Source organism: Hyperoodon ampullatus (genome assembly GCF_949752795.1).
Source record: "Hyperoodon ampullatus genome assembly, chromosome: 15".
NCBI classification, from domain to species: domain Eukaryota; kingdom Metazoa; phylum Chordata; class Mammalia; order Artiodactyla; family Ziphiidae; genus Hyperoodon; species Hyperoodon ampullatus.
The window spans coordinates 10,637,124-10,781,302 of record NC_136928.1 but is presented as its reverse complement, the minus strand read 5'-3'; the positions used below and the strand labels follow the sequence as shown (position 1 = coordinate 10,781,302).

The 144,179-nt window shown below is 39.2% G+C and overlaps 3 protein-coding genes across 4 annotated transcripts; 2 read left to right on the top strand and 1 right to left on the bottom strand.

Moving 5' to 3' along the window:
• Nucleotides 1–37,367: 37,367 nt before the first annotated feature.
• RNF103 (ring finger protein 103) lies at nt 37,368–56,468 on the top strand (the record flags this gene model as incomplete). The annotated part of the gene is made up of 4 exons (XM_079720746.1): nt 37,368–37,593; nt 40,010–40,149; nt 49,038–49,153; nt 54,451–56,468. The coding sequence occupies 4 exons, from the start codon at nt 37,368–37,370 to the stop codon at nt 56,024–56,026; spliced, it is 2,058 nt and encodes a 685-aa protein (XP_079576872.1). The 3' UTR covers nt 56,027–56,468.
• A 25,096-nt stretch (nt 56,469–81,564) lies between these two features.
• Nucleotides 81,565–143,604, top strand: CHMP3 (charged multivesicular body protein 3). 2 transcript variants are annotated; one of them, XM_079720751.1, is made up of 6 exons: nt 81,565–81,671; nt 109,560–109,620; nt 132,588–132,767; nt 139,328–139,449; nt 142,617–142,731; nt 143,081–143,604. In XM_079720751.1, exons 1-6 carry the CDS (start codon nt 81,627–81,629, stop codon nt 143,221–143,223), a joined length of 666 nt encoding a protein of 221 aa, XP_079576877.1. In that variant the 5' UTR covers nt 81,565–81,626; the 3' UTR covers nt 143,224–143,604. The 2 variants fall into 2 exon arrangements, with proteins under 2 accessions (XP_079576877.1, XP_079576878.1); XM_079720752.1 differs by lacking the exons at nt 81,565–81,671; nt 109,560–109,620 and adding an exon at nt 111,883–112,984.
• LOC307064746 (UPF0729 protein C18orf32 homolog) lies at nt 134,624–134,932 on the bottom strand (the record flags this gene model as incomplete). Its single annotated transcript, XM_079721447.1, is given in 2 exon segments — nt 134,624–134,806; nt 134,810–134,932. Coding segments are annotated over 2 exon segments (306 nt in total).
• Nucleotides 143,605–144,179: the final 575 nt, after the last annotated feature.

Below are 144,179 nucleotides of genomic sequence, written 5' to 3'. Positions count from 1 at the left end.
CCTGTGCTATGCGGCTGCTTCCCACAAGCTATTTTATGTTTGGTAGTGTATATATGTCCATGCCTCTCTCTCGCTTTGTCACAGCTTACCCTTCACCCTCCCCATGGCCGCTCTCTCTCTCTCTCTCTCTCTGTAAATATTAATCAAGACATATAGTTAAGATTTGCATACTTTGCTGTATATATGTTACATCTTAATTTAAAAATTGCTGGGAGTTCCCTGGCAGTCCACTGATTAGGACTCGGCGCTTTCACTGCCATGGCCCAGGTTCAATCTCTGGTTGGGGAATTAAGATTCCACAAGCCACGCAGCGCAGCCAAAAAATTAAAAATAAACAAAAATTGCTAAATTTTTAGAAAGTTTGATAACTGGGTATGGAGAGACAGATATATTGCTGGCTGCACTGTAAATTGATAACAATCTTTTGGAAAGCAGTCAGGCAGTATGTAATGAGAATTAATACTTGACATCATTTCACCCACCAATTCCACTTTGGGTAAAAAAAAAATTTCCTAAGAAAATAACAGGGAAAAAATTTAGAGAGCACTTGTAAAAACATGTTTATAACAGTATTATCCACAAAAATGGAAAGTACAAACCAAATGTCCAATTACTAGGGAAAGTTTAATTAAACTGTGGTAAAGGAATACAATAGAATTGCATATAACCATTTTGAAACTTGGTCTTGAAACTTGGTCAAATACATAAAAAATTATATCAAAATAATAATTCCAAAATTAGAATGCAAATATAATATACCAAATTATATCAGTTATCTATTATGCCCTACAAACTACCTAAAATTTAGTGGCTTTTTTTTTTCTTTTGGCCACACCATGCAGCTCGTGAGATCTTAGTTCCCCAGCCAGGGATTGAACCCACTCCCTCAACCAGTGAAAGTGCAGTCCTAACCACTGGACTGCCAGGGAATTCCCTAAAATATAGTGGCGTAAAACAGCCATTTTATTTGCTCACACTTCTGTGGGTTAGCAATTTGGTCTGAATTTAGCTGCATGGTGTTTTAGCTGGCCTGACCTGGGGTCAGTCTTGTGATTGCAGTCATCTGGCAGCTCGACTGGGGCTGGATGGTCTTAGACGGCTTCATTCACCTGGCTGGAGTTTGGTGCTGGCCGAAGGGTAGGCCTTCCTCTCTACATACTCTCTCATAGCAAGGAGACTAGGTCAAGCTTCTTCACAGGATGGTGGCAGCGTTGCAAGGGGGCAAGAGCAGAAACTGCAATCTCTTGATCAAAGCCAGTCACAAGCCAGCAGAGATTCAAGAGGGGAGGCAATAGACTCTGTACCTTGATGAGAAAAACATCTAGGTCACATTGCAAAGGGTGTTATGAGAAGGGATGGTGGAGTATGTGGTCGTTAAACAATGTACACACCAGTGATTCACAGCCAATCCCACAAGGAACATATTAATCATGTGTAGTACACTAATAAAGATCGAAGAAAGATCCAAAAAGCTGTAGCAAGTTGTTTTATACATATGATATTTTTTCTGTAAAATTGTTTGCAAATTGTTTTTAAAACTAAGAAAAGAAATTTACATACCAAAGTATATTCATCTGACCACATTAAAAGAGAACACAGACGACTGTTTTGTGCACAAGCAGTGCTCATAAAAGGTATCAGGTAAGTAACTCCAGCGTTTCAGATTCTATATTTAATGACAGAGCAGATATGGCAGGGACCGAATCAGCTTTCCAGGAAGCTTCAAACAAAGATTTTCTGAAAGATTTCCCACAGTTTGTGATAGAAGAAGATGCTACATACCTGCTTATGAACAAAGGTTTTTATTTCACCTAGAACTTCTTAGTAGCACTGGCCTACACTACCAAAACAGGTTCCCCACTCATTATTTCAGATTTCTTCCACTCACTGAACGTGTCCTCACATTCTTATTTCTAAAACCTTTGTACTTTACATCCATACTCATTTGCTACCCATTATTGTATTTATTTTACCATTTTGTTCTGATTTCTTCTTGCTTAGATGCCTAAGATTTCTCCTAGATATAAGGACATATAGCCCCTAAAACTTAGTGTGACTAAACTGAACTCGTGTCCCCCCAAACCTGCTTCTCTTTCTGCCCCCCTGGGTTAGTGGCATCTTCATCATTTTAGGCACATCCAGGCTCAAAACTCTGGAGTCACCTCCATTCCCTCCCTCTCCCTCTTTGGCTAGCATCCTGTTGGCTTCCTCAGCCAGCTGAGTTGACCTTTGAAAAGCTTCTTCTGACTGCTTCCATTCTAATCCTCAAGGAGCCCCAATTCAGGGCCTTATCAACTCTTGCCTAATTACAGCTGCCTCTATGTCTTCATGATTTTTTTTCCATGCCTCATGCTGACATCTGCATTATCCTTATAAAATAGACCAGTCCAGTTACCCTGATCAGGAAATTCAAGTACCACTTGTCTTCTAGGTTATGGACAGAAGGGGATATTTACCTCCTTCCCTGCCCTTAGCAGCTGAGGTTTTGTGACATAAAAGATTGGACACCAAGCTTGAATTCTTGGAGAGTCAGGAGGAGAGTCTGAGGGTTGAAGATGAGGTACATCTAAGGTTGTGGGGTAATGCTTTGTGGATCAAAATGTCGTCTACAGACCAACAGAACCAGTAGCAGGTGCGAGTTTGCAAAAATGCAGAATTTCAAGAGCTACCCCAGACCTACCCCAGAGTCAGAATCTGCATCTTAGCACTATCCATGTGATTTACATGCACACTAAAGTTTGGGAAGCATTCTAAGGGGCACCGTTTGTGCACTACTTTAATCCTGTTGGCCTCAGATCTTATTCCAGTGGAGACTCCTAGAGCTTAGTTTCGCAAAGTAGCGTAGCCCACATGAGATTGCCTGCCCTCAGGGCAGGGCCAGCTTCATGCGTCTGAGATGGGTCTGTGCACTCACACACAGAAGGGCCCCACACTGGGTCTAATGCTCTGCTGTCGCCATCTTGAAATTGTCAACGATTTTTGAACAAGGGGCTCTGTATTTTCATTTTGCACCGAGTCCTGCAAATTATGTAGCTGGTCCTGCTCCAGGATAGGGAGAAACAGCAAAGTCTGGGTCACAGGCTGAGTGATTTCTCTTTAGGACATCCATAAGCTCCCAGACTCTTCTATGATCCCAATGGAATTGGGAGGGTGGGGAGAACCCCTCCCCAACACCGTCATCTGCAACGAAACTGGGTTTTTGCAACTCTGACAAATGGGGGAATGAAGCAAATTTGATTTGATGTTGGAACACAAAAGAGTATAATAGTACTTGCATTTCAGGTTACAGAGCAAACTCTTACCCCTTCCATGAAGACTTTATTATGTCAGGCGTATATTTAAAATTCTGTGGTGGCTTTCCATTACCCAGAAACTAAAGTACAAACCTTGTAGTAAAACATTCGAGCTTTTCTTTGATCTAATGCCACCCTAGTCTACGGCCCACTACATTCTCTCTTGAACCTTAAAGATGGGGGATAGGGGTGGAGGGAGTCAAGTCTTCCCTCCACCCCCATCCCCCATCCACCCAGACCACATACTTGACTCCAAATAGCCAACCCTGATATTAGGTTCTTATGAGTACACAGAAACTTTAAGCATTTATACAAATAAATAATATGCACTTTGTTTCCTTTTCTTATACAAAACATAGCATACTGTATTCACTGTTCTCTCCATTATTTTACTTATGCTACTGTCCTTAGCTTGGGGTATTTTTCTATATCATCTTCATTACTATGTCAAGCAATCTTTAACACTCATTGCAAACCCCTTGCCTGAGCATTCCCAAATCCCACTAGTTGCAATTTAAGATGATGTTCCTGGGAAATTAAATAGGAACTGTATAACTGAACTGTAATTAGCTGTTCAATATCTCAGAAAGTGTCTTAATTTTGACTTAAAAATGGCATTTCATATGGGTAATCAGATTTAAGTTTAAATAGACTTTTCCCTCCCTTCTTTAGATTGCTATAGGTTTCTTTTCTTACTGAGAAGCATAGAATTTAGTGACCTATATTCTTTTATTCCAACACTTTGCACAATAATATTAACCTTGTATGAATCTAAGTCTTTCTAGGTTCTAATTGTCTTTTTTTTTTTTTTTTTGGCTGCGTTGGGTATTCGTTGCTGGGCACGGATTTTCTCTGGTTGAGGCGAGCGGGGCTACTCTTTGTTATGATGCGCGGGCTTCTCATTGTGGTGGTTTCTCTTGTTGCGGAGCACGGGCTCTAGGTGCGCAGGCTTCAGTAGTTGTGGCACGTGGGCTCAGTAGTAGTGGCGCACGGGCTTCATTGCTCCGCGGCATGTGGGATCTTCCCGGACCAGGGTTCGAACCCGTGTCCCCTGCACTGGCAGGCGGATTCTTAACCACTGTGCCACCAGGGAAGGCCCTCATAATTGTCTTTTATGCCTACGTCACACATGGCTCTTACTCAAGAGTACTGACTCATACTGCCTCCACCATCCTTATGACCAGCACAACCTTCACACGTTGTCATCAACTCTACAACCCACTGCTTAGGTAAGCAAAGCATGAAGTCACTCAGGCATTGCAGCTGGTATTGCTTCCAACTATGTGGGGTTTTGGGTTTTTTTTTTTTCTTTCTACTCTGCTTGCTAGTTCTAAATGAGGTCATAACAACAGCAGTTGGCACATCACACAGATCATGTTCTCTAATTAATCAAAAACCTCATCACTAATTCATGTTAGGAAAACTTATGCTGAAGACCTCCTCTTGCAGATGGACTCTCCATACCCAGCACGTATGCCCTCCAACAGCTCTGGGCCCACAGCCAAAAAATTCAGTGACCAAAAGGGAAGAAAAGAAGACCAGTCCTGTTAGAAAATGTTTGGATAAGGATTCTGATTGTCCTGGCTGGGGTCATATGCCCATCCCTGGACCAGTCACTGTGTCAAGAGAGATGGAATAATATTATTGTCCACTGCTATAACAAGGACCACATTATTAACAGAAGAAGCTGGGGAGGCAAAGGTATCCTGAATAGATAAGAACACTAATTTCTACTCCACGTTGAATTGAAACAGATTCCCTGACCTTCACCTTCACCAAGTGGGTTCCTTTTTGTTTTGTTTTGTTTGTTTGTTTGTTGGCCATGCAGCATGTGGAATCTTAGTTCCCTGACCAGGGATCAAACCCATGCCCCCTGCATTGGAAGTGCGGAGTCTTAACCACTGGACTGCCAGGGAAGTCCCACCAAGTGGGCTTTATTTTACCTCTTGTGTTATATACAGGCATACCTTGCTTTATTGTGCTTCACTTTATCCTGCTTCACAGATACTGTGTTTTTTACAAGTTGAAGGTTTGTGGCAACTTTACATTAAACAAGTCTATTGGCACCATTTTTCCAAAAACATTTACTCACTTCATGTCTCTGTGTCACATTTTGGTAATTCTCACAATATTCCAAACTTTTTCATTATTATTATATTTGTTATAGTGACCTATGATCTTTTATGTTACTATTGTAGTTGTTTTGGAGTGCCATGAACCATGCCCATATAGGATGGTGAACTTAATAAATGTGTGTGTTCTGGCTTCTCCACTGAATGGCCATTCCCCTGTCCCTCTCCCTCTCCTCGGGCCTCCCTATTCCATGAGACAGAACAATATGAAATTAGGCCAGTTAATAACCCTACAATGGCCTGCTGGTGTTCAAGTGAAAGGAAGAGTCACAGGTCTCTCACTTTAAATCAAAAGCTGGAAATGATTAAGCTTAGTGAGGAAGGGATGTCAAAGCCAAGATAGGTGGAAAGCTAGGCCTCTTGCACCAAACAGCCAAGTTGTGGAAGCAAAGACAAAGTTCTTGAAGGAAATTAAAAGCACTACTCCAGCGCACACATGAATGATGAGAAAGCAAAACAGCCTTATTGCTAATATGGAGAAAGTTTTGGTGGCCTGGATAGAAGGTCAAACCAGCCACAATGTTCCCTTAAACCAAAGCCTAGTCCAGAGCGAGGCCCTAACTCTCTTCAGTTCTGTGAAGTCTGAGAGAGGTGAGGAAGTTGCAGAAGAAAAGTTTGAAGCTAGCAGAGGCTGGTTCGTAAGGCAGAAGGAAAGAAGCCATGTTCATAACGTAAAAGTACAAGGTGAAGCAGCAAGTGCTGATGTAGAAGCTGCAGCAAGTTATGCAGAAGCTCTAGCTCAGATCATTCATGAAGGTGGCTACACTAAACAACAGATTTTCAGTGTAGATGAAACAGCCTTCTACTGGAAAAAGATGCCATCTAGAACTTTCATACCTAAGGAGGAGAAGTCAATGCCTGGCTTCAGAGCTTCAAAGGACAGGCTGACTTTCCGTTAGGGGCTAATGCAGCTGGTGACTTTAAGTTGAAGCTAGTGTTCATACACCATTTTGAAAATCCTAGGGCCTTTAAGAATTATACTAAATATACTCTGCTTGTGCTCTATAAATGGAACCACAAAGCCTGGATGACAGCACATCTGTTTACAACATGGTTTACTGAATATTTTAAGCCCACTGTTGCAATCTATTGCTCAGAAAAGAGTCCTTTCAAAATATTACTGCCCGTTGACAATGCACCTGGTCACCCAAGAGCTCAGAAGGAGAAGTATGACAAGATTAAAGCTGTTTTCATGCCTGCTAACAATCTCCATTCTGCAGCCTATAGATCAAAGAGTAATTTTGACTTTTAAGTCTTATTATGTAAGAAATAGATTTTATAAGGCTATAGCTGCAGTAGACAGTGATCCTTCTGATGGATCTAAGCAAAGTAAGTTGAAAACCTTCTGGAAAGGATTAACCATTCTAAATGCCATCAAGAACATTTGTGATTCATTGGAAGAAGTCAAAAGATCAACATTAACAGGAATTTGGAAGAAGTTGACTTTGAGGAGTTCAAGACTTCAGTGGAGGAAATAACTGCAGATGTGGTGGAAATTGCGAGAGAACTAGAATTAGAAGTAGAGCCTGAAGATGTGACTGAATTGCTGCAATTGCATGAGAAAACTTTAATGAATGAGGAATGGCTTCTTATTGGATGAGCAAAGAAAGTGGTTTCTTGAGATGGAAACTACTCCTGGTGGAGATCTATGAATATTATTGAAATGAAAACAAACAATTTAGAATATTACATAAAAGTAGTTGATAAAGCAGCACAGGGGTTTGAGAGGGTTGACTCTCTCAAAATTTTGAAAGAAGTTTAACTGGGGGTAAAATGCTATCAGACAGCATTGCGTGCTACAGAGAAATCGTTCTTGAAAGGAAGAGTCAATTGATGTGGCAAACTTCACTGTTGTCTTCTTTTAAGAAACTGCCACAGCCATCCCAACCTTCAGCTATCACCACCCTGATCAGTCAGCAGCCACCAACATTGAGGCAGAGACCCCCCACCAGCAAAAATACTATGAGTCGCTGAAGGCTCAGATGATCGCATTTTTTTATCAATAAAGTATTTTAAATTAAGGTATGTACATTTTTTTAGACATAATGCTATTGCACACTTAATAGACTACAGTATAGTGTAAACATAACTTTTATATGCACTGGGAAGCCAAAATATTCACGTGACTTGCTTTATTGCAATATTTGCTTTATTGCTGTGATCTGGAACCGAACCCACAATATCTCCGAGGATGCCTGTAAATAATTGTCATATACTTGTTATATGAATAAATTTAATCTCTTTTCCACAAGAAAACCTTCAAATATGTTAACAGCTTATTTGTCCTCCCTGTTTTTTCCCTTCTCCAGCCAGTAACCCCACTGCTGTTTTCCTCCTAGTTCTGGCCATTCCTCCCTGAGCCTTTCCCTACCCCACGATGTAGTCTTTTGTGGGTTTTTACGTTGACCCTTTTCTCTTCTTCACTGTCTACATTCTCCCTGGGTCAGTTAGCCATTGCCTGCTGCTCTGTCACTAGCACACCACACCAGCATTTCCTATGCTTTCAGACCTTTCTGACTCTATGCTTTTTCTGACAGTGTTTACCTTGTCACAGTTAAATAAAATCATGCAACACCTCCACTTAGGAATTGTATACATTATTTATTTTATTTTATTTTATTGAATAACTTTGCCTTACAATGTTGTAATTTCTGCTGTAGAGCAAAGTGATTCCGTTATACATTTATATATTCTTTTTCCTATTCTTTTCCATTATGGTTTATCACAGGAAATTGAATATAGTTCCCTGTGCTATACAGTAGGACCTTGTTGTTTATCCATCCTATATATACTAGTTTGAGAATTTTATCAATTACTTAATCATTTGTATACGTTAGGATTGTATTTGCTTGCACATAAAATATAGATGGTGGGACTTCCCTGGTGGCGCAGTGGTTAAGAATTCACCTGCCGGTGCAGGGGACGCGGGTTCGATCCCTGGTTCAGGAAGATCCCACATGCCACGGAGCGGCTGGGCCCGTGTGCCACAATTACTGAGCCCGAGCGCCACATCTACTGAAGCCCACGCACCTAGAGCCCATGCTCCGCAACAAGAGAAACCACCACAATGAGAAGCCCGCGCACCACAACAAAGAGTAGCCCCTGCTCGCCTCAACTAGAGAAAGCCCACACGCAACAATGAAGACCCAATGCGGCCATAAATAAATAAATAACCTTATTTAAAAAAAAAAGATAGCTGGTGTCTTAGTCTATCTGGGCTGCCATAACAAAAATACCACAGACTGGGTGGCTTAAATCACAAACACTTACTTCTCACAGGTCTAGAGGCTAGGAAGTCCAAGATTAAGGTGTGGGCAGATTTGGTGTCTGAGGAGGGCCTGCTTCCTGGTCCATAGACAGTGGTCTCAGCAGACAGGGCAAGGCAGCTCCCTGGGGTCTCTTTTACGAGGACACTAATCCCATTCATGAAGATTCCACCTCATTACCTAATCACCTCCCAAAGGCTCCAGCCCCTAATACCATCACATTGGAGATTGTCAATATGTGGATTTTGGGGTGACACAAACATGCAGTTTATAGCAGCTGGCTACAGCAGTTCAAAAAAGTAAGTTGTTTCTGTGCCTCAAGTCACAAGAAGTTAGGAGGTAGTCAGTGTAGTGCTAGTGTAGAAACCCCACAGCACCATCCATAACCAGGTTCCTACCACAGTAGATGTTCTACTATTTCTCTGCACTTCATGAAAAAGTACTTTGTAAACTGAAAAGTGCTGTATAAGCATGACTTGCTAACAATTAATCCTTAGATTTTCAATCTAGACTTCCTGAGGTCCTTTCTTCCACTGACTTCTGAGCCTGCACCCCTCCTAGCACCTTCACCCTCCAGCCTTGGCATGACCTCCCTAAAGCCCTTCTGTTTGTTTGTGGAAAAATGTATTGATAAGAACAATTTTACAAGATAAACAGCAAAAATACACTATTAATTGCTTCACCTTTTCTTGGGTAGCCTTTTCCTTTTTTTCTATTTCTTCTATTTGTATCCATTGGTTAATGTTTCAAGCTCCCCAGCTCTGGAGAAATCCTCCTGCCTAGCCCTGATTACCCTGAGCTGCCTACGCTAATCCCAATCTAGATATGGAAAGCAACTCCATTTGCATTGTGTTCACTGCTCACAGATAAAAAGGGACAATAATACATGAGTTTATCACACTCTTCTCTTGTGGAGCTTGTTGAAAGTAACAGCATGAGCACTGACAGTGGAAGTTGTAAATTGGTACAACTACTTTGAAGGGACATTTGGAAAACATATCAAAACATCTTTTAAATGTTCAGATCCTTTGATAAGGTAATTTCTCTTCTATAGAATTTCTCCTAGGGAAATTATCAGTAATAATAATTTGTAGAATCATGTGGTAAAATCAAAGATGGTCAGCAAAGCCTTTTTTGGAATCTCAAATTATCAGAAATGTTGAAAATTACAGGATTGATCAAATAGATGATCATATATCCATGATGTTGCAGAAATGCGTCAACTTGAAAAAAATTCAGAATATATTGGCAAGTGAAGAAAACAATTTATATAAAAGTGTACACTGTGTTGTTATCCCATTTTTGTTTCTCTAAAAATACGTAGAAGAGGTTCTGAAGGATTTCCACTAAGGCATTAATAGAGAGAGGGGATTATGAGACTAAGATTATAAGAGTCTCTTTTTTATTATTATTATTTTATTTTATTTTATTTTTTAATTTTTCAAATTTTTTGGCTGCGTTGGGTCTTCGTCGCTGTGCGTGGGCTTTCTCTAGTTGCGGCGAGCAGGGTGTACTCTTTGTTGCCGTGCGTGGGTTTCTCATTGTGGTGGCTTCTCATTGTGGAGCACGGGCTCTAGGTGCGTGGGCTTCAGTAGTTGTGGCACGTGGACTCAGTAGTTGTGGCTCGCAGGCTCCAGAGCGCAGGCTCAGTAGTTGTGGCATATGGGCTTAGTTGCTCTGCGGCATGTGGGATCTTCCTGGACCAGGGCTCGAACCCATGTCCCCTGCATTGGCAGGTGGATTCTTAACCACTGTGCCACCAGGGAAGTCCCATGATAGTCTCTTCTTGCTTGGTCATATTTTTCTGTTTTTCTCTGAACATCACAAATTATTTGTGCAATCAAGTGTCAACAATAAACGATGTTTTGATTGCTGTAAGAATTATGTGAAGAGTCAGGATTTCCCTGGTGGTCCAGTGGTTAAGACTCTGTGCTTCCACCGCAGGGGAGCGGGTTCCATCCCTGGTTGCGGAACTAAGATCCTGCATGCCACGAGGTGCTGCCAAAAAATAAAATAAATAAAATTTAAAAAATAAAAAGAATTATGTGAAGAGTTAACGTCCCTGCCTGTTCTAATAAGCTGTCACCTGCTTCTCCCAGGCCAGCTAAAGTCAGTATTCCACTGTGGGTGGGTCTGCCCTTCTGGTAAAGAAGGTATGTCTTCAAAAAACAGGTTTCCTAATTTTATACCCTGCTCATCTCTGCTCAAACAACTGCAGAACTATCAGGAATTACAGTTTTCACAACTGATGTAGGCAGTTTGGCCCTAGTTTCAACAGATTTGCCTATTTGCTAAAGGAATGAGGTCTGCAAACCTCACTCACTGTCTCCAGAATTCAGTAATGTTTTATTAAAATTTAGTGCTATTTTCTTTGGAAAAAAGAGCTCTCTGTATTTAACTTCTCTAAGATACATGGCAAAATATGGCAAAGCATCCTCTGCATCCTAAATCCTCTCAATTATACCCTCTAGACACCTGATTTTTGGTCTATCGTTGCTCTACTGTAAAATCATTTATCATCATCAATCACATTATTGAGTACATACAATATGCTAGGTACCACATATGTACATTATATGTATCATTAAATTTGAACTTCCCAGACTACTCTGAGGCAGGTGCTATTATTATAATATGTAAAATAAAATATATTAAATAATATAATATACAATATAAATTTAAATATAAAATAAGTTAATATATAAAGTATACAAAATAAAATTATATATATATATGTATAAATATGAGTCAGGTGCTATTATTAGCCCATATGGTAGACAAGTGTAAGTGGCCAACCCAACATTTCTCTCCCCCATTCCTAACAACACTCTGGAAAATGGGGAGAATGAGAGAATCTACCTCATAGGATACTGTTGTGAGTTTTAGATGAGTGAATACATGACTATTGCAAATAAAGCCACTATACACATTCATGTACAAATCTTTGTATGGATATATGCTTTCTTTTCTCTTGGGAAAATAGCTAAGAGTGGAATGCCTGGGTCCTAGGGTTGGTATATGTTTAACTTAAAAAGCCAAATGGTTTTTCCAAAGTGCACATACCATTTTATATTCTCATCAGCAATGTGTGAGAGTTCTAGCTCTTCTACATCATTGCCAACACTTGGAACGGTGAATTTTAAATTTTAGCCATTCTAGTGAGTGTATAGTGATATCTCATTGTGGTTTTAATTTATGTTTTCCTAATGGCTCAAGATGTTGAGCACTTTTGCAGACGTTTATTTGCCAGCTATGTATCTATGTATCTTTTCTTTAATTGTCTATTCAAATCTTTTGCCAACTTTTGCATGGGTTGTTGTTTTGCTTATAACTGACTTTTGAGAGTTTTTATATGTTCTGGATCCAAGACTTCTATAAGACACATGATTTTAAAATATTTTTCTCTCAATCTATGGCTACTCCTTTCACTCTCTTAACAGTATCTTTAAAGAATAGAAATACTAACTTTAAGTCCAATTTATTATTTTTTGTGGATTGTACTTTTGATAACGTATCTAAGAAATCTTTATCTAAACCAAGGTCACAAAGATTATCTCCCATGTTTTCTTCTAAAAATTTAATACTTTCAGACCAAAGATCTATTTTGAGTAAATTTTTGTATATGACACAAGATATGGACTGAAATACAGTGTGTTTGGGTTTTTTTGCATATGGATAGCCAATTGTTCCAACACCATTTAATGATAAGACTATCTTTTCTTGCTAAATTGTCCTGCACATTTGTAAAAAATAAGTTGTCCATACATGTATAGGTTTATTGCTGAACTCTCTATTCTGTTCCACTAATATATTTTCCTAATTTTGTGCCAGTACTACACAATCTTGATTACTGTAGTTTTATAATAATTTTTGAAATCAGATAATGTAAGTTCTCTACCTTTGTTCTACTTTTTCAATGATGTTTTCACTTTTTCAGGTCCCTGCATTTCCATATGAATTTTAGAATCAGCTTGCATTTCTACCATAAAAAAAGTCTGATAGGATTTTGATTAAGATTGCATTAAATCTATATATCAATTTGTGGGTAAATGACATCTTAACAATATTGAGTCTTCTGACCCATGAACTCTCTGTTCTTTAATTTCTCTCAACAATGTTTCATAGTTTTCAGTGTGCATGTCTTTCATATCTTTTGTCAGAATTATCTCTTTCAATTTTTTATGTTGTTGTAAATGGAAACTTTTATATCAATTTTCAGTTGTTTGTTGCTAATATGTAGGACAATTGATTTTCGTCTATTGATCCTGTATTCTACAAACTTGCTAAATTCACTTATTCTAAACCCACAATGGAATTGGGATATTATATTGGATTTCCTACATATCATCTATCATATCATCTCAAATTAAAACAGTTTTACTTCTTCTTGCCCAATCAGGATGCCTTTTATTTCTTTTTATGGCCTGATTGCACTGCATAGAATCTCCAGCATGATGTTAAATAGAAAGGAAAAGCATTCCGTTTTCACCAGAGTGTGATGGTATTGTAGGAATTTGTAGATGCCCTTTATCAGAATGAGGAAGTTCCCTTCTATTCCTCATTTGCTGAGAATTTTTATCAGGAATGAATGTTAGATTTTGACAAATACTTCTCCTGCATCTATTGAGATGGTCATATGACTTTTCTTTTTGAGTTTATTGATATGGCAAATTACACTGACTAATTTTCAAATGTTAAACCAACCTGGAATTCCTGGGATAAACCCCACTTACTTACGATGTATTATCTTTTTTATTTATTGTTGGCTTGATTCACTAAGATTTTGTTTAGAATTTTTGCAAGTATGTTTATAAAGGATATTGTTTTGTAGTTTTCTTCTGTAATGTCTTTCTTTGGTATTGATATCAAAGAAGAATTTGTATAATACTGATATTATTTGTTTCTTAAATTTTGGTAGAATTCACCAGTGAAGTTATTTGGGCCTGGAGTTTTCTTTGTGGGAAGGTTTTTAACTACAAATTCAGTTTCTTTAATAAATATAAGGCTAGTCAGTCCATCTGTTTCTTCTGCATAAACTTTAGTAGTTTGTGTCATTCAAGGCATTTGACCATTGTTTCTAAGTTATTGAATTTATTGGCATAAAGATGTTTATAATGTTCCTTTATTATCCTTTTAAAATCTGTAGAATATGTTGTGATTTCACCTCCCACTCTTTATGCTATCATTGTCGTATTTATTTTACTTATATGTGTTATAAACCCCATAATGCATTTTTATTATTATTTCATCATTTTCATTTAGAAAGCAGTCATCTTTTAAAGAGATTTAAATTTTAAAAAGTCGTATATTTACCATATAGTTATCATTTACAGTGCTCTTCATTCCCTTGTGTAGATCTATATTTCCATCTGGTATCACTTTCCTTCTGTTCATAAGATTTTCTTTAACATTTTTTGGAATGTAGTTTGGCTCATGATAAATTCTTTCATCTCTTGTATGTCTAAAAATGTCTATGGTTTTTTTTAATTTAGATGTAATTCAGATATCATAAAGTTCACTCTTTAACGGTGTATAATTCAGTAGCTTTTAGTATATTCACAAAGTTGTGCAACTATCACCACTATTTAACTCCAGAATATTTCATCAGTCCCTGTAAATCCATACCCATTAATAGTCACTCCTCATTCTTCCTTCCCCCCAGACCCTGATAACCATTCATCTACTTTCTGTCTCTATGTCCTTAATTTTTTTTTTTTTTTTTTTTTTTTGGTACGCGGGCCTCTCACTGATGTGGCCTCTCCCGTTGCGGAGCACAGGCTCCGGACGCACAGGCTCAGCGGCCGTGGCTCACGGGCCCAGCCGCTCCACGGCACGTGGGATCTTCCCGGACCGGGGCACGAACCCGCGTCCCCTGCATCGGCAGGCGGATTCTCAACCACTGCGCCACCAGGGAAGCCCTCTATGTCCTTAATTTTTGAAAGATATTTTTACTGAGTAAAATATTCTAGGTTGACAGGTTTTTGGTTTTGTTTTTTTACATTTCTTTCAAGACATTTTCCCACTGTCATCTCATATTATTTTCAACAAGAAAACTAATGTTTTCCTTATATGTGCCCCTCTGTGAGGTAGCTTTTTCCCTGGCTGCTTTTAAGATTTTTCTCTTTGTTATCGTTTTTGAGCAATTTGATTTTGATGTGTTTTGGTGTAGTTTTCTTCATAGTTCTTGTTTTGAAGGTCCATTGATCATCTTGGATCTGTGGGTTCATGGTTTTCACGAAATTTGAAAAAATTCTGGCCATTGTTTCTTCAAACGTTTTTGAGCTCCCTTGTTCCCCTTCTACCTCATCTGGGTCTCCAACTGCATGTGTATTAGGCTTGAAATTGCCTTATAGCTCTTTATTTTTTCTTTTTCAAATACACTTTTCAAATACACACTTTTTTCTCTGTATTTCATTGGAGACTTTCTAGTGCTGGGTCTTCACTAATCATTTTCTGAGTAATGTCTAATCTGAAATTAATCACATCCAGTGTGTTTTTCATCCTGGACATTGTAGTTTTCATCTCTGTAGGTTCAATTTGGATGGTTTTCTATCCTCATGTCTCTCCTTGACTTTCTGAACATATGGAATACAGTTATAATAGCTGTTTTAATTTACTTGACTGCTTAGTCTAACAGCTGTGGCAGTTCTGGTTCATTTTTGATTGATTTTTCTCCTCATTATGGGACATATTTTCCTGCTTCTTTGCATGTCTGGCAATCTATGGGTGCCAGGCATTGTAAATTTCACCTTGTTGGGAGGTGGATTTTTTTAAAAAACAATTTTTAAGGCAGTTATAAGTTTACAACAAAACTGAGAGATAGAGACTTCTCACATATTTCCCTGTCCCCATACATGCAGAGCTTCTCCCATTTTCAACATCACCAAAATCGTACACTTACCAAGGATGAACCTACATTGACACATCATGATAACCCAAAGTCCATAGTTTACCTTAGGGTTCACTTTTTTTAAAAAATATCATTCATTCATTCATTCATTCATTCATTCATTCCTTCCTTCATTCTAGCTGCACCAGGTCTTAGTTGCAGCACACAGGATCTTTAGTCCGGCATGAGGACTTCTTAGTTGTGGCATGCAGACTCAATTGCAGCATGCGGGATCTAGTTCTCCGACCAGGGATCGAACCCAGGCCCCCTGCATTGGGAGCACGGAGTCTTCCCCACTGGACCACCAGGGAAGTCCCAGGGTTCACTCCTGCCGTTGCACATTCTATGGGTTTGGATAAGAGTATAATGGCATTATATCAGGCACTATAATATCAGGCAGAGGAGTTTCATTGCCCAACAAATCCTCCGTGCTCTGCTTTTTCAACTCCCTCCCCAACCCCTTCCCACAGGTGGGTATTTTTGATCCTTACAGATATTCTTGAGATTTGTTCTGGAACGCAGTTAAGTTACTTGGAAGCAATCTAATACTTTTGGGTTTTGCTTTCATGACTTGTCAGGTAGGACCAGACCAGTGCTCAGTTTGGAGTTAATTATTCCTCTCTTGAGGCAACACACTTCTTTGTAAGCTCCCCCAGTGACCTGGCAGTCTTCCAGCCTGTGTGAATGCCAGTCACTCTTACCTCTAATCTTTATGGGTGATTCTTTACCTAGCTTTGCATAGTTTCCTCACACACATGTGCTGATTAATACTCAAAGGGCACACTCTAAAAATCTTCAGAGTAATCTCTCTGTGAAGGTCTCCCTCCTTGATACTCTGTCCTGCAAACTGTATCCTCTTTGGTCTTCAATGCTTTGAGCTTGATCTCCTCGATGCAGAGAGATCACTGGTCTCTGCCTGGGCTCCTCCTCCCTGTGTCATTGCCTTGAATCTCTCTCTACACAGCAAATTGAGACAAGGAATAGTCCATACACATACAAATGTATTACTAAATGTTTAAGCATATATGGGTGGTTCAGAGGTATGAACTTAGCCTAGGATGGAGGTTGAGAAAAGGGGATTGTCAGCATGGGCTTAGGCAGCTGCTTGTGGCTTAATGGATGACACTCGGCTTGAGCTAGTTTCAGTAGAGGAATATGCTCAGTAGGGCATATTCCAGGACAGGGAGCAGCTTCCAAAGAGATTTTTCTCCTAAAGTGAGTGATATCAGTAGCCAACATGCCAGAGGCAGGAGAATTAGCAAGACATGGATCTGAGGTTGCTTCATGGAGAGGGAAAGAGCTGCAGATTTAAGAATGTTCTGAGCTGGACAGATAGAGAACAGAGGAAAGGTATTTCAAGGAGTGTTTGAAGAAATTCTGAAGTGTAAGGAAAAGTAAAGGTGAGTGGAAAGAGGAGGTCAGCTATGGGAGACATTCCACAGAAGGCTCTGTGGAATATGGATGTTGCATTTGGTATGGCCTATGAAAGAGAAAGAAAAGCCAATGCTGACTCTGATATTCAGAATTTTGTTCACTCCTGGGGAAGCCTTTGGGGATAGTTCTCCATGGCTCTCTTGTTTAGGACACTGCTGACCACCTGTGGTAGCTAAGCAAAGAGCAGGCATAGTAGGAACGGGACACGTTCAGTTCACAAAGGGCTGACTTGCAAACCTATACCTTAAAATAACTGTAAACACTAACCATATATCCCCATTTGAGAATATCCCCCCGCAAAAGACATCTCAGAGTCGCATGCAAATGTGACCGATGCTGACAATCCCCAGGTTATTAAATTTGGGTGAAAAAATTCCCCAACGTCTTTGTCTTTGACTTCATCAGTGCCAATTTTCTACGTGGAGCACCTCTAGATCCTTCTCTCTTTTGTTTGCTTGCAGTAGAATAGCATATAACATCCAGCTGAAAGTTTGGGGAAGAAAATAAAGATGTTTCATACTGAGATGGATTCTTCTCAGAGCTAGGGACAAGTTGGGTTTTCCATATACACTTGGAAGCTCCCTTTTTTTTCAACAACAGCGATAGCTGGAATTCATAGTACGCTTGCTGTGTAGCAGGCAGTCCCCTACATACTTTTCATAGATTATTAATTTACATTCATACCAACCTTGTGAAATTGACACAGATGTTCCCTATTTTACAGATGATGACCTGAGGCACAGAGAGATTAAATAATCTGTGCTTCCCCAAAAGCAAAGCCCAAGACAAAAACTTTTGGGTGAGTAGTTTAATTGGGAAAATGATCCTAGGGGCAGGAGTGAGGGAGGAAGGGAGTGAAATGGGAAGGAAAGGAAACCAAGGATGTGTCTTGAGTTGACCAGCATTGCAGAGACTGGTTGCTTGACTCCATGGGATCGTCTGAGAATTTTCCAGCCAAGGAAGACAGAAGACAAATGTGCACATCAGCTACCTCCAGCCCCATTCCATTAGTCAGCATTTGCCCCCATAGTACATAAAGTGCTGTACTTCCAAGCTGCACATGAGTAAGAACTGAGAGGAGTCCTGTAGCCATACCACAAGGCATGTCAGAAAAGCCTTGGGACTGAAATCAAGAGGCATGTAGCTTAGATGCTATCAGGCTACACCATCTAGACTTGCACAGAACTGGTCATTTCATCAATGGCCAAAATAAGAAGTGAGGCTGAGAGCTTCTGAAACGCACAAGAGGTATTTTGCTCAAGGTTCCACCACTAGTGTTCGGTGGAACATGGCAGAGCTGAGACATGAATGCAAATCCCTCTGAGAGCTCTTGCCAGGAACAGGGCATCCTTGGTATGTTTCACTCTTGCTGTTGCTGGGGAGACTGAGGGCGGGAGAGGGTAGGGGAAGAGGTGGGCAGTGGTGTGGCTTTAATTATTTTGTAATGTAGTACATCTTATAGTCCCTGCTAGGCATTGCACCTTGAGTTGTCATAGTAGCAAAATTTGCAAGACTCACACAAATCTACTGCAGGACCCAAAGTCCCCTGGGAGAGGGTCAGACACCTGCACCTGCAAAACCACCTGGAGTGGGAGGCTGGACAGCAAGTGACGAGGTAGTGTGGGTACTTTTACTCTGACAGATGACTTTTTCCCACACACCCTTCATGGTTAGGCTGCTCCCCATTTGGTCCTTTTAATACACAGGAGTTTTCTAAGTAAGCCCAGGGTCCCATGCTGTCTTCCACTTCAACTGTAAATGAACCATTACATGATTTCCTGTAAAATATTCTTCTGGCTTCCCATGGATCATTACCTCCTATTATCTATTTTGTTTTAAATAATTGTAACTTTTTGCAGCAGCATTGGCTTTGAACTCGGATAGATCTCGGTTTGAATCCCAGCTCCACGGCTTACTAGCTTTGTGACTCTGGCAAGTTACTTCCCTGAACATAAAGTAAAAGCACATCTTGTTTTAAAACCTGAAAAGAGCCCCAGGCTTTGTTGGCTGTCAAAGTTCTTATCAAAGCACAGATTATGCTCGGTTCGTAGGATTTGGCTCTGCTAAACACAAGGGAGTTTCTGGAGCAAATAATGCAGAATCGTTACTCTCTTACATTTATTCAACAAGGGTCTGAACCAGGCATCATTCTAGGTGCTGGAGATAGAGCAGTGAACAGGTCAGGCAACAGCCTTACCCTTAAGGTGTTTACATTCTAGTTGTGGGATGCCAGGCAGCACACAAGTAAATGATTAATTAAAGTAAGCTCTATGGAAAAAAGAAAACAGGACACTATATTAGAAAGTGACTTTGGGAAGAGACAGGGCAGGAAGGAAGTTACTTTAGCCAGGCTAGTTAGGAAAGGCTTCTCTGAGGAGGTGACACCTGAGCTAAGCCATGAAGAATGAGACTGAGCCAGCCATATGTAGTCACTTATTGCTGCATAAGAAATTACCTCAAAACTTAGCAGCTTAAAACAACAAACATTTATTACTTCATGGTTTCTGTGGGTCAGTGATCCAAGCATGGCTTGGCTGGATGTCTCTGGCTCAGGGTCTCCCACAAGGTTAAAATCCAGGTATTAGCTGGGCCTGCAGGCAACTCAAGGTTCTTCTGGGGGAGGATCAGATTACAACCTGACCCACGTGGTTGCTGGAAGGCCTCCTTGCTGTCTGTTGGCCTGGGACATCAGTTCCTCACCATGAGGGCCTTTCCATAGTGTACCACACAGTAGGCAGCTGACTTCCCTCAGCGTGAGCCAGAGAATGAGAGAGAGTGAGTGTACCCCAAATGAGGACCACCTTCCTTTTGTAACCCATCACCTGTTCTCCATTTTATTTGCTAAAAGCATGTCACTAAATCCAAACCATATTCTAGGGGAGGGGATAACACAAAGGTGTGAATACCAAGAGGCAGGGATGATTGGGGCCATCTTAGAGGTTTCCTGCCATACCATGCAAAGAGCTGGGAAAGTGTTCAAGGCAGAAGAAAGAAAATGCAAAGGTCCTGACTGCGAGAAACCTAATTATGTTTCAGGAAGCAAGAGGAAGCTGAGGGAGGTAGAATGTACTGAATAAAGTTAAGAAGCGACGGTAGGAGATGAGATAGTCAGAAGGCAGACCATGCAGGGTCCAAAAAGAAGTTTTGATTTTATTCTGAGTACAGTGGGGATCCAGTGAAGGGTTTTTAAGCAAGGGAGTCAAGGATGTAATCCAACCACTTGACATTTTCCAGAGCTCTATGATGGATGGAGTCCCACCGGGACTTGATAGAGCAAGTGTGGTGGGTGAAGGAAAATAACTTTGGGGCTCAAAAAATCTTAATGGTGCCCAAATGCTTATTCATCTAAATATAAAGACCTCAGAGTCCTATAAAATATTCCCTTTATCTCCCACCACTCCCCTAACCTTCAGTCAAAGTGAAGTTCCCCAAGCATGCACTGTGTTTTCTTGTCTCTGAGCTTATGCTGTTTCCTCTGCCTGGAGGACCATCCCACCATCTCCACCTGTCACACTTGAACACTTCTTTCAAGACCCTTCTTAAGTCCCACCTCCTATGTGAAGCCATTCTCAATTCTTCCCTTCCTTGAACCCTTCTTTTTCTTTGTTTAATCTACTTTTTGATTTTACCATGTCTTTCCTAGTATCAGTAGTTCATATCTAGATTGTAAGTTCCTTGTGATCAGGCACTCTACTTTCCTTATTTTTGGAACTTTCTTTTTGGACTTGAGCATATATAATCACTGTTCAACAAATATTTGTCAACTTGAATTAAACTGGGAACTATCAATAGATGATTACAGCAACTTTGGTTGGCTGTGAGGGTTTCCTGAGAAATAATAGTTTCCCTTTGGTTGACACTAAGCTATAATTTTCCTATCACAATTCACAAGCTATAAACATTATGTTCTTTGACCATAATGGAATTAAATTAGATATTAATAACAGAATATTCTCAGAAAAGTCTCCAAATATTTGGAAACTAAAAAACACACTTCTAAATAATACATGGGTGAAAAAATAAATTTAAAGGGTAACTAAAACTTATTTTGAACTGATAAAAATAAATCAGAATTTGTAGGATACTCCTAAGGCAATTTTGAGGGAGAAATTTATAACATCAGACACCTATATTAGAAGAAAGATTTCAAATCAATGATCTGAACACACTAGAAAAATAAAAGCAAATTAAACCCAAAGTAAGCAGAAGGAAGCAAATAAGAAAGATCAAAGTATAAATCAATAAAATAGAAGCAGGAAAACAATAGAGAAATCAATGAAAGCAAAAAATGCCTCTTTGAGAAAATCAGTAAGTTGATAAAATTCTTGCCAGACTTATTAGGGAAAAAAGAATATATAAATGAAAAATATTAAGAATGAGAGAGGTGATATCACTTCAGATTCTACATATATATTTATTTATTTCATTTATTTATTTGTTTATTTATTTATTGGCTGCATTGTGTCTTCTTTGCTGCACGCGGGCTTTCTCTAGTTGTGGTGAGCGGGGGCTACTCTTTGTTGCTGTGCGTGGGCTTCTCATTATGATGGCTTCTCTTCTTGTGGAGCACAGGCTCTAGGCGCGCAGGCTTCAGTAGTTGTGGTTTGCAGGCTCTAGAGCGCAGGCTCAGTAGTGTGGCACACGAGCTTAGTTGCTCCACGGCATGTGGGATCTTCCTGGACCAGGACTCGAACCCGTGTCCTCTGCATTGGCAGGCAGATTCCTAACCACTGCACCACTAGGGAAGCCCCAGATTCTACATATATTTAAAAGACAATTAGGAATTATTATGAACAACTTTATGCTAATAAATATGACAACTTAGATGAAATAGACAATTTCTTTTAAAAACAAAAATTACCAAAGCTCACTCAAGAAGAAATAAATAATCTAAAGAGCACTATATCTATTTAGGAAAGTGGCATAATTCAAAACTCTCCTCCAAAGAAACTCTAGGCTGAAATGACTTCATGGGTGAATTCTATTAGACACTTAAAGAAGAAATAATACCAATTCTATACAAACTCTTCCAAAAATATCAGAGGAGAGAATAGCTCTCAGCCCATTCTAAGAGGTCAGGATTATCTTTAAAATGAAACAAGACAAAGGCATTACACTATAGACCAAAATCCCTCACGAACAAAAATTCTATACAAAACGTTAGCAAATTGAATTCAATAATACATTAAAAGTATAAAACATCATATTGATGTGATCAAATGAGGTATATCCTGGAACCAAGAATTAGAAGATCCATTTAACATTTAAAAATCAATCAATATATCAGTACTGCAACAGGACTTCCCTGATGATCCAGTGGCTAAGGCTCCAGGCTCCCAATGCAGGGGGCACAGCTTCCATCCTGGTGGGGGAAGATCCTGCATGCTGCATGGCTCAGCTAAAAAAAAAAAAAAAAAAAAAGTCAAAAAAAAATATATACTTCAACATACAAACTAAAAATAAAAATCATAAGCTTATCTAAACAAAACCCAACATTCATTTCTGATAAATACTCTCAGTAAGCTAAAATTAGAAGGGAACTTCCTCAATTTCATAAAGGTCATCTAAAGAAGCCTACAGCTACCATTATACTTAATGGTGAAAACCTAAATACTTCCCTCATAAGATCAGGAACCAGGTAAGAATGTCTGCTGTTATCACTTTAATTCAAAACTTGGAGTGGTTCTGGCCAGTGCAATCAGACAAGAAAGAGAAATAAAAGGTATGCAAATTGAAAAGGAGGAATTCAAACTTTTTATTTTCAGATGACATAATCACCTATGTACAAAATATGATGGAATCTTTTTTAAAAGCTATTAGAACTAATAATTGAGATCAGTAAGGTTGCAGGATACAAGTTCAATATACAAAATTCAATTGTAGTTCTCTGTAGTAGCAACAAATAATCAGAAATTTGAATATAAAAACATTACTATATACAATAACATAAAAAAGAAATACTTAGTGATAAAATTAACAAAAGAAGTAAAAGATCTGTACACTAAAACTACAAAGTATTGCTGAAAGAAATTAAAGAAGACCTAAATAAATGGAAAGATATACCTTGTTCATGGATCTGAAGACTCAGTATCATAAAGATGTCAACTGTCCTTGAATTAATCTATAGACTCAATGCAATTAAAGTCAAACTCCCAACAGGATTTTTTGTAGAAATTGACGGGCTGATGCTAAAACTTTTATGGAACTGCAAAGAATCTAGAATAGCCAAACCACTCTGAAAAAGACATACAAATTTCAAGGTATAACAGTGCCTGATTTCAATAATTATTATAAAGCTACACTAATGAAGACAGTGTGGTATTAGCATAAAGACAGAAAAATAAATCAACGGAACAAAATAGTAAGTCCAGAAATAAGCTCATACATATATCTGGACAACTGGTTTTTTTTTTTTTTTTTTTTTTTTTTTTGCGGTACGCTGGCCTCTCACTGTTGTGGCCTCTCCCTTTGCGGGGCACAGGCTCCGGACGCACAGGCTCAGCGGCCATGGCTCACGGGCCCAGCCGCTCCGCGGCATGTGGGATCTTCCCGGACAGGGGCACGAACCCGTGTCCCCTGCATTGGCAGGCGGTCTCTCAACCACTGCGCCACCAGGGAAGCCCTGGACAACTGGTTTTTGACAAAGGCACAATGCAGTGGAGAATAAATAGTCTTTTCAACAAATTGTGCTTGAACAATTGTATATACATATAAAAAAAAAAGAACTTAGATCCATAACTCACACCATATGCAAAATTTAACTCAAAATGGGTCATAGACCTAAATGTAAAAGCATAGATCTATAAAACTATTAGAAGAAAACAGGAGTAAATCTTTTTGACCTTGGGTTAGGCAAGGATTTCTCAGATATAACATCAAAAACACAATTCATAAAAGAACAAGTTGATTAATTGGGCTTAGTTTAAATTTAAAATTTCTACTCTTTAAAAGACACTCTTAAGATAATGAAAAGACAAGACACACACTGTGAAAAATCTTTGCAAAACATATATCTGATTCCAGAATATATACTCTCAAAATGCAAAAATAAGATAACAAACAAACCAATAAAAACTGACTAAAAGATTTGAACAGACAAGTTAAGGTACAGAGATGGCAAATAAACATAAGAAAAGATGCTCAACATCATTGTCATTAGGAAACACGAATTAAAACCACAGTGAGGGGGGGGAAGTGGTGGGGGCGGGTGGTGGTGGTGGGATGAATTGGGAGATTGGGATTGACATATATACACTAATATGTATAAAATAGATAACTAAAAAGAACCTGCTGTACAAAAAATAAATAAACAAAATAAAATTCAAAAATTCAAAAAAAACCCCATAATGAGATAACACTACTTAGCTATTAGAATAACTATAATTAAAAAGACTTGTCATACCAAGTGTTGATGAAGATGTGGAGAAACTAAAACTCTTGTGAACTTATGGTGACAATGTCAATATTACAACCAAACAATTTGGCAGTTTCTTAAGATGTTGAACGTACAATGACCATATGATCCACTCAATTCACTCCTAAGTATTTACTCAAGAGAAAAATTAATTTGTGACCATATAAAGACTTGTACACAAATGTTTACAGAAGCTTTATTTGTAATAGCCCCAAACTGGAAACACCTCAACTGTCCATCAGCAGGTAAATGGATAAACAGACCATGGCGTATCCATGAAATGGATTACTACTCAGCAATAAAAAGTAATGAACAATTGCTACATATAATGACATGGATGAATCTTAAAATTATCATGCAGAGTGAAAGAAGCCAGCCGAAAAAGAGTACATACTATATGGTTAAAGTGTGGAAAATTCAAAACTAATCTATAGTGACAGAAGGGAGATTGATGACTGCTTGGAGATAGGGGACAAGGTGTGGGAGGGAGGGATTAGAAAAGCACAAGTGAAAACTTTTAGAGGTGACAGATATCTTCACTATCTTGATTGTAGTGATGATTACACATGTAAAAACGGTACACTTTAAACATATGTAGTTTATTATAAACTTTATATATAAACTTTAGTAAAATTTATTTACATATAAACTTAATCTGTATAATTGACATACAGTAAACTATATATAAAACTTTTTTTTAACTTGGGCCCAGAAGTGAAAATGTCACTTTCTGTCATATTTCATTGGCCAGTGAAAGTCATATGACCTCACCTAACTCCAAGGGGGCAGAAAAGAACATTCTTACCACATGCCTGAAAGGAGAGAGAATATTTGTGCATAATTCTAAAAAGTACCATACTCAGCAGTAAGCATGCTGATTCTTTATAAATGGAACACTTGTCCCAGTTGTTATATAATAGAATTCACATTCATTTTCAGAACCACCAAGCAACAGTGGACTTAGCAGCTCTTACTCAGAAGACCTGCAAAGATACAGCTATTCTGCTTACAATGGTGAAGAATATACACACTAAGTCAAATTAGCCATGTAACCCAGAACTTTTCCTACTAATTTTGAAATTAGTGCTTCCTAGAATCTAGGAAAATGTGAACAACCACTTGGTCTAGCTTCTGTCTCCTAGCCAATGAAGTTTAAGGTGAATCATAGAAGAGAGATGGTGGGTCAGAGATTCCATAATGACAAATTCCTTCTCCTGCATTTATTCTCTTCATCGTCAGGAAATTGTTTCTCATATCCAACTAAAAAAATTTTTTTTAAATTTAAACTAATTTCCTTTTGTTCTTTTCAGTCAAAAATATTAAAACAAAAGCTCTATGTCATAGAAAAAGGTTAGCACCTTAATATACAAAAAACATTTGCATATCAGTATGTAAGAAAGACATTTAACTTTTTTTTAGCAACATGGCAGATTGTGTTAATACAGACCCCATCTCACACCTAACAGGCTTTCTTTCTGAAAAACACATAGAAATACTGTGTGCTATATTATTTTCTGTACTTTTTAAATGCATTTTAAAATATTTCTGATTATTTAAAAGAAAAACAGGGAATTCCCTGGCAGTACAGTGGTTAGGACTCCACGCTTTCACTGCCGAGGGTGCATATTTATTCCCTGGTCGGGGAAGTTAAGATCCTGCGTGCAGTGCGGCACGGCCAAAAAATACACACACACACACGCACACAAATATATATATGAACAATAAACTTACAAGATGAGAAAGAAGTAATTTATTATTCAAAGAAGCAATTTAAGTCAAAACAGCAATGAGATGCCATTTCAGATGTAAAATTGGCAAATATTTTTAAAAATGAAAATGCCCAGTATGCTCAAACCTGTATTTACAGTAGGATAATCAACTGGTACACACTTGTTTGTTGTGTGAGAATAGTGGGACTGTGCATATTTTAGATTTTCTTCTTTTTGATAATACCTGTTTTCTAAAATAAATATGTACTACTTTTATAACAAAATACTCACTTTTGATTGAAAGCAATATTGCTATTTTAAAGTTCTCTCTTATCCTTCTCTTCTCCATGCTCTCCAGCTCCAACTTCTTTCATCTTTCCTACTTTCATTCGGAAATCAGATTTACCAAGGTTTTCAGGACATTCTTCATTTTCTCTATGTCCTTAATTCAGTTGCACTTAGTTTTTGAGTTATCCCATCAAAACGGGTTTGAGCTTTTGAAAAAAGCTTTTCTGCTTTCTTCTTTCTTCTTTAAATAATCAACTTATATTTGCATTGCATTTCACCTAAAGCATTCATTAGCCAGACTGATATTTTTAAAATGTTCCTATTATCCATGTTCTTTGTCCAAAAAATAGATTTATTACGTACCTTCTATGTACTCTGGTACCATCCCTGTGTGTCATAGCAGAGATGTATGGGTATCATGTACATGGGTAAATACATATCTGTATGTATGTCCATTTGTACGTAACATATGCCAGTCACTGGGCTTAGTGCCTTATCAGCTTTACTTCATTAAACCCTCATAACAATCTTATGAGATCATTGTTTTATTTCTGTTTTAGAAATAAGGCTTAGAGAGGGGCTGTAATATGCCAGAGAATAGCTGATAAGGGTAGGAGCTAAGCCTTGCAGACGGTGTCCAGGAAGGGTTACGTACAGAAATAAAACCATCTATAGCAGCCTATGCATGCCACAAATGTGATTTAAAAATAAAGAATTTTCTGGACCTTCAGTGATTTCAATCATTCTGTCCCACACAGCTGGCTTCATGGGTGTGTCAACAAAGTAGAGGCTCAGGACCCCAGGTTCAGAGGGATCCTGCGGGTGCTTGGAGTTTAATGCTCTGCAGTTGCCATCTTGAAATTCTAAATAATTTTTTCTTTGGCTTTGTGTTTTATAAGTGAGGTCTGATGGACACTGGAGCATGTGCCGAGGCCTTGGAGCCTTCAGCTTACATGCGGTCTGCCTGCGGTCAGCTCCCCGCCTCCTGGCAGCTGGCCCTCCATTGCCTGGTGCCCAGGGCCCCTGCCCAGTCTGTTTCCACGACTACCCTTCCCACTGGGGGGCATTTCCATGTTCTGCTGCCTCCCTCAGTGGGGCCCTGGGCTCAGGTCTGCAGAGGGTTGGGGGACAAGTCGCTGAGATCATGCCTCTTGCCCACCCCCAATCCAGGTATGAGCATGTCCTGGTGCTGAGTTGCAGTCCTTTCAGGACCCACCATCTGCTGCTGGTGGCAGGGGGGTGGAGTCTGCCAACGGAGCGGGGGGTCCAGAGGAGGTCCAAATGTCTGTGAGGACCTGCACTTACCCTGTGAATGTCCCCTGCCCAAGGGAGAGTTACATTAAATTGCAAATTAAAAACCACTGTAATAGGTCAAGAGAGCGAGGGGGAAAGAAAGGAAAAGCTTTATATAGTACCCCTAATGGCACTTTTTTCCCTGCTTTTTGAACAAAGGGCTTGCATTTTCATTTTGTCCTGGGTGGGGAAACTCTGCAGCAATGCCAGCTGTCCCATGGTCTGACCACGTGTCATTGGAGCTTCAGGTGATCAGAGAAGGGAACAGTTTACTCCAGGAGGAAAGGTGACTTATTATTTGCTTATTCCACACTTATTTACCTTTGTCGTCAAAGTGTTTGTACAGAGTCCTCCTGCTTGCTGTTCCTGGTGTTGGAAGATGAGGGCACCGGTGACTGCTGGCCGCTGGCTGGCCAGGGGAGAAGGGCTGTGTATTAAATGGACAGCAACGTGCAAAGCAGAGCTGCCCTGCCAGGGTGCATTCCTCTCAGCTTTGTTGAAAGCCAGGTTCTGTAGGTTTGTCTCTGGTGAAAAAAGGTTCCTCCTTTTGAAGATTCCAGCTTGAGTGCCAAACAGGTCTCTGAATATTGCTTCGGGACATTGCTTATTCCTGCATTTAATGGCCTAGTGCACTGGAAAACACAACGTGGTACCAACGCTGTGGTCATAGTCCGTCAACACGGTCCTCTCCCCAGAGGAAGGACTGGACGGGCAGTTCTCACAATCACAGGGGATGTTCCTGGAGAAGGCACTCAGGCAAGTCTGATTTTCTCACAGGAAAAAAAAAATGTAATTCGGTAGCTCCATGCCTAGGGCTTAATCTTAACTCTTCTCTCTCTCTCATTTTTCTTTAAATTAATTAATTTATTTATTTTTGGCTGCGTTGGGTCTTTTTTTTTTTCTTTTTTAATTAGTTTGACCCTCTGCTCATGAGATTCTTTTTTTTTAGATGTTGGGGGTAGGAGTTTATTAATTAATTAATTTATTTTTGGCTGTGTTGGGTCTTCGTTTCTGTGCGAGGGCTTTCTCTAGTTGTGGCAAGCGGGGGCCACTCTTCATCGCGGTGTGCGGGCCTCCCACTATCGCGGCCTCTCTTGTTGCGGAGCACAGGCTCCAGACGCGCAGGCTCAGTAGTTGTGGCTCAGGGGCCTAGTTGCTCCGCAGCATATGGGATCCTCCCAGACCAGGGCTCGAACCCGTGTCCCCTGCATTAGCAGGCAGATTCTCAACAACTGCGCCACCAGGGAAGCCCGCGTTGGGTCTTTGTTGCTGCACACAGACTTCCTCTAGTTGTGGCGAGCAGAGGCAACTCTTCATTGTGGTGCACAGGCTTCCCATTGCAGTGGCTTCTCTTGTTGTGGAGCATGGGCACGTGGGCTTCAGTAGTTGTGGCACATGGGCTCAGTAGTTGTGGCTCGCGGGCTCTAGAGCACAGGCTCAGTAGCTGTGGTGCATGGGCTTATTTGCTCCACGGCACGTGGGATCTTCTGGACCAGGGCTCGAACCTGTGTCCCCTGCATTGGAGATGGATTCTTAACCACTGCGCCACCAGGGAGGTCCCAACTGTTCTCTTTTTTTCTTGCGGTGTGTGGGCCTCTCACTGTTGTGGCCTCTCCCATTGCGGAGCACAGGCTCCGGACGCACAGGCTCAACGGCCATGGCTCACCGGCCCAGCCGCTCCGTGGCATGTGGGATCTTCCCAGACCGGGGCACGAACCCGTGTCCCCTGCATCGGCAGGCGGACTCTCAACCACTGCGCCACCAGGGAAGCCCCCCCACAACTGTTCTCTTTTAATGATCATAAATGCCATATTCAGATCAGCTATAAATACATCATTGTACACTGTCCAATAGTAAGCTTTCAAAATGCAAACCTATTAGTCTGGTAATAAAGAAATAGATCCTATAAATTTTAAGTTAACTTTGTTTAATTGTTTAGGAGACTCCTTAGGTAGGGGGCTTGTGCAGGGGTGGGAAGTATGGGAGGAGAGCGTCCAGAAAGGGCAGAGGATCTATGGGCAGAGAGGGGAGAAGCCAGGGGACAGTAGGTTTCAGGGGGTGGATGTATGCACTGCCTGGCATCACCTCACAACAGTGTGTATCTGGCAAAGAGGTCCCAGGAGAAGTTGCTGGAGGGTGAGCTGCTCTACCCATATCATCCTTTTTATTATTAGTTACTCATGAAGTGAACATTTATGTCCCTGAAATAAGAAATCTCAAATACATGTACGCACAGGAGATAGACTTAACATTGGTCCCTTACCTGCCTCAAATCCGTGCTTAGCTGGGTTTATGAACCAGACATACGATGATAAACACCCAATCTATCTACTCAATCTACCCATAGGACTTAGATTTCTAGCCTTTTTTTAAAACCATTTCTAGCCATTTTTACCATTTTTTTTTACCAAAATGTGTTCTCGATAATGGAGTTAAAGAACCAAGTGAGGAAAATGGGGTTATTTCCTTTGTCTTTATCTGCCACTCTCCTTGCCCCCCACCAGCAGGCAAAGTAGCAAATGTTGGGATTCGTTTTCCCATGCTCCCTGTCTACCATTCTGAGGTCCCTGCCAGCCCCACTTTTGCTCCTCTGGCTTGTGGAATTGATTGTGTCTTGGAGGCAGAGAGCTCTATGGGCAAACAATAGAGGCAGAAGAGAAGAACAAACCCCGGGGGCCCCAAGGTAAAGGTCTCAGGCTGTTCTTTGGGCCTACCCCTCTCCCTGGCCACCCAATCTAGAGAGGGCTCAAGGCTGTTTATGAGGGCCAGGTCTAGAAGGGGTGCACATCACTTCCACTGGACTCCCACTGGCCAGAATTCAGTCACTTACCCAATCTACCTGCAAGAAAGACTACAAGCTGGTCTGCCTAGACTCCTGGAAAGAGGCAGTGGTGTGGTGGATCTGTGGCACTACCTCAGCCGGTGCCAGAGAACCCAGGAAAAGTCCAGAAATTGGAAACACAGCACTTTGGAAGCCCAGGGTGTTGGGCGGGGCTGAAAACTAAAGGATTTGCTAAAAGTTTCATAAGATATAGTTGAACCTGGTGCAACCAGGCACTTTCCCCTCTCCCAGCCCAGAGGAAGATGTGACATTTACCTTCTGAACAAAGAGGCTCTGGACTTGAAAATATGGACATAGCTATGTGAGGGAGGTGAGGAACGTCACGGAAAACCGTAGTATTAAGTTCAAGCCTAATGGCTGAGACTTGATATTCCCCAGCCTCCTCCTCCCACTCAGTCCCTGGATGCTGACAGTGAAACCTGTACTTTCCAGGCAGGATTCCTCTCTGATAAAAACAAACAGCCCAAGAGGAAAGACTTACAGATCCTTCTAGTGAAATGGCTGGGCCCTGATCATTATTCACCCTAAGTGAGCCCCAGTCACTCAGAGAACTTCCAATGAGCTTTTTAGTACCTCACATTTATGAACTTACGAACAAGGAGAGAGTCAAGTAGTTAAGGTGAGCTTCTAACGTGAAAGATGAAGTCCAAAACAAACAAATAGAAAATGAACCTTGATTCAAAGAGCAAAAGAAACCTTGGGGGGAAGCCACTATCTTCAGAGAGATACGAGAATGTATTGCATACACAAAACAAAAAGCACAGGGTGCTACAGAAAAGGCACATACCTGTGACAAGAAAGAGCCTTTGAAAATTAAAAAATGATAGACAAAGTTAAGAATTCACTAGAAGGGGACTTCCCTGGTGGCGCAGTGGTTGAGAGTCCGCCTGCCAATGCAGGGGACGCGGGTTCGTGCCCCGGTCCCGGAAGATCCCACATGCCACGGAACGGCTGGGCCCGTGAGCCATGGCTGCTGGGCCTGCATGTCCGGAGCCTGTGCTCCGCAACGGGAGAGGCCACAACAGTGAGACACCCGCGTACCGCCAAAAAAAAAAAAAAAAAAAAGAATTCACTAGAAGGGGTGAAAGATAAATTTGAAGAAATCTCCGGAAAAGTAGAACAAAAAGCAAAGAGAGGAAAACTAGAGAAAGAAGAGAAAAAATTATAGGATTGATTTAAGAGTTTCAATATCTCACTAGTAGGAGATCCACAAAAGTGAGAAAATGGACAGAAGAAATTACTGAAAAGTTTCCCAACTGAAGGTCACGAGTTGCCATATTGAAATGGCCACTGAGCACTCAACACAATGAAGGAAAGGAGACCTGCACTAAAGCTCATAAAAGTTCAGAACACCAAGGATGAAAAGAAGAGTCAAATTACAGAGAGAACGTTCCAGTCACAACAGAAGCCATAAGACAGTGGTTCAATGCCTTCAAAATTCTCAGGGGAAATGATTTCCAATTTAGAAGTCTCTACCTGGCCAGACTATCATTCAAATAGGAAGAGTAACTGCAACTAACTGGTTTAAGAAAAAATATATACATATTCAAAATAAAGACATGATAAAGCAAGTACAGCAAAAATGTTAACAACTGGTGAATTGGTGAAGGGTATTAAGGAGTTTTTGGTAATAGTCTTCCAAGTCTTTTAAGTTTGGGGGAAAAAAAAAGAATAAGAGTAGAATAAAGGAATTTTTAGGTGTGTAAGGTCTCCAAAGTTCACTTTCTTACTAAATCACTGTAGTTGTGTTCCATGCAAACAAGGGAGTGAAATAACAAAGTGTAACCAGGATCAAAAAAACAGGATCCAACATGGAAGAGAAGGGTAGTCCTGGAATGACCACATAGCTATTACAATAGCTATGTAATTGGTCTGCAGGGTGACAAGTCTAGCCTAGAGCAGGAGGACCAAGGACAGTTTTATTTCCAATAAAACATGGAATTGATGGATTAGCCATTTGAGTAATTTGATAGTTCAGACAGAGAGTTTGTGAATGAATAAGTGGACAGCGCCCTAGAAAATAGAACAAACCAAAATTTGAGTTAATTATTAACTCCAGGAAAAATGAACAATTGCACAAGAAAGGAAATATAAATGATGTGGTTCAGTCATGAAGAAGATTTATATGGACACATTAATATAAAAGTGAATATGTAATATAATCACGTTGGGAATGAGGGGCGGGAAATGGTGTGTGAAAGGAGGGTATAAAAGAGATCATTCCTCATCTTCCATGGTAAGAAATCAATAGATAATGTATATAATGGAAAAATCAAGAAGAGCAGTAGAAACCTATTATTAGGAAATACAGAAGTAAACATAAAAAAATGCTTAATAGAATTGAAGGCAGTTGCCTCTGAGGAATGGGAATCAGAGTGGGTAGGGACAAGCAAAGGATCTGTTTTTTATGAGTAGGGTTTGTCTGGGACAGTCCCAATGTATCCTTGATAGTCTGGCATAATTTTGTTACCATTGCCCCTTCCACTATCAAAATTGTCCCAATTTTGAAGCCTTGGAGTGTTACTTGATATGGGTAATAATTTAATAAAAATAAGAAGGAAGGGCTCTTTGGACCCTAAGTTAAATAACCTTGTTTCATCCAGCTCAACCAAAGCTCAACTTTCTTTTCCTCTAAAATTAATTCATTATTTTAAATTAAATACAAGCAGTATGTTTGTTTCAAAGCACTTTTTACATTCACTACCTCATTTAATCTTTACAACAGTTTCAGGAGGTAAGCAGCCTTTCCCATTTTATAGGTGATAAAAATGAGGTTCACAGCGGTCTTGTGACTTCTTAACAAGGTGACACAGCTAGTAGATACTAGTCTACACTGGACCAGCCCCTCCAATTATGGTTCCCATGCTCTTGCCACAATATCAAATGATAAGGCATTTAAGTCATCCCACAAATGAACAGAATCTGAGACTCTGAACCCAGATTAGCAGCCTAGCTGTTAGAAAAGCAGATTATGAAAAATGATAAATATTTCAAACATCCTTTTGTCATCCTGGTCTTGGAACAGAAATTCTCATTAATCTGCCCAGTTAGGCGTAGTGGAAACTGAAATCATCCTCATGGGAGGACAGCCCACACCTCCCTTAGAGTCCTGGAGGATGAATCCCTGCTGCTAAACCTCAAGACGAGGGAAGCGGTTCTAGTGGGGGTTTTTTGTTTGTTTGTTTGTTTAATATTTATTTACTTATGTATTTATTTTGGCTGTACTGGGTCTTAGCTGCTGCATGTGGGATCTTTAGTTGCAGCATGCTGACTCTTAGTTGTGGCATGCATGCGGGAACTAGTTCCCCGACCAGGGACCAAACCTGGGCCCCCTGCATTGGGAGCACAGAGTCTTACCCACTGGGCCACCAGGGAAGTCCCTGTTTTATGTTTTAAAACACAGTTTTAAATTACAAAAATAATGTATGATTATTTCAGAAAAAGAATAGAGATAAAGCACGAGAAAAAAATTTAAATCATCTAAATCCCATCACATAAATATGCATACAGTTAACATTAGAGAATATATATATATATTTTTTCTAATACATATACAAAAAGTTTGCATATCATGCATACTTCTCAGTAACCTGCTTTTCCCCCCAAATACTCTATTTTGGACATGGTTTCATGTCCATAACCATGTGTCTTTATTGTCTCTGTATCTTTCTTTTTAGTAGCTGCCTACTAGTTCACCTGGGTTTTCCCTTTTTTTCTCTCTCTTTTTCTATTATTAACTTTACAATAATAACAAAACTCTGCACATGCATCTTTGTGCACACATTCTATGCTTTCCTCAGGATAAATTCCCTGAAGTGAGATCACTGTGCCAAAGAGCCTATGTTTCAGGGGGCCTTCTAACTGGCGTTGTAAATTGCTCTCCTGAAAGGCTGTACATTCCCATCAATAGGGGATGTAAATGTCCATATCCCTATTTCCCACCAACCCTGCGTGTTCTTTTATCAGTGCTGTAATCTTTCCTAAGTGTTTTAACCTTGAGGAACAAATCCAGGGTGTTGAGGATGGGAGGCAGTTAAGATAAACAAGAAATATCCGAAGTGTTCTTTAGTAACTCCTTTCCAGTCTCTTCTACAATCATATTTTTCCAATTTGAAACTCTGGCCTGGCTGGTTCCATCCTCAGCCACCCCAATTTTCCCCACCTGCCCCTCTTGTGGTCAGTCTTTCCTCTCCAGTGAGTACATTTCTTTGAGGTGAAGGACATCACTTTATATGTCAAGGTTTGGACAGCAGTATCACCCAGTAACAGCATCACTGTGCCATGCCCAAGGATTCTGAAATTTCAGAACCAAGCGTTTTAGAATGTTTCATACAGTCTCCCACGTTGATCTGCCAGCCCTGGAAACAAAGCCACACTGACGCTAGTTAAGACACACATGCAGAGGCCAAGAGCCGGTTGTACATTCCTACACCTCCTCCTCTGATTCTTTCTCCCTCGTCCCTGGGCCCATCCCCGCTAAATAATCCTCCACTAGCTGGACACTGAAATGCCTTTGTTTGCTTTATTCTAAAAGGGCACCACTCCGAGGCTACATTCTCACGGTCCATTCTTTGCTTTCCATTCCTCATTTGTTCCAAACCTGAGGATCACAGCCCCATTCTTCCTACAACTTTCACCCCTAGTTCAGGACATTTGACAGCTTTGCACAATAGCTAACGTTTCTCTTGTAATTTCTGGGTCTTTTTCTTTCTCATCAAGGAGTTTGGTAAGGAGCTTCCCTGGTGGCGCAGTGGTTGGGAGTCCGCCTACCAATGCAGGGGCCGCGGGTTCGTGCCCCGGTCTGGGAGGATCCCACTATGCCGCAGAGTGGGTAGGCCCGTGGGTCATGGCCAGTGAGTTTGCGCGTCCGGAACCTGTGCTCCGCAACAGGAGAGGCCACAGCAGTGAGAGGCCCGCGTACCGCAAAAAAAAGAAAAAAAGGGGGGGGCTTCTTCTGGTAGAAGCCACCTCGTTTATTTTATGTATGCAATCCCCTTCTCCCTCAAGATTGGCACAGAGATCGACAGGAAGAGTATGCTGTACCGGGGTTAAATAAATACAGAACCGCGTACTGCGTGCTCACCCACGTTACTCATTTTATGTAAGTTCCTCTTGCTGGCGGTGCCCCACTCAGCGAGGGTAATGAAAGAAAACGCACGGAAAATTTGCACGGGGACATATCCACACTCAACAACCTTTGCCCTGGGAACTCAGCATTTCGACACCTGGCTTATAATGCCCCTGAGACTGAAACTGCGACGGGTGAGGAGGGGGTGTGGTGAGGCCTTTGTAACGGGCAGGGACGGGTTCTGCCTAGTTCTGCCTCCCCCTTTGACCAAATCTCCTCCAACACAGAAATGCGCAAACTACTACATTCTCACCTAGAGATGGAAAATCATTGTTTTCTGGGTTTCGCCTTCTACCATCTCAAACCAACTGCGCCAAAATTTTCCCAGTTAACCGGGACCTGGCATACACGTACTCTTATTTTTACTTATTTTAAGAGGATGATTAACTGCCCCATTTTTACCAAAAAACACACAAAGCGACACAGTCCTAACTGCAACCCTCATACAAAATCACTTACTAAACATCTGCAGGGCAAAAGGAAAGAGAAAGGAGGAGACACTGGAGAGGCAACTTCGGGAGCGCAAAAGAGACCGCGTCGAGGCTGCGGCTCCGCGCCGCTCTCCCGCCCCCAGGCTTGGGCGCCCCCTTCCTTCCCCGCACCCTCTCCTCCCCACCGCCGCCCGGCGGGCGCTCCCGTCGTGGCCCCGCCCGAGGCCCCGCCCCTCAGCCGACGTCAGTTGTTATGTCTCGGTTTGGGCCGTGGCCGCCGAGGATCCTCTAGTCCCGAGGCGACGGCGGCGGCCTCCGCGGGGGAGGGGGCGTAGGAGACGGCGGCCGGGAATCCGCGCCGCCCATCCGAGCGGGACGAGCGCTGCGTGACCAGGAGGCAGCCCGAGAGCCGCCCCGGGGAGACGTCTCGGGCCTATTTTTGCGTTTTCTCCGGGACCGTCGCCTCGCGCGCCCCATTTCCCTCTGCAGAGACTGCGACGCCCCCTCCTGGGCCGGGCCGCGGTGCCCGCCCGCCTGAAAGGCGCCGCCCGCCGGCCTGAGCGAACCTGCACTCGCCGCCGCCGCCGTTCCCCGCCGCGCTTCTCGTGGAGCCTTCGCGGCCGGCGGGGCCTGGGTCCTGGGCGCCGGGCGCGGCGCTGCAGCGGCCGGTCCTCCCCGCGCTGGGCCCCGGGCCTGGCCCCGCCGAGCACCGCGCCCTCCTGACTGCCGCCGCGGGAGCCCGGCCTCAGCCCGGCCGACTCCAACAGCCTCCCGGGACCGCCGCCCCTCCGGCCTCAGCCTGCAGCCCGGCCGCCTCTTCCTTTGTGAATCTGAATGATTTTTTTGGCCTCCCCCCTTCCCCCTTGAGATTACGGTGCTAGAAGGCCGACCCCCCCCATCCCAGTGCCCCTCGCCGGGGGAATCGGCCCTCATCTCGTTCTCACCCGCGGGGTCTCCCCGCGCCTCTCTCCTTTCAGGGTTGAATGGGTGGACTTTTAAAGTGTTTCCCCCTTTATTTTTCTCGCCTCTTGACTGGAAGGCCCCGCGCGAGGCTCTGCGCCTCTGCCGCTCCTGGTCTGTTCCTTAGCCCCGCACAGTCCACCTGCCTCCCGCCGGGGATGGCCCCGCAGTGACGGCGGCGGGCGCCGTACCCCACGCCAGGCTGGTGCCCTCGCCCACACTCCCCCGGTCCCCCCTCCTCTCCTCCGTGTTCTGAGCTCTCTGAAAAGAGCGAAGACGCAGGGGAAGATGTGGCTGAAGCTTTTTTTCTTGCTCCTCTATTTTCTGGTCCTGTTCGTCCTGGCCAGGTTTTTTGAGGCCATTGTGTGGTACGAAACTGGCATCTTTGCCACCCAGCTGGTGGATCCGGTGGCGCTGAGCTTCAAGAAGCTGAAGACCATTCTGGAGTGCCGGGGGCTGGGGTACTCGGGGTTGCCCGAGAAGAAGGATGTCCGGGAACTGGTGGAAAAGTCAGGCGAGTATCGGCTCCCCGAGGGTCCCCTCCACTCGGAGGAGGGGACGACCCGTACTTCCTTGTACCTGGTGGTCCCCCAGAATGAGGCGGTACCTGGAAGGGTTAAGCAGACTACTTCCAGAGCTGCCCGGGTTTCCTTTGTCTAGGTTTTCTACCAAAAAAAAAAAAGTAAATCCCAGTTTTTGGAAGGGGGCTGGGCTGGAATTATATGTAGGGGTGTTGGTGTGTCTTCCTAAGGTTATCTTAAAATAACAGTTTAAAGTGCAGCTCCTTAGTGTTGTTTACTAAATTGAGTGTTTTTCTCAAATTTCGGAAATGTCAACCAGTTACAAACAAATTGGAAAGCATTATTTGCCAGTTGAAATTCATAAGTATATAAGAAAAACCCCAAAACGATGTCTGTAGATAGCAGCATTTGTCACCATAGTAATAAGTTACCCGGAGGGAAAAACATCATTGGAATACTTAATATCAAAGAGGCATTTAGGCCTAGGATTTAAATTTTATTTTATTTGCTTTTTATTTTATTGTTTCTTCCAGATTTATTGAGATGTAGTTGACTTGCAGCACTGTACAAGTTTAAGGTGTATAGCATGATGATTTGATTTACAGGCATCATGAAATGTTATCACAGTAAGTTTAGTGGACATCCATCATGTCATATAGATACAAAATTAAATAGAAAAAATTTTTTCTAAGGTTTAAATTTTAAATATAGAGAAAGTGTACAGGGCACAGTATTAGCTTTTCATACTTTAAATTTGGTGAAAATAAGGTGAATATTTTTTGTGAATGCCTATCTTGTTTGTTTCGAAAGAGTTTATATTTCTCTAAGGATTTTTTTTTTAATTCTTATATCTTGGGTGTAAACTACTTTTCCCCTTCTGTGCCACAGGGGCTGCATCAGCTTAAATGGGTTGAGACGTATTGATAGAATTGAGCTAAGAGATATTTAACATCTTAAAGAATGAATTTTCAGTAACTGTTGGTTTTGGGGGTAGGATTGGGTGAGAAATGTGCTTAATTTTTTTCACCCTTGGACAAAATATATCTTGGTTTAGATACACTTCCTGGAAGGGGAATGTGCTGTAATTTGAGAAAGGCATTCTGGGTTGCTGTAGGAAGCAACTGAAACTGATAGTTATCTTTTTTTGTTGTTTCAAGTATATCTGTCAGCTGTGTCTTTTACAAGACAATTTTTTTTCCTTATTTAGTATCTCATAGCCATGTAGTATGATAGACAAGAATACTAACTCCAGAGGACTTGAGCACCCAGGTATTTGCAGATCAAGGTTAAGATCACTACTGGGATAGAGGAGGGAACACTCTGTAAAAGTGATGCATTTTTCTTTAGAGAAAACATAAAATTGTGTGTTGTTTGCATAAAATTGTGCCTCTTGTTTACTGACTGGTTTATGGTGACTTTTATTACTAGCATGGCTGGCATGTAGGGTAGGGGGAATAAAGTAGAGTAGAAGATGTCTAATAAATAAACTTTCTAGGTTTAGAAGTGAAAAGTACCTTAACTGCCCGAGCCAAATCATTTTTCATGGCAAAGTAATTTGATACCACATTTTTTTCTTGTGACTTTTATTTAATGTTGCCTTCCTCTGGGCCTAAAAATACTCGTAACTTTGAGTGTACAAGGAGTGCACATAATATTTAAAGAATACACACAGCTCATAAAAATATGACTCAGATCACACATTTTATAGCAGAGAGGTCTTGGTAAAGCAATTTAACTTTAGAATTTAAATATTTGTTGTGAACGGTTTTGCTGCCGTCATGATACAGTGCTTGTTTTTGCATTGTTAACATTTAAGACAAAAGTTAAAATAATTTGACGTGTTTTTCTTTACTTTTTATTTGATGATACAAGGTGTAAATTTACACTGTAAATGTGTGTATGAATATGGAATTTGTTCTTATAGGTAATCTTTTGTATCTAACCTCCAAGTCATGTAAGTCCTGTTGCTATGTTACGCAGGTGGTGATAGCAAATTTTGTAAACCCATTTCTAATTCTTGTAAGTCAGAAGTATATAAATCATACTGTTTAAAAATTATTTGATGCCTGGACAAAAACTAAATAATATTGTGATGGCTTTTTGGGCTGGTATAAATTCAGTAATTTCCTAATAAATTATGTGATGATGCCACTAGAATATAAACTCCATCAGGAGATGGATTTTTATCTGTTTTGTTCATTTTTGCCTGACACATAGAAGGTTCTTCTTACATATTTACTAAATGTATGAATCTTAAATAGGTGTATTCAGGTTCTACTCTTCTTTTCTGTAGAGTGCAATGAAAGTACAATGACATAATTTTTTAACAGTATAAAATAGAATTTATCATTGAAGTTGGGAACATGAGATTTTTGCAATCTTATTAGTGTTATTTTTTCGTTTCTTCAGGTGACCTGATGGAAGGTGAGCTTTATTCTGCACTCAAAGAAGAAGAAGCATCTGAATCTGTTTCTAGTACCAATTTCAGTGGTGAAATGCACTTCTATGAGCTTGTAGAAGACACAAAAGATGGCATCTGGCTGGTTCAGGTATTAGAAACAGTGATAGAAGTGAAATTATTTTTACCAAAATAGTAGTCACCAGCTGGTGACACTTCTGTGTACTTGTGTCATGTTTCTTAGACGTAACTCACTTCTCATAGGGAGGCTCCAGTGTCCCCTTAAAGAGGTTTTGCAGACCAACAAAAATGAAAATTAATTAAAGAGTGGGGGAAGGGAAGTGTTGGGGAAAGAGGGTTGACTGTTTTGTTTAGAACCAGCAGAAGCAAATCCATTTTAGTTGTTGGATCTGCATTATAAAGTAAGAAACACATATATATGCCTTTTATTTAGTGATTTGTACTGTTTCTTTCAGCTTTTGTTAACTCCAGTTTTTAATTCAGTTTTTAATTCATCATTTTTGTTTCTAAAGAAAGAACTATAGCCAACTTTGTGCCTATAGAGGAAGAACTATTGTGGGGAATGGTGGAGGAACTTACTACTTTGCTCATGAAATTGATGAGATTATAATTTTAAACCCTAGCTCTTATGCTATCAAAACTGTGAGATTTAATTAGCATATTAGAATTTTAGAGCTATGAAGGGCCTGAAAAATCATCTTTTATGCTTCCCAAAGTGTGGTTTATATGCCACTCATGGTAAATGAGTGGACACACATTATCATTTGTGTATTTTTATGTAAATTAGAAAAATCAATATTATATTGAACATGGAATTTCATAAATATTGCTTAGGGAAAGTCTAAAGTTATTTAAATTTTTTAAAATATAAGTTCACTTAAAGTAACATATTAAGGGCTTCCCTGGTGGTGCAGTGGTTGAGAGTCCACCTGCCGATGCAGGGGACACGGGTTCGTGCCCCGGTCTGGGAGGATCCCACATGCCGCGGAGTGGCTGGACCCGTGAGCCATGGCCGCTCAGCCTGCGCGTCCGGAGCCTGTGCTCCGCAGTGGGAGAGGCCACGACAGTGAGAGGCCCACGTACCGCAAAAAAAAAAAAAAAAAAAAAAAAAAAAAAAAAAGTAACATATTTAGTAAATTAACAACATGAATTCAGCTAAAATTATGATTATTGAACCAGAATCAAATCCCAGACCCCCTCATTTCTCGTCCAGTGGTCTTGTTATTTCACATTGGGGTTGGCAAAGTTTGATTCAGGGCATAAAAAACAAAATAATTGGTGCTTCATATTTCTTTCTGAGAACAATGACTGCAAAATAGGGTAGAAAAAGCTATTGAGTCCAGACACCTTATTTGCAGATCTGGTCCTGTCACTGATTTGCAATATGATTGTGGATAGATAGATTTTCTGTAGCACATGGCCTCAAATAAATACATACACACCTAAAGAAGATAGAATCGTACTATAGTCCACTGGGCTAACGGGTTGACGTTTGGGAATTCTTCAGGTGATTGCATTGGATATCCATGACCTTTCCTTTACTTGCAACCTTCCTATTGTGTTTGACCTTTTACCCTCCAGATAATCTAGTTTGGCATTTTTTAAGCCTAGCAAACAGAGAAACTGGGAGAAGGGTATGGGTATTGTCTATACATTATCCATCAAATTCTAGTTTATTTGTGTGTTAAATTATTGGTATTGAAAAAATAAACTGTAGCATCTTTAAAGCCTTAATTTATAAATAGTTATTCTATTTCTTTTCCCAGATATTTATTTCTGATAGTTTGATCGAGGAGGACTTATTGGTTTTGGTAACTTCAATTTTATTATGGAGATTGAACTGAATAGCCAGTCCCCCTGCCCTGGGTCCTATGTCTCATGTTTGTCCACACATTGAATGGTCCCATAGAGATGAATGGTAAAGATGCTGAATACCTTCCAAAGTTGGAAAAAGCTATGTCAAAAGTCTGGAAATTCTTTTGGTATATAGAGTGCTGCCTATAGACTACGAACACATTCTGCTTCACTAATTAGCATTATAGTCTTGGCTTCTAAGTGATCTACTATTTTTCTATGTCATATTAAAGATAAGCATGGATTAAACTCCCTTAAGATGTTACAAAATTCATACAGTTTATTCAGCAGTGAATTGTACACCAGGCTCTGGAGATATACCAGGAGCATACAACAGGCTAAGTCCTTGCTCTTTCAGGCAGCTCACATTCCAGTTGGGAGAGGGAGGCACTAACTAAATAAATATTTAATATAACATTAGTTAGTGGAAAGTGCTAAGAAGAAAAATAAGCAGGGTAAGGAGACAAGAGAGTGGCAAAGAATTCCCTGATCAGGTGATACTTGAATGAAGTGAAGAACAAGTAATGAATGGTAGTGAATGTAAACATTATAAATTCTAATCACTGAATTATTTTTCTCTGAAAATATTTCTTTAAACTTCATAGGCATCGATAGTCAATGATGCAGGAAGACACAATTTTTTCAGTGACCTTCAAGATTTGCACTGATCACGACTGTCTGGCTTGTGTTCCCTCGGGCCAGTGGCTTACATCTGTCAAATGGCTGGCTTGGGTTGGAAGAACAGTCTCTGGCAGGACAACTGAGAAGACTGAGATCGAAACCTCAGTCACAGTGCCTTCAGCACTCTGAACTCGCTAGCTAAGCTAATCAGCACAGACACTTTGGTTTAAGCTCCTAAGAGAGGGCCATGTTGTTTTGTTTTTTAATTGAAAATATCTTCTCAAAACAGAAGAGGAATACTCTCAGTTGCTTGTCATTCTTTCAGCTCAGATTATATTTATCTCATCTCTTGTGAAGAATAACATTCAAGAATTCAGTTTTTAACAATTTGAATTATCGTTCTTTTCTATTTGTTTTAAAAGAAGCTGACTCATTTCAGTTTGCTCTATCATTGTCATTTTTTTTTTAATCTGTGAGGGTGCATAGATCCCAAACAATTCAATCTTCTTCATATTGCATTTATTTTAGGTATCCTGGATAAGAAATATTTAAGCACATCAAAGTTCTTTCCTCTTTTCCTCCCAGGTTTCCAATATCATTTTCTTACTCAGATGAATTATACTCTCAGATGACTACCTAACTCTCAGGTAGCATATAACTGATAATTAGCACTTTAGACTTTATATGTCATTGAAAGGATGTCTAGATTTACTGATTTGGGGAAAATGTGACTTTAATAAATGGGTATATGACTTAGCTATTCCATCACTTGGTCAGTTCATTATTTTTCTGGAATGGGTTGGTAATAATGAAAGATAATCTAGGTTGATTATCTTTTTTGGTGACACTGCATGTGGAATGACACTACAAAAGGAAACATGAATTTCTATAATTTAATTAATTCATCCTATATCCCTTATGATTTCTATCTTCTCAGTAACTCGTGAGTTTATTTTCTGAATAATACAAGTTAATGGTCTTCATATCTTTCTCCTAACTGTTTTGATATGTATTACTGCTCATGAATTATCCTTACATTAAAGCAGAGTGTTAGCACACTTCTTTTCATGTGAAGCTTTTTCATGTCTCTCCTGTATTCTCTGTAATATGAGGTAGAAAGAACTAATTTTAGTTTCTAAGGCAGCAACACATATGGGACATCTTTACCAACAATACGCTATGTAATCCATGAAAGAACCAAGGCATCTTTCTTCTATCAGTTCTTTCTAACATTCTAAGTTTTCCTGCTTTGTTCCTAACCTGACCTCATATCTTTCATTAGCTCTTTATTTCCAGTTTTGTGGATTCTTTGATTCTGCTGCCTACCAATCTTTTTAGCATCACAAATAGAAGTTACTTTTCTTTCAAAAGATTCTTGGTCAGGCTGTTTTTTTTTTTTTTTTTTTTTTTTTGGCTGTGTTGGGTCTTCGTTGCTGCACACGGGCTTTCTCTAACTGCAGTGAGCAGGGGCTACTCTTCGTTGTGGTGCGTGGGCTTCTCACTGTGGTGGCTTCTCTTGTTGTGGAGCATGGGCTCTAGGCGCGAGGGCTTCAGTGGTTGCAGCACACGGGCTCAGTAGTTGCGGCACGCAGGCCCTAGATTGCAGGCTCGGTAGTTATGGTGCATGGGTTTAGTTGCTCCACGGCATGTGAGATCTTCCCGGACCAGGAATTGAACCTGTGTCCCCTGCATTGGCAGGTGGATTCTTTTTTTTTTTTTTTTTTTTAAAGATTTTTTCTTTTGATGTGGACCGTTTTTAAAGTCTTTATTGAATTTGTTACAGTATTGCTTCTGTGTTATGTTTTGGTTCCTTGGCCGCAGGGCATGTGGGATCTTAGCTCCCCGACCAGGGATTGAACCTGCACCCCCTTTGTTGGAAGGCAAAGTCCTATCCACTGGACCACCAGGGAAGCCCCCAGGTGGATTCTTAACCACTGTGCCACCAGGGAAGTCCCAGCAGATAGGCTTTTGAAATGGAAAAGTTAGTGTACATTGTGGGTTTTATGGATTTATCCTTATCTTAACATTTCTATTTCTACATTTTGACTTTTGTTCAAAGAACTTCAAAGGACTGTGCTATCTGTCCTCTCCTGGCTTTGTCACGTTATAAGGAACTTAACATCAGTGGAATTGAGGTAGCAGTGAAAAGCATCATATGATTTAAAGTAAAGCTTTAGGTCAATATTTACTGAAGTATTATGTTAATACAGTTCCTGTTTGGCTGAAAAGACTTACTAGCTGTTTTAAAACTTGTTTATTTTTTACTCCTAGACAGTAGTTTTGTTCAGGGAGGTTCTAAGGTATTTATTCCTCTCGACACTATGCTAAAGGCGAAATACTTGGCAAGCCATCTTATCCTTTATTTTGTATTGGTGAAGAGCTTTTATTTGTGTTTACTCATAAAGAAAGCTAGTGAGGCTACCAAAGAAATCATTAAATGCTGTTGAATTTTGTTTTTGTCAATTACTCATCTTCACTTTTAATGATTTTATACAATTTGCATATATATATTTAGGTTGGTCTATGATTTTTTTTTTTTTTGGCCATGCTATGCAGCATGCAGGATCTTAGTTCCCCGACCGGGGATCGAACCCGTGCCCCCTGCAGTGGAAGCGCAGAGTCTTAACCACTGGACCTCTGGGGAAGTCCCTGTGGTCTATGATTTTGAAAGTAGAAACTCGCTGTTATAATGAAATATTGGGAGATGCAGAAAAATATTATAGCTCTATACTCCTTTTATATGGAGTTATGTTATTTAATTTAGCCTCCATGTTGTTGTATGGGGATTAACAATATTAAAAGGGAAATGACAGGTGTTCTGATTAGTAATAAAACCCACCTCTAAAAAATAGGTGAAAGTGTGTGGGTTTTTTCTTATACCAGCCTAATACATGTGGAAGGGAGTAAGCAATAACCTGAGGCCCAGTTTTTCTTTGTAAGTTTAACTGGACTACACAAGACTGACATCAGAAAATATGGCAACTTCGCATCTCACACTGTCCAACTCAGTTCCTTCCAGTGCTGTGCTGGAGCCAGCTCCAACTGCTTCATGAAGGGCGGTTGTTAACATCCCTTTCCAACTCCACAGTTAGAGATGTCACGTTGGTAACTTGAAATCAGCCATGTGGGAGTATTTACACCAAGGAAATAAGTAAATGATAGAAATCAGAGCTTCTGTTTTCTTCTAGACAGCTAGTTGTTAAACATTTACCAGAAAACCACTGGTTTCATCCATTCATCCAACCATCTAACAAATATTTATTGAAATCTAATGTGTGCCAGCTGAACCTGTGATAAGGGCAAAAAAGGCAAATAACCTACAGTCTGCCATAGGACAGCTTACAGCTTGGTTTACTAAAATGTGTGGGCCAGTAAAAAAATCTTAGCATAGATTACCTTTTCCAGCTAAGTTAGATGGTCTGTGATGGTGCTACCATCTTGAGAGATCCTAAAGAACTATTAGACAATAAAGTAAAAACCAGGAAAATTAGTACTAGGAAAAACCTAGTAGTTTTTTTTTTTTTCTGGAAAAAGTGTATTTTTAAATACACTGAACTGGAAGTCTTTGTGTGTGACTGGGGTCAAGAACATTGATGTGCAGTTGCATAGCCAGGTACTAGTTATGCTAATGCTTGTCAGAAAACATCCCAGATGACAGGTTGCTGGGGAAGGGACTTTCATTATAACGGAAATCGGAAACTTGGAGCCTTTAGAGAACCTATATAATCAGAAGTAAGAGAATGAGTTACTAAACCATAAAAAGCTGAAATAGTTTAATTCAATATAAATATTTAATAAGTGCCCAACTGACTTAGGCACCATGCTAGCTGCAGGGAATACAATGGTGAGCGAGTGTAGGGATGCTGGTTAGAGAGGCAGATACCCTGGGAAGGGGGATGGAAAGATTGCTTCACTGCTAGCCTATGTTGCCAGGTCTGTTCCAGACTTGAGACTTGGAACTCAGGCTGTACTTTCATCTAGTTGTTTCGAGTCTCTGAAAATATTCCCCACAGAGAATGCAACATCTTTCGTGAACTGCAGAGGAATATGTTTCCCCTTTCACCACCAGAGTGAATGCCATTCAGAATCACTGTGCATGCTTTTGGATGTGAGCTATAACCTGGAAACTCTTACTGATGTGACACAGTAGTAATAGGCTTAGAGTATTTTGTTGTGCCATGTGACAAGCCAGATGAGTTATTCTGTTAAAACATTTTTAGTGGTTGTTTAATTTGGCCTCCAAGAAATTTAATTTATGCTAAACCTTCAGTTGAATAATATAACTATATAGGACATTGGACAAAGCAATTTCTAATTGCGTAAATATAACGAAAGAGTCAAATAAAATGCTTTCATGTACTGCCTAAGGGATTTTTCATTTTTGTGTGGTTCTCTTAGTCAGGAATTATTAAACTTTTCAAAGCAGATGTTGGAATAGCTTGCTGAATAAATAAGGCCCTGGGGTTAAACATTGTCATGTACCTGCCTCAGAGATATTCACCACCTCTCTTCACACACTTTTGTTGTCTGTCCTATAACCAGGGGTGCCTGGAGCAACCCCCTCGTTCCTACTTCCTTTCCTAGCATTGGATGACTGTGCAGTGATCAGGATCTTCACTGAAAGATGCCCCTAGACTGAGGGCCAAATCCTATATTGATTAAAGCAACCGCTTGATTAAAGCAACACCTTGACACAGTGTCATTATGAATACAGGCCTGAAGTGTTTGGGTTATTTGCAGCCTTGATGAGGAAATAGGAGTGAAAGGGGAGTTATTTTAAAAAACAGGGCAAAGACCAGGGAGTATAGCGATATGATTTTACAGAGATTTCTTAATCCTTCTGAGTAATCCGAAAAATAAGTTCAAGATTTCTTTGGTTACTTGATGGAGAAAAGAACTACCATATTGACTCTTCAGTGGTAGGAAAAGAAAAGAAGAAGAGAAGAGAAAAGCCTGCCTTGCTTCATCTCCCTTATTCTTCAGATAAAATTTATAAAGTACTTTTAGACAATGGAAAAATGTGGAAGCTAGGAACTTACTGGGTAATGTAACCTGTGTGCACCTCCTCAGAAAGCACTTTCACCACTAAGACCATGTCCTCAAATTGCTCTCCTCCTGGTTACCTCAACCATCTGAGCATTTTAATAACATGTGCCTCCCTCATTAAGGCCATTTATTTTCACTTAAAAGTACTATCAGAACCATTTGTTCAATGCCCTAAATTGTATATTTGTGTATGTATTTATTAAGCCTCAAAGTTATGTTACAGAGTGTTACATACCTGTGTGTGTCTCTGTAGGTATGAGGATGATAGTATCAATGATACATGGCAAAGGTTATTGGACAGTAATCTGTTGGCACATAAAGTGAACTTTAAGTCACTTGTCACCACCATGCACTTTCTCTCCTCCTGCTGCCCTTGAAATTTGTTAGACTTCCCAGCAGAGAGACCAGAGATGAGGTATTTGCACCAACTCTTGCCTCTCCCAGGCACTCATTGCACACACTCACCTGGGATTTCACTTCCTGGAGGCTTTGTGAACGTGAAAATGGCCCCTCCTTCTAGAGAGTTTAGAGGCCCCCAGAGTATTCTGCTGTAATTTTGAATTAAATAGTATCAGTAATATAGCATTCATGAAAATAAACTTGGCCTGTATACCCTGGGCTTAAAATAAATCAAACAGATGGGTTCATGAAGACATAGGACACTTTTGGCTTTCCTTTAAGTTCCCATTTAGTTATTTTTGTTTTTAATATATACTTTTCATTTGTTTTTTTACTGGTATCTCTATTCATTAAAATCAAGAAGATAAGGAATAAAGGGAAAAGGTATTAACAATTAGAAAGTCTGAGAAAAGTCATTGCATATTTTGAAGGTTAAGCTACATTAAAAAATATTTTTTTTCTTCTCCCAATCCTAAGTGTTTGAAAGCTATTTGCAAATTTGAATTTAGAAGTTCAAGAATGTAGAATTTATTAATGGTAATTGTTTAATATGTTAGAACCTTTCGTGATTGTTAAGAAAAATGCCATAGTAGTAGTATATGGATTTAGTCAAGCATAGTTTAATAGAAAACATGTGTTTGACTCTTGGCTCCATAATTACACTTTTAAAAAAGTGAAATTTGAACTCGTTGAACCCACATGTGGTAATTTTTAGTAAGCTTTATTTGGGTTATTTAAAATTTTCTTTTCAGAGCAGGGAAATGACTCCAAGGGCCATTTTCTTCCTGTGTAAGTTAATTCTAGAGGATAAGCCGCACGGAGGAGAATGTGGCTAGCTTTTTAATATGGTTTTGACTCCCCCTCTGCATAACTACCACAGAGTGTGAGAGTTTAATGTACTATATTCAGTGTTTTAAATTTCTTCCAGTTGGACAGTTGCTCCTTTTACAAGAATTGCAGTGATAATATGATGACATAGTAAGCAAAGACCTAGGAACAGAATATGTTTTTCAAAAAAAGTAAAGTTATAGATGTAAATGGTTGGTTTGACTCCATTTTAGGTGATTAAAGTATCTGTTTTTCTTTTGGGGGGAATAGGTTATAGCAAATGACAGAAGTCCTTTGGTGGGTAAAATCCACTGGGAGAAAATGGTGAAAAAGGTGTCAAGATTTGGAATACGTACAGGCACGTTTAACTGTTCCAGTGACCCCAGGTAAGTTAATTAGGCAATTCTTAGAATTTGAGTTCTGACCAGAATTTTTTTAATGTGATAAAGACAGTGGTATTAGAAGCCTGTTTAAACTGAAAGTTAATTAGCATGTTTAGCACATTGTTAGTTACACAGGTATTTGATTAATAGTTTTTGATAACTGGCAGTTATTTACTTTCTCTCTGAGATCTCTTTTTGTCTGGTTCTTCTATGTTGTTTCTAACGGGGGTGACTCTTTAGAGTATGTCTTCGTTTTTTTTGTTTCAATTTTACTTCCCAAAGAGACTTCAGTACATTGATGGCTTTAGGTGACCCCTTTGTGCTGACCTAAATCTTCTTTCATAATTTGGACCTCTAATTTGCATTTTGACACTCGTTTCCATTTGCCATACGAGTACCCCAGATAGACTCTGTTCCCTAAACCTGGTGTTCAAATTCATATTCATCTTTTTTTTTTAGTAAACCATGTGCCCTTTCTACCTTTTCTTTTACTGTCCTTTACTATTTTTTTTTTCCATTTTCTCAGACAAAAATCTTTGCAGGCAATTTTGTTTTTCTTTTTGTCATCATCTCCAGTATTTAGTCTGTCACATTTCTTCTTGTTTCATTATTCCATTGTTTCTTCTTTGAAATGCGTTTTATTTCAATTTCTAGTTCCTCCAAGTTATGACTTGAATTCATTCATTTATTTAATTATCCATTCAGTAAACATTTAATAAAAGATTAGCTGGACTTCCCTGGTGGCACAGTGGTTAAGAATCTGCCTGCCAGTGCAGGAGACCACAGGTTCGAGCCCTGGTCCGGGAAGATCCCACATGCCGCGGAGCAACTAAGCCCGTGCGCCACAACTACGGAAGCCCGCGTGCCTAGAGCCTGTGCTTCGCAACAAGAGAAGCCCGCACACCACAATGAGTAGCCCCCGCTCAACGCAACTAGAGAAAGCCCGCGTGCAAAGATCCAACACAGCCAAATATAAATAAATAAATAAATAAATTTATTTATTTAAAAGAAAAAGATTAGCACGTACAGCGTGTTCTGTTCAGTGCTGAGGACGGGGCATATGATACGTATGGAGAAGCCCCCACGTTAGGTAGTTTCTAATGTAGGTAGATACGCCTGGCTTACCTATGTCGGTTATATGTGGTCACAATGGGGGACCCATTCGCTGTAGAAAACCCTCCTCCACCACTGCTTCACCTCAAATTCTCCTTCCCTTCTCCTTCAGGCTTACGTTTGCTTCGATTTTCCTCACTGTCCTTGTTTTGCTCACTTGTAGTGTAGGCTGAGATGTGTGGTAGGAGGACTCCTTAAAAGTTGGGGATAAGAAGGGAACTTGTGTCTCCTGACTCACATTTAGTCTCCTCATTTACCCACAAAGCTCCCATTTTCATCTTCACCACAGAACCTTGATCATATTCTAATGCCTTTGGTTGAAATGTCCAAGATAGCGTAAGTGTTCATGTTCTTATGAAAAGGAAATCATTCTTATTTCTGTCTTGTGTTTACCGAAGACAACGGCATTTGGTCTTATTCCATCATTCCCAGATGGTCTAAGTGAAAGATCTTTTTCCCTCCCACTGGTGATTGCAATACCAGAATAAATGATAGTTCTGATGTTTTGATATTGTTTTTTCAGATAATGCCAAAAGTCAGTATTAGCATCACTAATTTATTGAAAAATATTCAGAACTTATTTTTTTAAATGAATAAACTAAATAATACATTTTAAACACTAACTTATAAATATATTAGAAAATATCAAGTAAGTACAAAAATATAAAGGTCAAACACATATTTCAGTCTAACATAAGTTCTTAAATAACAATAGAGAATTCAAAATGAAACTAAGCACGACATAAAGTGAAGATGACCTATTCAGCATGAAAAACTGAAGGAAATAGTAGAATTGATTTTTAATATAATTTTATAAAGCAAAATGCATCAGAAGTGTCATAATTGAGTCCAGTGGACTTTAGCGCAAATTATTCTAGCTTTTCTTTTGAAAAGCCCTTTTTGATTCTATACCAGCTGAGGAACGGTGAAGAGATACATATAATCTACCTCCAAGTTTTCTCTAAATCCTTCATCTTCGTCTTCAGATAATCCCACCTCTTATTTATGATGGAAGAGACCTTTTTTGAGCAACTTTTTGCTTTTTTGTTGACTGCAGCTATAATTTTTTGTTATTAAAGAAGCACTTTTACGTCTTCTTCCTTAGTTTCATCACAAAGATGAAGATCTTGATGCAGAGTTACTTATATCAGTTTCAGTATTGTCATGTTGGTTTCCTTTTATTTGGAAAATCTTCCGACTAGAGTAAGAACCGTTCTTGTCATAGATGCTGTGCTTAGTCAGGGTCATTTTTTTTCTTTTTTTTTGAGGATTATGGAGATGCAGAAGAACAAAATAGGGAGATAATAGAAAAGCGTGTTTAGAATGTCAATGCAGGGTGTAACTGGGCAGAGAATAGTGTTATTCAGCAAGCATGCATTTTAATATGTTGAATAATTCAGTCATCATCTTGACCTCAGATTTTTAAAAACAGCAAAACTCTCTACTCTGCTGCCTATGTTGCTTTCTTTGACTTTAGTTCCTTCTCTTGGGTGGCCTCCAGGACAGCCTCCTCTGATGTGCTGACCCCATTGTATAGTAGTATTTTCCTGACCTGTTTTGCTCCCCTTAAGAACATTCAGGACCTCCACTCTGTACAGTATCTGACTCTATCCACGGCAGCAGTTTTCATTTCTTTCCCACACAGCCATCTTGCCTGGCCCCAGTTCCGCTAATTCCCCAACCCAGTGATCTATCTCAGGGGCCTTTCCCCATCAGGTCTATTCTCTACTCTCTGTCTCCCCCCACCTTTGGAGAAAGAAGGAAGTGACATGGGATATGTATCGGGAGGTTGGAGAGGCGGGGCAGAGATAGTAAAGAGTGGGATGGCACTGGAATTACAGGAGCTGAGTGATAAATGGGCCAGGAGGGCTTATGGTGAAAGAATCAGGGATGCGTGCCCATGGGCTAAGCAGGGAAAACAAAGTAAAGGGAAGATTGGTGAGCAGGACAGGAAGGCCAAGGAGACCAATGACCTTGTCTGAAGAAACAGCATTTTATGAACAGAATACCAAGGTTTCTTTTTAAATATAGTATGCCTTATCAGAAACTGGAGTGCCAAAACTCACTAGCTATGTTTTTTTTTTTTTTTATCATTTTTAGTCTTCAAATTCTCTAAGAGATCTGAAAAGGTTTACCTTAAGAACTAGAGGATATTTTCGTGGTGTCATCATTGAACTTATTCAGACCTTTAAAAAGGTTTTTTAAATTGGCAGTAAAAAGTTTTTATATTGATATGAACATTAGTCTTTTCTGTCTAACAGTGGGGTTTTAAAATTAATATGGTGTACTTTATTTGTGTGTTGGATTTCAAGTCTGGAAAACATGATTTAATTTGAAAGATATATGATGACATACAAAATTTTATTGTCCTGGGTACTCTTAAATTCTTGTGAAATGATAAACCTTAAAACTGTCACTTAGTTCTGAACTGAAAAGAAAGTACATAGTACATTTGTTTTCTTCCATGAAGAAATGTATGCACTAAGATAAGACTTTGTTTGTTTTACACAGTAAAATTTTCTGTTTGAAAGACTGTCATTTAATTTATGACGCAAATCAGAAGCCAAATATTCTCTGAGGTGGTTATAGAAAGATGAACAGAATGACCAAGAGTAGAAATGTGTCATCACAAGTATCCTATGCCATTTAAAAAGTAAAGCTAGTTAGATATTTAAGATGTGAGTAAGGCAACTATCTATATGTAGTTGACTTGTTGTTTTGCGGGGAGGGTGGTGGAAATAGCATTCATGTCAATGAACTATTATTTTGCATTGGACAAATACACTGTTACAGAATAGAAGATATTTTATTTTGTCAGAGTATATAATTCTTAACCCGTTTCAATTAAAGCAGTATTGACATTAATGGTACTATCTTGTTAAGGAAGTAAATCAACTCAACAAGAGGCTGAGTCATAGTCTTTGGTCCTGAGTCACCCAGATAGTTTCCCAGAGTCGTTACTAACCTTGTCTTTGTGACATAACATGTTGTCTTCACTTATCTTAAATTATATCATGAAATTCCTGAGATAAAATTAATTGTATTATCATCATAAAACCGTATGCCACGTATGTCAAGACTTCTGTCTTAATCTGATCATATAAATGTATAATATGCTTATTTAATTTAATAAAATATAATCCATACTTTAAAGTAAAGCATAACATTTATGATTTTTACATCAGTATTCTGAATAGCAAAATTAAAAATTAAACATTTATTACCATCCACTTACAAATCTGTAGTGAACAAAATGTATCCACATGGTAGATTTTCTTTTTTCCAACTTTACTGAGGTAAATTTATATATTGTAAAACTCCACATGGTAGGTTTTTAGAAAAAAACTTTTTTTTTAAAGGAAATTGTTTCTCTGATTATCTCTCCAAATACCCCTCTTCATGGTCCTCATTAAAGAGATGAGAGAGTACAGAAGAATATAGGACTTGCTCTTTTCTAGGTGAGCTTTCGTGCAGATTACTTTATGACAGTGCTTGTGTGTGTCAGGCATTGTGGTGGGTGCTTGGGTTAATAAGTGGGTACAGCATGGCTTCTACCCTCAGGAGCTTGGCATTCAAGTCAGGGACTCAGCATATAAGATAGTCTGTTTCCTTCTCTCCTTTGCCCACCTGAATCTAACCATCCTTCGAGAGCTAGCTCAATTCCCAAACTTTTCATGAAATCTGCACCAGCCCAAACTCCCAATGATACTCCCTTTTTTTTGAACTTCCTTTACATTATTTTGTAATAGAATATATGCAGTTTTATACTTTTGTCTCCTTAATAGGATTTTAAATTCTTTGTGAACAGGAATTATTTTCCTGTTATCTTTAGGATCTTATTAGCACATAATGCATTAGTAGTTTCATAGTAGATGCTGGAAGTACTTGCTGATTCTCTTGACTCTAAGGCTTTTCAAGCTACACTTTTCTTTAAAAAAAAAAAGAAAGAAAAGAAACATAGAGATACAAACGAAAAATATGATAAAAAGAGAGCTTGCTTTTCCTCTTATACATATGCCAGGTATTGGTACTACTTTTGACTGTAATTTGTTTTTTGGGGAGAGGGTATCTTTCAAGTGCTAAGGAAATGTATCAGGGAAAAGACAAACTGTTTGCACAACAGTGAAGAGAAGCAAGCTAGCTCATTTAGCAGCCTGGCTATTTACTTACAGCCTCCTCTCTTATAGATACTGCAGGAGAAGGGGCTGGGTACGATCCACGCTCATTATGTCTGTTCCACAAACAAGCACTTCTAAAGGGAAAGTCATGCTCAAAGAGTACGGTGGGCGCAGGATCGAAGTTGAGCACATTTTCAAGTGGATAACTGCTCACGCCGCTGCACGGATCAAAACCATTTACCATGCTGAACGTTTGAAAGAGGAATGGAATAAAAGGGATCAGTACTGGGTGAAAATATACCTGTTTGCAAAACTTTACCAACCCCCCGCTTTCTTCTCTGCACTAAGCATAAAGTTCACTGGAAGAGTTGAGTTTATTTTTGTAAATGTGGAAAATTGGGACAACAAGAGTTATATGACAGATATTGGTGTATATAACATGCCATCATACATACTTAGAACTCCTGAAGGAATTTACAGGTATGGAAACCACACAGGCGAATTCATATCCCTTCAGGCCATGGATTCGTTTTTGCGCTCAGTACAACCTGAAGTAAACGATTTGTTTGTTTTGAGCTTGGTTCTAGTTAATCTTATGGCTTGGATGGACTTATTTATCACACAAGGAGCTACCATAAAACGATTTGTGGTTCTCATAAGCACTTTAGGGGCATACAATTCTCTATTAATTATTTCCTGGCTACCTGTGTTGGGCTTTTTACAGCTCCCTTACTTAGATAGCTTTTATGAGTATAGCTTAAAATTGTTGAGATATTCCAATACGACCACGCTGGCTTCCTGGGTCAGGGCAGACTGGATGTTTTATTCTTCACACCCAGCCTTGTTTCTTAGTACATACCTTGGACATGGTTTACTAGTCGATTACTTTGAGAAGAAGAGACGACGCAACAGCAACAATGATGAAGTCAATGCCAATAACTTAGAGTGGTTATCAAGCCTGTGGGACTGGTACACCAGCTACCTCTACCACCCGATTGCTTCTTTTCAGAACTTTCCTGTAGAATCTGACTGGGACGAAGACCCTGACTTGTTCTTGGAGCGATTAGCTTTCCCTGACCTTTGGCTTCACCCTCTGATACCAACTGATTATATAAAAAACTTGCCAGTGTGGCGATTTAAATGTCTTGGCGTCCAGTCTGAAGAGGAAATGTTGGAAGGTTCTCAAGATATTGAAAATGACTCAGACAGTGACAGCACAGACACTTTTAGCAGTGAGAAGGAAGTATTTGAAGATAAAGAAAGCGTAGTTCACAATTCTCCAGGAAGAGCAAGTCACTGTGATCCTGAGGCTTGTTCGTGTGCCAATAAATATTGTCAGACCAGCCCTTATGAAAGGAAGGGGCGGTCATATGGATCATATAGCACTAATGAAGACATGGAACCTGATTGGTTAACTTGGCCTGCTGATATGCTGCACTGTACTGAATGTGTTGTTTGCCTAGAGAATTTTGAAAATGGATGTTTGCTAATGGGGTTGCCTTGTGGTCACGTGTTCCATCAGAATTGCATTGTGATGTGGTTGGCTGGGGGCCGACACTGTTGCCCTGTTTGCCGGTGGCCTTCTTATAAAAAAAAGCAGCCATATGCACAACACCAGCCCTTGTCAAATGATGTCCCATCTTAACCATGTGCAATTTGTCCTTTATAAGCTTTGCGTATCTTACAGCTTGCCTTTTTAATGTTAGTCACAAAGTTTTTGTGGTTTGACGTTTAATTTAATGTTAGTGCAGTGACAGGAAATATACATTTTGCTAATGTTGATGACAATTATTTGGTTGCCTAGTGTGTCAATATGAATGCATACTTAAATGTAAAAATTTTTATTTACAACATTGGAAATTCAGAAGTTAATGTTTTTTTGTAAGCACAAAAGAAGTATGATAGAAATTTATCCTAGCAAGACTTTACAAGGTAGGATCAAATTCTAATGGAATTGAGGCAGTTTCTTATCCTAAGTGTTTCCTCCCTTTTTACAATCTGTGTCCGGCACCTCTTGGTTAAATAATGTATGCTCTGAGACATGAAATTAAAACAGACCTATGAAATAAATTATTTTAAAACCAGAAGATTACAGCTTTTTAAAAATTGTTTTTGATAAGGTGGCTGAGTGCTGTAAGTGTCACAGGTAAGTCAACTATAATTCTTGACTCATGTGGGGGAAAAAACAAGACAAATTATGTTGCTGACACTAGCCAGAGGTGATGTTAGTCCACCTTGGTTAGCTTTGATGGGAAGGAATTTCATGGTGGGCTTTTTTTAAAGTATTAAATCATTTATGAGTATATTCATGTAAATAAAATCAACTATAGCATATTGGCCACACATAGATTACTTTATATATTTTTCCTGACTTTTTATTTTGAAAAAATTTTTAACTATAGAAAAGTTGGAAACATAGTACAATGAACATTCATTTCTCTATCTAATTCACCAGGTGTTTACATTTTGTTATATTTGCTTTATCTCCTCTTTCTATAATCTTTTTTTCCTTTCTCTCTTTTTTTTTTTTTTTTGCTGATCCCTTTGAAAGTAAATTTCAGTCATCATGATGCTTCTTTGCCACTAAAATGTATCACCATGTAACTCCTATGAACAAGGACATTTTTTATATAACCACCACACCATTATCACACCCAGGAAATTTAACATTGATTTAATAATATCTAATATACAATTTGTACTCCGCAGTTGCTCCCAAAATATTCTGTATCTTTATATGTTTCTGTTTTGTTTTTATTGGGAACTCAGGCAAAGTTTATGTTTGGGTTTAGTCTCCTTTGTTTCATTCTTTTCTGTAGAGCAGTTCCCCTGGGCACCCTCCCCCCTTTTTTTTAAAGTCTTCTCTGACATTTTTGAAGAGTACAGGCTAGTTGGCTTATGGGATGTTCCACATTTCTGGATTTGTCTGAGTGTTTCTTCATGATTAGATTTAAAGTAAACAATATTGCCTAGATGATATGTATTTCCCGTTTGTATGACATCAGAAGGCACGCGATGTCAGTTCATCCCATTGTTGGTGATGCTAAATTTGGCTAAGATAGTATCTGTCTTATCTTTGCATTGTAAGGTTCTTTCCACTTGATAATTAAGAAGGAACCTGTGAGGCCACATGAGTATCCTGTTCTTCAATAACCTTTAACCCAATGGTTTTAACATCTGTTGATGATTATTAGCCTGAATCAGTTATTAAATAGGAGTCATGACTTGGAGATTTTAAAATTCTATCCTTCATTCTACATTTATTAAGTGGCATTTTGTGTGTGTGAAAGAAGAGCTTTCCATTTTTTCAGCTTGTGCTTTGAAATATCACTATAGACCCAGATTCTTTTTATATTCAGTGTGTTAAAATTCATTATTCTTTTTGATGCTCAAATCATCCCAAATTTGGTAAGTGGGAGCCCCTCTAAGCCAGCTCTTACGTCCTATTTACATCCCTTTGTGATCTTGAAACACTTCTTTGCCTTTTGACACAAGGTATTCCAGGCTCACTTTGTATTTTTCCTGGCCCAACCCTGTAATCAGTCATTTCTTCAAAGGGTCCAGGTTTCCTGGGGGACTTTAAAACCCTTTATTGACTGCCCCTCAAAATGGTAAGAAATTTTAAGTTTTCTCATTCTGAATTGCTGCTGGATTACTAGCAGAAACATTTTTTTCCTTCATGATACACTGAGCCTCATTTTCACAGTAATGGGAATAGTAAGGACTAGCAGTTACTTACTTTGTATTAATATTTGAGAGCTTTTAAAAATTTTAAATGAGTACAAACAGTATTCCTTGTGCTCTAATTTTCCTTTCAAAAAAACAAGGAATCATGTTATCGTAAATGTTTGTGTTTCTCAGAGTTCTGCCATTGTTCCACTGCTCTTTTCTCTCGTATTTTCAGCAGATGTCCCAAATCGACATGTCCAGGCAAAGACCCCTCCCCAGATCTTCAGTTTCATGTACAGCTGTCTGTTGAACAGCTCCTCCTAGATGCTCTTAAGTAACTAGTAAGTCTCAAAACAGCTTTTCCTTCTCTCTTCCTAACCCCCAGTCCTCCTCTTATGGTCCTGATTTCAATTCATACATATAATATTGTCCATTATGAAATGTACACCAAGTATAGATATTTTAAAAGGTAATTAAAATTTCTCCTCCGGTGTCCCAGGGCACAGCGCATTTTGGAGACTACAGGCATACCTTGGAAATATTGCAGGTTTGGTACCGGTCCACCGCAATAAAGCAAATATCACAATGAAGCCAGTCACAGGAATTATTTGTTTTCCCAGTACACATAAAAGTTATGTTACGGGCTTCCCTGGTGGCGCAGTGGTTGGGAATCCGCCTGCCGATGCAGGGGACACGGGTTCGTGCCTTGGTCCGGGAAGATCCCACATGCCGCGGAGCGGCTGGGCCCGTGAGCCATGGCCGCTGAGCCTGTGCGTCCGGAGCCTGTGCTCCACAACGGGAGAGGCCACAGCAGTGAGAGGCCTGCGTACCGCAAAAAAAAAAAAAAAAAAAGTTATGTTACACTGTACTGTAGTCTATTAAGTATGCAATAGCGTGTCTAAGAAAACAATGTACATGCCTTAATTTAAATAATATTTTATTGCTAAAAAAAAATGTTATCGTCAGAACCTTCAGCAAGTTCTAATCTTTTTGCACTATAGTACTAGCCCTGAAGATAAACCAGCCTCCTTAACACTGGATTACAAGGCCCCTCATCATCTGTTCCTAGCCCACCTCTTGGACCCATCATGGCACTCTGTACTGCCTGTCTCTTCAGGCCCATGCTCTAGTTTTTCTCAGCTTGGTGATTTGCTGTCCCATCTGCTAGTGTTTTCACCCCTCTTCTCTGCTTTGTCTGGCTAGATCCCACTTTCTCCAGAAATTCTACACCTCCTCCTACCCATCTTTTCTTTCTCCACCAAGCTTATAAAGAGACGCAGATATCTTTACAGTGAAAGCTTAGGTGGTAGTCACCCTACTCAAGTGATCAAACTTAGCATCACCAATAATGGAGCAACCCCATTGCTCCTTGACCTTTCTTGATACGTGTCCTTCTTATATGCCAGTGATACCTTGTACGTGCCTGTCCTACATAGCTGCATTGTATTAAAACTATGCATGTGTCTTTTTCAGGTGAATTCCTTTAAGGTAGGAACTGTGCTTTATTCATTAAATATATCAACATGCATGGCATAAAATAGAGATAATACCTTTTGAATGTTAGACATGCAATAAAAATATTACAGTGAGGTCAGGGAGGAAATAATTGCTAGAGGTTCAGGTCTCCAGGGAAGCTTGACTCATCCCTTAATTGTTAAGCATAGCAAACAATGCTTTTGTCAGATTTTCCTGGAGGCAGAGAATTGAAGGAAGTATTCAAGGTTGACAGACTCTAAACTTTAACTGTGTTTAAAAAGAACGTTTGAATTCTTGGAGCCACCTAGTGAATTTAATTAACTAAAGATTCCAGGGCTTCCCTGGTGGCGCAGTGGTTGAGAATCTGCCCTGCCAATTCAGGGGACACGGGTTCGAGCCCTGGTCTGGGAAGATCCCACATGTTGCGGAGCAGCTGGGCCCGTGAGCCATGGCCGCTGAGCCTGCGCATCTGGAGCCTGTGCTCCGCAACGAGAGGCTGCGATAGTGAGAGGCCCGCGCACCGCGATGAAGAGTGGCCCCCGCTTGCCACAACTAGAGAAAGCCCTCGCACAGAAACGAAGACCCAACACAGCCATAAATAAATAAATTAATTAAATTAAATTAATAATAAAAAAAAAAAGATTCCAAGTATGTGGACTTTCTAGTTGCTGAATTCGTTAACCGTAACAGTGGGACGCGTAATTGTGTTCTGCTCAACAGTTTTTTTTTTCTTACCGCGGGCCTCTCACTGTTGTGGACTCTCCCGTTTCAGAGCACAGGCTCCCGACGAGCAGGCTCAGCGGCCATGGCTCACGGGCTCAGCCGCTCCGCGGCATGTGGGATCTTCCCGGACCGGGGCACGAACCCGCGTCCCCTGCATCGGCAGGCAGACTCTAAACCCCTGCGCCACCAGGGAAGGGAAGCCCCCTGCTCAAGAGTTTTTTCTTCTGTCTTCTCTAATTATTTCTTATATAAGTCTTTTCTTTCTTTAAGGATGATAAGCTCCCTGAGGGCAGGAGTAATGTTATTATAATCTACTGTTATGTCTTTAACATATTAGACCCAGAGTAGATAATCAATAATTGTTGGCTTGAATTTTAAAAATATTTTCTAATTTTACCCTTCACCAAACATTTTACTCCCCATCAAGTATAGGTGGAAAAGATAAAACAGAAGAGATTATATTTTTAGTACCCATTAATAGTGACGAAGATATCGATATTTATGGCCTACTCCAAGAAAAAATCTTAATTTTTTTCCTGCAGTCACATACTTTTTAAAGTAATCTCTTCTTTAAATTATGTGGGAGCCTGGAAGATTATTCAGGTAATCTTTCTCCTTGCTCCCTCATTTTCCCCCTTGGCCATTTTATTATTCCTTAAAACTCTACCAGAGGGACAAAAGGTACAGAGAGAAGTGTTGAGTCCTTTTTGCTATTGGATCTGATTAAAAATTTAGAGAACAAAAAATGGATTTAACTGTTTAAATGTTATTTTTGAATCATCTGTGTTTTAAACGTTCTGTTCCTGCTCTTTGTTATCAGTAATATGAGTACATTGATTTATGATCAATTTAGGCAATCTCTTGTTTAATTTTTCGCACCATCTTCTCACCAAAGGTTTTCATTGTTTTGTATACAGTAGATCACTTTACTTTCTAATACTCTCTAATATCCCTATGCAACAGGTAGAACAGAAGGAATTCCCACTTAATAAATGATCAGAACTCAGGACAACCACCGTAGTTAAAGATATGACTATGTCAGGGCCCATGGAAACAGACTTTGAGTGGGGAGCGGTGGGGCAACAGCGTTTATACTCCACCTAAGGGTTTGGATATTTTTTTAAAACAATGTGTCAAGCAGTCAAAGACGGTGGTGGTGGCCTCTTTGTAACCTGTGGATAAGAGTCTATCTACCTATCTTGTTCAGGATTCTTTCTACCATATTTTCATTTAAAAGTAAGTGCATTTGTAGAAGGTATAACTATAGGAAACTGACTTTGTCAAAATTATATTCGCCTTTACTCTGGTGCTAAATTGCTTACTTGTTTTTCACATTCTCTTGGTTTATTCTCATGATGGGATAATAGGCTCTTCACATTGTGTGTTAAACAAACAGTGCTTGAGTATTTATTCACAGTCTGTTTGAAAACTCATTCTTAGTACTGACACAGAGGATATCTAACTGTATTTGTAGCATATTTCTCTAATAAGAAAAGAGCTTAAAAATACAGAGGCACCCAAAAAGATGGGTGCACTATGTGTTTCCTTTTTGTTTTGTTTATTTGTTTTCAACTTTATTGAGAGATAATTGACATATAACATTATGTAAGTTTAAGGTGTAGGATGTGTTGACTCGATACATTTATATATCGCCAATTACCACAGTAGCATTAGCGAACACCATCATGTCATGCAATTACATGATTTTTTTTCTTGTGGTGAGAACATTTGAGATCTACTCTCTTAGCAACTTTCAAAAAGGTAATACAATATTGTTAACTATAATCACAATGCTGTGCATAAGATCCCCCAAACTTATTCATTTTCTAACTGGAAGTTTGTACTCTTTGACCAACGTCTCCCCATTTCTCCCACCCCCAGCCCTTGGTAACCACCGTTCTATTCTCTGTTTCTGTGAGCTTGGCTTTTTTGGATTCAACATGTAAGTGATATACGTATTTCTCTGTCTGACTTATTTTACTTAGCATAATGCCCTCAAGATCCATGTTTTCACAATTGGCAGGATTTCATTTTTTCTCATGGCTAAATAATGTTCCATTGTGTGTGTATGTGTGTGTGTAGGTGTGTGTATACGTATGTGTGTATATATATATTCAATATACACCGCATCTTAATCCATTCAACCACTGATGAACACTTAGTGCTTTCTTATCAAACACTACGTGTTTTCTTATCTACTAAATGAATGAAGAACCATGCAGATGCTTACTCAGAGAGAATTTATTCTTTACATAGAATTTGAATGAGCTCGGTGATCTAGTTTCCCAGTCAATAGAATAGAAGCCACATGTAGAGAGACTATGGAGTAGGGGTAGTGGTGGAGCCTGCTAGAGGCAGGCCTGGCAAGTCATAGTTCCAATAGTGGTATAGGAAGGGGTAGAATACATTAAGAAAAAAAGAAAGAAAACACCAAAACAAAAAACAGTCACTTGTACAGTGGCAGACAGTTTCCTGAGAGGATATCACTATCTTGCCGACAATGACTATGTCTTCAAGAAAAACATTTACCGGTACTATTTGCACAAGAAGTCAGGAAAATTCATTTTATGATATTCAAAATAGTTAACTTTAAAATGTTTCAACAAAGGGAAAAGTTTCCATTTCCTGGAAAACTCATTTAGGGGGATGGGGTAGGAAAGACAGAAATCTCATTCCTTGGCTCCCTTATAAAAGGTTCATGACTAACAGTCTTAACCAGTTTTTCCATGAACCATGCAGTCAGTTGTATAATAGAAAAATGACTTCCATATAGAGTGTATATATATTTAATCAGTGTTGCGACTGTTAGTAAAATTCTGCAAGCTTTTTTCATCTGGGAATGTACTTTGACAACATCATCTATTTGTTGATAAAGCATCTGGTGACGTGTTTCCATAAGGGTAGCTAATTCGGAGTTTTAGGAGGTCCTTTCACAAAGACAAAGTAGTAGGGTTTCTACTAGGGAAGGGAAGTTAGAAATCTGATATTTTCAGGGCCCCTTTTGTTTTATTGTTTAAATGCTCTCCATTTAGTTTTACTAATTTCCTGAGCCATGTGGCTAAAACAATAGGCTTCTGGAACAAAATGCCTCAAGCTGACTCCCAGCTTTGTTGCCAGAGGCTTGGATAGGAGACATCACTTAAAATGCCAAACACAGCAATATCTTGAGCTTTTAAGACAGTACTATTCAAGTTATTTGTTAGTATTGAACATGGTGGACTGTGGCCAATCTTAATGTATAATGCTTTGCTTTAATAGCACTTAGTGTTTTGTTTTGTTTTTTTGATGAGAGAGGGTTCTTATAGTTTTATTGTTTCAATAATAATAAACTCTGAGTGTCAGAAGCAAATGTGAAGGCCCTTTTGTCCAATGTTCTGCCTTAATTTAGATTGTTGATGTCCCTGTTGTCAATGAATTGGCACACTCATCATTTAATGAAAGACATGCTACATTTGCAAGAATCTGTAAACAGTCCACCTGCCAGGATCCACAGAAGAACATGCAGTTAACTGGCAGTAGAGTGACAGCAGGTGCTGAAAGCCCAGATTTGGACAGGCGGTTGGACACTTCCCATGTCACCATCTTGGGAAGGAAAATGAATCAGGAGTTCATCTGTTGAGAAAACTAGTCCTGATATAACCTACTTGCTCTGAAATACGTCATGCTACTTACATTTATTCATCAAAATGGCATATATTTAACCAGCATTTTTATTCAGAGAGAAACCTGTGAACTATAAGGTATTAAAGACCATCCTCAAGAGTTTAGCACCAAACTCGTTCCCTTACCCCAAATATCTCCAAAACAGGTATCAGGAGACATGAGAGCAGCTTTCAGCCAAGCATATTCTCTGCTGTTACTGACTGGGGGCAGACATACAGAGTCGGCTACATTTTCATGGCTATGGAGAGGATGAGAGGTAACATAACCAAAGCAAAAGACAGTTTATGGTATAATATGCACCACACTGGGTTATACAGAGATTGGAGAAAGGCTCCTTTACAATTCCAAAAGTTTTCTAAGGGCTAACAAAAAGACTACAATAATTCATTCGGTTACATTCCTTTAACTCTAAGGAGGAATGTATCTAATTAACCCATTCTGGGACAATATATGTGTTTTATTTAGAATCTGGTAATCAGAGACTTCGAGTTTCTTCAAGCAGCTTAGAGTTTTTAGTCTAGGAATATGTGGTATTAACTACAAGTTTTTTATTTATCTGAGAATTATTCCATAGCCTGAGTGCAGTACTAGTGCTTTCTGAAATAATATTCCTATAGGGTGAACCATAGGTGGGAATGGGGAAAGGCTTTGGATGCCTCGTAACGTGCATTAATCAGCTAAAAAGGAGAGGACAAGAAAAGGACGGAACAAATGGACAGAACCTTCCCCGTCTGTTCCTTCTTTAACCATCTTCAGCCACCTAGGGAAAATACATTCTTTTTCCCCTTTAATTAAAGTTTTTACTGAAGGGCAATGTATCTCCATAAAAGTATATAAATGTTAAATGTGAAGAGGATTGATTTATCCCAAACTCAACACACGCTTGTAACCCATCACCCAAATCAAGAAACAGAGCAGTTGGGCTTCCCTGGTGGCACAGTGGTTGAGAGTCCGCCTGCCGATGCAGGGGACGCGGGTTCGTGCCCCCGTCCGGGAAGATCCCACATGCCGCAGAGCGGCTGGGCCCGTGAGCCATGGCCGCTGAGCCTGCGCGTCCGGAGCCTGTGCTCCGCAACGGGAGAGGCCACAGCAGTGAGAGGCCCGCGTACCGCAAAAAAAAAAAAAAAAAAAAAAAAGGAAACAGCAATTGCCACATCCCAGAAACCTCCCCTGGTTCCTTCTTAGTCAATACTTACACCATCCTCCCCAGATGTAATCTCTATGATAACTTCTAAAATCATAGATTAGTTTTGCTTCTTTTTGAATGTTATATAAGTGGAACCATATAGTATGTAGTATTTTGTGTATAGTTTCTCTCATTTAAAATTATGTTCGTGAGGTTCATCTCTATTGTATGGAGCAGTCATTTGTTCATGTTCATTACTGCATAGTATTGTATGAACATACCACAATTTATCCATTCTATTATGGTGGACATTTAGCTTATTTCCAGTCTTTGGCAATTACAAATAGTGCTGCTATGAACATTCTTGTATATGACTTTGGGTCACATTTCTGTTGAGGGTGAAATTTCTGGGTTATTGAGTATGGCTATGTTCGGTTTTGGTAAACACTGACCCTTTTCTAAAGTGGTTATACCAATTTACACCCTGCTCAGCACTATATGAGACTCACAGTTGTTCCACATTCTTGCTAAAATTCGATGGTATAATTTTTTTTTTATTCTTGTAATTCTGCTGGGCATATAGAGATATCTCTGTGGTTTTAGTTTGCATTTCTCCAATGACAAATGAGACTGAGACCCTTGCCATATGTTTATTGGCCATTTGTATTACCTCTTTTGTGAAGTCCTTTTTCAAACCTTTTGCCTATTTTTCTGTTGGGTTGCTGTCTTTTCTTGTTGAATTATATGAGTTCTTTACATATTCTGTATATAAGTCCTTTGTCAAATATGTATATATTGCAGATATTTTCTCCATGTCTGTAGCTTTCCCTTTAGGGGAAAGGAGGGATTTTTAAAAACCATTTTTTTCCCTTGGAAAATTTTAACCATACACAAAGGCAAAGAGGTTAATATAATAAATTCCCATATACCCAACTTCAACAATTGTCACCTCACAACCAATCATGTTTCAACTATATCCCCATTGAAAATCACCCTTTTCTACTGCCCTGATCTGTCCTTTTGTTTCCATTATTAATGCTTTGGGGCTTTACTACCTCATTCAACATTCATTTGTTTATTCTTCATATATTTATTGGATTAATTCCAGTTGAATTGATAATAAAATCCAATGAATGTATTTTTGTACTTATATTATCTGCGTTCTCTGCATATGGTGACTCTATTGACCACTCCCTTCTTGAAATTCCTTTCCCTTAGGCTTCTCTGAAACTACCTAGTTTTTCTCCTACTTCTCCAATCCTTCCTTCATAATTTCCTTCCTGGGATCTCCTTCCTCCCTTCCTCCTTCAGAGTTATTGTTCTCCCAGAGTTCTGTTCCAGTTCTCAAGTCATTTGGGTGATTTCATCAATATTCATGTCCTTGACTCCCCCTTATATGCTGATGGCTTGAGTCCATTTCCAGTTGAGAACACTGTCCAATACCAGACCTCTGTATAGAGCTATCTTCTGAGCATTTCACTTGGAGGGTCCACAACATCCATGGCACACTTGATGATTGTTGGCCGCCTCCAACCCTGTCACCAACCTTTTCTCCCATTCTTCCATTATACTAGAATTTTAGCTGAACAAATATCCAGCTATCAACTATATTTCTCAGCTCACATTGTGGTTAGGTGTGACCAGTGTGACTAATTCTTGTCAATACAGTGTAAACAAAGTGATGCATGCCACTTCTGGACCTTGACTTAAAACACTGGGTATGTGTATTATCACTTCCTCTTCTGCATCCAGCTTGCCAGATATGGTGATGACTAATGCAGCCTTGAAAGTTAGGTGTGACCAGTGCACAGAGCTGCCTCACCAGCCTGCGTCCCTGCATGACCTCACAGAGCAGAGCTACCTGACTATGGAGAGTACTAGACTACTCCACAAACAAATACACTTAATATTTAAATCATTGCATTTTGGGGTCTCTCTGTTATAGCAGATTAGCCTTTAACTATTACAGCATCTCAGTCATACCATATCAAAAATTTACTAATCATCCTTTCACCTAAATATCCTGTGTCTATGGTTCCAGTATGAGTAAAGGCTCCTGCGGTTACCTAGTCATTTTTCCTCCATCCCTACATCCAATTTTCCTGAGTGCAGTTGATACTATTTCTTTTTTTTTAAAGTAGCTTAATTTTATTTATTTATTTATTTATTTATTTAGGCTGTGCTGGGTCTTAGTTGTGGCATGCTGGATCTTTGTTGTGGCATGTGGGATCTTTAGTTGCGGCATGCGGACTCTTAGTTGTGGCATGTGGACTCTTAGTTGTGGCATGCATGCGGGATCTAGTTCCCCGACCACGGGTTGAACCCGGGCCCCCTGCATTGGGAGTATGGAGTTTTATCTACTGGACCACCAGGGAAGTCGTGATACTATTGCTTAATAATGACTCAGGACTTCTACTTCTGGCCGTGTTGGAGTAACTGGTACTAGACTGGTCTTTTTGCCATCACTGTAAAACCAGACAAATATATATGAGCAGTTGCTTTCAGGCAATGGACAGTAGGCAGCACAAGACTGAGATCCCTGAGAGAAGGGCAAGTAACAGGGTAAGCCCCACAATTACCCAGCTCACTGCATAGAGCAATTTCCTGACTGCAATGCAGAGAGCTTGATCCCAGCAAAGCACAGTGAGATTTAACCATGACGTTGCATGTATATATAGTTCATTTTTTGTATTGCTAATTAGTATGCTATTGTATAAATATACCATAATTTATGTATTCATTTGCTGATGGACATTTGTTTCCAGTTTTTGCTGTTATGAATAAATCTGCTTTGAATATTATTATACATGTCTTTTGATGGACATGAACACTTACGTTGAGTATGTAACAAGGGAAGGAACTGCTATAATGTAAGGTTTATATATGTTTAGCTTTAGTAGATCCTGGTAAAGAATTTTCCAAACTAGTTGTACACTTAATCAGCAGTGTATAAGAATTCTCATTGCTCCATATTATTTTCCAACACTTGATATTGTCAGTGTTTTTAATATTAACCATTCTTTTTTCTTCCACTTCAATTGAGATATAATTGACATACAGTGCTATAGAAGTCTAAGGTGTATAGCATAATGATTTGACATTTATACATCATTGAATGATTACCACAATAAATTTAGTGAACATCCATCATCACATAGAGATACAAAATTAAAGAAATAGAGAAAAATGTTTTTCCTTGTGATAAGAACTCTTAACATTTACTCTCTTAACTTTCATATATAACATAGAACAGTATCAATTGTATTTATCATGTTGTACATTACATCCCTAGTATTTATTTTTAACTGGAAGTTTGTACCTTTTGAGTACCTACATCCAATTCCCTCTTCCCCCCACATCCTGCCTTTGCATCTCTTTTTCTATGAGTTTCTTTGTTTGTTTTTGAAGTATAATTGTCCTACAACACTATGAGAATTCATGGTGTACAACACAGTGATTTGATGTTTCTTTGCAAATTAAAAAAAATTGAAGTATAGTTGATGTACAATATTATATAAGTTACAGGTGTACAGTATAATGATTCACAATTTTATACTCCATTAATAGTTATTATAAAATACTGGCTATATTCCTTGTGTTATACAATATATCCTTGTAACTTATTTTATACATAATAGTTTGTCCTTCTTAATCCTCTGCCCTTATAATGCCCCTCCCTGCTTCCCTCTCCACACTGGTAACCACTAGTTCTCTATATCTCTGAGTCTGCTTCTTTTTTGCTATATTCACTAGTTTGTTGTATTTTTTGGATTCCACATGTAAGTGATATCATACAGTGTTTGTCTTTCTCTGTCTGACTTATTTCACTTAGCATAATACCCTCCAAGTCCATCCATGTTGTTGCAAATGGCAAAATTTCATTCTTTTTTATGGTTGAGTAGTATTCTGTTGTAAATATAGACCAAATCCTCTTTATCCATTCATCTTTTGATGGACTCTTAGGTTGCTTCCATATCTGGGCAATTGTAAATAATGCTATTATAAACATCGGGGTGCCTATATCTTTTTGAATTAGTGTTTTTGGTTTTTTTGGATATATACCCAGGAGTGGAATTGCTGAATTCTATGGTAGTTCTACTTTTAGTTTTTTGAGAAACTCCATGCTGTTTTCCACAGTGGCTGCACCAATTTACATTCCCACCAACAGTGTAGGGGGTTCCCTTTTCTCCACATCTTCACCAACATTTGTTACTTGTTTTCTTTTTGATGATAGCCATTCTGATAGGTGTAAGGTGATATCTCATTATGGTTCTTATTTGCATTCCCTGATGATTAGCTATATTGAGCATCTTTTCATGGCCTGTGGCCATGTTCATTTCCTCTTTGGAAAAATGTCTGTTCAGGTCTTCTGCCAATTTTTTAATCGAGTTGATTTTTGATCTTGGGTTGTATGAGCTGTTTATATATTTTGGATATTAACCCCTTATAGGACATACCATTTGCAAATATTTTCCCCCCTTCAGTAGGTTGTCTTTTCATTTTGTCAATGGTTTCCTTTGCTGTGCAAAAGCTTTTAAGTTTCATTAGGTCCCATTTGTTTATTTTTGCTTTTATTTCCTTTGCTTTAGGAGACGAATCCCCCAAAAAATATTATTACCATTTATGTCAAAGAGTGTTCTGCCTATGTTTTCCTCTAGGAGTTTTATGATATCTGCTCTTACATTTAGGTCTTTAATCCATTTTGAATTTATTTTTGTATATGGTGTTAGAGAATGTTGTAATTTCATTCTTTTACTTGTAGCCATCCAGTGTTCTCAGCACCACTTATTAAAGAAGCTGTCTTTTCTCCATTGTATATTCTTGCCTCCTTTGTCATAGACTAATTGACCATAAGCGTGTGGTTCATTTCTGGGCTCCCTATTTTTTTCCACTGATCTGTGTGTCTGGTTTTGTGACAGTACCATGCTGTTTTGATTACAGTAGCTTTGTGGAATAGTGTAAAGTCAGGGAGCATGATTCCTCCAGCTCTGTTCTTTCTCAAGATTGTTTTGGCTATTGAGGGTCTTTTAAAAATTATTTGCTCTTGTTCTGTGAAAAATGCCATTGGTATTTTGATAGGGATTGCATTGAATCTTTAGATTGCCTTGGGTAGTATGGACATTTTAACAATATTAATTCTTCCAACCCAAGGACACAGTATATCTTTCCATCTGTTTGTGTCGTCTTCAATTTCTTTCATCAGTATCTTATAGTTTTCTGAGTACAGGTCTTTTACCTCCTTAGGTAGGCTTATTCCTAGGTATTTTCTTCTGTTTGATGAGATGGTATATGGAATTGTTTCCTTAATTTCTCTTTCTGATATTTCATTGTTAGTGTATAGAAATGCAACAGATTTCTGTATATTAATTTTGTTTCCTGCAACTTTACTGAATTCATTGATGAGCTCTGGTAGTTTTCTAATGGTGTCTTTAGGATTTTCTATGTATAGTATTATATCATCTGCAAACACTGACAGTTTTACTTCTTCCTTTCCAAACTGGATTCCTTTTATTTCCTTCTCTTGTCTGATTGCTGTGGCTAGGACTTCCAATACTATGTTGAATAAAAGTGGTGAGAGTGGGCGTCCTTGTCTTATTCATGATCTTAGAGGAAATGCTTTCAGCTGATCCATTCCTTTGTATCATTTAGTCTACTGTTGATTCCTTCTAGTATATTTGTCACTTCAGTTATTGTATTTTTCACCTCTGGTTGTTCTTTATGTTTTCTAACTCTTTGTGGAAAACTTCTAACTTCTTACTCTGTGCATCCATTCTTCTCCTGAGTTCTTTGATTACACTTAGGATCATTACCCTGAGCTCTTTCTCAGCTGGATTGACTATCTCCACTTCACTTAGTTCTTCTTCTGGGGTTTTATCTTGTTCCTTTGTCTGGAACATGTTCCTCTGCTGCCTCATTTTGCCTATGTTGTTATTTGTATTTTTATGCATCTGGTAGGTTAGTTACATTTCCCAACCTTGGAGAAGTGGCCTTCTGTAGGAGACGTCCTATGTGTCTCAGCAGCACACTCCCCTCTCATCACCCTAGCTATATGCTCTAGGGGTTCCCCCTGTGAGGGCTGCATGGGTCCTTCTGTTGTGGTGGGCTGACTATGTGGGCAGTCTGGTAGGCTTGCTTGGCCCCTAGTCTGATTGGTTGCCAGACCCTGCCTTGTGTGGAGGCTTCTGACTGCTGGCTGGGGAGGCTTAGTCATGAAATGACTGACTGTAGAACCCCAGGGGGCCCCAGGGCTAGTGCTGACTCACTGGTGGGCAGAGTCACGGCCCAGAAGACTCTGGGTGGGTGAAAACACTGGTGGGTGAAGCCAGGTCCCGGGGTTAGTGCCAGACGACTGGGTGGTGGGGGGGTGAGGAGGAGGCTGGTTTCTGATACTATTGAGTACAGGGTCCAGGGTGTCCTGAAGCTTGTGTTGACCTAATCATGGGCAGGGCTGAGGCCCAGCTGGTCCCAGGGCAGGGTCTGGTTTGCTGTGGGCAGGCTGGATCCACAGGCTGCAGGACTGTGGTTTTCTTGCATCTGGTGTCTGCCCCCTGGTGGGTAAGGCTGGTCCAGAGGCTAAAGTAGACTTCCTGGAGGGCTGGGCCGGTGCCTGCCCACTGATGGGTGGAGCTGGGACCTGGCCCTCTGGTTGGCAGGGCCATGTTTAGGAGCAGGTCTAGAGGCAGCTGTGGGCCCAGGATGTCTTTAGGCAGCCTGTCTGCTAATGGCTGGGGATATGTCCCTGTGCAGTTAGTTGCTTGGCCTGAGGCATCTCAACACTGGCACCTACAGGCTGTTGGTTGAGGCCAGGTCTTGGTGCTAATGAGCTAAAGGGAGGATCCCACAATGATGGCCTCCAGCAGCAGTGTCCACATGGTAGAAAGCTCCCATATGTGGCTGCCACCAGTGTTTGTGTCCCCAGGGTGATTCACAGCTGCCCCCTGCTTCTCCAAGAGACTCTCCAAGATCAGCGGGTAGGTCTGGCTCAGGCACCTTTTACTCCTTTTGCCCTGGGTCCCAGTGCATGTGAGATTTTGTGTGTGCCCTTTAAGGGTGAAGTCTCTATTTCCCAGGACTCCTGAAATTAAGCCCCAATGGCCTTCAAAGCCAAATTTTCTGGGGGCCCATCTTCCCAGTGCAGGACCCCCGAGCTGGGGAGCCTGATGTGGGGCTCAGAACTCTCACTCCTGTGGGAGAACCTCTGCACTATGATTATTCTCCAGTTTGTGGGTCACCCACCCAGGGGTATGGGGCTTGATTATATCATGAGTCTGCCCCCCTACCCATCTTGTTGTTGTTTCTTCTGTATGTCTTTAGTTGTAGGGCATCTTTTCCGGTAGGTTCCGATCTTTCTCATGGATGTGTTCTAGAGGAGGTGAGCTCAGGGTCTTTCTACTCTGCTATCTTGGCTGATTCCTCATTGTGTTTTTGATTTTCATTTCCCTGATGGCTAATCTATGGGGTTTTTTCTTGTATGTTTGTGTGGCTTAAAACAACAGCTTATTATTTTTTTTAACTGAAGTATAGTTGATGTACAATATTATATAAGTTACAGGTGTACAATATAGTGATTTACAATTTTTAAAGGTTATACTCCATTTATAGTTATTATTAAATATTGGCTATATTCCCTGTGTTGTACAATATATCCTTGTAGCTTACTTTGTAGATAATAATTTGTACTCTTAATTAAATGTATGTGTATAGTTTTTAGTGTTTGCTCTAGGTATTACCATATATATATAAAATTCATCACAGTCAACTGATGTCATCATTTTACCAATTCAAGTATAGAAATCTTACCTCCCTTTAGGTCCTTTTGCCCTCACCTATTTATGCTATAATTATTTGAAGTATTACCTCTATTTAGAACCACATTAGACAGGGTTGTAATGTTTGCTTCAACCATCAAACACATTTTGGAAGACAAAATGGGAGCAAAAGCCTACTGTATTTTTCCATAGTTTTGCCTACTTGGATTCTTCTTTCTTCCTAAGGTTCCTAGAGTCTTTCTTTTATTGTTGCCTTTTTGTTTAGAGAACTCTCTGTTTAGAGACATCCCTTTCTTTTAGGGTAGTTTTCTGGTGACAGATTCTCCTCCTCTCCTCTTCCTCCCCCCTCCCTCCTCCTCCTCCTTCTTAGTATGATTTGCCTCCTGGTAAATTGAAATTTTTATCATTATGTAACTTCTTTATCCCCAAAAAAGTTATTTTGCCATAAAATCTATTTTGTCTGATAATATTATAGCTATGACATTTATACCATTCTCTTTTGTGACTTCTACTTTTCCTGACTTTTCTGTGTCTTCTTTCCTATCTTATTTAGATTAGTATTTTTAATTTCATTTTTTCCTTTACTATTTTGGAAGCTTGCTTTTATTTCACAGCTTAGCCTTACAGGTCTAACAAATTTATTTAAAAATCTAAAATTATTGGGACTTCCCTGGCAGTCCAGTGGTTAAGACTCTGCACTTCCACTGTAGGGGGCATTTGTTCCATCTCTGGTCGGGGAACTAAGATCCCACATGCTGCATGGTGTGGCCAAAAAACAAACAAACAAAACAAAGCATAAAATTATTCAATATCTTTACTCCTTCCCAAAGAATGTTAGATCAAGTATGTCTTGTTTTCAGTATCTCATTGCTAATGGGAAATAAGGGAAGGCATGTGAATCCCCTTTGATCATCTTAACTCCAATGACGTCCCATTCATTTTTCATATTACTAATGTAGAAAGTTTTAGTTTTATCTTTTTAACTCTCCAAATTCAGTATTATTGTTTATTCAATAAGCTTTTACATTAACCATATGTTCACTAAATTATTTGTCATGATTTCTTCTTGTATCTGAGGCCTTCCTGCAAAGATCATTGTTATTATTTCTAAAACACATTCTTAAAAATTCTTTAGTGTTAATTTGTTTGGGGATTTTTTTGTCAGTTGTTAGTTAGTTTTCCCCTGAAGATGTCTTTATTTTGCCTCATTTGGGGATGATAATTTAGCAAGGTATACAGTTACAAGTTAATAGTTTTTTTGTTGTTTTCTTTTCTAACCACTCTGCAGATGTTCTTTCACTTTCTTTCATCTTCCATTGTGGCTATTAAGAAGGGTACTGTCAGTCTGACTGTTGTCTTCTTGTATGTAACCTATTTTTTCTCTCTGGTTATGTTTACAGTATTCTCTGTGTCTTTGATATTTTGTACTGCCACTTTAATGCACAGTTTTAAAAATTTACCTTGCCTGCAATTTATATACTTCTTGAGTCTTAAGATTAATATCTTTGATAAGTTGGGGAAATTCTCAGCTATTATCCTTTCAAAATCTTTTCTCTCCAATAATTTTATTTCAATCTTTCTGAAACTTCAATTAAACATGTAACGGATATCCACATTCCAACATCCATGTTTCATCTTCTTTCCTGTATACTCACGTCTTAGTTTATTTCCAAAGCATTTTGGATAATTCAGATCTATCTTCCTACTCACTTATTCTTTCTTTAGTAATGTGTGATCTGTTGCTTAATTCATTCACTGAGGTTTATTCAGTGACTAAGGTTTTTTATTTCTGTTATTTTTTTTTTACATCTAGAAATTCTTTGGTTCTTTTTCATTTTTGTGGTCTCTTGTTCCTTTTAAGTCCCTCTTTTATTTCTGTGAACATTTTAAGTGTAACATTTTTATTCTGCATTTGAGAATTCTAATATCTGATGTCCTTTGGACTATAATTACGAATCCTTTTAAATTTACTCTTGGCCTTAGATGTTTGTTTCCTTGTGCATTTGGTAATTCTTGTTTATCTTAATCTGTAGGAATACTACAGTGCCTGGATTTGGGGTATGTTCCTTCAAAATGAGCTTACTATGCTTCTGCCAGGTACTCGTGATGTTATCAACCAAGGAAGAGTTCAAATTAATATCTAGGGTTGGGATTTCCAACAGTATGTGAGTAGTATAAATTTAAACCCACATGAAGGCAGATTTATAATTATGATTTTTTTACTGGCATTTTTTCTTATTAAAATTTATTTATTTATTTATTTAGCTGCACCACACGGCATATGGGATCTTAGTTCCCTGAGCAGGGATCAAACCCATGCCCCTGCAGTGGAAGCACCAAGTACTAACCACTGGACTGCCAGGGAATTCCCTAATTATGATCTTTTAAAGAGGTCTTCTACTTTTTTCATCAGAGCTGTGGCCTAAAATAAACTTCTTCTTCTTGGTCCCCTTTGCTAGCAGATAAGACTTTTCTTCTAGCCTGTTCTTTCACCAAGGATGAGGTCTTAATGACTCCTATCTTCAGCGGGTCTCAATTTTTTTTTTTCTTTTTTTTCTTTTCTGCGGTACACGGGCCTCTCATTGCTGTGGCCTCTCCTGTTGTGGAGCACAGGCTCCGGACGCACAGGCTCAGCGGCCATGGCTCACGGGCCCAGCCGCTCCGCGGCATGTGGGATCTTCCCGGACCGGGGCACGAACCCCTGTCCCCTGCATCGGCAGGTGGACTCTCAACCACTGCACCACCAGGGAAGCCCTGAGGCTTCATATTCTTTTTACAGTACACAAACAGGGTTCTTGGCTTCTGTTATTGGCAGATATTACTGATTTACTTTTTTGAGAGATCAACCATGCACCTAAAATAATGCTGGCTGTATGTTATCAAGACTCTCTATGTGTTTGCAGTGAGTTTTTCAGAATATCCAGTCCACCGTAATGTTGACTGTGTGAGTTGGATGCTACTCTTCCATTTCTGATACTGTGATACTGATTTTTGGAGACTTTAATAAAGTATTCCTTAAAAATTCAGCTCGATTTTTTTTTTTTTAAGTTCAGGTTTTGTCTCTGCTGTGCTGTGGAGAAATAAGAAAAGGCATGTAACCTCCCATGAGAGGAGCTTTGGTGGTGGAAATGGTGCTCTAGATGGCAGTGTGGGATGGTTGCAGTGATTACTGTGACTTCCTGGGAAAGGTACATCCTCCAAGCTAGAGTCAGTCCTCAGATATCTATTTACCCCTCCCAAGTGGAAACTGTCCCTACTTTGGGGCCACTCATGGAGGACAGAAGCTTGTTGTTGTTGTTTTTTAAAGGATTCAGCTGACCAGTCTGCCTCCACCCTCTATCACCTTCTTCTTTAAAGTGGGGGACCCATGTGTATAAATGAGGATTGTTACAGGTTGAAATGTACCCCTTCAAAAGATGTGTTGAAGTTCTAACCCCAGGTACCTCAGAACGTGATCTTATTTGGAAGTAGGGTCATTGCAGATGTAATTGGTTAAGATGAGGTCATGCTGGCTTAGGGTGAGCCCTCAATACAATATGACTGGTGTGCTTATAAGAAGAGACACAGAGGGGAGAACATTGCTATGGCTGAATTGTGTCCTCCCCCACTTCATTATATTTTGGAGCCCTAACCCCCAATGTGATGGTATTTGGAGATGGGTCCTTTGGGGGATGACTAGGTTTAGATGAGGTAGGGACCTCAGGACGGGATTAGTGCTCATAAGAGGAAGCAACACTAGAGTTCCCTCTCTCTACCATGTGAGGACACAGCAAGAAGGCCAAGCCAGGAAGAGAGCTGTCACCAGGCTGGCACTTATCTTGGACTTTCAGCCGCCAGAACTGCAAGAAAATTAATTTCTGTTGCTTAAGCCACCCAGTCTATGGTATTTTGTTTTGGCACCCCAAGCTGACTAATACAAACACCACATAACAACAGGGGCAGAGATTGGAGTGATGCAGTGGCAAGTCAAGGAAAGCCAGTGATTGATGACCATCACCAGAACCTAGGAAGGGGCAAGGAGCAATTCTACCCAGAGTCTCAGAGGGAGCATTGCCCTGCTGACACCTTGATTTTGGATTTCTAGTCTCCAGAACTGCAAGAGAATAAATTGTTTTAAATCACCTAATTTGTCATACTTTGTTATAGCAGCACTAGGAATCTAATACAAGAGTCATTGTAAGGTTGGTGGAAGAAGGTTGCAAGTGGGGAGATGACTCAAGGTCTTTCTTTGCCTTATCTCAAGTCATAAACTGTGGTTAGGAGTCCCTCACACCTGAAGGTTGGTCAGAAATTAAGAAATCCACTCCAAAATTATTATGTAAGGCAAGGGAGGGGATTCAATTTCCCAAAGGTCAGTTTATATCTAACATTTTCAGAGTCCATCTGTTGTATAAAACAAGGTGTATCTTGTTTTTATTAGGTCAAAATTCCTGCCAGGAATTGGGTTGTGACTTTCTTGCCCAAAGCATTTCATTTAACAGTCTACCTGGTGAATGGGGAACAGCTGTGAGCCAGGAAGCTCACTAAGGTAGGAAATCTTACTGAAATGAGCAAGGACAGTCTGGGGAATGAAGGGAAAACAGTCCTTTTTATTTCTCATTTCAAATTTAGGGAAATACTTAAAGCATCAGGCATTGAGGCAACTTTCACGTCAAGGATATGCATCTATGTATCATATTTTTCAGGGATCTGGAGGAGAATGCATATAAAACCTTTTAAAATGTGTGTGCATAAATGTCTATGTGAACATATGGCAAGGGAGTGTGATCCTGTTAAATACTTGCTGTGTTTGGCAGGAGCAAAGAGCTAGAATGCCTGCTCACTTAGTTCTTCCCACCCCCTCAGATGTGCGTCTCAGCAGGTGGGAGGATCCGGTGCATGCTTCCTGAGGTCTATGTAGGAAGGACAAAATTCAGCCGCAGCCACAGCTTTGTCCAATGCCAAGGCAGTATCAGGACACGAATAGAAAGTATATGTTGCTCTAAGTGTGGAGCCTGGAAAATGCGTGGAAGATGCATAGTGCCCTTCCAGTCGCTGAGGAGCAAATGCACTGATGTGTTTTTAAGGCTCTGTCGGTAGCTTTGGGCTCTGTACTTCTGTGAGATGCCACAAACCAAATCAAACCGTCCTCCGCACTCTGTTTGGCCTCTTTGTCCTCGATGACCAACTTTAGAACAAATGCACCTTTAGGAAATGAAATGCCTGTGGCCCCAAACCTCCACCCCCTAGTAACTGGGAAGGCTCTTAGGCACATGGGGTTTCTTTTGCACTGGAAACTCTTCATCCCTCTGCTAGCTCATCCTTCAGGCCTCAGCTTATACAGGCACACCTCAGAGTTATTGTGGGTTCGGTTCCAGACTGCCACAACAAAGCAAGTAATGCAAGAAAGCTTGTCACACGAGTTTTTTGGTTTTCCAGTGCATATAAAAGTTATGTTTACACTATACTGTAGTTTATTAAGCATGCAATAGCATTATGTCTAAACAAATGTACATACAAAAATACTTTATTGCTAAAAAATGCTAACCATCATCTGAGCCTTCAGCAAGTTGTATTATTTTGGCAATAGTACCATCAAAGATCACTGATCACAGATCACCATAACAAATATACTAATAATGAAGAAGTTTGAAATATTGCTAGAATAACCAAAATGTGATGCAGAAACATAAAGCGAGCAAATGTCATTGGAAAAATGGTGCCGACAGACTTGCTTGATGCAAGGTTGCCACAAACCTACAATTTGCAAAAAAAAAATGCAGTATCTGTGAAGCACAATAAAGCAAAATACGCTCAGGGAAGAGTCACTGAACACCATGTTCTTCCTATAGTCAGAATTTTACACGTTTGTGGTAATTCACTCAATTTTATTTATCACCATTGTTTAGTACCTGTCCTTCTCATCAGATTGTATGAGGTTCTTTTTTGTTCATCGTGGTTTTCTTACAGCCTGTAGAATGCCTGACACATAGTAAACGTTTAATAAATATTGTTGACTAATTGGAAGTCCAGTGACCTCCCACCTGAAAAATTTCTGCCTTATAGTTCATTCTCAAAAAAAAGAAGAGGGATATGATAAAGGAGACTTAAAAACATTTCTACAGATTTCTCACCTTCAGAGAGCTCCATCACACTAAAAAAAAAAATAAAAGGAAGGGAGGAAGGAAGAAAGGGAGACAATTCAATGGAAAATGGGCAAAGGATACGAAGAGGCAATTCACAGAAGAAATTCAAAGAGCCAACAAATATACCAAAAGATGCTCATCTAGACTAGTAATCAGAGAAATGAAAATTTAAAACAATATTTTATATCCTCGAGCTGGCAAAAATGTAAAATACTGATTAAATTCATTGTTAGCAAGGACTTAGGGAATAGGGTGCTCTCACACACCCTAGTAGTTCAAACTGTGCAACCTGTATGAAGGATACTGGTAGTACTTTAAAATTTTAAACTGTGTCTTTATTGCTAAAGGGGAAAACTGGAAACCACTTAATGTCATACGATAAGGAAATGGTTAAATAAATGTTAGTACATTCCTGCTTTGGAATCCCTTAGCTCTAGATATTAATATCAATGAAAATCTATGTAAAAATTTCTTAAAAAGAAGATTGCAAAACAATATGTACAACATGCTCCCAAATAAGTAAAAATATATATAAAAAATTCTCCAAAGGAAAGATCACAAAGAATTCACACAAACTATTTAATATTATAAGTAGTTTGAGACCTTTTTCCCTGAGGAAGTGAGTTGTAGGTTTTACTTTTTACAGGGAACATATACCGCTATTTTTTTTAAAAGAGCTTTATTGAAGTATGTTGACATAAAGTATACATAGTTAAAGTGTCCATTTTTATTGAAGTATAGTTGATTTAGAATGTGTTAGTTTCAGGTGTACAGCAAAGTGATTCAATTTTGTATATATATGTAATCTTTTTCAGATTCTTTTCCATTACTGGTTATTACAATATATTGAATACAGTTCCCTGTGCTATACAGTAAGTCCTTGTTTATCTATTTTATATTTAGTAGTGTGTTTCTGTTAATCCCAAACTCCTAATTTATCCCTCCTCCTCCTTTCCCCTTTGGGAACCAAGAGTTTGTCTTCTATGTCTGTGCATCTGTTTTTGTTTTGTAAATAATTTCATTTGATCATTTTTTAGAGTCAACATATAAATGATATATCATATGATAATTTGTCTTTCTCTGTCTGACTTACTTCACTTAGTATGATAACCTCTAGGTCCATCTATGTTGCTACAAATGGCATTATTTCATTTTTTATGGCTGAGTAATATTCCATTGTGTGTGTGTGTGTACACTACATCTTCTTTATCCACTCATCTGCTGATGGACATTTAGGTTGCTTCCATGTTAAAGTGTCCAATTTTTAACACTGTAGGTATCTGTGAAACCATCACCAGAAACAAGATAATATCCATCACCCCCCCCCCAAATATTCCTTATGTCCCTTGGCAATCCCTCCTTCCTGCCTCTTTCAAAACCAAGCCCTGTGCCCTAGCAACCACTGATCTACTTTCTGTCACTATAGTTTGCATCTTCTAGAATGTTATAGAAATGAAATCATACAAAATGTACTTTTTATTTTTCTGGCTTCTTTCACTCAGCATAATTGAGATTCATCCATGTTGTTGCATGTATCAAGTCTGTTCTTTTTTTATTATCTACCACAATTGGTTTATCCACTCACCTGTTGATAGACATTTGGATTATTGCCAGTTCTTGGCAATTACAAATAAGGAGGCCTGTACAAGTCTTTGCAAGAACATACCCTTCTCCTCCTCTTGGATAAATAGCTAGCAGTGGAATGGCATGAGATAGATGTACGTTTATCATTTAAAGAACTTGCCCAAATATTTTCGGAGTGGTAGTACCATTTTACATTCCCACCAGAGATGGGAGTATGGGGTTGAGGCACTAAATGACTCTACCCATCATGAGAGGAGGTAATGACAGCAGCCATCAGATCACCATTGTAGGTTCAATCAGAGATTGCACAGCTAAAATGCGACTAGTCCTTTTTAGTCACAGAGTCCTCTGAGAATTTGAATAAGGTTATGGTCTATGTGGACTGCAGGACCACACACACACACACACACACACAGACACACACACACACACACACACACACACACACACACACACACACGGCAGGTAGGAATTATTCACGCTGGAAATGGCGAAGGCCCGAACAGAAGCTGTGACACTTGGGATGAAAGGGGAGGGCTGGAGTTTAAAAAAAAAAGGAAAGTTACAATTGTTAGGACTTGGTAAGAGGAGCAGGAAAGATAATGTCCAGGTTTTAGTGACTAGGTCACGGTAGTGACCACAGAGGGGAGGAATAGGTCTGCCGGGAGGAAGAGGTCATTTCTGGCTCGCTGCATGTGGGGTGCCTACGGGACAGGATAAAGATGTTAGGAAAGTGGTTGTAAAAGTATTGTACCTCGTTTGATGCCACAACGTACAGGTTTAGGTGAGCAGGCACAGCTGTAATCACCAGGTGTAGTCAATAAACTCGCAACTTTCAGAGGAACCGCCTCTACGCCTCAAGAGAACACACCTGGGCCCACAAGTCCCCTCCCAGAAAGTGCGCAATCGCCTCAATCTTTCTAACAAAACTCCGCCGACCCAAGTCTGCGCATGTTTTCGGCGCATGCGCACCAAGGCTCCCCGCGGCCGCTCCCTGCCCCTGGCGCCCCGACTCCTCGCCTCTCAGCGGCCCCGCCCAGGCGGCTGCCCGTGACCTGCCTGGGTGCAGGGAACGGAAAGCCGGGAGGGGTGAGGCGAGTTCAGTTCGCCATGGGGCTGTTTGGAAAAACCCCAGAGAAGCCGCCCAAAGAGCTGGTAAGGGCTATGGCGGCGGCACCGGAGTGGGTGGGTTTGCGTGGGGTGTGATAGAGTTGGTAAACGACTGGACGGTCTCCCCCCAGCGGCTGGCCAGGTGCCGCTCGGCCCCCATTTCCGGGGCCTCCCACTCGACTGAGGGGCCGGAGGAAGTCTCTTAGGAAACGGCTGTAGCGAAAGAGAACCCTGGTATTCCACTCCACAAGGGAGCCGAGGGCCGGGTTAAGACTTCCTCGGCCTCGGCTCCGGGCGCGGAGGCAGCAGCGTCGGCCTCGCCTATGGAACCCTTTCCCCGGCGCGCGTTGGTACGTCCCGCCCGGAACCTTTCCCTGGCGCAGCCCCGCCCCCTCACTCCCCCCCGCGGACAACTGGCGTACCCCGGTTCCGAGCGTGGTACCCCGAGGACCCCGTCCCCGCCGCGGGACGGTGCCGCCCGTTCCCCACCCACTGCGCCGTATTGAGAGGGAGGCTCTGGATCTCTTTCCCCTGCCCTCCAACGTTCTGTTGACACCAGACGCACAATTATAGCAGGGTCCCCACTCGGAAGAGTGGTACAGGAGATAACAACTCTGCGTCTGGCTTAGACTTCTGAATCTGCCTGTCAACTGCGATCACGTCGGGATACTGTGGAGCGGTTGAGTGCCCTGTGGAGTCCGTGTGCCTAAGTTTGTAATCTGGTTCCGCACACATCAGCTTTGTGATGTAGGCAAAGTTAATTTCTCTGAGCCTTTGTCTTGGGTGTCAAGTAGGAATGATAATAGTATCACTTAAGAGTCATTGAAGATGAAAGGACGTTAAGTTTTAGCTAGTAGTGCTAGTTAGGGTAAATTTGTGTTTTTGTTTTGGGCCGCCCCAGGCTGCTCATGGGATCTCAGTTCCCGACCAGGGATCAAACCCTGGCCTTGGCAGTGAAAGCCCGGAATCCTAACCGCTAGGCTATCAGGGAACTCCCAGGGTAAATTATATATACTACAACCTTGCTGTCATTGGCAGGCAGATTCTTAACCACTGTGCCACCACAGAAGTCCAACCTTGCTTTCAAAATGCAGACCAACCATATCGGCATCACCTGGCACCTTGTTAGAAATCTTGAGCCCTACCCGAGACCTACTGAATCATAATTTGAATTCTGACAAGATCTCCAGTGATACGTATGCACATTAAAGTTTGAGAAGAATTACAGCACCCAGTACAGACTTACACATAATGGGAAACAAACCTAAAATCTTTCATTTAATAAATAGTCTCACCTGTTCAGCTCTAGCAGACCTGTTTTAAAAACCAATGTCGTGGGCTTCCCTGGTGGCGCAGTGGTTGAGAGTCCGCCTGCCGATGCAGGGGACATGGGTTCGTGCCCCGGTCCGGGAAGATCCCACATGCTGCGGAGCGGCTGGGCCCGTGAGCCATGGCCGCTGAGCCTGCGCGTCCGGAGCCTGTGCTCCGCAACGGGAGAGGCCACAACAGTGAGAGGCCCACGTACCGCAAAAGAAAAAAAAAAAAAAAATGTTGTGCATCATGAGGTTGTTGGCACGTAAAATATGTGTGGATGTTGATCGTATTTGTTAATGATGGGTAGTAGAACAGTAGGCACTCAATAATTATTAGTTCCCTCAGGCAACTTACGCAGTTTTACTCCCTGATAAAATTAAAATTGTGGAGCTTAAATGAGGTAAGAGTATGTGACATTACTTTTCAAACTGTATAGCATTATATAGATGCACATTTTGTGGCATGTATATATTCTGAGGTGCTTGTTATTGTAGAAGTGTATTTTTGACGTTAGGAAGGATTATTACCTTCAGTGTTTGGTCTTAGGTTTCCCATTCATAAAATGAGAAGATTATGGGAAAACAGTCTCATTACTTTTTAATCTGTTCTCTAGTATATGTATTACTTGAATAGCACTGAGACTGCTTTTAAATGATAAATGTAATTGCTAAGAGCTCGAAGATTTTATACTCTTCCAATAGGGTAGCCTACCTGTGAAAGTAAGTTAAAACGTGAAAATCACAGGGTTGATGCACGAGATTGTTTTTTTAAATGTGCCTGCCAGAGGGATATTATAAAGATGAAATAAACAGCCACAGAACGTATCGTCTAGCAAGTAAGATATGCATTTCAAGAACAAGTCTGGATTGGGTATCACATATATAGTTACAGGAGTTCAGAGGTTGGAGTGATCACTCCCAGACTTGTGTGATTAGAAATGATTTGGTGGACTTCCCTGGTGGCGCAGTGGTTAAGAATCTGCCTGCCAATGCAGGGGACACAGGTTTGAGCCCTGGTCCTGGAGATCCCACATGCTGTGGAGCAGCTAAGCCTGTGCACCACAACTACTGAGCCTGTGCTTTAGAACTGCGAGCCACAACTACAGAGCCCACGTGCCACAACTACTGAGGCCCTTGCGCCTAGAGCCTATGTTCTGCAACAAGAGAAGCCACCACGATGAGAAGCCCGTGCACTGCAGTGAAGAGTAGCCCCTGCTTGATGCAACTAGAGAAAACCCGTGCGCAGCAACGAAGACCCAATGCAACCAAAATTAATTAATTAATTAATTTTTAAACATGTTAGAGTGAAGCTGTACATTTAAAAAAAATGATTTAGCCCTCCACTGTCATATTTTCCACATGCCTCCTGCCTGTGAATTGTTTCTTGACTCTCTCCTTTTTTTAAAAAAATATTTATTTATTTATTTGGTTGTGCCGGGTCCTGGCTGCAGCACGAGGGATCTTTGTTGTGGCATGCATGTGGGATCTAGTTCCCTGACCAAGGATCGAACCCAGGCCCCCTGCATTGGGAGCGTGGAGTCTTAGCCACTGGACCACCTGGGAAATCCAGGTTATTGACCCTTTAGTAGGAATTTTAGTGTTAGATTATTTACTTTAACTGGTACTGGAGATACCCTGCCCAAGATTTTCTTCAAGTTCCTCTTCCTGACAGTACTCCAAGCTATCCTTTGAGTTCTAATTACACCTTGTTCTAATTTGTCAGAAGAGTGTCTCTGTTTGCTTTACATTCAGCTTCTACCAAGCTCTTTATACCTTGTGATTTATGAGGAGATGGTTTTGTCACCTGCCACAATTATTTAGCATTGAATTTGTAATTCCAGAAAGTGCCAATAAAGCAGGAATTAGAAATACTTTTTTCTCCGTAGAGCTGTGGAAGCACAGGTAAAGTATCAAGAACCAATATATGAATAAGAAGACAAATAATGTCTGACATTTTAGTTTTAGTTTGGCATTTTTTTGAGAGGGAGAAGGAGAAAAATTAAAAATTCAACTTCATAAAAGAAGCTGAATAATGGAAACTTAAAAAACAAACCAAAATCCAAGATAATGTTGGCAGAGAGAGGAGTTAGAGGAAAAAGAGAACCGACTAAATGCTGTAGAGTCAGCTGGGCAACTCTTGAATTAGGATGAATTTATAGTATGCCTTCCACTGAGGACTGGAAGATGAGGTCCCAGCACAGAATAAGCAGGGGCCAGGTGCAGCCATGCCACACCATCATCATTGTCATTTAGGCCATGGTGACAAGTCAGGTCAGGTCATGTCACATATACATATTTATGTTATGGGTGATGACCCCAGAACTTTGGTAAAGAATGCAGCACAGAGTAGGTGCTAAATAAATATTGAGTGATGAATGAGTATCAGAATAAGATTAAGTAAGGTTTCAAGTCAAGTAGTTTTAAGATGAGCAGTGTTTCAAGGGATATTCCAGGGAAACATTAGCTGTATAAGGGGCTTTACAGACTAAAGTCTTTGCCCCCAGCTATCTCAGATACTTTGATGGAGACATCTTAGTGGTGAAACTTGTTCTATCTTAAAGTGTCCAACTAAAGACTGGATTGGGCCTGCTGAGGATGAGCCTCGTAATCCATTTAGAAACTGAGACTGTCTTAGGATGGGAATCAAGAGGACATGAGATTATGCTTGAAAGAGATTCTTCTCTTGGACCCGAGGTTCTGCTGGAAAATTGTGCTGTCCTTACTTAGGGACTTTGCTAATTTAGCCTTTGGGTAGAACATGTAGTCACCTTTTATGGCATCAGAATTCTGAAATCATGTAAGTAACTTATATCCATAGACTGAGTCATGACACATGGTTGTGGGCTGCTCTCCGAAGGGGGAAGAAAATGAGAAAGGGAGATGGAGGAAAAGAGAAGGCTTCATTCACTTAGTTCATACAACAAACGTTTATTGAGATATTTTAGTGTATATTGGGTTGACATCAGGTTTGCAAAAATAAGACACTGGAGGACAACTTCAAAGAATACCAAGTTTTGGGGGAGGCTGACATGTGAACAAATGCTTATATTTTAGGGTAAATAAGAGCAATAATATAAGTATGTACAAGATCTATGATGTCACAGTGTGTGGGGGGAGTAACTTACTGTTCAGAGTAGGGAAGAGGACCTGGTCAGGGAGGTTATCTGGGTCTTGTCACAAGAGGCATTAGCCAGGTGGATGGGTTGGTATAGGACTGGGAAAGAAGAGGCATTCCAAGCAAAATAAACTGCAGATGCAAGGTATAGCAGTGTGGAATGGAGGTTGGAGGAACCAGACAAAAGTTTAGAATGGTTGAAGGATGCAATAAGGTTATATGTGAGTGGGATGCAGGAGGAGTGATGGCAGTGGTGAGGTGTTAAATTGGAGAGGCAGGTAGAGGGCAGATTAATGAGGGCCTATGTGTCATGCCTGCGAAGGACGGGGAGCATTCAGAATAGTGGTCTGGAGCAAGAATTGGAGGGAGGAGGCTTCGGTATGGAGCAATTAAGTGGCCCAGATGAGAGATGATGCCGGTCTTAACTGAGAGCAAAAGTGGGGTTGGAAAGGATAGGAGGAGTTTTAGAAATATTTAGGATATATATTTAGGATAAATATTTAGGATATAAATATATAAATATTTAGAAATATTAGGATATATATATAGATATATATCCTAATATATATATATCCTAAATATATATAATATATATATATCCTAAATATATATAGGATATATATGTATATATATAGGATATATATATATATACATTTATATATTCTGGATACCAAGTTTTAGAAGTATTTAGTCAGAATTTGCTTATCTGCTGGATGTGGGATGAAAGTGCAAAGATGATTCTTAGGTTTCTGTTTAACCTCACCGCCATCAAATCCATCATCCCACTCAGTGTTGGTATCATGATCTGAAATTGAGAGAGTTCAGGAAGAGAGCAGATTTTTGACAGGATGGTGATGGAGAGGAAGGAACCACAGAGCGTGGTTTTAGACAGAATTCAGGGGATCAGGGAAGACATTAGAAAAAGTGTTATCCAGGAAGAATACTTTCTTTTTTACTTCGTGTCCTCAGCAAAATCGTAAGCTTCTTAAGAGCAAGGATCGCGTTTTTCTTATCATCTACTTTTCAGCATAGTGTTGAACTCCCTTGATAAGAGTAAGGTGTCTATCAAATATTTGTTTCATGAAGTAGAAATGGTGAGAGAAAATGCTTACACATTTGAAGATACCCTAATTGACCATCTTCTCTATATCCATCTGACAGTGATCAGAGTAGGCAATTTTTGACCTAAGTTCACTTATATTTGTTGCTTTTGGCTAATTTCTAGTTTTATGTATGTTTTAAATCTTGAAGGATACCCAAAGTCCTAGTTTACAGACATCACCTTCAGGGAGAGGAGCTAGGTAGCTGAGGGTCAAAAGTGGGAGGGGAATTTACTTTTAACTATATATCTGTTTTAGTCTATTTGGGCTGTTATAACAAAATGCCACAGACTGGGTAGCTTATACACAGTAGAAATTTATTTCTCACAGTACTGGAGGCTGAGAAGTCCAAGATCATGGAACCCGCAGATTCAGTGTCTGATGACGACCTGATTCCTAGTTCGTAGATGACCATTTTTTCACTGTGCCCTCACGTGGGCAGAAAGGGGGATCAAGCTTTCTGGAGTCTCTATTATAAGGCACTAAACTCATTTCATGAGGGCTCTGCCCTCATGACCTAATCACTTCCCAAAGGCCCCACCTCCAGATACCATCACATTGAGGACTATTTCAGCATCAGAATTGGGAGGATACAAACATTCTGTCTATAGCAGTGTGATTTGTATATCCCACCCTGATACGTGGAATCAACCGTTTCTCCAAGGAGTACAAGTTTCTTTTAGTGGGAATGGTGTTTAGAAACCAAAATTTAGGTGCTCGTCGTGCTTATTACTACTGGAGTGTTCTTGCTTCTAGGCCTTTTAATTAGAAGAAAGAAATATATTCTTTAAAAAATCATGAAGGTAATTAGAGACTAGGTTTTTTGAGCCAATCCTCCTGCTGAAAATAACTAGAAGAGCTAGATTAAAAGTATAACTATTTGAAATTACTGAAAACTACCAAGGTAGTGAAGAATTTGCAAAATCAAGATCTGAGAGAAGTGGGAAGCTCAATTACATGAGCCCAGTCATTTGGGACCAGTTTTTCTCCCTAAAGAGATCCTCTAATTCCTCATGCAGTGTTGAGAAACTGAGAATTTGAGGAGAGATTTTGACATCCTGTGGTTAGGGGGTTCAAAAATTGGAGTTCAGGGCACACCAAGGATGAGGGACTCATTTAAGTCCCCAAGGCTTTTGGTTAGAACTCTGAAAGGATACACCTTAGTGGTAACAGTGAGCTGGAAATAAACCGCCTTTACAAAGACTGATGTCCAGTGTCAGATCATCCCTATCCCTGATTGGATTTATTAAGCTTAATTAATAACCAGTTGTCAGTGTTCTTAGGCTAGATGTTTGCCTGAAGCAAATTAGGTCTTCTCTGGAAGAAGATAACATCATGCAGAGACACGTTCATCATGTGGGTTTTCACATACAAAGTTCAGAATTCAAAAAAAAAAAGACATTGATGCTTAGGAAATATTTATGTATCCTGGATACAGGTCTTTATATATTCTGGATACCAAGGCTTTATAAATGCTTTTGTTCCCGTTTATGTGGTTACAAATAGCTTCTCCAATTTTCTGAACTTTTCCCTTCCTTTAAATGGTATCTTATGATGAGTAAAAATTCTTAATTTCAGCATAGATAAGAATATCAGTCTGTTCCTTTATGCTTATTGATTTTTGTGTCTTTTAAAAGAACTCCTTTCCTAAAAAAAAAGGAAGAAATCCTTTCCTAATCTGAAATCATAAAGGTATTCTCCTATACTGTCTTCTTAAAGTAACATAGTTTTGCATTCTGTATTTAAGTCTTCAATCCACTTAATTAATTTCAATGAACGATGAGAACAGGGATTCAATCATTTTGTTTTCCATTTGGCTTACCATTTGTTTCCACACTGTTTATAGAAAACACACTTTTATTTGTTTTTGTTTCCTGTGCCTTGTTGGCTTGACATGTAGTAGACTCTATGAATGAATTTGAATAAAGTATATATCTTGATAGTGTGAAATTCTCTGTAGAGTTCTTATGGTTTTCACATCATACTGTCTGATTTACAGTTTGAATTTTCTTTATACTGTACTCCTTATGTTCTGCTTAACTTATGAATTATAAATGCTTTTTGTTTATTACTAAAACCCTATTGGTACTAAATAAAGGTTTGTTAATTTTCCATTTTATCAGTTTTCATTTTGTTTATTGTAGTGATCTTTCCAGTTGCGAGACTTGTTTGAGACAGTTTCTTGAGCTTTTTGTACTGGACTGTATTTTACCATAACAGAACATTAGATTCACCTGAAGAAATTATAAGTACTACCTATCATTTGGGCTCTATTACTAGCCCAATTAAATTGGTATTGTTTAAATGTCCCAGGTAACTTCTGTGTGGAGTGAGGTTGAGAACTACTGATCTGGGTCATGGCTGGATAATTTGGGTTATTCCCGTTTCTCTTAGCAATTTTTTCTTTCACAAAATCCCTTTTGATTTTGTAAGTTAAAGAAAAAATTTTGACCAGTTTTATGAACCTTTTTCTCTTTGACATTTAAAAACATAGACTTTTGGTGTTTCTGATGACTGAAATTTTATGCCTCTTCTTCACAACACATATTTTATGCAGTTAAATTCAACAGATAACTATTGAGCATTTGCTTTGTGCCAGGGGCACAAGGGGTTAGTGAATAAGAAAAGGTCTTTGACCTGCTGGAGCCATACAGTCTATAATGTGTATACACATTAATATCAGTATATTAGTTATATATAATTATGTTAGTTTAATATAATTAATGTAATGTTTACAAAAGAGAGGAGGTATAGGGTTCTGCCTAATTATACTGCAAGTGGGTTTAACTTATCCCAGGGGTCACAGAAGGCCTCCCAAAGTAACACTTAAGCTGAGACATGAAGACCAAGTTCAGAAACTATGTTCTTTATTTTTCTGACTATTGCTAACATTTGGGGAAAGCAAGATTTTCTGGTGGTTGTGTGAAATTGTTCTATCGGCTAGTTGCCACCTTTTATGTAGTGATTAAATTGCTCCAGTTCATGCCTCAGGGTTCTAATCATAGATATAATTCACCAAGTATAAACAGAAAGTAGAATTTAGCATTTTGGACGTTAATAAAATGGAGATTGAGCTTAATCAGCATTATTGGGAAGATTTGAATTTAGGGCATTTAAAAACTAGTTTCCTTCAATTGTGAGAAAAAATATCTATTTGTTATATCATCAGTTGAGCATATTTGTGTGGGTCTAATTATTCTGGTCTGTTGATCTATGTGTCTGTTCTTTGGCCAACTACTCTCTCTTGAATACTGTAGCTTTATATTAAGTCTTAAAGTTGGGTAATGGAGAATCCTCCAGCATTGTTTTTCTTCACAGTTGTCTTGGCTACTCCAGGGCATTTTTGTCTTTCCATATAAACTTTAAAATCAGTTTGTTGATATCTACAGAATAGATTCTGGTGATTTTGATTGGGATTGCATTGAATCTACAAATGAAGTTGGGAAGAACTGATATATTAGTGTTTAGTCTTACAATCCATGAACATGGAATATCTCTCCATTTATTTATATGTCTGTGATTTCTTTCATTAACGTTTTGTAGTTTTCTACATGTACATTCTATACGTATTGTTAGATTTTTACCCAAGTGTTTTATTGTTTTGTTTGGTGCTATGGTAAATGTTTTTTAAATTTCGGATTCCTGTTGTTTATTACTGGTATATTGGAAAGCAGTTAACTTTTGTATATTACTCTTCTGTCCTATGACCTTGCTATATTTGCTTGTTAATTCTTGGAGTTCTTGGAGATTTTTTAATATCCATTCCAAAGAATCAACAACAAATATTTATAAATATAAATATAAATATAAATATAAATATAAACAAATATATATATACACACACACACACACACACATCAGTTTAATTGTTTTGTCCCAAATTTGTGTACCTTTTCTTTTCTTATTGTACTAGCTAGGACTTCATTACACTGTTGAATAGGAGTAGAGAGAGATGATATCCTTGCCTTGTTCCTTATCTTAGGGGGAAAGCTTCTAATTTCTTGCCATTAATTATGATGTTAGCTATAGTTTGGGGTGAGGGTGGGGTTGCAGGGTTTTTTTTAAATTACATTGAGGAATCTTCCTTTTATTCAGGTTTGTGGAAAGTTTTTGTTGTGAGTATAGGAGAATGGTTTTCCTGTGTCAATTCATATGATTTTTCTTATTTAGCCTATTGATGTGTGGTGGATTATGGTGACTGATTTTTGAATGTTGAACCAGCCTTGCATACCTGGAATAAATCACACTTGATTGTGGTTTATAATTCTTTTAATGTAATTTTACATTCAATTTGCTAACGTTTTGTTGAGAATTTTTGCATTCGTGAGAGATACTGGTCTGTAGTTTTCCTTTCTTGTAATGTCTTTATCTGGTTTTGATATTAGGATAATGCTGGCCTCATAGAATGAGTTAAGAAATATTCACTCTTATATTTTCTTGAAGATTTTGTAGAGAATTGTTATCATTACTTCCTTAAATCTTTGGTAGAATTCACCAGTGAAACCATCTGGGCCTGATACTTTCTTTGTTGGGAAGTTATTAACTACCGATTCAATTGCTTTAATAATAATAGGCCTATTCAGATAATCTACATCTCCTTGTGTGAGTTTTAGTAGGCTTTCAAGTAATCGGTCCCTTTCATCTAATTTACCAACTTTGTGAGCATAGAATTGTTCATAATATTCCTTTATTGTCTTTTTATTCTCCATGGAATCAATAGTGATGACCCCTTTTGCATTTCTGATATTGGTAAACTTGTCTTCTCTCTTTTTTTCTCTGTTCGCCTGGCTAAAGGTTTATCTATTTTATTGATCTGTTTAAAGAGCCAGATTTTGGTTTCATTGATTTTCTATTATTGTACTTTCCTCTTTTCAATTTCATTGATTCTGTAATTTTTATTGTTTCTTTTCTTCTGCTTGCTTGATGCTTAAATTGCTCTTCTTTCTTTAGTTTCCTAAGGTGGAATCTTAGATTATTGATGTTTAGCTCTCTCCTAATATATGCATTTAATGCTATAAATTAACTTCCCAATGCTTTTGCTGCACCCTACACATTTTCATAAGTTGTATTTATTTCCACTTTAATTTAATTCAAAATAATTTTAGATTTATCTTGAGACTTTTTCTTTGACCCATGTGTTACTTAGATGTGTGTTGTTTAATCTCCAAAATTTGGGGATTTTCCAGCTATCTTTCTGTTACTGATTTCTAGCTTCATTCCATTGTGGTGTCAGAACACACCTTGTATGATTTCTATTTTTTAAAAATTTGTTAGAGTGTGTGTGTTATGGCCCAGAAAGTGGACTGTCTTGAGGAGTGTTTCCATGTGAGCTTGAGAAGTCTATGTGTTCTGTTGTTGGACAGAGTATTCTATAAATGTTAATTAGATCAAGTTGACTGATAGTTCCGTTCAGGTCAGCTATATCCTTACTGATTTCCTATCTGTTCCATTTGTTGATTATCTCAAGGGAGGTTTTGAATTTTCCAGCTATAACATGGATTTGTCCATTTCCCCTTTCAGGTCTATCAGTTTTTGCCTCATATATTTTGATGCTCTGTTTTTAGGTGTGTGCACACTAAGGATTGTTTTGTTTTCTTATTGAATCCTTACTTAGTGCCTCTGTTGCTCTGATAAGTTTTTTTGTTCTGAAGTCTGCTTTGTCTTAATGCAGCTACCCTCCTGTTCTTCCTTCCTTTCTTTCTCCCACACTCCCTCTCTTTCTTTTTTCTTTCTTTACTTCTTTATTTTCATTGATGTGAAATTTACATAACATAAAATGAACCATTTTACCCTGAACAATTCAGTGCCATTTGGTACATTCATAACATGCAACCACCACCTCTATCTAGTTCCAAAACATTTTCATCACTCTAAAATAAAACCCCATACTCTCTAAGCAGTTACTGCCCATTCTAATCTCCCTCCAGCATCGGGTGACTACGAGTCTGTTTTCTATTCTAATTTCTTATAAGTGGAATCATACAATATATGGGCCTTTTATGTCTGGCTTCTTTCATTTACTACAGTGTTTTCAAGGTTCATCCATGATGTAGCTAGTACTTACTTCCTTTTTATGGCCGAATGATATTTCATTGCATGCATATCTCACAACTCATGCATTCATCCAGTGATAGACATTTGAGTTGTTTCAACCTTTTGACTGTTGTGAATAGTGCTGTTATGAACATTTTCATATGAATATTTTTTGAGTACCTATTTTCAATTCTTTCGGGTATATACCTAGGAATAGAATTTATTTACCTTTTTGAGGAACTCCATAACCGTTTTTCACAGTGGCTTCACCACTTTACCTTCCCACCAGCAATGTACAAGTGTTCATATTTCTCTCCTTGCTAACACTTATATTTTTGATTAGAGCCAATTCTGTTATTATAGTCAATATGCTCTATGTGAAGTGGTATCTTGTGGTTTTTATTTACATTCCCTTAATGACAAATGAGGTTGAATATCTTTTCATGTGCTTTTTGGCCATTTGTATATCTCCTTCAGAGAAATGTCTGTTTATGCCCTTTGCCTGTTTTTTTTTTTTTACAACTTTATTGGAGTATAATTGCTTCACAATGGTGTATTAGTTTCTGCTTTATAACAAAGTGAATCAGTTATACATATACATCTGTTCCCATATCCCCTCCCTCTTGCGTCTCCCTCCCTCCCACCCTCCCTATCCCACCCCTCCAGGTGGTCACAAAGCACCGAGCTGATCTCCCTGTGCTATGCAGCTGCTTCCCACTAGCTATCTATTTTACATTTGGTAGTGTATATATGTCCATGCCTCTCTCTTGCTTTGTCACAGCTTACCCTTCCCCCTCCCCATATCCTCAAGTCTATTCTCAAGTAGGTCTGTGTCTTTATTCCTGTTTTATGCCTAGGTTCTTCACGACATTTTTTTTTCTTAAATTCCATATATATGTGTTAGCATACGGTATTTGTCTTTCTCTTTCTGACTTACTTCACTCTGTATGACAGACTCTAGGTCTATCCACCTCATTAAAAATAGCTCAATTTCGTTTCTTTTTATGGCTGAGTAATATTCCATTGTATATATGTGCCACATCTTCTTTATCCATTCATCGGATGATGGACATTTAGGTTGTTTCCATCTCCAGGCTATTGTAAATAGAGCTGCAATGAACATTTTGGTACATGACTCTTTTTGAATTATGGTTTTCTCAGGGTATATGCCCAGTAGTGGGATTGCTGGGTCATATGGTAGTTCTATTTGTAGTTTTTTAAGGAACCTCCATACTGTTCTCCATAGTGGCTGTACCAATTCACATTCCCACCAGCAGTGCAAGAGTGTTCCCTTTTCTCCACACCCTCTCCAGCATTTATTGTTTCTAGATTTTTTGATGATGGCCATTCTGACTGGTGTGAGATGATACCTCATTGTAGTTTTGATTTGCATTTCTCTAATGATTAATGATGTTGAGCATTCTTTCATGTGTTTGTTGGCAGTCTGTATATCTTCTTTGGAGAAATGTCTACTTAGGTCTTCTGCCCATTTTTGGATTGGGTTGTTTGTTTTTTGCTATTGAGCTGCTTATAAATTTTGAAGATTAATCCTCTGTCAGTTGCTGCATTTGCAAATATTTTCTCCCATTCTGAGGGTTGTCTTTTGGTCTTGTTTATGGTTTCCTTTGCTGTGCAAAAGCTTTGAAATTTCATTAGGTCCCATTTGTTTATCTTTGTTTTTATTTCCATTTCTCTAGGAGGTGGGTCCAAAAGGATCTTGCTGTGATTTATGTCATAGAGTGTTCTACCTATGTTTTCCTCTAAGAGTTTGATAGTTTCTGGCCTTACATTTAGGTCTTTAATCCATTTTGAGCTTATTTATGTGTATGGTGTTAGGGAGTGATCTAATCTCATACTTTTACATGTACCTGTCCAGTTTTCCCAGCACCACTTATTGAAGAGGCTGTCCTTTCTCCACTGTACATTCCTGCCTCCTTTATCAAAGATAAGGTGACCATATGTGCGTGGACTTATCTCTGGGCTTTCTATCCTGTTCCATTGATCTATCTTTCTGTTTTTGTGCCAGTACCATACTGTCTTGATTACTGTAGCTTTGTAGTATAGTCTGAAGTCAGGGAGCCTGATTCCTCCAGCTCCGTTTTTCGTTCTCAAGATTGCTTTGGCTATTCGGGGTCTTTTGTGTTTCCATACAAATTGTGAAATTTTTTGTTCTAGTTCTGTGAAAAATGCGAGTGGTAGTTTGATAGGGATTGCATTGAATCTGTAGATTGCTTTGGGTAGTAGAGTCATTTTCACAATATTGATTCTTCCAATCCAGGAACATGGTATATCTCTCCATCTATTTGTATCATCTTTAATTTCTTTCATCAGTGTCTTATAATTTTCTGCATACAGGTCTTTTGTCTCCTTAGGTAGGTTTATTCCTAGATATTTTATTCTTTTTGTTGCAATGGTAAATGGGAGTGTTTTCTTGATTTCACTTTCAGATTTTTCATCATTAGTGTACAGGAATGCCAGAGATTTCTCTGCATTAATTTTGTATCCTGCTACTTTACCAAATTCATTGATTAGCTCTAGTAGTTTTCTGGTAGCATCTTTAGGATTCTCTATGTATAGTATCATGTCATCTGCAAACAGTGACAGCTTTACTTCTTCTTTTCCGATTTGGATTCCTTTTATTTCCTTTTCTTCTCTGATTGCTGTGGCTAAAACTTCCAAAACTATGTTGAATAAGAGTGGTGAGAGTGGGCAGCCTTGTCTTGTTCCCGATCTTAGTGGAAATGGTTTCAGTTTTTCACCATTAAGGACGATGTTGGCTGTGGGTTTGTCATATATGGCCTTTATTATGTTGAGGAAAGGTCCCTCTATGCCTACTTTCTGCAGAGTTTTTATCATAAATGGGTGTTGAATTTTGTCAAAAGCTTTCTCTACATCTGTTGAGATGATCATATGGTTTTTCTCCTTCAATTTGTTAATATGGTGTATCACGTTGATTGATTTGCATATATTGAAGAATCCTTGCATTCCTGGAATAAACCCCACTTGATCATGGTGTATGATCCTTTTAATGTGCTGTTGGATTCTGTTTGCTAGTATTTTGTTGAGGATTTTTGCATCTGTGGTCACCAGTGATATTGGCCTGTAGTTTTCTTTCTTTGTGACATCCTTGTCTGGTTTTGGTATCAAGGTGATGGTGGCCTCATAGAATGAGTTTGGGAGTGTTCCTCCCTCTGCTATATTTTGGAAGAGTTTGAGAAGGATAGGTGTTAGCTCTTCTCTAAATGTTTGATAGAATTTGCCTGTGAAGCCCTCTGGTCCTGGGCTTTTGTTTTTTGGAAGATTTTTAATCATAGTTTCAATTTCAGTGCTTGTGATTGGTCTGTTCATATTTTCTATTTCTTCCTGATTCAGTCTTGGCAGGTTGTGCATTTCTAAGAATTTGTCCATTTCTTCCAGGTTGTCCATTTTATTGGCATAGAGTTTCTTGTAGTAATCTCTCATGATCTTTTGTATTTCTGCAGTGTCAGTTGTTACTTCTCCATTTTCATTTCTAATTCTATTGATTTGAGTCTTCTCCCTTTTTTTCTTGATGAGTCTGGCTAATGGTTTATGAATTTTGTTTATCTTCTCAAAGAACCAGCTTTTAGTTTTAATGATCTTTGCTATCGTTTCTTTCATTTCTTTTTCATTTATTTCTGATCTGATCTTTATGATTTCTTTCCTTCTGCCAACTTTGGGGGTTTTTTGTTCTTCTTTCTCTAATTGCTTTAGGTGCAGGGTCAGGTTGTTTACTCGAGATATTTCCTGTTTCTTAAGGTGGGATTGTATTGCTATAAACTTCCCTCTTAGAACTGCTTTTGCTGCATCCCATAGGTTTGGGGTCGTTGTGTCTCCATTGTCATTTGTTTCTAGGTATTTTTTAATTTCCTCTTTGATTTCTTCAGTGATCACTTCGTTATTAAGTAGTGTATTGTTTAGCCTCCATGTGTTTGTATTTTTTACAGATCTTTTCCTGTAATTGATATCTAGTCTCATAGCATTTTGGTCGGAAAAGATACTTGATACAATTTCAATTTTCTTAAACTTACCAAGGCTTGATTTGTGACCCAAGCTATGATCTATCCTGGAGAATGTTCCATGAGCACTTGAGAAAAATGTGTATTCTGTTGTTTTTGGATGGAATGTCCTATAAATATCAATTAAGTCCATCTTGTTTAATGTATCATTTAAAGCTTGTGTTTCCTTATTTATTTTCACTTTGGATGATCTGTCCATTGGTGAAAGTGGGGTGTTGAAGTCCCCTACTATGAGTGTGTTACTGTCAATTTCCCCTTTTATGGCTGTTAGTATTTTCCTTATGTATTGAGGTGCTCTAATGTTGGGTGCATAAATATTTACAATTGTTATATCCTCTTCTTGGATCGATCCCTTGATCATTATGTAGTGTCCTTCTTTTTTTTTTTTTTTTTTTTTTTTTTTGGCGGTACGCAGGCCTCTCACTTTTGTGGCCTCTCCTGTTGCGGAGCACAGGCTCCGGACGTGCAGGCTCAGCGGCCATGGATCATGGGCCCAGCCGCTCCACGGCATGTGGGATCTTCCCGGACCGGGGCACGAACCCGCGTCCCCTGCATCAGCAGGCGGACTCTCAACCACTGCGCCACCAGGGAAGCCCTGTAGTGTCCTTCTTTGTCTCTTGTAATAGTTTTTATTTTAAAGTCTGTTTTGTCTGATACGAGAATTGCTACTCCAGCTTTCTTTTGATTTCCATTTGCATGGAATATCTTTTTCCATCCCCTTACTTTCAGTCTGTATGTGTCTCTAGGTCCTTTGCCTGTTTTTTAATTGGGTTGTCTTTTTGTTATTGAGTTGTACGAATTCTTTATATATTTTGTTAGAAGACCCTTATCAGGTATATAATTTGCAAATATTTTCTCCCATTCTATAGGTGATCTTATTATTTTTTCTGATAATATTCTTTGATGCACAGTTTTAAATTTTGATGAAGTTCAATGTATGTATTTTCTTTCTTTTTTTTTTTTTTTTTTGCTCATGCTTTTGGGATGTTTCTAATACAAATCCAAAGTTATGATGATTTAGCCCTGTATTTTCTTCTGAGTTTTATAGTTTTAGCTCCTATATCTAGGTCTTTGACTAGTGTAGAGTTAATTTCTATATATTGTGTGAGATAGGAGAGAGCTTGGTTTTGATTAGTGTTTGCATGGTATATTTCTCCTTCCTTTTACTTTTTTTTCTTTTTTTTTTTTTTTGCGGTACGCTGGCCTCTCACTGCTGTGGCCTCTCATTGTGGAGCACAGGCTCCGGATGCGCAGGCTCAGCGGCCATGGCTCACGAGCCCAGCCGCTCCGCAGAATGTGGGATCTTCCCAGACCGGGGCACGAACCCGTGTCCCCTGCATCGGCAGGTGGACTCTCAACCACTGTGCCACCAGGGAAGCCCTCTTCCTTTTCCTTTTAATGTTAGTCTCTATATTTACTTTTAACCTTAGTCTTGTAGGCAATGTATAGTTGACTTTTTCTTTCTTTCTCTCTTTCTCTCTCTCTCGCTTTCTTGCTTTCCCCGTCTGGTTTTCACTGACCCTTTCATATGATTCATTTAATCTCATCTATTAGCATATGAATTATGTGTTTTTAAAAAGTTTTTAGTGATTGTCCCAGATTTTGAAATATACATTCTTAATTAAGTTAACTTCAAATGCTATTATACTGTTTCACATGTAATGCGGATACCTTTTAACAGTGTATTCTGTCCATTATGATATTGCTCTCATTCATTTCAGTTATCCATATTCTATCTTCACCCAATATACTGTTACTATTATTACTTTAAGAATAGGAAATTCCCTGGCGGTCCAGTGGTTAGGACTCAGCGCTTTCACTTCTGGGGCATGGGTTCAATCCCTGGTTGGGGAACTAATAGCCCACAAGCCATGCCACACAGCCAAAAAAAAAAAAAAGTTAAGAATAAGAAAATAGATTTTGTCTTCATTTATTCTTTCCCTAATATTCTTTCTTTATATATGTACCAGTTTCTGACCTGTATAATTTTGCTTCTCCCTGAAGAACTTTTAAAAAACATTTCTGGTAATCTAGATCTGCTGTGATGAATTCCCTCAATTTTTGTTTGTCTGATAAAGTCTTTACTTCTCCTCTTTTGAAAGATAATTTTGCTGGATGTAGAATTCTAGGTTGGTGATTTTTTTCTCCAACCCTTTATCTCACTCCACTCTCTTCTTGCTTCCATAGTTTATAACAAAGAGTGTTTTGTAATTCTTATCTTTGTTCCCTTGTAGGTGAGGTGTGTTTTTTCTCTGCCTTTCAAAATTTTCTCTTTGTTCTCGTGTTCCCCATTTTGAAATGAGATAACTAGTTGTCATTTTTTGGATTCTTATCCCACTTTGTCTTCTCTTTGCTTCCTTTATCCATGGTTTTGGGGTCTGTCATTAATTTTGGAAAGTTCTCAGCCATTATTATTTCATATTTTTTCTGTACGTTTTCTCTTTTTTTCTCCTTCTGGTATTCAATTATGTGTATGTTACATCTTTTGAAATTGTCCACTGTTCTTAGATGTCCTCTTCTGTTTGTTTTCATTCTTTTTCCTATTGCATTTCAGTTTTGCAAGTTTCTATTCACTGGTTCAGATTCACTGATATATTCCTTGGCTATGTCTTATGTACTGATGAACTCATCAAATGCAGTCTTCATTTCTGTTATAATATTAATGTGTTTTATATTTCTAGCATTTCCTTTTGATCCTTAATGGTTCCATCTTTGTGCTTACATTACCTGTCTCTTCTTGGGTAATGTTTACTTTTCCCACAAGAGCCAGAAAATGTCAATATCTATGTCATATTTAAGTCTGGTTCTGATGCCTACTTTATCTCTTCAGACTGTGATTTTTCTTGTCTTTTAGAATGCTTTGTAATTTTTTGTTGGAAACTGGATGTGATATGTGGGGTAATAGAAAATGAGGTAAATAGGTCTTCAGTATGAGGTTTTATGGTGATCAGGCTAGAGGTTTGGCTTTGTTAATGTTTGCTGTGGCTATAGGTGCCAGAGGCTTAAAGTTCCTCTACTGTCCTTGTTTTTATTTCTCTTGTTATCTTGGGCATCCACAAAAACTCCTCTTTAGATAGGGCATGCATCTTGCGTTTCTTTTATCTCTAATGCATTGTTATACTGGAGCCCTATTGGTGTGGTGGTAAGGTGTGGGGGACTGGAAGCATTCTATAATCTTATTAAAACTCAGTGTTTTAGTGACCTGTGTCCCTGGACGTAGTGTTCACAAGTGTTTCTTAGCTTCCTGCCCACTCCCAGTGACATAGGAAGACTAGGAGAAAGCAGATAATGTCAGATAAACATCCTTCTCCAGGGTGAGATAAGGCTCTAGTAAGGTTTGTTTTACTGGAGAATAGGCCTTTTTTACAAAGAACAACACTGTGTGAATATTTCAGAATGGTTACTTTTCTTTTCTCCCTTCCGGAGAAATAGGGGTATCTTTCTTGCTTTTTCACAATGAGAAACTTCTGTGGTTCTTGGAGGTAAAGCCCATGAACGTTTTGGGGGACCTAGGAGTTTCATTCTCATGGTAGTCTACACTCATCTACCAGCAATTAGTTGAAATTACCATTTAAATGTTCCTTCCAGTGGTCCAGGTAAGCATATCTCAAATGTCACTCTCTGTATTCACTTCTGTCTCCACATTGCAGGATGGCCGTTTGACCTATAACTTTGGTTTTCTGTTGAATCAAAGAAAAGTTGTTGGGTTTTTTCCTTGTTTTATGGATGGGAGCAATGACTTCCAATCTCTATATATCAGAGCTGAATCTGGAAGTTGTCTTCACTTTGAATGATATTTTCACCAATATAGAATTTTGGATTGAGAGGATTTTTTAAGTTCTCTCAGCACTTTAAAGATGTCTCTCCGTTATCTCCTGATCATAGTTTCTTTTGAGAAGTCTGATGTACTTCTTATCTTCATTCCTTTGTCATTAATGCATAGTTTTTTCCTCTCTAGCTGGGTTTAAGATTTTATCTCTGATTTTCAGCATTTTGAATATAATGTGTTTAGGTGTGTTTTGTGGTGTTACATTGTATTTTTTGTTTGTTTTGTTTTTGATATTTATCTTGTTTGGGATTCTCTGAGCTTCCTGCATCTGTTGTTTGATATTTTTCATTATTTTTGGAAAATTTTCAGCCATTGTTTCCTCAAATACTTATGCTCTCTTCTCTCATTTCCTGCTGGGGTCCCAATTACACATGTGTTAGACCATTTGTTATTATCTCATAGCTCTTGGATACTTTGACTTATTTTATTCTTTTTTTTAGTTTGGGTAACTTCTATTGACTTTTCTTCAAGTTTGTTGATTCTTTCTTCAGCTGTGTCAAGTTTTGTGAGCCAATGAAGGCGTTCTTTGTGTACATTTCAGCATTTTTATGCCATTTCCATTTGAAGAACCCGAAAGTTGATGTGAACTCCCATTGTACTTGTGGCTCCTGAGGTTCTTTGCTGTCCACTAACCCACACTTGGATTTTATCAATTTATTTAGAAATTTAACTGAATTTTCTTCAGTTGCTTTTAAGGTGCCTGCCATCCAGGCTATACCACAGATGATTCAGTGCTGGTGTTCCCTCTTTTCTTAGAAGTGCCTTTCTTTAGATTTCATGCTGTACTGTTGCCTTGTGACCTGAGCTTTTCAACAGGTTCAGGAAAAGTTATTTTGTAGTTCATTCAGCTTTGTCTTACCGTCTTGAGAGTCTTCTCAGCTTTCTATACCTAGGCAGAGATGGAACTCTCCAAATCTTTTTGAAATTATCCCCCCTTAGATTAAACCTTTCTTTAATGTCTTTGTTTGAATCTTTATTTTCTCACTAGGTGCGTATTATATTCTTCCCTGTGTTGTATCATTTGCACATTTCTCTTTCTTGCTCGCATTTTCCTGAGCTGCTACCCCATATATGATATACAATGATCCTTCACAATGAAGTGTATTACTTGTAACATCGAAGTCATTTTACAGAGATGAAAATACATTTTGCACTAAATCAGAAAACTTGTTATTCTGGTTTGGAAATAAAAGTAGGTAAATTAATTACTATTTTTCCCTATAATGAAGACAGATTGACTTCAGTCTTCAATTATCATCATTTGTTATACATTTTACTTTTTTAAACTTTTTAATGTTAGAAACTGCTGGTTGTCACTTATGAAAGTGAAACAAAATTTGGGTTCACATTGAACTATTTTAAAGTTTTGGGTAATTGTCTAACAGAGTAGGCTGTGTGGCATCTAAAATAATTTTTTTAAAAATAGCCTCAATGAATATTCTAATATTACAAGGTAGAATTTTAAAATATTTATTCCAAACAGGGATGATTTAAAGCAGCTCCTGAACCTGGACTTTTTTCATAATTCTTTTTTATGTTATTTTTTAAAGAAGTGTTTCTTGAAATAGGTTATATTTGCACATATTATAAAATTCAAAAGGCAGCAAAGTGTATCCTAAATTACAGGAAAAAGTAAATCTCTCTTTCACTCCTGTTCACAAATTAATTCAGTTTCTGTCTTTGAAGGCAGCCTAATTTCCTGTGGATTTTTCTGTCGATATTCCATAATATATGAATATATAGAGACATATTTATATATCTCTCTCCCTTTTGTTCACCTCCCTCTCTTCCTCCCCTTTCCTGCTCCTTCCTTCTCTCCTTTAGCCTCTCCCTCTCTTTCCTCTTCTCTCCCTTTAACATATGTAATATTATACTGTACACATTCTTTACCTTGCTATTTTCATTTATATTTTGAGAATTAATTCCATGGGTAGTCCTCAGTGCATTGCCTTTCTCTCTTTAATTAGAATATACTGTTCACTTATGGAAATTCTCTAATGTGTTTAGCTAGTCTCCTCTTGATATACATTTAGGTAATTTCTAGGCTTTCGCTACTGCAAACAATGCAGCAGTGCCTTTTTAAAAAAGTCATTTCACTGTTGCCATTTATTGTCTTAAATTGAATGTTCACTCCTTAATGAACATGAGCAGTTACATAATGTAATGGTAAATTTTGAAACAACCATTTCTAAATGACTTTGCTTTCAATCTTCTGGATCCGTTTAAACAATGGACAGCCTTAAAAGGCAAATTGTTAAGTAACTGTAATGGTAAACAGATGTAATAAAATAGTTTCTTAATCTCTTTGAATTAGAATTTTTCAATACTAGACACGTAAAACAATACGGAAGACACTGGATGCTGAAGTTGGTATAACATCGTAACAACTAATTTAGAGCTTTATCTTTCATCGGGACAGACAGAGTATTCTCATTTATTTGTTTTATATTAGTAAAAGTTTTGAACCTGAACCTATGTGATAAATGTACATTATCATAATCTTTTTTGTATCTGTGGAGTTCCATGTTACATTTATTTGAAGGATTCTGCTACTAAAAACAAGCTTAAAAACCACTGCAGTTGTTCATTCTGCCTCATTTTCAGGTTTAAATTTGCATTGTGAAATTTATACTAGGCATTGTTCCTGGAATTCCAGTAACTGCTGAAATTTGAATTGCTTCCAGTAGATTCGCTATCATCAAAGATTACCAATTGAAAGCAGAAATAATGGGAGCTAATCAGTATTTTGATCCATGAAAAAAAAATCAAACAGATTTAGCTGTATCATATACAGGATTAGGAGTAATTCACTGCCTTATGTGATTATTTATGTGTAATAGATGATAAATATTTTTTCTATAAACCTGAATTGAAATCGTTTTATTAAAGTTGCTAGTTCAAACAAAAATTTAATCAGGGACTTCCCTGGTGGCTCAGGGGTTAAGAATCCACCTGCCAATGCAGGGGACATGGGTTCGAGCCTTGGTCCGGGAAGATTCCACATGCCGCGGAGCAACTAAGCCCGTGTACCACAACTACTGAGCCTGTGCTCTAGAGCCTACGTGCCACAACTACTGAAGCCCACACACCTAGAGCCCATGCTCCACAACAAGAGAAGCCACCACAATGAGAAACCTGCGCACCGCAACGAAGAGTAGCCTCTGCTCACCTCAACTAGAGAAAGCCTGTGCGCAGCAGCAAAGACCCAGTGCAGCCAAAGATAAATAAATTAATTAATTAAAAAATTATTTAATCACACCTGGTCTTGTACCCCCATTCCTTAGTCTGTATTGAAGGACACTCTTTTGCCTAGGTCTCTTAGTGGCTTTTGTTCTTACACAGAGTATAATGCCATAGCCCCTCCCCCTATCTGGATAGTGGATAGTCACATGGTTCCCTTGCAGGTGTCTTCAGGTCTCAAAAGTCACCTCAGCCATTGAACTTTCTTTCATCTTCACGTATAAAGTAATCCTTTCCCAACTCCCCTTGTCTTACTTCCTTGCTTTATTTTTTCCCTAGCACTAATTTTCTGACCTAGTATACATTTACATGTTTATTTGCTTATTGTCTGTTTTTCCTCATTAGAATGTAGGTTCATAAGTCTTTATTTTGTCTCCTGCTGTATCACTAGCACATTGAGTGGTGCCTAGCACATTGAACAGGTTGTAGTGGGTGCTCAGTAAACATTTGACTGTTTGAACGTTGAATTTTCTTTCCTGCTCTTTCTGAAAGTTCTGGTTAGATTATAACAGTGTCTTCATATTTCTGGATGTATTACCTACCGTAATTTTGAGTACCTGTGTTCCCCTTGGACATTTGTAAATCAGTATTTTATATTTTTATCATGAGTTTGAACAGTTGCAAATGGTATGATTTTTTGTATATAGTACATGTTGTTGTGTTTGAATAGAATTGTTACAACACTTCTAAAAGTATCACAGTGATTCGATACCTATCAATGTTCAAACATATATGCACAAGTTCTTATTTATAGTCAGACAGTTTTCATTATTTTTTTCTCTTTGAACGAAAATCTGTTTTCTTTCTATTCCACTTTCTCCCATAGATTTCTCCTAAGGTAATACTTTTATGCTTGAAATAATTATACTTGGAACAAAAATATGTAAATACTTTTTATGATAAAAACACTCAGCGAACTAGGAATAGAAGGGAAGTTCCCTAACATGATAAAGGGCATTTATGAAAATCTACAGCTAACCTTATACTTCATTTTAAATTGTGAAAGACTGAAAGCTTTTTCCTTAAGATCAGGAACAAGACAAAGACACCAGGTTTTGTTGCTACTAATCAACATTGCATTAAAAGTCCTAGCCAGAGCAGTTGAACAAGAGAAAGGAATAAAAAGCACCCACACTGATAAGAAGTAAACCTGTTCATTTGCAGATAACATGATTCCACAGATAGAATATGCTAAAGATTCCTCATGCACCAGAAAATTAGTTATAAGTGAATTCAACAGAGTTGCAGGTTTCAAGGTAAATATGTAAAAAATCAGTTGTGTTTTTTACACTAGCAATGAAAAATCTAAAAGGGAAATTTTAAAATTTCATTTACGGTAGCATCCAAAATGATAAAATGCTGAGGGATAAATTTAACCAAGGAAACAGTACATTTGTACACTGAAAACTACAAAACATTACAGGAAGAAATTCCAAGTTTATGGATTGCAAGACTTAATTTTGTTAAGATGGCTGTACCACCAAAATGATCTGCAGATTCAGTGCAGTGCCTGTCAAAACTCCAAATGCCTTTCTTGCAGAAATGGAAAAGTTGAGCTGCAAATTCACATGGAATACAACAGGTTCCAAATAGCCAAAACCATACTGAGAAAGCAAAACAAATTTGGAGGACCCTCAGTTCAAGATTCCAAAACTTACCGTAAAGCTATAGTTACTAAAACTGTGGTATTAGCATAAGGATAGATGTATAGATCAGTCAATGGAATAGGATTGAGATCCCAGAAGTAAACCCATACATCTGTGGCCAGTTGATTTTCTATAGGGGTGCCAAGATCATTCAGTGAGAGAAAGATAGTCTCTTCATCAAGGTCTGTGACAAGTGGATATCCACATGTAAAGGAATGAAGCTGGGCCCCTGCCTCACTCCATATACAGAAATTAACTTGGATCAAAGACCGAAATTAAAGTCTTTGACCTAAAACTATAAAACTCAGAAAATACATAAAGGTAAGTCTTCATGACCTCATATCTGGAAATGGATTCTTTTGCTATAACACCAAAAGCACAAGCAACAGAAGAAAAAAATAGACAATTGGAATTCATTAAAATTGAAAGCTTTTGTGTATCAAAGGACATTATCGAGAAAGTAAAAAGATAACCTATGGAATGGGAGAAAATATTTGCAAATTATATATCTGATAAGGGTTTACTATCAGAATATATAAAGTACTCATATAACTTAACAATAAAAAGACAGCTGAATGGATAGAAGACATCAATAGACATTTCTCCAAAGGAGATATACAAATGGCCAACAAACACATGAAAAGATATTCAACTTTATTGGTCATTAAGGAAATGCAAACCAAAATCATAATGAGATGCTCTTTCAACAGATCCGACAGATTGGCTATAATCAAAAAATTGGAAGATAACAAGTGTTGATAAGGATGTGGAGAAATAGGAACCCTTGTACATTGCTTGTGGGAATGTAAAATGGTGAAGCCCCTTTGAAAAAAAGTTTTGGAGTTCCTCAAAAATATAAAATAGAACTATCATATGACCCAGCAGTTTCACTCCTAGGTTTATACCCAAAAGAATTGAAAATAGGTACTCAAACAAATACTTGTATACAGATGTTCATAGCAGCACTATTCACAGTAACCAAAACATGGAAGCAACCCAAATGTCCATCACTGGGTGAATGGATAAACAATTTGTGTTCTATGTACACTCAATGTAATATTATTCAGCCATAAAAAATGTTGATAGGGACTTCCCTGGCAGTCCAGTGGTTAAGACTTCACCTTCCAGTGCAGGGGGTGAGGGTTCGATCCCTGTTCAGGGAGCTAAGATCCCACATGCCTCGCAGCCAAAAAACTAAAACATAAAACAGAAGCAATATTGTAACAAATTCAGTAAAGGCTTTAAAAATGGTCCACATCAAAAAAAATCTAAAAATTTTGATACATGGTACAACATAGATGAACCTCAAAACCACTATACTAAATGAAAGAAGCCAGACACAAAAGGCCACATATTATATGATTTCTTTTGTATTAAATATCAAAATAAGCATATCAAAAGACAGAAAAGCAAATTAGTTGTTGCCAGGGAATGGGAGGGTGGATGGTCATAGGGGAAGATTATTTATAGGTTATAGTGTGTTCTTCTGACATATTGAAAAACTTCTTAGACTATAGGGAGTTGGTGATTGCACAGCATTGTAAAGGCACTAAATGCCACTGAATTGCACATTTTAAAGTGGCTAAGTAGGGCTTCCCTGGTGGCACAGTGGTTAAGAATCTGCTTGCCAATGCAGGGAACATGGATTCAAGCCCTGGTCCAGGAAGACCCCACATGCTGTGGAGCAACTAAGCCCACGTGCCACAAGTACTGAGCCTGCGCTCTAGAGCCTATGTGCCACAACTACTGAGCCTGCATGCCACAGCTACTGAAGCCCGTGTGCCTAGAGCCCATGCTCCACAAGAGAAGCCACCACAATGAGAAGCCCGCACACCGCAACAAAGAGTAGCCCCCACTCGCCACAACTAAAGAAAGCCTGTGCACAGCAACAAAGACCCAAAGCAGCCAAAATTTTAAAAATAAATAAATAAATAAAATTTATTTTAAAAATGGCTAAGTATAGTTATGTGAATTTCACTTAAAAATGTATGTTTAAACCTAACATTAACTTTTAAAATTGTATAACCATACAGTTTTAAGTGCTTTAATATATCATCTGGGTGGAGTTATTAGAGTTGATGAATAATAAATATTTTACAGATTTTGTTAAATAATGATTTTAAAGTCATTAAAAAGTGAAATTTATTGGAAATACATCTTAAGGATATGAATTTTTTAATGCCATTTAGTTCATGTATTCATGGATGAATGCATGAAAGGGTCAGCATCAATTCCATTCCTGTTTTATTATTTTTTACCTTAAATCTCACAACCATTGTTTATTATAAAGGTGAACCCTGATCCTCATGATAGGCTTATTTGTAGGATTTCTAGTAGTAATTGCAGACACCAGGGTCTCCAAATGTTTGAATTTGCGGCTACTAGCGATGTCCAGTCACACAGGTTGAGGATGTCTCTCATCTTTTTGGAAGCCTATCCACATATTACTGATAGTAAGATCACCAGGGCTTTGGAGGTGGACTGGTGGATTGCAAAAGCTGGGCTGTGTGACCACCACCTTTCACACAGACACTGAGGTCCATGCCAGCAAATTGCTCCTTGTCCAGAAGCAGAACCGGTACCAGTAACTTGTATTGTAGCTGTGCGTGGTTGGATCATCTCTGGGGGTAACCCATTCACCTAAGGAGCCAGTGTGGTCATCTTCTTGTGTCTGAAGGGCTGTGCCAACTGCAGAGGGTCCTTGGGTGGCATGGCTGTGATGTAGAGAAGACAGCCTCATCGTGAGGCGCCTCAACTAGAAGAAAGCCCTATTTTATGTTTTATTAGACTCACATGATGAGAAACATTGTTAATATAAATAAGTAGATGGTAGCGGAAAGGATTTTTCTGTGTCAGTGTCACTTAATTTTTTGAACTTCTGTGTCATATGCCAAAAGCAATAATTGATTAAATGTAAAATTTAGTTTTAATGATTTATCAACTGATAACTGATTTTCCTTCATTTTTGAAACTGAAGAATTAGAAAGAAATGCATAAGAATTTGGTAATTATTAGAGTCATTCACTACTTTTTCAACACCTATAGCAGTATTTCTAGTTGTCCCTGTGTTTAGTGCTTCAGAGGTTTTTGCCTCTCAGGGAAACCTATCATAGTAAGAAGAGACACATAGGTTAGAGGAATATATTTCTTTTGTAAAATGAAAAAGTATAATTGTTAAAGGGGAGAAGGAAAAGGTGAATTCTTATCACACAGGCAGAGCAGTTTTTTAAAAATAATTATGTATAGAAATTGAAAATCTTCTGATGCCCATAAAACCTTTCTATGCCCATGGCACCTCATGAAAAATTTTTATATACCTGCAGGGTACTGAACTTTCTTGGGGAGCTTGTATAAAGTGCTTCATACTGCCTTCAGATAGGAATCTTTGAATAGTTTGAGACTTCTATGTACTGTGAATGAAAAGATGGGAAAAAACCCCAGAATTTGGCCAGAGAAGAAAAAAAAAGAATTTGGCCCTAAGGCTGTTTCTTTCAAAATAGGTTTATATTATTTCTAGCTTGTGTCAGGAATAAATGTAGCATTAATATAAAATTCTTTAAAATGTGGTGAACTGGGGGTATTGACTTCTCTTATAATTCCTTTTGTAAAATTTTTCCCAGGTGAATGAATGGTCATTGAAGATAAGAAAGGAAATGAGAGTTGTTGACAGGCAAATAAGAGGTAAATTATTATTTTACATCTCCTATTCTTTATCTTGGTGTATTTTGCATTAGTTCATAAAAGTAAACTGTAGCTACATCTATAAAACATAGTTTATATTTATTATTTATGGCTGCCCTAATTATTTGCTTTCTAATTATAGTAAGAAAAACAAGATATAATCAACTCAAAGATCTTTACATTTGATAAGAACTAAAATCTTTCCTCCAGCCTGGCATTGAGCTATTCAAGGGGGAGAGGCCATGTTCATTCATCTGTGATTTCCTAGAGTCCAGGTTACTGTTGGAAACAAAGCAGGAGCTCACATCCCAAAGATGTCCACGTCCTAAACCCCAGAACCTGTGAATATGTTACCTTACATAGCAAAAGGGAACTTTCAGATTTGATTAAATTAAGGATCTTGAGGTGGGGAGATTAATCCTGGGCTATCTGGGTGGGATAGCCACCCAGATAAGAGGGAGGCAGTGTGTTGAGAAAAAGTGAGAGAAAAGGAGATGTGACCACAGAACCAGATGTTAGAGTGCTATGCTTTGAAGATGGAGGAAGAAGACACAAGCTAAGGAATGCAGTTGACCTCTAGAAACTAGAAAAGACAAGGAAATGGATTCTTCCCTGAAGCTTCCAGAAGAAACACAGCCCTTCCAACACCTGGATTTTAGGCTTCTTTTTTGTTTTTGTTTTTTAATATTTATTGGACTGTGCCGGGTCTTAGTTGCGGCACACAGGTTCTTCCTTGCCGCATGTGGGATCTTTTAGTTGCAGCATGCGGGCTCTTAGTTTGCGGCTTGTGGGATCTAGTTCCCCGACCAGGGATCGAATCCGGGCCCCCTGCTCTGGGAGCGTGGAGTCCCAACTGCTGGACCACCAGGGAAGTCCCAATTTTAGACTTCTGATCACCACAATTAAAGAATAAATTTTTGTTGTTTTAAGCCATTTGAGAAAAAAAAGTAAAGAAACCTCTTCCTACTTACAAAGAAATGGTTTTATGGAGTTCAAATTAAATAAATTGTATGTGAGGAATGCAGTTCCATTTTCACCACAGTTTACCTTAGCATGGCTGTAAATTGAGCAAAATATGTTTCTAAATAAAGTTGATTATTGTTGAGTACTACTTAAAACTAAGGTGACTTGCAAAGAGTAACATTTAAAACTTTTATGATTTTTAAGACTTTCATGATTGGAGAAAATAACAGGTATCACCATATCACTCCTTTTAAAAAAGAATTAGAATAGCAATACAGGGGTAGGGAAGTAAAACGTACAAACTATTAGGTATAAAATAAGCTACAAGGAAAAAAAATAAGCTACAAGGATATATTGTACAACATGGGGAATATAGCCAATATTTTATAATAACTGTAAATGGAGTAAAGCCTTTACAAATTGTGAATCACTATGTTGTACATCTGTAACTTATATAATATTGTACAGCAACTATACTTCAATTAAAAAAATAAAAATGGAAAAAATACTTGTAAATAAGATATTCCAAAAGTAAATAAGTAAAAAATAGTTACAGAGGGGAATTACATTCTTAGCCATGATGGAGTAATGGTTATGGATTTGAACTTGCACTCCATTGTAAATAAAGAAAAAACTGGACAAAAGCTGTGAAACATCTGTTTTCAAACATTGGATAACTGTCAGTGCGGGATTTTGATCAGTGAGAAAAGGGAAACAGAAGGAGAGAGCCCTAATATGGTCCTCATTTTCTGCCTAGGGAGACTTTCTGGGTCATAGCATGTGGAAGGAGATTCCAAGCAGAGTGTGGTGTTCTCACTGGATTGAGGAGAAGGAGACTAGGGTTCAGGAGGCTGCAGTGGCTGGAACTTGTGGGGAGGAGTATCAGAACAAGACCAAGCTGTAAATATCCGCACAGGGTCCCATTGAGTCTTTAGCTGACTGCTAAGCTGTGCATACTTAGAATGAGATTTTAGGAGGCAAAGAACAGTTACTGGGGACAGAGCAACTATCCGGAGGAGGCTGTAAGCTAAACGGTTCCCAGAGTTAACAGAGGATTGAGAGATGGTAGAGTTCTGACCAGACCCAGTAAAGAGACTTGGTTGACTATCTGGGGCATTCAGTAGAGACTGCAGAAGGGTCATGCCTTAATAAAGGCTACCATACGCCCACACCAACAAAGCTTAAAAGCAGATCTGTTACTGTATAGCACAGGAGCTCTACTCAATGTTCTGTGGTGACCTAAATGGGAAGGAAATCCAAAAAAAGAGGGGATATATATATATATATGTAGAGCTGATTCACTTTGTTGTACAGTAGAAACTAACACAACATTGTAAAGCTATACTCCAATAAAACTATACTCCAATAAAAATTAATTAAATATAAGTAAAAATAAATAAAAATTAAGTCTTGAAAGCTGAACTACCAAAATAAAGCTGAACATTCTTTAAAGCTCTTTAAGGCTGAACTACCAAAATTGCAAATACCCCAAAATGAAACATTTAGAGTGTTCAACATCCAATGAAAAGTTACTTGGAAAGTGTGACCCAAAATCAAGAGAAAAATCAGGAAATATAAATAGACCCAGAAAAAAAACAGATGATCAAATGAATAAGCAGACAGGGATTTTGAACAGCAATTATAAATATGTTGAGGGATTTGGAGGAAAACATAATGAATATATGTTTCAAAGGAAAACATGAACATAATGAAGAGGTAAATAGAAGATATTGAAAAGAACAAAGTAGAACTTAGATGAAAGATCTAGAATGAAGTGAAGTAAAATGAAAGCTTCACTGAATGGGTTGAACAAGCAGATTATACACTACAGAAAACAAGATCAGTGAAATCAAAGATAGTAATACAAACTATCCAAACTGCAGTACTGAGAGAAAAAAGTAAAAAAAAAAAAAAAATCAAATGATCCAACATGTAATTTGAGTCTCAGAAGGAAAAGAGTCCAGAAAGGATCACATGATATAATAGCTGATGAAAACTGTAAACCCACAGATCCAAGGAACTCCAATTTCAAACGGGATAAACACAAAGAAAACCTTGCCAGGACGTATCATAATCAAATTACTGAAAGGTAACAATAAAGAGATAAAACAGTCTGAGGAAAGGGTAATGATTAAAATTTTATTATCAGAAACAATACGGACCAAAACATCTTTGATATGATAAAAGAAAAATCCCCACATTATCCTAGAATTCTGTGTCCAATGAAAACAGCATTCAAAGGTGAAGCAAAGATACTTGTATACAAAAGCCAAGAGAATTTGTTGCTAGTAGGTCTACAGTACGAGAAATGTTAAAGGAAGTTGTAAGCTGAAGGAAAATCATACCAGATACAAATTTGGATTTACCCAGAGGAATGAAGCATGCTGGAAATTATAAGTATGTAAGTAAATATAATGTTTTTCTCTTTTAAAAGTATCTTTTTAATAATTATTGACTGTTTAAAGTAAAAATAATAATATGGGGCATAAAACATGTAGAACTAAGCAGTATGACAATAATAGCACAAACCATTGATTAATGTCATCTTTAGAAACCACATAAATTCAGTTCGTGTCTCACAAACCTTGTTTATTCCTGTTTTGTGCTTTGCTTATTGTATACCTTCTCACATCCATAGCTCATTTATCTGGTTAAATGATCTTCAAGCTCTGTCTTTCTCCTGGTGGTTCCTGTTATTTCTCATTCATAGCAATTTATTAGTTAACTAACTAACATGATATCAGAAAAATAATAGTGGGTATTGGAGTCCTTACACTACCAGATTTCAACCATCACTGCTATCAATTAGCCACCTGTCCCTGTTAAAATTCTTTGAATCTCACAGAACTGTACTGACAAATCTGTGAATGTATGTAAAATGTTTAGGACAGTACTTGGCATATAGTAGACAATTTACTACATTTATGGTGATACCAAAAAAGGAGAGTAGGGGTTACTTTAGACAATGTATAACTTTGAAATAATGTGATTACTTTAAACGTTACTTGCATATGAAGGTTTACCACTGAAACACTTTCAAAGTCTTTCATTTGGGTTTTTTGGGTTTTTTTTTAGATAGCATACATAGCTTTATTTAGTCTTTGATTTGAATTTTATTTTATTTCTTTATTTTTATACAGCAGGTTCTTATTAGTTATCTATTTTATATATATTAGTGTATATGTCAATCCCAATCTCCCAATTCATCCCACCACCACCCCACCCCCACTTTCCCCCTTGGTGTCCATACGTTTGTTCTCTACATCTGTGTCTATTTCTGCCCTGCAAACCGGTTCATCTGTACCATTTTTCTAGATTCCACATATATGTGTTAATATACGATATTTGTTTTTCTCTTTCTTACTTCACTCTATGACAGTCTCTAGGTCTATCCACATCTCTACAAATGACCCAGTTTTATTCCTTGTTACGGCTGAGTAATATTCCATTGTATACATGTACCACATCTTCTTTATCCATTCGTCTGTCAATGGACATTTAGGTTGCTTCCATGACCTGCCTATTGTAAATAGTGCTGCAATGAACATTCGGGTGCATGAGCAGACCCAATGTGGCCGTGGAAGGCTCCAGCATCGGCCGGGGTGACAGCGCGGGCTGGGGCCCCACACCCTGACAGAGGCTGAGCGGCTGCTGCGGAGCTCACGGGAGGAGACGTGGAGGAGCGGAGCCGGGGGCAGGGCCGCTTCAGAGCCGGGGAGAGCCCGTCCTCTCTGCTCGCTGGCTGGTGGGTCTGTCCCAAGTGCCCCATGGAGTTCCTCTTGCGCACCTCCTAGAGGGCTTCCCCTCTGGGGCACACCGAGGGGACCTGTGGGGGGGGAATGGATGGGCTGCAGGGGCAGTACCCAATAAAAACTCTGTCCGGAGGCGGGGGGGGTGCGGGCGGGAAACACTTGGCAGGCCTAGTGTACACAAACTGGTTGTATGTATCATACTGTGGACCTGGGGAGGAGTCGTTGTGGCACAAGTCTCTGCACATCCTCCGCTTCTCTCCGCCAGCATCCTGCCTCTCTAGAAGACTGTCTGTGTCTTAGTTTAGTGTACAGACCTGTAAACAGCTGCCCTTCTCTCAGCTCAGACTAGTTTCCATATCCTTTTTCTTTTATTTTTAATTGCTCATTTGTAAAGTTGTCCTAATCTTTCCTAGCTTTTAACTATTAGAAACGCTCTACTAGTTTTCCTTTGAGTTTGTGAGCTCTTCTCCTTGTAGCCCTGAGGGGGCTTTTTGAATTACAGTTTTCTGTGGGTATATGCGCAGTAGTGGGATTGCTGGGTCATATGGTAATTCTATTTTTAGTTTTTTAAGGAACCTCCATACTGTTTTCCATAGTGGTTGTATCAGTTTACATTCCCACCAACAGTGCAAGAGGGTGCCCTTTTCTCCACACCCTCTCCAGCATTGGTTGTTTGTAGATTTTCTGATGATGCCCATTCTAACCAATATGAGGTGATACCTCATTGTAGTTTTCATTTGCATTTCTCTAGTAATTAGTGATGTTGAGCAGCTTTTCATGTGCCTCTTGACCATCTGTGTGTCTTCTTTGGAGAAATGTCTATTTAGGTCTTCTACATATTTTGAATTCGGTTGTTTGTTTTTCTCTTATTGAGCTGCATGAGCTGTTGATATATTTTGGAGATTGCTCCTTTGTCCGTTGATGTGTTTGCAAATATTTTCTCCCATTCTGAAGCTTGTCTTTTCGTCTTTTTTATGATTTCCTTTGCTGTGCAAAACATTTTAAGTTTCATTACGTCCCACTTGTTTATTTTTGTTTTTATTTCCATTACTCTGGGAGGTGGGTCAAAAAAGATCTTGCTGTGATTTATGTCAAAGAGTGTTCTTCCTTTGTTTTCTGCTAAGAGCTTATACTGTCTGCTTTTACATTTAGGTCTTTAATCCATTTTGAGGTTTTTTTTTCTGTGTGGTGTTAGGGAGTGTTCTAATTTCATTCTTTTACATGTAGCTGTCCAATTTTCACAGCCCCACTTATTGAAGAGACTGTCTTTTCTCCATTGTATATCCTTGCCTCCTTTGTCATAGATGAATTGACCATAAGCGTTCATTTCTGGGCTCCCTATTCTTTTCCATTGATCTGTGTGTCTGGTTTTGTGACAGTACCATACTGTTTGGATTACAGTAGCTTTGTGGAATAGTGTGAAGTCAGGGAGTCTGATTCCTCCAGGTCTATTTTTTCCCCTCAAGATTGCTTTGGCTATTGGGGGTCTTTTGTGTCTCCATACAAATTTTAAGATTTTTTGTTCAAATTCTGTAAAAAATGCCATTGCTAATTTGATAGGGATTGCATTGAATCTGTAGATTGCTTTGGGTAGTATAGTCATTTTCACAGTATTGATTCTTCCAATCCAAGAACATGGTATATCTCTCCATCTGTTGGTATCATCTTTAATTTCTTTCATCAGTGTCTTATAGTTTTCTGCATATAGGTGTTTTGTCTCCCTAGGTAGGTTTATTCCTAGGTATTTTATTCTTTTTGTTGCAGTGGTAAATGGGAGTGTTTCCTTAATTTCTCTTTCTGATCTTTCGTTGTTAGTGTATAGGAATGCAAGAGATTTCTGTGCATTAATTTTCTATCCTGCAACTTTACCAAATTCATTGACTAGCTCTAGTAGTTTTCTGGTGGCATCTTTAGGATGCTTTATGTATAGTGTCATGTCATCTGCAGGCAGTGACAGTTTTACTTCTTCTTTTTCAATTTGTATTCCTTTTATTTCTTTTTCTTCTCTGATTGCCATGGCTAGGACTTCCAAAGCTATGTTGAATAATAGTGACGAGAGTGGACATCTTTGTCTTGTTCCTGATCTTAGAGAAAATACTTTTAGTTTTTCACCATTGAGAATGTTGTTGCTGTGGGTTTGTTGTACATGGCCTTTATTATGTTGAGGTAGGTTCCCTCTATGCCCACTCTCTGGAGAGTTTTTTTTCATAAATGGGGGTTGAATTTTGTCAGAAGCTTTTTCTGCATCTATGGAGATGACCATATGGTTTTTCTTCTTCAATTTGTTAATATGGTGTATCACATTGATTGATTTGCATATATTGAAGAATCCTTGCATCCCTGGGATAAACCCCACTTGATCATGGTGTACGATCCTTTTAATGTGCTGTTGGATTCTCTTTGCTAGTATTTTGTTGAGGATTTTTGCATCTATGTTCATCAGTGATATTGGTCTGTAATTTCCTCTTTTTGTAGTGTCTTTGTCTGGTTTTGGTATCAGGGTGATGATGGCCTCATAGAATGAGTTTGGGAGTGTTTCTTCCTCTGCAGTTTTTTTAGAAGAGTTTGAGAAGGATGGGTGTTAGCTCTTCTCTAAATGTTTGATAGCATTTACCTGGGAAGCCATCTGGTCCTGGAATTTTCTTTGTTGGAAGATTTTAAATCACAGTTTCAATTTCGTTACTTTTGATTAGTCAGTTCATATTTTCTATTTCTTCCTGATTCAGTCTTGGAAGGTTATACATTTCTAAGAATTTGTCCATTTCTTCCAGGTTGTCCACTTTGTTGGCAAGAGTTGCTTGTAGTAGTCTCTTATGCTTTGTATTTCTGCAGTGTCCATTGTAACTTCTCCTTTTTCATTTCTAACTTTATTGATTTGAGTCCTCTCCCTCTTTTTCTTGAGTGTGGCTAAAGGTTTATCAATTTTGTTTATCTTCTCAAAGAACCAGCTTTTAGTTTTATTGATCTTTGCTATTGTTTTCTTTGTTTGTATTCCATTTATTTCTGCTCTGATCTCAATTTCTTTCCTTCTACTAACTTTGGGGATTTTTTGTTCTTCTTCCTCTAGTTCCTTTAGGTGTAAGGTTAGATTGTTTATTTGAGATTTTTCTTGTTTCTTGAGGTAGGATTATATTGCTATAAACTTCCCTCTTAGAACTGCTTTTGCTGCATCGTTTGCATCATCGTGTTTTCGTTGTCATCTGTCTCTAGGTATTTTTTGATTTCCTCTTTGATTTCTCAGTGATCTCTTGGTTACTTAGTAATGTATTGCTTAGCCTTCATGTGTTTGTGTTTTTTACGTTTTTTTCCCTGAAATTTATTTCTAATCTCATAGCGTTGTGGTCAGAAAAATGCTTGGTCGGATTTCAGTTTTCTTACATTTACCGAGCCTTGATCTGTGACCCAAGATTTGATCTATCCTGGACAGTGTTCCATGTTCAGTTGAGATGAAAGTGTAATCTGCTGTTTTCGGTTGGAATGTCCTATAAATATGAATTAAATCTGTTTCGTCTGTTATGTCATTTAAAGCTTTTGTTTCCTTATTTTTCTGTCTGGATGATCTGTCCATTGGTGTAAGTGAGGTGTTAAAGTCCCCCACTATTGTGTTACTGTCGATTCCCTCTTATAGCTGTTAGCACTTGCCTTGTGTATTGAGGTGCTCCTGTGTAGGGTGCATATATATTTATGATTGTTGTATCTTCTTCTTGGATTGATCCTTTGATCATTATGTAGTGTCCTTCCTTGTCTCTTGTAACATTCTTTATTTTAAATTCTGTTTTATTTGATATGAGTATTGCTAATCCAGCTTTCTTTTGATTTCCATATGCATGTAATATCTTTTTCCATCACTTTCAGTCTGTATGTTCCCCTAGTTCTGAAGTGGGTCTCTTGTAGACAGCATATATACGGATCTTGTTTTTGTATCCATTCAGCGAGCCTGTGTCTTTTGGTTGGAGCATTTAATCCATTCACATTTAAGGTAATTATCGATATGTATGTTCCTGTTACAATATTCTTAATTGTTTTGGGTTTGTTTTTGTAGGTCCTTTTCTTCTCTCGTGTTTCCTACTTAAGAGAAGTTCCTTTGGCATTTGTTGTAGAGCTGGTTTGGTGGTGCTGAATTCTCTTAACTTTTGCTTGTCTGTAAGGCTTTTGATTTCTCCATCAAATCTGAATGAGATCCTTGCTGGGTAGAGTAATCTTGGTTTTAGGTTCTTCCGTTTCATCACTTTAAGTATATCATGCCACTCCCTTCTGGCTTGTAGAGTTTCTGCTGAGAAATCAGCTGTTAACCTTATGGGAGTTCCCTTGTATGTTATTTGTCATTTTTCCCTTGTTGCTTTTAATAATTTTTCTTTGTCTGTAATTTTTGTCAATTTGACTACTATGTGTCTTGGTGTGTTTCTCCTTGGGTTTATCCTGCCTGGGATTCTCTGCACTTCCTGGAGTTGAGTGGATATTTTCTTTCCCATGTTAGGGAAGTTTTCAACTATAATCTCTTCAGATATTTTCTCGGGTGCTTTCTCTCTCTCTTCTCCTTCTGGGACCCCTATAATGTGAATGTTCATGCATTTGATGTTGTACCAGAGGTCTCTTAGGCTGTCTTCACTTGTTTTCATTGTTTTTTCTTTATTCTTTTCCGTGGCAGTGATTTCCACCATTCTGTCTTCCAGGTCACTTATCCATTCTTCTGCCTCAGTTATTCTGCTGTTGATTCCTTCTAGTATATTTTTCATTTCAGTTATTGTATTGTTCACCTCTGTTTGTTCTTTAATTCTTCTAGATATTTGTTAAACATTTCTTGCATCTTCTCGATCTTCACCTCCATTCTCTTTCTGAGGTCCTGGATCATCTTCACCATCATTATTCTGAATTCTTTTTCTGGGAGGTTGCCTATCTCCACCCATTTAGTTGTTTTTCTGGGGTTTTATCTTGTTCCTTCCTCTTGTACATAGTCCTCTGCCTTTGCATATTGTCTGTCTTTCTGTGAATGTGGTTTTCATTCCACAGGCTTCAGGATTGTAGTTCTTGCTTCTGCTGTCTGCCCTCTGGTGGATGAGGCTATCTAAGAGGCTTGTGCAAGCTTCCTGATGGGAGGGACTGGTGGTGGGTAGAGCTGGGTGTTGCTCTGGTAGGCAGAGCTCAGTAAAACTTTAATCTGCTTGTCTGCTGTTGGGTGGGGCTGTATTCCCTCCCTGTTGGTTGTTTGGCCTGAAGCAACCCAGCACTGGAGCCTACAGCTCTTTGGTAAGGCTAATGGCGGACTCTGGGAGGGCTTATGCCAATGAGTACTTCCCAGAACTTCTGCTGCCAGTGTCCTTGTCCCCGCAGTGAGCCACAGCCACCCCCCACCTCTGCACGAGACCCTCTGACACTAGCAGGTCGGTCTCGTTCAGTCTCCTATGGGGTCACTGCTCCTTCCCCCTGGGTCCTGGTGTGCGTGCTACTTTGTGTGTGCCCTCCACGAGTGGAGTCTCTGTTTCCCCCAGTCCTATCAAAGTCCTGCAATGAATCCCTCTAGCCTTCAAAGTCTCATTCTCCGGGAATTCCTCCTCCCATTGCCGACCCCCAGGTTGGGAAGCCTGACGTGGGGCTCAGAACCTTCACTCCAGTGGGTGGACTTCTGTGGTATAAGTGTTCTCCAGTTTGTGAGTCACCCACCCAGTGGTTATGAGATTTGATTTTTTTGTGATTGTGCCCTGCCTACCATCTCATTGCAGCTTCTCCTTTGTCTTTGGATGTGGGGTATCTTTTCTGGTGAGTTCCAGTGTCTTCCTGTCGATGATTGTTCAGCAGTTAGTTGTGATTCTAGTGCTCTCTCAAGAGGGAGTGAGCACATGTCCTTCTACTCCACCATCTTGAACCAATCCTCATTTGGTTTTATGTTAGCAGTCAAGGTGAATGGATTTAAAGAATATATTAGTGAAAAAAAGAGTATCTGCAAGACTGTTCTGTGCTGTTAGAAGTCAGGATATTTGTTTCCCTTGTTGGGGGCATGGTGAATTAGTAGGGACATAAAAGGACCTCATGTTATGTTGGTAGTATTTTGTTTCTTCATCTGATACCTAGTTACATGGATGTGTTTAATTTGTGACAGTTTATGTGGCTTTATGGTTATGTGTGTGATATATGTATGTACATATGATATACTTCAGTAAAACATTTAAAGAAAAACAATAGTAACTTAAAGCAAAGTATAACTACAAGTAGTTCTTCTTATGGAGAACTCAAGGTAGTCCACATTTTTAGCTTTCAGCCAAATGTAACACATTTAGAGCATTCATAATAGGCAATACTGGAGTGAATTTAGAACATTTATTTTGCCCTCTCCTCAAATGAACATAGTTAGCTTGCGTTTTTACCCCCATGACTATAAAGGTAATAATACACACACTGATGCAGAAAAGTATAAATAAGAAAGTTAAAATCACGCTGAAATCCTACCACCCAGAGATAACAGCCACAGCATTTTGGTGATCATCATTTCAGATACATTTCTGTCTGTATTTGTACTTACATATAAATACTTGTTTATAAATGAATCATAGTATTCTTGCTGCCATTTTATTTATTACATTAAAATATACATAACAGAAGTTGACCATTTAAAAAAATTTTTATTGAAGTATAGTTGATTTACAATGTTGTGTTAATTTCTGCTGTATAGCAAAGTGATTCAGTTATATAGATATTCTTTTTCATATTCCTTTTCATTATGGTTTATCACAGGATATTGAATATAGTTTTCTGTGCTATACAGTAGAACCTTGTTGTTTATCCATTCTATATATAATGGTTTGCATCTGCCAATCCCAAACTCTCAATCCTTCCCTCCCCCCACCCTCCTGGCAACCACAGGTGTGTTCTCTATGTCTGTGAGTCTGTTTCTGTTTCGTAGATATGTTCATTTGTGTCATATTTCACATTCTACATATAAGTGATATCACATGTACATAAATTGATCATTTAAACCATTTTAAAATACACAGTTCATTGACATTAAGTACATTTACATTGCTGTGCAGCCATCACCACTATCCATCTCCTGAATTTTTCCTTCATCTCATATTGAAACTCTGTACCCATTAAACAGTAACTCTCCATTTTTCCTTCTCCACATCCCCTGGTAACCACCATTCTGCTTTCTGTCTCTATGTATAATTAGACTGTTCCGGGTACCTCATATAAGTGTAATCACAGAGTATTTATCCCATTGTGTCTGGCTTATTTTACTTACCATAATGTTTTCATGACTCATTCATGTTATAGCATGTATCAGAATTTCCTTCTTTTTATAAGACTGAATAACATTCCATTGTATGTATATATCTCATTTTGTTTATCTATTCGTCTATCACTAGAAATTTGGGTTATTTCTACCTTTTGCTATTGCGAATAATGCTGTTATGAACATGAGTATACAAATATCTGTTCAAGCCCCTCCTTTCAGTCCTTCTGTGTATATACCCAAAAGTGGAATTGCTAGATCAAGTGATGATTCTTTATTTAATTTTTAAGGAGCCACCATAGTGTTTGCCACAGCACTACACCGTTTTACGTTCCTAACATCAAGGGCTAAGACATTCAAAAGCAACCACACTTACAGGGGAATATAGGTGGTCACTGTGCATGCCCAGGGAAATACACAGACTCTGAAAAGACCTGAGAAGGCTAACTTTACACCTCAGGATGATCTCCAGTACAGAGACACCATACAGCAATAAAACAAAACAAAACAACCATATCAAACCCTGGGGAAGTGGGAGAATCTGGTTTCCAAAGTTACCATCTTAAAAAGTTTAAATGTCCGGTTTTCAACAGTAACAACAACAAGATCACAAGGCATACAAAGAAGCAGGAAAGTATGGCCCATTGAAAGGAAAAGAAATGAATAGAAAATGTCCCTGAAGAAGACCAGGTGACAGATTTACTAAATAAAGACTTTAAAACAGTGATCTTAAAAATATGCAGGGCTTCCCTAGTGGTGCAGTGGTTGAGAATCTGCCTGCTAATGCAGGGGACACGGGTTCGAGCCCTGGTCTGGGAGGATCCCATATGCCGCGGAGCAACTAGGCCCATGAGCCACAGCTACTGAGCTTGCGCGTCTGGAGCCTGTGCTCCGCAACAAGAGAGGCCGCGATAGTGAGAGGCCCGCGCACCGTAATGAAGAGTGGCCCCCGCTTGCCACAGCTAGAGAAAGCCCTCGCACAGAAATGAAGACCCAACACAGGAGAAATAAATAAATTAATTAATAAACTTCTACCCCCAACATCTCCTTAAAAAAACATGCAAAGAACTAAAGAAAGATGTCGACAAAGTCAAGAAAATTATGTATAAACAAAATGGAAGTGTCAGTAAAGAGATAGAAAACATGAAAAGAAGCCAAAAATAAATTCTGCAGCTGAAAAGTATAACTGAAATTTTTAAAATTGCTAGAGTTATTCAGAAGCCAATTTGAGCAGGGAGAAGAATTAGTGAACTTGAAAATAATACAGTTGAAATGTTCAAGTCTGAGGAACAGAAGGAAAAAAATTTGAAGCAAACAGAGCCTAAGGGACCTGTTGGACAGCATCAATTGGAGCAACATACACGTTGTGGGAGTCCCAGAAGGAAACGAAAGAGAGAAGGGGGAAGAGAGATTATTTGAAGAAATAAAGACAGAAACTTAACAGATTTCCTGAAAAACATGAATATATTCATCCAAGAAAGTCCACACACTCTAACGTAGAATAAACTCAGAGACCCATGCCAAGGCACGTCATAATCGAACTATAGAAAGACAAAGAGAGAATGTTTAAAGCAGCAAGAAATGACCTGTCACATACAAGGGATCCTGAATAAGATTTTCATCAGAAATGTTGAGGGCCAGAAGACAGTGGGTTGATATATTCAAATGCTGAAAGAAGATACCTATACACCAAGAATCCTATACCCAGCAAAACAAAGGAGAAATTTTGACATTCCCACTTAAACAAGAACTATGGGAGTTTGTTACCACTAGACCTGCCTGGGAAGAAATGCTGAAGGGTGTCTGTACTTCAGGTTGAAATTAAAGGACAGTAGACAGTAACTGGAAACCATATGAAAAAATAAATACCTCCATTAAAGGTAAATACATGGGCAATTATAAAAGGTAGTATTCTTGTAACTTCATCTTTTGTTTTCACATGATTTAGGAGGCATGTGCATTTAAAAAAAATTAGGCTATATTTTTGAACACAGTGCAGAAAGATGTGCTTTTGTGACATCAGTAGCTGTATGGGGATGGAGTATAGAAGCAAAGTTTAGAAGTAAAGAAGTGTATAGAAGTAAAGTTTTTGCATACTGTTAAAGTTAAGCTGATATAAATTCAAATTAGTGTTATAATTCAAGGATATTAAGTGCATTCACCATGGTAATCACAAAGAAGGTAGATATAAATTATACACTAAAGCAAATGAAAAGGGACTTGAAGTTTCACCATAAGAAAAGAAACAGATAAACACAAAAGAAGACATTAATGCAGGAAATGAAGGATGAAAAAGCTGTAAAACCTACAGAAAAAAATTGCAACATGGCAGAATTAAGCCCCTCCTCATCAGTAATTACTTTAAATATAAATGAATTAAACTCTCCAATTAAAAGGCAGAGTTTGGCAGAATGGGGGCAAAATGACCCTAGTGTATACTAAGATACAAATAGGTTGAAAGTGAAAGGAAGGAAAAAGATATTCCATGGAAATAGTAACCAAAAGAGTGGAGATTGCTGTACTGATATAATGCAAAATAAACTTTAAATTAGAAAAGATTATAAGAGTCAAAGAAGGACATTATATGTTAATAAAAGTTTTAATACAGTAAGATGTAATCTATGCACCTAATAATAGATGGTCAAAATATATGAAGGGAAGTAGATCTACAACAATAGTTGAAGATTTTAATAACCCATTCCCAAAATTGGATATAACAACCAGACAGAAGATAAATAAAGATAAAAGAGGACTCGAACAACACTATAATGAACTAACAGATACATACAGAATACTAATAGACATACATAGAATAGACATATGCAGAATACTCAATGCAACAACAACAGAATACACATTCTTAAGTGCACATGGTACATTCTCCAGGATAGACCATGTGTTGGGCCAAAAACCAAGTCTCAACCAGTTTTAAAAAAAAATAAGGAAAATTAGAAAATACTTAGAGATGAGTGAAAACCACAGCACTATATATCACAACTTTTGGGATGCAGCAAAAGCTCAGAGGGAAATTATAGCTATAAAGATGCTTTACATTAAAAAAGAAGAAAGATATCAATCAACAACCTAACTTTACAACTTACAGAAAAAGAAGAAAAAACTCAACCTAAAGCTAACAAAAAGAAGGAAATAAGAAAGATTAGGTCAGAGAAAAAGAAATAAAGACTAGAAAAGCAGGAGAGAAAAATCAAAGAAACTTAAAGTGAGTTCTTCAAAAAAGCAACAAAACTGATAAACCTTTAGCTAGATTGATGGTGGTGGGGAGGGAAGAAGGGAGGAGGAGAGAGAGGAAGAGGGAATCACATTCCTAAGATCAGAAATGACAGTTGGAGCACTACCATGATTCTACAGAAATAAAAAATGTAAGAGAGTACTATGAACAATTGTACACTAAAAAAATTGGATAATTTAGATGAAATGGACAAATTCATAGAATTATAAAATCTACCAATACTGAAACACCAATAGAAAATCTGAATAGATTTATAACTCTTGAGATTAAATCAGTAATCAAAAACCTCTCCCAACAAAGAAAAGTCCTAGACCTGATGTATTCACTGGTGATTTCTACTAAACATCTAAAGAACTAACACCAGTCTTTCTCATACTTCTTCAGAAAGTTGAAGAAAAGGGAACACTATCTAACTTGTTCTCTAAGGACAGCATTTCCCATAGCAAAGCCAGACAAAGACACTATGGGAAGAGAAAACTACAGACCATACTCCTTATGAACACTGATGCAGAAGTCCTCAACAAAATACAAGCAAACAGGATTCAAAAGGATTATACACCATGACCAACTGGGATTTATTCCTGGAATGCAAGGATGGTTCACCTATGAAAATCAATCAATGTAATACACCACATCAACAAAATAAAAAAACTCAAATATTCCAAATATTTGAATAGGAAGGAATGCTTCCATACTCATTCTATGAGGCCATCATCACCCTGATATCAAAACCAAAGATATCACACAAAATAGAAAAGTACAGGCCAATATCACTGATGAACATAGATGCAAACATTCTCAACAAAATATTAACAAACAAATTCAACAGTACATTTAAAAGGATCACACTCCATGATCAAGTGGCATTTATCCAAGGATGGAAGGATGGTTCAGTTTATGCAAATTAGACGTTGTGATATACCACATTAATAAACTGAGGAATAAAGATCATAGTCATCTCAATAGATACAGAAAAAGCTTCTGACAAAATTCAACATCTGTTTATGATAAAAACTCTCAACAAAGTGAGAAAAGAGGGAGCATCACTCAACGTAATAAAGGCCATCTATGACAAACCTATAGCCAACATCATACTCAAGGTTGAAGAGCTGAAAGCATTTCCTCTAAGATCAGGAACAAGACAAAGATGCCCACTCTTGCCCTGTTTATTTAACATAGCATTGGAAGTCCTAGCCATGCAGTCAGACCAGAAAAAGAAATAAAAGGAATCCAAATTAGAAACAAAGAAGTAAAACTGTTACTATTTGAAGATGACATGATACTATGTGTAGAAAATCCTGAAGATGCCACCAAATAACTATTAGAAATAATAAATGAATTCAGTAAAGTTGTAGGATACAAAATTAATACAGAGAAATCTGTTGTGTTTCTTACACTAACAACAAACTGTCAGAAAGAGAAATTAAGAAAACAGTTCCATTTACAATTGCATCAGAAAGAGTAAAATACCTAGGAGTAAATCTAACCAAGGAGGTAAAAAACCTGTACTCAGAAAACTATAAGACACTGATGAAATAAACTGAAGATGACAGAAACAAATGGAAAGATATACCATGCTCATGGATTTGAAGAATTAATGTTATTAAAATAGCCGTACTACTCAAAGCCATCTATAGATTCATTTCAGTATGTATCAGAATTCCAGTGGCATTTTTCACTGAACAAATAATTCTAAAATTTATATGGAAACACTGAAGACCTCAAATAGGCAATAAAAATGGGCAGAGAACCCGAATAGACATTTTTCCAAAGAAGACATACAGATGGCCAACAGACACAAGAAAAGATGCTCAGCATCACTAATCATCAGGGAAATGCAAATCAAAACCAGAGTAAGATACCATCTCACACCTGTGAGAATGGCTATTATTAAAAAGACAACAAACAAGTGTTGGATTAGGATGTGGAGAATAGGGAGCCCTTGTGCAGTATTGATGGGAATGTAAATTGGTGCAGCAACTACAGAAAACAGCATGGAGGTTCTTCAAAAAATTAGAACTACAATATGATCCAGCAATTATACTTCTAGGTATTTTTCCAAAGAAAACAAAAACACTAATTTGAAAAGATATATTCACTCCTATGATTATTGCAGCATTACTCACGGTAGCCAAGACATGGAAGCAACCTAAGTGCCCCTGATAGATGAATGGATAGATGTGGTGTGTGTATATACATATATAAGTTAGAATACTAGTCAACCATAAAAAGGAATGAAATCTTGTTGTTTGTGACAACCTGGATAGACCTAGAGGGTATTATGCTAAGTGAAGTTAAGACAGGAAGAAAATACCATATGATTTCACTTGTACTTGGAATCTAAAAAACAAAACAAATGAACAAACACAGCAAAACAGAAACCGTTATTGATACAGAGAACAAGTGGGTGGTTGCCAGAGGGGAGGGGCGCAGGTAAATGGGTGAAATGGATGAGGGGGATTAAGAGGTACAGACGTCCAGTTACAAAATAAATGAGTCACAGGGCGAAATGTACAGAGTGGGGAGTGTAGCCAATATAGTATCATTGTGTAATGATGGATGGTACCTAGACGTACTGTGGTGATCGTTTTGTAATGTACAGAAATACCAAATCCCTGTGCTGTACACCAGGAGCTGTCATAGTGTTGTAGGTCAATTATAGTTCAAAGAACCACAAACAAACAAACTCATAGAAAAAGAGATCAGACTTGTGGTCACCAGAGTTGGGGTTTGGGGGGAGTGAGAGTTGGATGAAGGTGGTCAAAAGGTACAAACTTGCAGTATAAGATAAGTACTAGGGATCTAATGTATGACAGGATGAATATAATGAAGACTTCTGTAGGTTATATATGAAAGCTGTTAAGAGAGTAAATCCTGAGTGCTCATCACAAGGAAGAAATATTTTTTCTGTGTTTTATTTTCTATCTATATGATGATAGATGTTAACTTACTGTGATCATTTCATGATCTCTGTCAGTAAGTCATCATGCTGTGTAACTTATACAGTGCTGTATGTCAGTTATATATCAATAAAACTGTAAGGAAAAAACTTCCTACAAAACTGTCTAAATAAAACCAGTATGCTACTGGCATGAAGACAGTCATAAAGACCAGTGAAATAGAATAGAGAGCCCAGAAATCAACCCTCACTTATATGGTCAAATATTTGTGAAGACCATTCAGTGAGGAAAAGACAGCCTTCTCAACTAATGGGGCTATGTAAACCGGATTTCCACATGCAAAAGAGTTTGGACCCTTACCTAAAACCATATGTGGAAATTAATTAAAAATGGATCAGAGACCTAAATGTAAAAGCTAAAACTAGAAAACTCCTAGAAGAAAACAGGGCCATAGCTTCACAACATTGGGTTTGGCAGTGATTTCTTGGATATGACCTGAAAGCCACAGGCAACAAAAATGTATAACAGACCACATAGACTTCATGAAAATTAAGTTTGTGAATCAAAAGACACAGTAAAAAGAGAAAACAGTAAAAGGGCAACCCATAGATTGGGAGAAAATATTTGCAGAATATACGTAGAACTGACCTTGTAAAACTCAACTTTAAAAAGCCCTTTTCAAGCACTTTCCTGGTGGTCCAGTGGTTAAGATTGCACACTCCCAATAATGGGGGCCCAGGTTCGATCCCTGGTCAGGGAACTAGATCCCACATGCCGCAACTAAAAGATCCTGCATGCCACAACTAAAAGATGCCACACGCTGCAACTAAAGACCCCACGTGCTGCAACTAAAGATCCTGCACACGACAACGAAGATCCCGTGTGCCACAACTAAGACCTGGTGCATCCAAATAAATATTTTTTTTAAAAGCCCTATTCAAAAATGGACAAAGGACTTGAATAGACTTTCAAGTCTATGGAATATTTTTTGAAGAAAACATACCAGTGGTCAGTAAGCACATGAAAATATGCTCAACATCACTAATCATTAGGGAAATATAAATCAAAATCAGGATGTGCTACCACCTTATACCCATTAGGATGGTTGCTATCAGTCAAAACAAAACATAAAGTAACAAATGTTGGCAAAGGATGTGGAGAAGTTAGAACCATTGATCACCATTGGCAGGAATGTAAAATGGTGCAGCAGCTGTGGAAAACAGATAGCTGTTCCTCAAAAGGTTAAAAATAGAATTACCATGTGAACCAGAAATTCCAGTTTCGAGTATTGCTGTGGGCTGAAGGTTTGTGTCCTTCCCAAATTCATGTGTTGAAGCCCTAATCTCCAATGTGATAGCATTTGGTGGGGGGGCGGGGGTGCTTTTAGCAAGTAATTAGGCCATGAAGGTGGAGCCCTCATGAACGAGATTAGTGCTGTTATCAGAAGAGACACAAGACAAATAATATCTGTCCTCCATGTGAGAGGACACAGCAAGAAGACATCCATCTGCAAACCAGGAAAAGGGGGCTTCCATCAGGAACTGAATTTGCCAGCACCTTGATCTTGGACTTCCCAGCTTCCAGAACTGTTTGAAATAAATTTCTGTTGTTTAAGCTACCTAATCTGTGGTATTTTTATTATAGCAGCCTGACTAATCTGACTAATACAGATATTGGTACCAAGAAGCTGTAACAAACACATAAAATGTGGAAGCAGCTTTGGAACTAAGTTAATGGGTAGAGGCTAGAAGAATTTGGAGTTGCATGCTAGCAAAACCCTAGTTCTCCAGGAGTGGACCTTTAAAGGTGATTCTGGTGAGGGCTTAAGGGAAAAAAAACAGAACTAGAGAGAAAGCCTCCCTCTTCTTAGAGAACACGTAAATAACCATGTACATAATGTTAGTTGAAGTATGGATGGTAAAGACCGTTCTGATGAGATCTCAAACGGAAATGAGAAACATGTTATTGGACAGTGGCGAAAAGGCGATTCTTGATAAAGTGGCAAAGAACTTGGCTGAAGTGTGTTCAGGGTCTACTGTTTTGTGGAAATTAGAACTTGGAAGCAATGAATTGTGTGTTTAGCTGAGGAGATTTCTAAGCAAAATATAGGAGGAGTGGCATGGTTCTTCCTGACTACTTACAGTAAGATGCAAGGAGAGAGAAATGAAGAAGGAATTGTTAAGCAAAGTGGAACCAGAAGTTAGAGATTTGAAATAATCTCTGTTTGTCCATATTGCAAAACTGAGAAAGCTGATTCAGAAGACACCCAAGTATATGGCTGACCTATCTGACCATTTGATAAGAAGATTAGTATGGGTGTGACCCATGGATTTTATCAGCTACTCCAGAGAGATCACTGCCAGTCTGAACTGATGGGGATGGATCCAGGTCAGAATAAAGGAAGGCTGTCTGACTTCTTAGATTTTACAGGACAAGACTGTAAAACTTAGGCTTTTAACTTGCACTTTTCTTCAGGGAAAGGAAAGAATGTCCCCAAATATGATTCAGACATCATCAGGGCCACTACCTCAGTTCCTATATATGGTAGGCTGCCTCCAACCAAAGACCCCTTGCCTGGCAGAGCCTCAGCTTGGGTGGGACCCCCACAGAAAGCTGCAGCAAGGTGGTACCCCACCAGCCATGGTGGTGACATTGCCACCCTTGTGGGTCTGAAAGTCAGAATATCAAACCAGAGAGGTTTATTCTTATTTTTCTTGTTTGTTTGCTTGTTTTTTATTGGAGTATAGTTGATTTACAGTGTTGTGTTAGTTTCTGCTGTACAGCAAAGTGAATCAGTTATACATATACATATGTACACTCTTTTTTTATAGATTCTTTTCCAATATAGTCCATTACAGAGTATTGAGTAGAGTTACCTGTGCTATACAGCAGGTTCTTATTGGTTATCTATTTTATATATAGTGGTGTGTATATGTCCATCCCAATCTCCCAATTTGTCCTCCCTCCCCCAACCCACCCCGCCATCCCCTGGTAACCATAAGTTTGTTTTCTACCTCTGTGGCTCTACTCACAGAGGATTATTCTTGAGTCTTAAGAGCTCATGGAGTTTGCCTTGCTAGGTTTTGGACTTGCTTGGGACCTGTCACCCCTTTCTTCTTCCCTGTTTTTTTCTTTTGGAGTAAGAATGATTATTCTATGCCTGTCACAAATTCGTAGCTGGAGAAGAATTTTGCCTCAGGTTGAATCATACCTCAGGTCCCACCCATATCTGATTTAGAGAATATTTAGATGAGACTTTGGACTTAAACATTAAAGTTGATGCTGGAATGAGTTAAGACTTTTGAGGCTGTTGGGTTGGAATGAATGCATTTTGCATATGAGAAGGACATAAATTGGGGGGGTGTACACAGAGGCAGAATGCTATAGACTGAAGGTTTGTGTGCCCCGAAATTTCATACATCGAAGCCCTAATCCCAATGTGATGGTATTTGGAGGTGGGGCCTTTGGGAGGTAATTAGGTCATGAGGGTGTGGCCCTTATGAATGGTATTAGTGCCCTTATAAGAGGAGAGACAAGAGGTGAACTCTCTGCCCTGTGAAGATACAGCAAGAAGGCATTCACCTGCAAACCAGGAAGTAGATTCTCACTAGGAGCCCTGATCTTGGACTTCCCAGCTTCCAGAACTATGAGAAATAAATTCATATTTTTTAAGCCATGAGGTCTATGGTAATATAAGTATACACACAAATGATTTGAAAGCAGGGTCTCAAAAAGATACTTGTACACTCATGTTCGTAGCAGCATTATTCACAATAGCTAAAGGTTGTGAAAGCAACCCAAGTGTCTGTCAACAGCTGAACAGATAAACAAAATTTGGTATATATATGCAATGGAATATTCAGCCTTTAAAAAGCAGGGTGTCTGATACATGATCCAACATGGCTGAACCTTGAAGACTTTATGCTAAGTTAAATAAGCCAGTCACACACACACACACAAAATACTGTAGGATTCCTCTTACATAAGGTACCTAAAGTAGTCGAATTCATAAAGACAGGAAGTGGAATGGTATTTGCCAGGGGCTGGGGGGAGGAGGGAATAGGGAGTTATTATTTAAAGCCTTTGAGTTTCAGTGTTGAAAACTGTAAAGAGTTCTGGAGACAGATGGCGGTGATGGTTCACAACAATATGAATGTACTTAATACCACTGAACTGTGTACTTAAAAATGGTTAGGATGGTAAATTTGATGTTATGTGTATTTTACCACAATTGGAAAAAATCTCTACTAACCATAAAGCACGTAACATAGACATATCTTACCTCTAGTTGATACTGATATGATACTTTTTGTATGTTCAGGCTTTCCTTTAGTTGTAGGTTTTTATAAATCATTAATAGATGTACTGAGATTGTACTCCTGTAATTGTGGGAATACTACTTATTGATTATGAGAGCAAGCTCTGGAATTCATTTACAGTATTCTTTTCCTTTTTTTTGGCCACGCCATGCGGCTTGCAGGATCTGAGTTCCCCAACCAGGGATTGAACCCAGGGCCATGGCAGTGAAGCGCTGAGTCCAACCACTGGACCACCAGGGAATTCCCCGCATTTACAGTATTTTTAAAGTTCCTTAGTACCAGTACGAACAGGTGTTAGAATGGGCTTGCAAAAGCAGTTTTGAAATTTTGTCTAGTGTAATAGGATTTACTTTTCTGTTTACTCTACATTACTTTAATGTTTCCGGAAATAATGAATACCGACCACATTAATTATTTTTATTTAGTTTCTATCCTCCTATCTGTTTTCCTGTTTAATAGACACATTTAGATCACAGTAAGAACAGATTTCAGGGCCAATAACTCTCCTGGTTTACCCTTAATTTTTTGACGTTCTGTCTTCTGTTCTAAATTTAGATATCCAAAGAGAAGAAGAAAAAGTGAAGCGATCTGTGAAAGATGCTGCCAAGAAGGGTCAGAAGGATGTGTGTGTGGTCCTGGCCAAGGAGATGCTCAGGTCAAGGAGGGCCGTGAGCAAGCTCTATGCATCCAAAGCGCACATGAACTCCGTGCTCATGGGGATGAAGAACCAGCTGGGTAAGACGGCGGTACCTTCCAGCCACATCATTAGCTGACGCTCTTGCCGTTATTATAACACTGGTTTCCTTGAATAGGAAGGACAGTCTTAGCTCTGGTTTTTATTCCTTACATTGTCTTAATTGGAGTGTTATACAAAAGCAAAATATACTTATTACTCTCATTTTTATTTTATTGTTACTCATTTTCTTTTGCCAGGGTTGTTGAAATAATGGGAAAATCTCCATCTAAATGTACTTTGTTTAGAATTCAGACTGTGTCTTCTCATGTGAACAGTGTGGTAAAGTGACCTGAGGGTTGAGTCAGAGGCATAAGCAGTGCGCCCACACCTTAGAGGAGGATGAAGGGAGGTTTCTTCTGCCCTCGGCCCGGAGTTGCCCCAGGCAGGGTTTTAAATAGTCCAAGTTTGTCTTTGGCTTTCACTCACCTCCTTTTCTGCCTCATCTCTGACTCTCAACCTAATGCTTTCTTACATCTTAGGAACCTGCAGGCCCTGTACTGGGTATTCAGCATACATGTGAACTATCAATTTAATTTTTTTTAATGATATATTTTAAGAAAGTTGCTAGAAGGCTATACAAAAAGCTAATAGTGGTTACATCTGTGGAGCTAGAACAAAGAAATGAGAGTAGACAAAGAACATGAACTTTTCATTAACCTGCCCTTGCATTGTTCTACGATGAACATCTGCTATTTTCATAATATAGTTTTTAATACCTTAAAAAACAAACTAAATTAATCAACTGGATTTAGTTGCTCATGAGAATTTATCTTATCACTCAGGTAGGCTGGGGCAGAAAAGTTGAAACACATTTATATCAAAGGAAGTCCAAGGTGGATCAATGACTTGACCAGACACAGCTTAACAGAGCCTCAGTTAGGACCCAGGACTTCACTGGGGACCCGAGGCGGGGAGTCCTTTCTAACTTCTCCTTGCTTCAGAGAAAATAAATATTCTATAAAGATACGTCTCATCGTCTTTGAATATTTATAGATCCTTACACTAAAATGAAGAGGCCTGGGATGAAAGATCATGTGGAGAGGCCCAGACCAGCAAATAACTGTGCAGTCACGTCCCTGTTGCTGAAAACCACGAATTTGAGTGTCTTTTTATGGAACAAAATAACCGATACAATCTAAACTTTAAAAAAAAAGAAGAAAAAAATGTTGCTGCTCCATAACTATCCTGATGCCATCACACTATTACAATCCTGATTTCTGATGTGGTTAAAAAATCTTACTTTTAAATATTTATATTTTAAAAGAAAAAAGAACAACAAGCTAAACTGAATATTTTCTACATTCGTAGGAATAGAAGGAATACGACAAGGATTAGAATTTTATAATATACATTAGCCATTTATGTTAAAGATGTTCCATTTTCAGAGAGGTTACCCCATTTCCCCATCTTTTCTATCTTCCTCAGAGCAATAAACAGTAATTACTACTCTCATAGATAAGCTGCTCCATTGAGTTAGACAGTAATTACATCTTTATGTTTCAAGTCATTATCATCTCAAAAAACTACCTTTCATTTCACTGCACAGTCTCACTGCACTGTTTCACAGTAAAACAGTATACTCCTCAAATTTGAAGAGCCTGAATAAAAACTAGAGGCTCAAGGATTTTTAGGGGCTGATTTAGTAACAGTGCCTACTGGCATGAACCTTTTATTTATTCATATTTTTAAAACTTAAATAAAAGAAATGAAAGCTACTTCAATGAAAAAGGAACTCAGGAATGAGGTCATTAAATATAAATAGCTACATTTTAAATACAAATACCAGGTATTTCCTGATTAGTGTCAGGTAAATATGTAAACTATCTAGCCCAAATTCTTGTCTCAGGGAAAAAGATCAGAGACAAGTACAAAGAAGGTGCTTCATACTATCAGATCCATTTTTAAAGCAATGAGATCCTTTGTGACAGTCACTTAAGTCTTTCTTTTTATCAGAGATTTCTGTTGGTCCTCTTGTTGGTAATCCATTTATGTCTGCACCCTTATAGTCTATTTTGCCTTTGTTTTTATCATTGGATTCTCATATAGCTTTCCTAGGCCACATACAGCTAACAAAGGGGGAAATCAGAGGGTATATATATGGTTCCAGGAACTTTTTGTAGACCCAGAGCAGAACTAGAATGACGATGCAGGGAATGCACACCATTGTCCCAGGCTTGAGATCCTGACCCGCAACCACCAAGCCCCAGTGGCAGTGTCCATGCTTCCGGAGGGGAGGTCACAGGGGGACATGCCACAGCCAACCCAGTGGGCACTGCCCGATTTAATTTTCAAAAACTCATTATAATATTCAAAAATAAACATAATTTAGTTACCTTTCAGTGTCCAGTATAATACTGTTGTGATCTTCCACAGGCATCTGTCTCCAGATCACTGACAGCTTGAGGCATAGGTTAAATTTTACATCCAGTTGGTTTCTTTTCTTACTTATTTTCGGTTAAATGAAGAAATCCTAACTCAGAATTAGAGTTCTTTGAGAATGGCAGCAAATAACTATCAGGTAATTAGACTGAGTACAGATTCAGGAATTACAGGGTAATTTTTCACTAAAGAATATCTTCAGGGAATGCCCTGGCGGTCCAGTGGTTAGGACTCTGCACTTTCACTGCCGTGGCCCAGGTTCAAGCCCTGGTTGGGGAACTAAGATCACACAAGCCGCACAGTGCAGCCAAAAAAAAAAAAAAAGAATATCTTCAACTCTGTCAGTTACTACATTGATGAGTACATCACACTCAAAAGTTAGAAGACTTGAATGTTTCAGTTTAAATGCTGGTGCCAAATGAGTACTTAATTCATTATTTGGTCGTACTTGGCTCTGAAGGTATTTCTTTAAGTTCAGTTTTAACATTTGAATGTGGTTTTTTTTAATGTGCCTAATAGTGAATATATCAGTTTCTTTCTCCAGATACTGAAGAAAACAATCCATGAATTAAGAAAGAGTAAAAAAATATGACAACTGTTTGTACCATATCTTCTTAACTTTTAACAACTGTGTTATTTCAGCCCTAAAGTGATGTATTTGGGCTCTTTAAATATTGGATATATAACCTAGAGATATGACTTTTGGACAAGCCAAGTATTCAGTACTGTGGAGAAACAGTCTAATCTTATCTGTTATTTTGAAAGCTTAACTAAATATACTTGACTTTTACAGCCATCATTGAAAGCTTCATATTTACTCCCTATTTTTTCTGCAACATGCTGAAAAGATACATGTTCAGTTGACCATGATAAGCTTATTTTAAAATTTTTCAGCATTTCCTTTACTGAATCAACATCAAAAAACATATAGCTTATTTTGCCCTTTTCCCCCCTATGAATAAAGCACTGTATTCACAGACTCTTTTTCTCCCCAGGTGCAAAGATAGTAGTACACAGGATAATATAGTGCGTGCTTATGTACCTAACACCCAGAACCAATACAATTTGACATTTTGTTATATTTGCCTCAGTTTTTTTAAAATTAATTTTTATTAGAGTATAGTTGCTTTACAATGTTGTGTTAGTTTCTTGCTGTACAGCAAAGTGAATCAGTCGTACCTATACATATATCCACAGTTTTTTAGATTTCCTTCCCATTTAGGTCACCACACCACAGCATTGAGTAGAGTCCCCTGTGCTATACAGTAGGTTCACATTAGTTATCTATTTTATACATAGTATCAATAGTGTATATATGTCAGTCCCAATCTCCCAATTCATCCCACCCCACCTTCCCCCCGCCTGTTTTTATATTGTAAAAGAAAGCAGTATTACTAAAGTTGAAGCTTCTTTAATACACCTTCGCAGTTCCATTCCCTTCTCTTTCAGCCTCCTCAGAGGTAACCACTATCATGAATATTAAAATTTGTATAAATGGTATTATACTGTGTGTACCATTCTCCATCTTTTTTTTCCCATTTATCATTGTCCTGTTGAAATATACCCATAAATATAATGATAAATACATCTTGATATGATGATAAATATATTTTGATAAATATATTGATATAATGATAAATATAGTTAGATATGATAAATAAATATGTTTTTAACTCCTGGGTGGTATTCCATCCTGTGAATGTATCACATTTTATTTTTCTGTTCCCTGTTGATGGACATTTAGGCTGTTTTCAGTTTTTGCTATTACGAAACAGTGCTGCTGTGAATGTTTTTTCACTTTTACACATGTGTTTCTTTAGGACAGTTATATACTCAGAAGTAGAATTGCTGGGTTAAAAATAGCTGGGTTTAAATTTTGCTAGAATTGCAAAATTGTTCTCCAAAGAGACAAATTTGTATTCCCACCAGCAGCGGATAAGGGTTCTTTTTTCCATACCTTTCCACCAACCTTTGTCAGACTTTTTAATTTTTGAGAAATGTTATAACATTTCCCTGGGAACTAGTGGGCTTGACCAGTCTCTTCTGTTCACCTTTTCTTGCTGTGTACTGATTCCAAAATATCTTTTCAAAGATTTATAGCTCACAAATATTCATTAATCTACATGAAAAATATCTCTTCTCCTGTAGCATGTAACGTCAGTAATGAACATAACTGTAAACATAAACAACGTATATCAAGAGCCTGTTATCCCTTAAATATACAACCATAATAATATATTATGTTGTTTCCGATACGTGTTATATTGTGGCTTTATCACACCTGAAAAGTAAACGAGCTGCTGCTTTATACTTGTCTGTTACAATACTCTAGGGCTCTGTTCTAGACCCTCTGCTCGTTTTCATCTTTCCTCTCTCCCCATAGGTGATCTCATCTAGCCTCATGCCTTTAAATGCCATTGATTTCCACATCTTTATCTTCAGGCCTGACTTTATCGGTGTATAGTTGGCATCTCCACTCATACCTTAATGGATACGTCAAAATTAATATGCCCGTCCAAGAATCTTGGCTGGTCTTACTTCATCTGTATCCCTGCCTTCTCCCTATATTTTCCCCTGGGAATCCAAGACAGCATATAATTTCATCTGCAGATATTTTGACATGGGTTTCTAAAAAGCAAGGATTCTATCCCTTCTGTTTCTTGGTCCTTCAGTTCTTGGGTATGTCGATGTGTTCATTTCATTTCCACTATATTTTCTATTTCTTTCTGAAAGGAAAAGGTTTTAGTCAGTTGTTAGGAGAGATTTTAGTCAGTTGTTAGATTTCCCAGACTGATCCTTTAATTTTTTTATCTTTCCTGTTTTCTTGGTTTTTTTTTTACGGTATGCGGGCCTCTCACTGTTGTGGCCTCTCCCATTGCGGAGCACAGGCTCCGGACACGCAGGCTCAGCGGCCATGGCTAATGGGCCCAGCCGCTCTGTGGCATGTGGGATCCTCCCGGACTGGGGCATGAACCCGTGTCCCCTGCATTGGCAGGCGGACTCTCAACCACTGCACCACCAGGGAAGCCCAGAATTTGCTTTATTTTTACCCTTCTTCTCTTCCTCCCATCACTTCCCTTTTTACAATAATCAGTAGTAACTTTAACATTGTAGAATTTCTATCTTTCTTATATCATTATAATGGCATATATAATTTATTGCTTATTTCAGCCATACAGATTCTTAACACTTCTTCTCTATAATTAGACTGATCTTAATAAATAGATAAATATTTTACTTTCCCTTTTCAGTGTCAAGGGAAATGAAGTATTCTCTGCAACTAGCAAACTTCCTTACTCCTTTAGAAAAATCACAAAATGCTGTGTATGTCAGACAGGCATTTCTCTGGTTCCTCTTGTTTCCTTGCCCCTTGTTTTCCTTAACTATGACAGCTTCCTGGAGTCTGGATTCATACAGAGGTGGATTGGTGGTGATTCCTGGGGTAGCTGGGGGGCCCTGTGCACTGATTTTGGTGAACAGCTGAACGTGAGGCATTTCTCAGAACTTTTAAGTCTCATGAAATTTCAAAACAGATTTGAAGGGTTGCCAGCTCTTTATTTTGACATGTTAAAGACTTTAGGGGGGAGAAATGATCATTTGTTACTACCATGATTTCTTATAAAGAATATATAGTATGTGTATGATCTCAGACAACAGAACATTTTTTGTAACAAGGAACTGTAGCCGTCTTACACTGACACATACTCACTCTCATTTTCCTGTGGACCAGCAGCAGGCCCCTCCCGGGCAGCCACCCTCCGTAGGCTGGTGTGTGGGGAGCACTGCTTGGGTTGCTTAAAGCCTCTTTTCCAGTGTGGCCCCGGCAAGGCCTACCTAGAGCCATTCCTCCCGTGTGTGACTTGTCCTGGGGGTGACATCATTCCTAGCTGGCCTCCTTCCCTAAAGGTCAGATGCAGGCTTTCAGGCCATTCTCCAGATCAGCTGATTGGTGTGGGTGCTCGGAGAATTTGTACCTATTGTAGCCAAAGTAGCACACAATTTAGGAAAGTCAGGCTTGGTCCCAGGACAGTAATGTAGTCTACAGGTACATAAATAGCTTTGGGAGTCCACCCACTGTTGCTGACTTTTACTAGAATAGCTTGTGATTTGACTGTCTTTCTTTATTCCATCCTGCGTCACATTCTGTTGAGCAATCCTGACTGTCATCTTTCCCTTTCAGCGGTTTTGCGAGTGGCTGGTTCCCTGCAGAAGAGCACAGAAGTGATGAAGGCCATGCAGAGTCTTGTGAAGATCCCAGAAATCCAGGCCACCATGCGGGAGCTGTCCAAAGAGATGATGAAGGTGCCCTGGGGCCACCCTATGTCCTGTTCCAAAGCACTAAGAGTCAGCAAGCGGCAGGGGCTAGAGGGCCGGGGCTGGGCAGGAGTAGACAGGCCACTGTTGCCAGACAGAAATGATTTTGAGGACGGGGAGCAGCTATTAACACTGGTTGAAACCGTCTGAGCTGAGTGTGGCAGAGGCTGGGTCAGATGGCCAGGGTGTTCCTTAGAAGAAGCGATAGTATACCCAGAGCTCTAGGGAGGTGGGAGACCCAGGAAGCAACTGCGTGGGATTCGGGGACCTAGGATTTATGGGTTCTGACATGAACAAGGAAACAGAAAGAAACCCAGGTTCCTCTGTTTGTCCCAGGGGAGTTAGCAAAGCTGGCAAGGGAGGTGTCAAGACCAGGGACGGGCAAACTTTTTTTGTAAAGGGCTGGATAGTAAATGTAGTTTCTACTTTGCGGGCCATACGTCTGTGTTGTAACTACTCAGCTCTACTTGTAGCATGAAAGCAGCCGTAGATCATGTGTAAACAAATGGTCATGACTGGGTTCTTATAAAACTTTATTTATGAAAGTAGGCAGTGGATTGGGTTTGGCCTGCAGGCTGTCGTTGGCTGACCCCTGTCTTAGACTAGAAAAGGAAACTGAGAACCAAATAGAATGCAGTAAACACCTACCGCCCCGGGATCAGGGCCGGGCAGGGACCTGTCCTGGTGGCCTTCAGATGGGGGGCAGGGCTCAGGAGGGCGTAGTTACTGAGCCCCCGCCTGCCAGTGGTGCAGCACACACCCTCTCCTAGAAAGTCCTCCCAGCCACCTTGGGAGGTAGGTATTTTCTTCCCCATTTTATACAGGAGTAGGAAACTGAGTCTTCAAGTTGCCAGGTAACTTATCTGAGTGACCTTGGTAGGAGGTGACAGATCTGGGGTTGGGGCACAGATGCCTGAGCTGCCTCAGAGGACATGGTGATAAGAGGTGCCTCCTCAGGTGCTGTTTCACACTTTGAACCCGTGGCCTGAGAGCCCGGACGGTCCACCTCACATTCCTGTTTGCAGCTTGTGCATAGAAGCTGCCTCTCTTCCTACTAGGGAATTTTATGTATGAACTTGAGTTCTAAACAGGGCTCTAGGGCATGGGAGAGAGGAACTGGAGAAGAAAATTGATAGAAGAGAAAGACAACATACAAAGCCCGGAGCCCAGGTCTTTGGAATGAGAAACCCTTGGGCAGTCATCAGGAGGGCACCAGGTCGGCGGGGTCTGTCCTTTACAAGTGGTGTGTGGGTGTCTCATCCCCCAAGTTGCGATGCCTGTCCATCTAGAACTGGGTAACAAGGTAATTCTGAAATGACTTCAGGCCTGCTCACTCTGACTTACGTAGCCACCAGGATCTGAGGGGCGGAGTCTTTTTTTAGAATCTGGGATCTTTTCCACAAAAGTTGCTGAATACTGAGCATAGTATAGATTTGGAGGAGGGCCTGCATGTAGTAGATAGTAAATATTTCCTGAATTCATCCAAGGGTTCATCTCCAGGTGCAAACTGAAGCCTCTGGCGGGGTCACAGCGTGTTGAGGGCGACGACATGATCTCAGTCATTCCATTTGTCCCCAGACCCTGGCCTGGCGTGTGGCACAGAGCATACATTTGACAAATGTTTGCTGGTTGGATGAATGTATAAGTGAATGGCCACTTGTCCCTCCACGATGTGGAGGGCTGTTAGTCAGGCTGCCCTAGGCTCTTTTAACTGGGATGGTGAGTATGTATTGAGCCTCTTTGACACTAGCCTCCAGCACTAAGATCGATTCACCCAGGCCACAGGGCTCCACTTGTATCCTTGAATGTGAATTTGTTCCTTTTGGTTGGGAGCAAAAGGTCTGAGAATGGGCAGAATATGGAACTAGCTAGATTCATGCCATTAAGAGCCACTTGAGTGGTCTGACAGCAGGACAGGCAGGAGAGAGGGCTGGCTTTAAATCTGACACCATCAGCATGGTCGGTGAGAGCCGTGCCCTGGCTGAGTGCAGGGAAGCCAGGGCTGGAGCTGCCACACGTGACCTTGCGCTCGCATGACACTGCTCAGCCGGGAAGACTGCGGGGTCTGCTTGCGTTGGCTGGTGTTAGAGAGCGGTTTTCTCGTGCCCGCAGTGGCGCTGTGCTCTTGAGAACGAAGGAGGCTGACTGGCAGGCTTCAGGCTACCAGGCACGGGGCTTCCAGTAGGGAATGCGGAAGGCACTGTCTTGTTGGGCCCCGAAACACTGTCTTATCAGTTCTCTCAGGCTTTGGTGAATTGATTGATTCTTGCCAGGACCCTGCAGACCCTGGGCCAGCAGCTATAACTTGGATGTGCTGAAGTACAGGCCTTTTCGGGGTTCTGTGGAGCCCCATCCCGCTCTTGGTATTTGTTATCATAGTGTCTGCTGTGACTCCAGCCAGTTTCCATACTGTACTTCAACTCCTGCATGCATAGATTTGCAATGTCAGGGCAAATGCTTCCCGAGACAGCACCCTCTCATCTCAGCAAGCTGTTCCCCATGTGCTGCGTTATCGTCTGAGTTACTTTGTGAAGCTCTGCTGATAGAGGCACCCCCCTCCAACCTTGGTACTAAATTTGGAGAGCAATTTCCGTTTGGCTTTTTGCTTCCTCCAGAGAGGGCAGACGGCATGCGGTGTTGCCTGCAGCCAGCTGTCTGTGGCTTAGCCCTTGAAAGCGTGGACAGGACTTGGAGACATCAAAGTTGATGCTGGGCCCATAGGGGCACCTGCTGGGGATGGATTTAACAGTTTTGGGGGCTTCCCTGGTGGCGCAGTGGTTAAGAATCCGCCTGCCAATGCAGGAGACATCGGTTCAAGCCCTGGTCCGGGAAGATCCCACATGCCGCGGAGCAACTAAGCTCATGCGCCACAACTACTGAGCCTACGCTCTAGAGCCCGCAAGCCACAGCTACTGAGCCCATGTGCCACAACTACTGAGCCTGCATGCCTAGAGCCTGTGCTCCGCAACAAGAGAAGCCCCCGCCATGAGAAGCCCACGCACCACAACGAAGAGTAGCCCCCGCTTGCTGCAACTAGAGAAAGCCCGCACGCAGCGATGAAGACCCAACGCAGCCAAAAATAAATAAACAAAAAATAAATAAAGTTGTAAAAAAAAAACAGTTGTGGGAAGTGACATGGTTTATTCTGTGTTTAGGCTGGGATCATAGAAGAGATGTTAGAGGACACTTTTGAAAGCATGGATGATCAAGAAGAAATGGAAGAAGCAGCAGAAATGGAAATTGACAAAATTCTGTTTGAAATCACCGCAGGTATGACCCAAGATCCTTCCTCTTTCCCCTCTCCTTTTATGGCCGTTCTTCTTGCATTCGCAAGATTAACTAGCAGCTTTTTCTTTAGATTATAACTCCCTTCTACATATCTTATTTTAGATTAGAACCAAAATTCTAACAATCACAATCCTTAGTTATTATGACTTTGATATCATTAGAAGTTGGTGTTTGCACACATTTGTCATAGTGAGAAAACCCCACCAGAACAGCTGTTTTATTGCCCCTTTTCTGTTTCTTGTCAAACTGAACCAGGTATGAAGGACAGAGAAAATGAGGGGCCACTTGCTTAAGCTGATGTTTTGTTGATCTGCGTGCTGTTCCTTTACAGGGGCCTTGGGCAAAGCACCTAGTAAGGTGACCGACGCCCTCCCAGAGCCTGAACTTCCAGGAGCGATGGCTGCCTCAGAAGATGAGGAGGAGGAAGAGGCCCTGGAGGCCATGCAGTCCCGTCTGGCCACACTCCGCAGCTAGGGCTGCCCAGCCAGGCCCGCAGGCTCTCCTCCGGCCCTGTCATCGGGCGCGCACTCCTCGAAGCCTCCGCCATTTTCTTATCTCTTGCACTACACCTCTGGGTGAGGCACTGCGTTCTGGAGAACGTTCTCTGCTAATCTCTCTTCACTCTCTTCAGAGGTTTGGGGATCTCAATGGAATCGTTTTGAGAGGTGGTGTAATAAATGCATCATTTTCAGGAGAATAAACAGAAGTATCTTTGGGGGGATGAGGGCAAAGAAGTCTGTCTTCTCACGAAGCACTTCTGAGAATAGAGTCGATTGCCTGAATGTTGAGGACTCTATATATTTTTTTTGTCTGTAAAACACTATATAAATGGATTTTAATAAATTTCTGCTTTAACACTTGGTCTCATTGTAGATTGTTGGGTGCAATGAACTTTCAAGGTGTTTGCTGTCCCAAATTATTTTATATGTTGGCCTCGGAAAGAGGAGGTGCTATAGCACGGCACATGGGATTCGGAAGCTCAGCTGAAAGGGCTTCTGTTCTGTGGACCTGGTCCCCAGCCTTCACAGATGTGCTGTGTGAGCTACTCTTCTGCTTTTTGTCATCTGTGTAAGCAAAAGTATGCTTGGGAATTGTGACCTCTTGTCTTGTAGGCTGGGTAACTATATCATGTGTATCCTGAGGGGAGTGTGTGTGTCTGTAGCTTTCCTCCCTTTCCTTCCCATTGCAAGTTGCAGACAGCTGTGAGATTAGGACTCTCTCACCCTCTGATTGCCTTTCCCTGCGTTAAGCTGATTGTCTTGGATGCATGGGATATGGGCCTACCTTTCAGTGCTTTCTCAAAGCCAGGAGCTGACTGGTGAAAGAGGCATGGTGTGGTCATGCATTGTAAACAACTCACACATTTCTAAGTTATATTTTGAAATAATTCAGCAGTAGCAATTTATATTTGTGTGGGCTTGACCATTTAC

What these genes read in the sequence shown, in the direction of transcription:
- CHMP3 (XM_079720751.1), top strand. Translation starts at nt 81,627, where the DNA reads ATGGGGCTGTTTGGAAAAACCCCAGAGAAGCCGCCCAAAGAGCTG. An exon ending in GGGGATGAAGAACCAGCTGG is followed by an intron (nt 132,768 to 139,327) that starts GTAAGACGGCGG and finishes TTTCCCTTTCAG; the next exon opens with CGGTTTTGCGAGTGGCTGGT. An exon ending in TGTCCAAAGAGATGATGAAG is followed by an intron (nt 139,450 to 142,616) that starts GTGCCCTGGGGC and finishes TTCTGTGTTTAG; the next exon opens with GCTGGGATCATAGAAGAGAT.